Source organism: Rhinolophus ferrumequinum, chromosome 5 (assembly GCF_004115265.2).
Source record: "Rhinolophus ferrumequinum isolate MPI-CBG mRhiFer1 chromosome 5, mRhiFer1_v1.p, whole genome shotgun sequence".
NCBI classification, from domain to species: Eukaryota; Metazoa; Chordata; class Mammalia; order Chiroptera; family Rhinolophidae; genus Rhinolophus; species Rhinolophus ferrumequinum.
Window position 1 is genome coordinate 27,947,437 of NC_046288.1, and position 144,179 is coordinate 28,091,615.

Consider the following 144,179-nt stretch of genomic DNA (forward strand, 5'->3'; position numbering starts at 1 on the left):
CACTGGAGCTAGGAAATTTAGAATGTTGGCAATAGAATGGCTGAATGGATCATGGATTTTAAACAACTTGGAAAGTAGTTAATGGAAAGGAGAACCATTGCTGTTGCCAAAACAGATGTCCCTTAAAGTACAACTACAGTTGTAAAGATAGTCAAATAAGAGAACTAGAAGTTTATAAAGTTAAGGTAAAAGACTAACAGATTCAAATTAGCCTTTTAAAAGTGGAGGAATTCTAGGTAATTAATCAACATTTTTTTAATCAAAGTTGAGGTTAGCCTTAATAACAGGTTGCAGAAATAGGTGGAAATGAGAAGGTGAAAGAATTGAATTAGTGGTTCTTGACTGGATTGGCTAATACTCCTAACTCTCCTCAACAGGGACATATAGAAACATGTAGAATTAGTTCTGATTCTTTACAAGACTGGGGAGGGGTTGCTACTGTCACTTAGGAGCAAGTCAAGCATTTCTAATATCCTGAATAAATGAAACAACCAAAGCAAAAAAGACTATTTCTTCCCAAATGACAATAGGGCCCCATAGAGAAGCAATGCCTAGGATTTTGAATGAGTCATGGAAGACTGCTGAATGGGCTTTTATGACAGTAGAACTAAGAAGCAAGAGGAAGATTTTGAGGAAGAGGTCATAGTCCTCAGTGACTAAGTTTGAGATATGAGGAGTTTGGTAGATGACGGTAGTGAGAGGGTAGACAGTCACATATCAAATGGTGTAAGTTTCAGAGAATCAGACACTTTACACTGAATGGAGAATTAGAAGCTTGTAATTAATATTAGAAAGTGAGAAAAGTATTAAACCACTTCTGGGCCATTTATGAAAAAATTAGTTGTATTCTCTTAGGTGGGATTCAGGGGAGACATGTGTCCTCCGGGTGAAAACCAGATTTCTTTTAAAGTATTTGAGGGCATTCATTTAAGAGACCAATAGTAAATAAAAGTTATATTTAACATGAAATTATAATTACATGGAACAGCAATCTTCAAATTTATAGCTACATCTTGGGGCTCATGAAGATGGTCCAAGGAGTGTGAGACATGGGTATATTTAAGAAATCAATTTACAGGTACTCAGCTTTCAAACACACTCTTCTCTAAACTCTTGTACTGAGAACACACAGTGGAGGTACCATGCTGGTCTACCTTTCTCGTCTACTATATCCCAGTAACAGACTCTCTATTTAAAGGAAACTAAAGGCATACCTTTACTCAATCCAAATCTAACCATGGTATACATCACCAAAATGAAAACAAAAACAAAAAATACTTTGGAGTGTAAATTCAAGCTATAGGTGTCAGCAAAGCCTCATTTAACCAAAGCACCATGAAACTTATCCTTATTAGACCTTTAAAAAAAAAGATGGAAGGGAGGGGTCCAAGGACGAATAAACAATGACGTAAACCTATAAGAACACTGTCAGGAAGTCAATGCACAGAACAAGATGAGCTGGTGAAACATGCTGCAGACAATGAAGAGGACTGTTAAAGCTATGTTTAAAGGAAGAATCAGAACAAAACGGACAGGCTACCCCCTGCTGACAAATGACTCAGTGTTAACAGAGAGAATCTGGAACCACAAAACTCCCAGTTTTCTTATTTCTCCATGGAGGAAAATACTATTCAGATTGGAAATGATGGCCCAGACCAGGACAACTGAAACCCAGGACACGCAAGAAGAAAAAAAGAGATGACACTTCTGAGACATTTCCTTTGCTGGCTAAGGAAAATCCCCAGGCAAGGGTATTCCTAATTCCAAAACAGGAATTATTTTACACTTTTTGTCTCATTAAAGTAAAAAGAACTTTTACCTTAAAACAAAACAAAACAAAACAAAAAAAAGTATTCTTATTAAAAGAAGTATTTTCAATACAATTTCATCTTTTTGATCATTTTTAACATAAGTAAATACATACATGTGATTTGATCAAGTATGTAAAAATAACTCAAGCTGTAAGTATATTTTAATACTTCAAAAAGCATTTATGGTCACTGAAAATTAAAAAAAAACACACTAAATTTCAATGTATTAGGTCAGTGCAAAAGTAATTGTGGTTTAAAAGGTTAAAAACAATTCTAAAAAACTGCAATTAATTTAGCACACCAAACTACTATTAATATAATCCTATTATACTCTAGAAAAGGTGTAAAACAAATGGTTGTTCTATACAAAACAAGTTCCTATCAAGATAAAAATAGACTTGAAAAAAACAAACCAAAGTTCAAGAAAATTTTTCTGAATTGATTAACCTTCCCTTGGAGAATTCCATAGAAACTAGAGAGAAAAGTAATCTTAAAATTTTCAAAAGATAATATCCTTCCTTTAGGTAAATTCTCATATTTATACAATAGATGAATCAAATATTTTAGAGGCTTTCTCAAAATAAGATTCCATAGACTAATTAAAATACAATTTTTGAATTTTAATATTTAGAATTTAGAACTTTAATATTCTTTGTTTGGGGGGAAATTCTTCCTTATAGATAATTTAATCATTCATGATTGATGCTTACATGTAATATTTTTTCTGTCTTGGTTGACCTCCTTCATAACTAATTTTGTCTTCTGTTTGAATCAATTTATTTTAAATATATACTTAGGCCAATACATTACTTATTTTGACTTGTCTCAGAATTTGAGTCCTCTGAGATTTCAAGGGAACGAGTCCTGCTTTGAACTGCAGGATGCCTCCTACATCAGATTTGTGGTTTCCCAGGGCCCATTTTCCTTCTGCCTATAGACATCCTTGCCAACAGATAATTTTCTTAGAGCAATTATTTGTTCTCTCATATTTTACAAGACATATCACATATTAAACAGTGCAGGTCAAATTTGAATAAATGAATCTTCCTTCACAGTAGAAATATACAAAATAGCAAATTATTTGAATATAACACTTTGCATATCATTTAAACCTATATTTTTTACTCCATTTCACAACACAATAGTCTGATATAAAGCAAATTGAGATCAGGAGCCATAAGACCACAGCCCACAGTGAGGTAAGTAACCTTAATTGTAGGGTTAATTGGGAAATAAGAAGAATTATGCAAGTGATAATACTGTTGAAACATATCTCCAAACTCTTTAAAGTTATTTTTGTATATGCATATAATTAAAAGGAAACCAGGCAAGAAGAAATTGTGTAAGGAGAAAATGTTATGCATCTATATTAAAATGCTTTTTGAAAGAGATTAGCTAATGTACATACTATTTGTAGGAATACGAACGATTGCTATAATAGAGATGATTTGGAGAGAAATTCCCTTCCCACCTTATCAAAGATTATAATAGGCAGGTTGAATCTCAAAATGTCAGGCTTAGGAGGAATTATCAAGGCCTTGGAGATCAATCATTTGTATGCCTAGGATCCTTCTTCAACATCTCCTCTAAAAGATGACTAATAAAGGTTTGAACACATTCATTGGAGGATTTTATCTCAACAGACAGTATTTCAAAACACAAGTGGCAAGACTAATTTACAAACATTAATAAATCATGTAATTGAAGCAAAAGAAATAATGTGTATAATTGTATATATTTAAAATATAACACGTCAATATAGTACGTTTCACTCTGTATGTTCAATTCAAAAAAGTTGAGCACACTACTGGGATTAAGAAAAATCAAAGGATAAAAAAACTACTTGAGGATTTTCGAGTAAAACTTAATAAAAATGATCTCAAATTAGAACTACGTTCTAGTTATGGCAAATATACCCTCTTTTATTATGTATCATTTTACACTTTTCTTCACAGGTACTCTTATTTGCCCTTTACCAACTGTGATACGATTATAATATATTTCACAGGAAACAGATTCAGCTCCTTGGGGTCATATTTAGAGCATGTGATTAATGGAATTTTAAAAATTGATCTAGTGTGATAATATATGCCCTTCCCTCTTTTAAAGCACTTAATGTGATATTTTAAATGTCGTATTTGTTAACTTGTAGCTCGTATTTACGCATTAGTTCAAACATTATTTACTGCCAGTTATTTTAGGTACGTGCAGTTCCCCCTTTTCAGGAACTTAAGGTCCCGGAAAAAATAAGTAAACAACAAATATAGTGAGAAATGTTAAGTAAGGTAAGATATAGTGATAAGGATAATCACAAGATTTACCTCCTCAACATACCTCCATAAATATATATCTACGTACCCATCTGTCTACCAAGTTTATGTTCTGATTATACTCTGTCCATCAATATCAATAGCTTTCTTGATATTCTAACTGGAAACGTATTCTCTCCGATATTGTGATAACATCTCTTGGCATGTCAATCTTTTTACTTTTATTACAGCTGATGCTGTCCTTGTTTACCTCCCTTTCTATACTCTTGTCTTTCCAAAGTCAAGGCCTATATTTTAAAATATCTTTGTACAAATCTGTATCGGGTGGTACAATATTTTACACACTTGATATTAACAAATATTTTTGGATAGATGAGTAAATGACACATCAGTGATTGGGTTTAGTGCAGAGTCAAATTCCTATGGGGCCAGGCAATTAACAGCAAAGGAAATGAATGAAATAGGCTACATGCACTGTAAAGGGTCTAGTGGTAAGGGTGTTAAATGAATGTGCATACCTTGTCTAAAGCACATACTCAAAACTCAACCCTGCCAATATAGCCCTGTAGGAATACAGGTCAGTCTTATCAAGTCAAATGATTTATCTAGAGAGGCTAGAATTACTGAAATATGTAAGAAAATTTTTAATGATGTAAACATTTAAATATTTTAAGCCAAATAAAGTATTTAGCCTTTGGGGCACCAGTTGGCCATCTCAGATACTGTAAAGTATGCGGAGTAAGACAGACACTCAAAAGTTTACCTTCCCTGTTTCCCCTACTTCTCTTTCTTCCCTAAGACTACTTCTGACATTTTTTTCTCTCTAAATTCCTATATTCTCTCACATATTGAATTCCCTTCTACTCCCATCTCTCATATTTTTGGGGTGTGGGCCTAAAGGCATAGGAATTCTTATTTAGGAATGTCATCACCATTTAGCTACTTATAAAACCAAATACCTGATCTGCAAATAAGTGGTCATGGAAAAGGAATTTGCTTAAAGATGAAGTCTCAAGGGATCGAGGAAGATTTTTTGATCATTGGTTGAATTGCGACATAAAGCACAGTACAAATTTCATCTGGTTACTAAAATGAAAGGGTAGGTTTTAACTCCATGGACCACAGGATGAGATCAGGACAAAAATACATTTTAAGATGGAAGAATTAAATCCAAAAGCAAAAACTTGGTGAAAATGATTTCTGATGGCGTTTGTCAGGGTTCTCCATAGATGTTCTGTGTCAACCATTTACTGTTAGATATGATCTGTGGTTGCTAATTAGAAATTTCAACCATATTTATCAACAACATTTGTTTTATGAGTGTTAAGTATAAACATCACATTTAGAATTACATTTTTGAAATGGAAGTGTCTTTTTCTTCATTAATTTAAACATTGAAACATCCATATTTATACAATGGAACATAACATTATTAGTTTTCTATTATGATAATTATTTTTTGTGCCTCTATTTCTTTTCCATATATTAAAGAATTAAATACATTTTTTCTGAGCTTAGTTTGGTCTCAAATCCTGGGAAGGATAAGTATTAATAACATTTACCAAATTATATTTTTAACTGTAAAGTTGGTTTATCAATATTCATAGATTAATAGTAGAATTGAATTCTATTAAAATATACAATTTGATTGGATTATTTTCTAGTCTATTTCTTTCTAATATTTTGAAATTTCAAATTTAAAGAGCACATGTGAAGTAATTACAATTTGCCTTTAGATTAAAATATAATCTATATTTTAGAGTAGTTTGTTGTTTTTCATATTTACACATTTAATTTTGGCTGAAGAGAGATACTCACACTGAAGACTTTGTGTCACGGAAATATGCCTAACAAAAGATTTCCTGGTTCTAAGTCTACTTTAAATAATTGCCAGGGAGTTCAGAACATTTCTAGGAAGTGGATTACATTTATTTTCTGAGCACTTTATCTGTGCCATCTGGATTTCACAATGCATCATTTCAACCCTTTTTATTATTTCAAATATATGAATGCTCATATGCCAAAATATAAACCATTTCATCACCACTTATATTTTAATATTTTTATAACACATTTTATAAAGAAATACCCATTAACACATATAGAGATCATAAAGCAATTAATGTACTCTTGAACCATGCACATCCAAAAAGTAACTTTAAATCAGTGAAGGTAGCAGAAGTCAGAGAGACAAAAATAGGTTTTACTTCTAAAATAAGAATAGTCCTACAAAGTATAGCATATCTGTAAGGCATAGTAACCTTTATATTATTTAAGAGTCTCTAAATTACTATTTGGCAACCATGTTTTCTTTCTTTTAACTATTGAAAATCTACTTACTGGCCAAATACTGTGAGTTAAGCCCACATTTAGGTACTTAGTTTCCATTAGTGAACAACACCAGCCAAGATACCTGTTTTGTGGTACTTCATTCTACAAAAGGCTAAGTGGGCTTGCTATGGTCAGATGGCCAGGAAAAAAAAGGTGTGAAAAGCCTCATTGTCAGGAAAAGGTGCATGCCACATAGTAATCATTAGTTACATGACAAACGTAATTCATTCTCTTTTCTACCAATGTATTTATAACTTCAGTTAACAAAGTGATTCTGTAAAATTAGGTTTACCTAACATCATTGGAAAAAATGTGCTCTAAAAGAATAGATTTGGTCACTTCAAAGGTTATCACATTCATTAGCTTATTTCCAAATTCCAGGGTGGGGTACATGCATTTGGAATAATATTTATTTGGTTTTAGATAAATTGTAAAGGACTATTGCTGTTTACATGCTACCCTAACATAGTTTAAAATCTAATCCTGAGTGGCAAATTTTTTGGCCAAGAGCTCAATTCAAATGTTACTTATGATATCATCATTTGGGTTCATCTATGCAGTTCAACTTTTTACAACAAAATAGTTAAATAGTTTCCATATAAATCTGTCAAGAACATTAAACGTTTACTGTGGATTATTTCTCCTCTCTTCCTATTATTAGTTGTATATCTTCTCACCTTATTTTTCTGTTTTTTCTTCACTGGCTCTCACACAAAGTTCAGGTTGAATCATTGAATGATTCTGGTTGATGGGAATGCACTGGAGAGGCAAAATATGAACTGGAGAGACAAAAAATATGAATAGCTATTGTTTGCACACTATTATTACATTTGCTTCAGACTTATAAACTTAATAATTATGGATTGGAAAATACTATCTCTGAGGCACAAAATCATGGTATATCTCGATCAAGAAATGCAATACTTCCATGTTTGTAATATATGTATTTCCATATCTGCTCAAAAATACTGCATGCCTATTAGATGCAACACACCTTGAGGGTTACAAGAATAAAGAGTAATGCTTAACTTGTCAGAGAAAGAAAGAGAGAAGAGAACAAAGTAAGGAAGGAAAGAAAGAAGGAAGAAAGAAAGGAACGAAGTAAGGAAAAAAGGAAGGAAGGAAAGAAGGAAGGAATACAAAAGGAGATGGGCCACACAAAATTTGTCTTTTAGACATTATAATCCTATAAAACCTTAAATACCTTAATAGAAGTCCAATATACTATAAAAGTGTAAAGTGACCATAAATTACTTCCACCTGAAGCAAGCAAGGAGGTTTTTGTGGATGAGGACATAGCATTCTTCAAGGGGAGAGGAAGAGTGAAGAATAATAAATGTATTATTCTAGATATGTTTCTACGTTGTTCATAGATTTTATTTCCCTTCATCTTTATAACATTCCTAGGAGTCATCATAGTGCTCATTTCCACTTTTCAGGTAAAGTAAGTAAAATTCATAAAATCTAACTCCCCAAAGTCACAGAGTGAAGTTACTCTTTCTCAGAAACTATTATTTTCTGAGGCTATCTTAATGAGAAAACACAAAATCACATTCTGTGTGACCATAGGAAATTGACATCTCTCCAGAATATTGCTGATGGCTTTTCTAAAGATTTTTAAATTCTCACTCTAATGGTGGCTGCTGGCATCAGTCCTGGTGACTGCATCAAAACTTCTTCATGTTGAATTCTTTTTACTGTATTATTTTCTTCCAAGCAAGAACATGTTTTCTCTTTTTGCCAATATGTCATTTGCACAGGCTATTGAATTTGTAAGAATTTTCTTGCCACTCACTGATGTCAGAAGAGGACTACAGAATAAAAATAAAAAATACTGAAACCAAATTATTATAAAAGTGCCCCTAACATCCATTAATTAAAATCCAACAAAGAGTCTTTCACAAGACTTCATTCTTTTTGACTTCATCAACCTTCTGTCACCTGCTGTCGTGATTTTTTGAAATCAGTTACTCACATCTTGTCATATTTAGCTAGATTCAAGGTTCTCATATTCTTATCTCTAGGTGCCTCATAGAAGTAAAAAATCAACTAGAATGCAAATATTTTCTTCACCCTTAGCAGATATTCTTTTACTTCATTTTGCAAAACAGTTCAACACTTCTTTAACCTAAACTTTACCAGTCAAGAGTTTGCAAAAGTAAACACGTTTTTAGGAGTGAAAAAGGAAAGAAGAAATGTATGCATTTTATTTTATATTAAAGACAACTTTTCTGTCTTGCCTAACTATGCCAATATATGGAGCATGATGTGAATTGAGGCCTATTTTATTCCAGATCTCATTATTTTTCATTATGATACTTCTTACATATAAGGTAAGTATGTTCAATGGTTTGGGAAAGAGAATCACAAAGTCAGAGAAGGGAGAAAACTAAAGGCAAGTCTAAGAAATAGCAATAGGTGAGTTGAATGAAGTACAATATATAAGTAGTTATTGAAGAAAATTGTGAGAATTGGTTGGAAAGATAATTTTGGTTTAACTCCATATGTTGAATAATTAATACTAAGATGTTTGGAAACAATTCACCAGGTGCCATGTAGCCAACAAAGTAGAAACTTGGGAATATAAAAAAGAAGCAAGATGTAAAATTTCCACTACTTAATGTACACGATAGTACCAATTGTATCCAAACCACCAATGTGGAGCAATTATCTGTTCATCCACAACATCCCATATAACTGTTCACGCATTCCATTGCCTTAGTTCCAACTTGTGAATATTCTATATATTACCTAGACACTAGTGCAATATTTTCTTTTTGAATTCTACTAGGATCTTTTTGTTCTTAGTCCTAGTAGATTGGAGGATTCAGACTATCTTTTGCCTCACAAGATTGTCTCTCACCAGCTGCCCTAATTGCATCGGATAGAAAATAGAATAACAAATGAAACAGTATGATTTAACTTTAGAAAATTTATGTTAATTTAGTGTGTTTAGTTAATTTTCAATCTCTGACCACATGCTCTTTTTCTCCATAGGTTTTCTGAAGGCATCAAAGATGAGAGTAATTTTGGTTTTTCTGTTATTACTTCTCAGCAGGGCTTCTAGTTTTCCTCAGAATGGTTCTGTAAGCCCTACTGATTCATTATATACCTTATCCAATTGCTTTACTTACTTTAACTATAGAATGAGCTGGGCTCAAGCACAGGTATGTATTCATGTTTTCACTTAGTATTTTAAGTCCTCCCCTTGTTGCTCTGGTTCCTTCAGACCACTTACTTATAACACCAAAATTTGGAGATGGAATTGTGTTCTTTTAATTCAGCATAATGTACACAATCATATGAAATGTCAGGATTAACTTTTCTACTTTTTCTTTCCCAGGGTATGTGCCAACAATACGGCCTCCATCTTATCACCATTCAAAACTTTAATGAATCCTCTGACATTGCTGCTTTGGTAAAAAACTACCAACAGAAGGAAAACATCTGGGTTAGATTAGAAAAACCTAGTCAGGTATTGCTAAATTATCTTTCTGAAAAAGGAGACACACACACACACACACACACACACACACACACACACACACCACAGTGGTATGGTATTAGGAGCCTGCTCGTCAACCTAGACATACATCTTCTTGGTTTCTTTGCTTTCACAAGATTTCCCAAATTCAAGAGATTGGAAAATTATTAACTAAATTCCACATTTACTTTAAATTAATAGACTCACAATTTGTCGAGTCTGAATTACTGAACTTGGCATTTTAGCAAGCCAGGTGCATCTGGCAGGTCACACAGTTTTTTCTAAGAAAAGTATGATCAACGTACAATGTTTTGTATTGTGTAAGTTTATGGATACTACCCCTGTAAGGAGAAACAACATCATCTCTGCAATATTTATGAGAAAACTTTGTTTTAAAAGTAAAGAATATTTTATAAAGTCCATTAATAACCTCTAATGTATTCCTTTTGCTTATGCAACATGACTTTATTGCTATATTATATGAATATAATATAGAATAATTCTATTGCTATAATAATTTTATATAAAATTCTTGCTATTATATTATTACAGCCAGGAAATTCTTCTAAACACTCAATTTAAGGGACCCGTTATGAGGACTGGGACATTAATTCTCTATAAGCAGTCAACTTTATCATATATATACATACACACATAAATATATATATATATATATATATATATATATATATATATATATATATATATATTTGATCTTCTGTTCTCAGGAATTATGATTTCAATATTTTAACTAATCTTCTAGCCAGCTGTTTTTCCATTCATTCAAAAATAACGTATTAGTTGAATATATCTATATAGTAATTGACATCTATTGACCAATTACTGATTTATTTTTATTATCAGAATTATAATTTGTCTCAGCTATGATAATATAACTTATAAACCACACCGCATCCTGGAAAGAGTTCTATATCTCTTTCTATATCATGCCTTACAAATTCTAAAAGCTCTTGCTATGTGATCTAAACCACATTATTATTATAACATAGCCAAAGGATACTCTATGTTTTGGTAACTCCCGATTTGTTAACTAAAACTACTTTTTCTACTGGGGATTTATCATTTTGTTTTAGAATAATCATTGGAAAATTATTCCTCAAATTGGAAATGGACAACGTAAAACACTGAAGGACGAGGAAGTCACTATGAAAGAAGAAGTCTGTGTGGAACTTGTAGCAGCAGAAGGTGAGAGCATGTGATAATCATAGTAAATAAAATTTAAAAAAATTCTGAGATGCACCAACAAGGCCTTTTCCTAATTATTTTACTGGTATTTCCCAAAATTGTGGAGATGTGATTGAATTGGTAAAAAAAAAAGGGGGGGGAAGTTTATCAAATATGTTTTGGAAATACTACATTCTATAAACTTTTTTTTAGTAATTTGTACAACAGATTAGTGAATTAAAGGTTCTGAAAACTCTTGCAGTATAAAAAGAGAAAGTAATAAAAAGTTTTTGATAGTCTTTAACCAACAGTTTCACAATGTATTTGATCATAGATTATTTCCCTCTTACCTGGTAACATTTTGCAAAGTGGTATTTAGCAAACTAAATACCACTTTGCAAAATACAGATTCAAATTTATCAATTGAGTATTGCAGACAAAATATAAGTAACTTCTTAAAGATTTTTATAAAACCACTAATTGTCACACAGTTTTTAATCTATTTTATGCAGGATTCTTAAAGTGGAATAACCCTGACTGCCAAGAAAGAAGGCCCTTCGTATGTCAAACCTCGTAAGTCTCTCAAGGGTTGTAGTTTCTCATTCAACCTTGGATTTTGGAGAAAACCCCATCTTACACTAATTATTCTCAGTTATAAGAGAAAAGTAAAATGTGTTCCATGGTGAATGCAATATATAAATACTGTTTTAGTGATTTCTTTTTATACATTTGAGAAGCCACTTTTTTTTTTTTTCCAAATCAAAGCACTTTCTGAGCAATGCTTCTTGTGAGATCAAAAGCCAGAAAGTCAGAAAAACATGTACAATTCAGGGCAGTTCAAGTTTCAAGCTAATTATAGTACAAATATTATCATATAATATGAGAAAAACTCAGAAAATGAAATTCAGTGAACTTACTCATTTTCTGTGTAGAGAGATACACTGACTTCTGGATTCAACGCATACACTTCCAAACATGGTGCAAAGCATTACATTAAGATAAACCGATTCTTGCTCACATTCTAATGGAAAAGCCAGAAAATAAACAAGTAAATATGAGAACCAGATTATAAATAACATGTAGATGTATATTATCTACATTAAAACTCTCTTATGGGCCAGTTACCCCTTTTACCAATAAGTGAAATTCTAGCCATAACCTATGCATCCTGGTTTGCTACAATGCATCACATATAAGAGATTATTCAGATTATGAAGCTACTGATTGTTTGATTTGAAAGCACAGTTAATTGAGAGAATTTCCATTTGTGTTTGAGTAGGGTTTATATTGTGTAACTCCTCAAACTTCCACTTTCAAATAGCTCTCTGAATTCCTTTTGGAGATATTCCTTTCCTCCATTGTGTGTAGTCTTAGTGTGAGAGCATGTGCATATACCTGATTTCCTACTATAGAAGCTCAAAGAACCAGATCCTAATTCTCCATGCTTTGTTTTAGCCAACATGACCCACGCTTGATAATCAGATGCTCCTGGAATTGTGAATCTTAACTGAGTAACCCCAAAGTGAAGACACATTTAAATATTTTGGCCCAGCTGCTGTATAGGGCTCCGACTATTTCAGCTAGATGTCCTTGCTGTTCTATCTTCTACCTTGATCACTTAATATTAAATTCTCCTTTAATTCTGAATCCTCCTTTCCAGTAATCTTCTGCTCAAGGTAGCCAGAGCTGGTTCCAGGGATCGGCAACCAAGAATCAAAACCTCCTGGTGCTTGAAATATCCCTGACTTCGTAGTTCTATAACAAATTTGGGAAAATTTAAATACAAAGAGAGAAATGGTAACTATGGGCTTGGAATTAGACATAATGGTGAAATTTCAAACTAGACACTTATCTAGTCTTTCTCTGACCACATTGGTGGTATTAATTCACCAATATCACCAAGTACTGAACAACTTTATATTACCCAGCACCTCCCATAACACTATACTACCCACAAATCTACACAATCCTGCCACTAGTAACTAGTAACCTTTCAAAATCTCCCCCGTCCACCAAATTCTAGGTGCTCTATGTCACTCACTGGCATAATCCTAATCTTTTTTAGGTAACCTAATCTGAAAAACAAAAACAAAACAAAGTTTACTGAGTACAGAAAATTAATTTAGATCTTGATAATGGTGGTTAGTTTAAACATACTATCTTTACCAAAATTCAGGATTTAAAACAGGTGAATTTTTGGTGAATCCCATTGTTATACCACATTAATGTAACTACTTAGGGTTTGCATATTTATTATATGTCTTTGTTGTTATTAAATTTGGGAGTGTTACATATTTTCAATAATAGTTCAAATATTTCTGTATTTATAGGCCCTTTAATTCAGAATTTTGGATGAAAAAAAGTAAAGTCACAGACTTAAGCAAAGTAATTGAAAGTAAGGAACAAGACAAGGTCTATACTTTAACCAAATATGTTGAGATAAGAGAAAAAAACATAACCAAAGAACATGAAAAATTACAGGAAAGCCTTTTCACAAGTGTAAGTTCATAACTCATTTTATTCCTTCTTTTTATTCTCCTTTGTACATTTCTTTCCCTCTTTGCTCTTATTGCTCTTTCTATCCTTTATTTCAGGAGTTTTTCTTTATTATGTCTGTTAATATTGGTACACCAAATGATGAAACCCAAAAAGCATGCAGTTCCCTAAAACTTAACTTTTAACTGACTAAAATGTGGTATAATTATCAATAAAACTGAAAGTCTAGATTCACTACTTTTTGAAGTTTTGGGTAACTTTTTTGATTGGTGTAAATTACTTTCATATTTAAAACTTTCAGAATTGAACACCTGAAACCTATGCAACTTTACTAACAATTGTCACCCCAATAAACTTTAATTAAAAAAATTTTTTTTCATTAAATTGTCATATTCACCATATTGGTTTCTAGATGTGATTGAAAACTTTTTAAATCATATTTATTTTTAAAACTCCTTTATGCAAGTTTATGATTTGGTGCTGTAATATCAATAATATTCCAAAACAAGGAAATTATTTCCATGATAATTATCATTCTCCAAGGTAAATTTACTTTAGTTAGTGAAAAAAAAGCTTTGGCATTATATTCATATGGTGCCTTCAGTCTTGGGTTTTGCTATTTCTCTTATACCTTTTCTTCCGTTTATTTATTTTTTTTACAGAATCATTCATCGGAGAAAAGCTTCACACCATTTCTGATTATTTCCCTGGTATTCATCTCCTTTCTTATTTCCTCCTTTCCCCAAATCAAGTGCCCAAAACAAGATCTACAAACTAGGTTGCTTAAAAAGATTCCCATTGACTCAACTCTGAAGCACTCTGCTATGTCGCAGCGCCTCAGTTTCAGAAACGTTAAATAGTCTATGGTTTTATCCTACTTGTAAGATAATAAGATAACCTCCCATGGTTTCAGGGATATTGACAGAAGATACAAGACTCCTGAACACAAGACAAAGAACTTCATTACCCAAGCAATCACAGCAGAGTATCAGCATTTATTTTTACAGTACTATGTAAACAGGGCCAGGAGACATCTGAATATACAGGAGGTTGTTTTACAGGGGAGGAACTCCAAATTTAGGGAACTCATTTTTGTATGAGTAGTAAGCGTACCATACCAGATCTTGACCCTGGAGGGAGCCATTATCTTTATTATAACTGGACAGCAAAAAAGCCTGCCTTTTTTCTGTAGGGAGCTACTACCTCTATCTTCCTAGGGTGTTTGCTTTAAAAACATCCTTGAAAAGATAGTTCAAAACCAAGGCAACCAGTGCCTCTATTTGCAAGATGTAGAAAAGCAAAAAATCCATGGGGTAACTCTCTCTCAAAATGTGGTGAAGACTCAGAGTGGGTGTTCAAATGCTTCTGGAAAGATAGACTCTAAACTGAAAATTTCATATTTTTCCTCCTTTAAAAATTAGTCCTGATTTTTAACTTTACATCTTCTCTGCCAAAATGAAATATAGATTTATATACTGGTTGGTAAGAGATATTTAGGGATAGTTGTTTGTTAGGCTTATAGCACAGGTTCTCAAAACTTATTCTATAATATAAGGGTGAAAAAAAGAAAAGACAATATAAAGGAATAGTGCTACTTTTTATTTGTTTTTGTTTTTTTAAGAGAAGAGAAATAGAAGCATGGAAAAATCATTGACCTTGTACTTGTCCTGTTGATCAACATTATATTCTACATTATTCTCTCCTCAAATTGTGAATGTAACATTAAAATAAAGCTTTGTAAACAACTATTGTGCTTAAAAGAAATTACTGTGTAATAATTTTAAATAATATATAGTCATAATTTTAAGATAATTTCATGTATAACATCAGTTGTATGTGAATGGTAATTTAGATAAAGATTATCCAAAATTATTTGATGTTTTTTATCAAATTTAAATACTTTAATATTGCAATTTGTTTCTCATTCCTTTTCTGAGTTAAAAAAAAGACACAATTCTAATTTACAATCATAAAGTAGAAACTGTCCAGATATAAATTATTTCAAAGAACTCTGGTAAACTGTTATTGACATAAGAAATGTCTGAACCTGTAGAGAATTTTTATGAGTGTATTTGAACCAAACTGACGACATATGGCAGGGTGCAAGATCTCAAGTGCTCTGGAGAGTAACAGTTCTGCAGCTTCTTTTATGAATTTGAAATTGAGGAGGGAACATAAGGAAGATTACATGGAGGTGGGAAAAAGCAAAGTGAGAATTGGATTGCAGGATAGTTAACAACATTATGTGCTCTCTTGAGGGTGGTTATTTCAAAGGTGTGTTAACCTAGATGCACAGGAACAATGGACAGGGCCTAATAAAGGCAAAGGTAAACGTTTTATTAAACAGTATATTCCTGAGGCACAACTACCCACCGTGATCTGCCCAGTTAGGAATTTAGGATCAGATCACCCTCTGAGGTTACTTTCTACAGAACCCCTTTTGTTCTCCACAGTCCACACTGTGCAACCTATCAGATTGACACAAGGACATTTTTAGGAACCATACTGGATATTCCACAGAAGAGCCATTGTTTTACAAATGGTGAATGCTTCTCTTATCTTCAGTGACCTATCTTAATACTACTCAAGATGAAATGTCCTTGGCCTCTGCCCTCAATATTGCCTTAAACAGAGATAATGCTGATTATTTTGACTTCCTGTTTTGTCTTAAAAATTACTAATTTGCAATTAAATATGAAGAATGAAACCAGGGGAAAGAAATAGAGAGTATAAGCAGAAATTGTAAAAATAGGATCAGAACTGGGTGTGAGACAAAAAGACACTATCTCTGAAGGTTTGGATGCTTAGGATTTTTCCCTTTGGATTTTGGAAAAAATAATTTTATTGCAGAAACATGAGATTTTTCTGTGTTTTTTTTAAACCTATTACAGTAGTATGCATTTATTATATTAACTCAGTGAACAAAACCCACAAAATTATAATAAATAACTTTTCAAATTTCAGAGACAATAAATACCAAAAAAAGAAACACCATACAATGAAAATATGTGATGTTTGATTATTTAAACATTGAAACCTTCTTAACATCAAAGGCTAATGGTATTTGTGAAAACATGCCCACAAAATTAATGATTGACAAAAGATAAATATATTGATGACTAAATAAAAATCTACAAAAATATAAAATCATTCCCCAAGAAGAAAACAAATGACATGAAATAATTCAAAAGAGTAGACATGGCCGACATGCATTTGGAAAATCGCCAACTTTGCTTATAATAAGTGAAATAAAACTCAATATTATTAAGACACATTTTTTTCCTATCAAATTATGAAATTAACAAAGACATGAAACCCAAAGCTGGATGAAAAGTATTTGATATAAAACTCCTGGCCAAACAGGCACTTTTGATTCGGGCCAAGCAAGTAGCCACCCCCACTGAAAAACTTTTAAGTTTTCTTTCCTACAGGGATTTTAAGTTTCCCTTTCCTTAAGTTTCCTTTCCCCCAGTTTCTTAGCTCCCTAGTTCCCGATCTTAATCACCTTTCAAATCAGCTTTTTCCTAGCCTGAATCATAGGAAGTCTCCTGCCCCCTGCTCGAGGTCATTCCAAGCCCAGCTCCTGGGTAAACACCGCCACCTGCATAACCAAAGTTAGCAGAGGAGACAACCACAGCCTCCATGAAGCTAAAGAGAATTTCTATCACACAGACACCTTGTGTCGATGGCTGTGAGTCCTGCTTCTTGGGCCAACACTTTTAACTCTGTTTAACCAAAATCTATGTTTCCTCATTGAGGGGCCTTGGGGATATAGATGATACCCCAGCAATATTACCAGTCCCAACCAAAGAAGCCAACATGGCGTTCAAAACAGATCTCGGTCTTCCAAGCAGATCTCAAGACCCCTTCCTCTCACATAAGATCATATAGGGTGAGAGTTCCGTGAATGCCCCAATAGGTAGGAACAGCGCTACGCCCCTGCCCAGCAGGAAGCAAATACAGAAGAGAGGACCCCCTGTCCCTCAAATTCCCATAGAGATTTTTACGAGGATCACATCTCTCAAGGAGAATACAAGGCAGGCAGTTAGAGATAGGCATCAGGTCTCTGCATTCTTGTATGTCCAACACAACCCATAGAATGCAACTGCCCAAAAGATATCCCCTCTCTGCCTAAAACTTCCCCTTTTCACTATAATTACCTATCCCTATGAGAAACATATGGGTACAAAATACCGAACTTGATTAAACCGGCCACTCACACCTGTGCACTAAAGGCCACAACGACCTTCATTTCACCTGGGCCTTATTATACCGTCATTATAATATCATGCATATGCCAGGAAGTTCATTCATATCATTATAACAGACTGAATTCTGGGAAGGAAAATGCACAGTTTAAGAAGATGAGGTAATAGCCTCTTATCAATCACAGGTGTCAATCAAGTGGTCCCACTCCCGGAAAGGAAGAGCCCATTCTAGAGAAAAAAGAAATAAAAAACTCCAAGTCCTCCACGTCTTTGAGCCTTTTAGCCTTTTGAGCCCATCCTTTTGCTCGGCCCACTCCAAACCCTTGGAGAGTACTTTTTCCCCTAATAATGCCACCTTGAGCCACTGCTTCCTGCTCAGGCCCACTTCTATTTCTTTGAAGTGTACTTTTTCTTCTAATAAACTGCTTTTTCACTACTTTACCTCAGTATCTCGTTCAATTCTTTGCTCAAGACACCAAGAACCTGGACACCACACCAAGGAGGGCCCACTCTCCGGTAACACTTTCAAACTTCGATTCTGCTTTCAAAATTGAAAACTATTTCTGAAAGGTATTTGGAAATATGAATCAAAGATCAGAAATGTTCATACTATTTGATTCAGGAATTTCTAAGTCCCCTTCTAGGAATGTAAAAGAACATTGCTAGAGAGTATGCAGTAAGATTCATGTACATATGTGCATGTTACAGCTATATGTATAACAGCAGAAAACAAACAAATAAATACTAAACTGTGAAAATAATATAAGCCCCTTTTAGGGTGGCTAAATATTGTAATGTATCAATAAGTCGAAATATTGTGGAGTCATTATATAAAATTATATAAAACTGTTTTTCTTTTTATTAAAATAAATATTTTATTTTATTTTATTTTATTATAAAGCCTTAAACCACCAGGGAATGAAAAAGGACACTATTCCATCAGGAGGGGTACTTTCCAACCAAAGAAGTATACATTTATCTAGTTTACATTTTGAACTTTAAAGAACAGAATCAATTGCTTCAGATGTATTAAATACTACTAATCTTTCTTTAAAAATGACACTGAAAAGTATGACATAAAAAATACAAAAAAGCAGCTTACAAAATCAATGTATTATAGTATTATACATAAACATTTATACATAAACATACAGAGCTAAAAACCCATTTTTACTAATGGTTGGTTATCTTTGAGTGGTGGGTAAATGAATTGTTTTTCTCATTGACTTTAAAATTTTTGTAAAAGTTTAACAAATCACTAAACTCAATCTACAACTCTTCTACCTTATTTCCCCCAAAATAAGACCTAGCCGGACAATCAGCTCTAATGTGTCTTTTGGAGCAAAAATTAATATAAGACCCAGTATTACATTATATTATATTATACTATACTATATTATATTATATTATTATATAATACCTGGTCTTATATTATAGTAAAATAAGACCGGGTCATATTAATTTTTGCTCCAAAAGACGCATTAGAGCTGATTGTCTGGCAAGGTCTTATTTTCGGGGAAACACGGTATAATAAGTGAAATTATATATATGCGTCACATATATTATATATATGACTTCAAATCTTCATTAATCTACCTGATTATGAAAATTTAAATAATAAATCACAGAAAGGTAATAAAGCCATGTGCTGTTCTGTTAGGGAACAGAAAGTCTTTTGGGGTATATTTTAAAAAAAATAAAATATAGTTATTAAGAATGGGGGCTTTGGAATAAAATGGCCTGGTTCAAATTCCAGCTTAGCTTATTTATGTATTAACCTGAGAAAGTTGTAAGGCTTTGCAAGGCTTAGATTTTTATCCCTATCATTGAACTAACAATAATATTTACTTTCTTAGGTTGTCATGAAAAAAATCCTTATAATGAGAAAATCCTTAAAAAGTGCTATTAATAATATAGTTCCTGAGTGCCTGGCTTATTAAAAGTGCTCAACAAATATCAGATCTTACTACTGTGGGAAGAATCTAGTTGCGTTAAAAGATCAGCACTACAATTGACAGTACATTGTGGTGAACGCCCTTCCCTGTCTTCTCAGGTGAGTGCATAGAAACAAGGGAACCTGAAGGTCAGAAACATAGCAAGTGAATTGTTGGATCAGGGAGGATACAGGATCTCCTGTATCCTTCTTGGAGAGCTTCCAGGCACAGGAAGAGGAAGATCCTGGAGGTACCTGGGCTGGAACAATCCATGATCATGTCGATTTGAAACAAAAGAAGGAAGTTAAAAAAGAACTGGGGTGGGGAGAGCTGGGGCAGAGGTGAAGAGCACTGCAGAGTTTCACCTCAAGGCCCAAGGAGAAAGAGCTTGCCTGCCTTTCTGCCTTCCACAGAAGGAGAATTTCCAATTCTGAAGATCAAGTCCAAATTCCTCTTTGTATTGCACGATCTTCTGTGTTTTGCTTGCTGCCTTCTTTTCCAATTACATCACTCATCACTTCCCTTATTAGCACTATAGTGCAGTCACTTCAAACCGCTGCCATTGAGTTACCCTCCCACCTCTACATGTACTTTCCCTCTCCTCTTTCCACACATTTTTTGCTCATACACTTCTACTCATCTTTCAAGACTCCTTTCCTAATCTTTTCATGTTAAGAATAACACATCCTCTTTTATGCTCTCAACATTCTTGTATTCCTCAACAACTACAGCACCTTTCAATATATAAAATTTGTTAATTTATAGATTTCCCAACAGAATTATTTTGGAGTTTTAATTTCATGCCCCCACACACTTGCCATTAGCACTTCCCTCATCTGTAAACCTCTGCTCTCACTTCTCAACTTTCCAAATCTTACCCAAATAATAAAAGTCACTTCAAATTCCTGGCCACCTCATCCCATCACGTGCTGTCTTCTGGACTTCTTTGGTCCTTCAGTTATTCTATCAGTCACTTAGAAATTAAATCCTGAAATAACTTCTACTTGTTAAAGTTTTATATAACTTTTCATGTGCCTCTGTGAAATATTTTCTGCTATATTAGGTTCTTCATTGTTGTAGCTCGCAATAACCAGCCATGTTAAAAAAAACTCCAGCCTGCTATGTCTTCTTCCTTATTTACCTCAGTGCTATCTTTCTTTTGAAACACTCCAGCTCCACGGACTCCTCATAGCTCCTTTCACTGGGTCTATAGAATTTCAGTGATATGACTAGTAACTCCTTTCATCTCCTTTACTTCCATGAAAATCAGAAATTTGAACCTGAATATTCCCAGATAAATCTACCCTGTTATATATCTCTGGTGAGTGGGGGAAGGTGCTACTTCTCTGTTGCCACCTAGAGGTCAGAAAGAGGGGAAGGAATTATCATTCTATATCCATCTCCACTTCCATTCCAATAGTCTCCTTACCTTGAAGTCGCTGTTATTCTTGAATGTAGCACTCTTCCTTGTCTCACTGATGTTATCTACTGTCCTCAGGATTCCTAAAGCAATCCTGGTTCAGATGTTTATTCTCCATTCCGTCTCAAACTGGTCATGATCCTGGACTATATCAATGCCCATACAAATGGTTCGATCAAACTCCTGACCTCGTTTACTTAAAAGACTTTCATCTCAATTTACTAATTAGCCTCTTATTGCTATTGCCAACAAATTCTTTACCTTTAAAATTTTTCCATTCTAAAATTTTCCTTTCTGCTCTAATATTTATTTTTAGGTATGTCCATATTTCCATGAGTGCCAAACAGTCTTACTATCTATTAAAGACTAATCAATAAAGAAACATTGATATTATTGATATTGTAGTTACTTAAAGGAAAAAGGATCAGAAGACTATGGTTGGACAATGTTGGATTTGTAAAATTGTATATCTGAAAGTCTGCGGACTTCTGCAGAAGTGTTGTCAAGTTTGTTCTTAGCAATGCTGTGACATTTTGCACTTCACTAGTTCCTCTTACTCTCACATTATCGCTTGATGGCTTAATTCATTTCATGATAGGAATTCTCCACTTGCTGGGATTTTACTTCCTCCACCATTTATCAAAAGCGACAACAGCTTGCATACATTAAATGCTCTTGTTGAGTGAAACAGTGAGCAGCATAGTATATTAAAAAGAGTACAGTTTCTGATATTGGAAGATCCAAGTCACCATTTACTTGTTAGCTGATGTATGACTTTGTATGGAAATTAATTCACTTAACTTATGGAAGGTTTCTTTTTCCTTGTCTATAAAAAAGAAAATCATGCCTGCTTTCCCTACATTTCATGGTTCTTATGAGGAGTAAGTAGACTAATCATTGTAAGATGACTTTAAATGTTATAAAGATATATAAATAAATTAATAAATAAATATATTCCAATCTGCTTGTGAATAGCTTATTAACCTGTCTGGTGAACTATGGTTCTGATAGTTAATAATGTCTGCTAAATAATTATATCCTCATAATAACATTGTTAAACAAGGACATCCAATGATTAGACCCAGAAAGTATATCAACTATGAAAACTATGTTTTGTCAAGTCAGAAGAGACACTTTTGGTAGGCAAAATTTTCTTTATTCATCAAATTACACAATATTTCAGAAAGAATGCACGATATAGGATTTGGTTAACAGAGTTAAATTTTAGCCCAAATTTCCCAGATGTCTTGAGTAGGCAAAAGCCTCATTAGAGGCATGATTAATTTTTGGTTGGAGGTAACAGTAGAGTAATGGCATTGGTATCATATAGACAGAGAAACTGTTACTAATGGGGCAGCTTTCCTATGAAGACTTGAGAGTTAGTAAGAAAATGCTTTACTTTAGACATTGGTAAGAAAGTAAACAATTTCATGGAACACAAGTCAGCATTTTTAACATCTTTGTGTTTGCTATATATGTTACATGTATTTACAAATTTTGTGCTTTGTAAGTATTTTTCAATGTTTATGTATAAACTTTCATGATTGGATACATTTAAAGGATAAGGCTATATATTACATTCTCAATTCTCCCAGTTCTTTGATACTCAAAGTGTGTCCCATAGATCAGCAATGACATCACCTGAGAACTTGCGAAAAATGCAGGATCTCAGGACACACCTCTGACCTACTGAATCTACATGTGAATTTTAACAAGATGCCCTAGTGATTCATAAGCACATTAAAGTTTGAGAAGCACTGTCTTAGTTCACTGTTCTGTAAAAATAGCAAACAGTACAGGATTTCATTAACAAAAATTCAAAGTTCTCCTTTCTACTCTCCTCTCATATCCCAGTCCATACCTTTTTTAAATTGTGGTCACTATTCGAAAGGTCTTTATTTTTCTACATATTTCCTATGCATAAACAAATATAAAGGTATAATTCATAAATTCTCATAGTTTACAAACCTATGAAGTAGAAAAATAATTGGGATGCAAAGTAATTAGTTAAGGTATTTTTAAAAATTATATTCTAATAATGGATTATCTTAAATGAGCAATTACTTTGTTTCAGGTACTCCTCTCATTTTCCCTCTCAATCACATAGGAAATAAGTATTACTGATCTGATGGGAACATTGAGACACAGTGATTTACCCAAGATAACATTAATGAGAGCTAGGATTTAAAATTTCAATTTGACTCCAAAGCCTTCATTTGAAACCACGACATTGTACCACTTTACTCAGAATATGGGTTTCATTTTATCTTCAGAGACCTACTTATAGATCACACCAAAAATTAAAAAGGGCATTTAAAAAATTACAAACACAAAGTTAAGCATAGGTTCCATATTTCCAGTGTTATCATATATTCATCCTAAACAAAAACTTCCTGAAAATAACTCGATTTTATATCTGGGTGCCAAGGTACAATACCTAAGAACAGTTACTATGCATCCATTGTGAACCCTCTCTTAGGTTCCAAATGATATGTGGGCTTTAAGAGAAAAAGAAAAATATTATTTACATTTCTCAGTAAGTTTCCTTCTGGAAGGATAGCTGTTTGTGACATAATAAAAGGACACTTCCTAGAAGACTCACCATCCGTAAGCCAAAATGTTCCTGGGAGAACTGTGACTAGCTTTGAATTTTCATGTTCTGAATTACTGATAGTCTCATACAAAATAAATCCTTCAAAGGATGCTTGAGTCTGGACCAGAATACAAAGCAATACAGAACCTTGCATAGTAAAATCTACCTCTTAATTCATAGCAATTTTTCAAAATCTATGTCTATTGCTAATGATATTTCCTTTCATTTTCATGCTAATTACTTTTCTAATAAGTATGACTCCAGGAAAGAAATAATTTTTCCAATATCAAAAAGCTGGAAAACAAGAAAGCTTTCTATTTTGTTGTCCCTTATCTAACCTATTTCTACTTTCATTTGTTTAGGGATTTTGTTGAATTTTTTTAAAACCAGTTGTGTAATATCACTAGAGTGGCCATGCCTTGGTGTGCCTAAAGTAGTTCTGTTTTATTTTTGTTGTTCTGTTATAATTGTTAAGAGCAGACTCTTTCGTTATCATGAATGTTCACTGTTGGATGATCAATTATATGTTCAGCCTTCATATGACTCTATTATATCAGAAAATTAGTATCAGGTAATAATCTTATTTTTCCATTATTCATGAGGCAAAGGCCCATCTGACTATAAATGGTTTAAATATGTGTTTCAAATCTGAGCTTTGTTTTAATGGTTGGAACCGGCCAACTTTAACTGATAAAAGCAAATGAAAAATGTTAGGATAAAGCAGGTAACCTTAGGCTTAAATTTGCAGGACATGGCATTGTACAAATCTACAATGAACACTTAAAACCATGATTTCTCAAATTATAGTGAACAGTTCTATTTTACAATGATAAGAATAATTTATTTAAAAAATGCATACCTAATTATCTATCTTCAATACCAAATTCAAAGTGGAGATTGATACTTATCCATAAGGGATTATAGATAGAAAATTTTGGATTTTGAGTTCATGAGAATTCCCACAGTAGATACAAGTCCTTTAAGAAGTAGCTTGTCTTATGATGAAAATTAGACACCTTAAAAAGGCTTATTGCTCCTCTTTGATTACAAGCCGTATTATTATAGACAAGCCTTGTCTAGTATGGCACCCAGTCGCAGCTGTTCAAAGGTACTCCAGAGGCCCTCTTCAAATTTCTATTTTTGGATTATCAAAAATATCAAAAATAAGCATATTAAAATTATTTGCAGGGAGACAACCAAGATGGCTCAGTAGGTAAACGCTGTGTTTACCTTCTCTCACAACCACATAAAAATTACAACTAATCCACAAAACAACCATTATTGAGAATCACCTACTAAAATCAAGCTGAACTGAAGCCTTTCAACTAAGGACGTGAAGAAACCACCTCCACATAGGTAGGAAGGTCAGAGATGTAGAAGGGGCTCATCCCCCACCTCTGTGTGACCATTAAAGATCGAGAGGGTTATTTCAGCTGTGGGGGTCCCTCCTATCCCCTAAAGGAGTGAGAGATACCAGCCCCACCCCAGCACAGGATTCCAGCGCTGGGGAGAGAAGTCCCCATAATTTTTGGTTGTGAAAAACAGCGGAGATTGTGACAGAGTGACTGCATTCACAGGGGCTTCTCTTAAAGGTACTACGCTTACTTACCCACCAGTGGAATCACTCGCTCTGAGCTCAAGCGATGGGGCAACAGCTGGAAAGGTGGAAGGGAAAAATGGTGGGGAATTGAGTGTCTGGCTTGGGATAGGGGCTGGAGAGGCAGCTTTCTCTTGAATGGAGGAGCTGGCGGAAGCCACTGTTTCTTTGTTGAGCACTCCCCCTTCCTGGTGCATGAACACAGGTGGCCAACATTTCTGAGTTTCCGCTGCCGCCGTTCGTTTGCCCTGCCCAACTTTCAGGCACACCCAGTCCACTTCCGGCGGCTTTTTCATGCAGACTGCTTGTCTTGGCTCAAGCTGCTAGGGTCTCTAAAAGTTTGCACAACCCAGACCAGCAACATCGGGCTTAAGCATGTCCTGTACCTCTAGCTGAGCAACCCTAAGCTGGCACTAATAATAGCCAGAATTGGTTTGTGACTTGGCCTTTCAAGCACTTCCAAGCATAGCATAGGTGGCAGACATATGTGGATTTCTTTCTGGCTCCTGCTAGGTGGCCTTGGGTGAGGCTCGCACTGTGGCTGACATAGACCTACAGCAGATCCCTTCCAAGGTGGTCCTGGTGCTGGCTACCCCCAGTGGCCAGCTTTGCAAATGAGCTGGAGCATCACCTACCCATCTTCCCATGGGGAAGATTGAGCAGGCACCAGGGTAGTGCTGAGGGAGGCAGATCCTGCTCCATAGAATCAGCCCCTGCACAACAACTCTTCCACTGTAGTCAAGGCTAGTCCTCACAACCAGTGAGCCCAAGGGTCAGTCCCTCACATGGATGTGGATGTGCAATTATCAACCAAGGCTTAACTACAGGAGGAGGGCATACACAACCCACACATCTGGAGAACGTGGCTCAGATGACCAGAAAGACTGCACCACTGAACCCCAGAGCACACCTACGTAAGGCCACTGTACTAAGACCAGAAGACATAGCAGCCTTACCTAACACATAGAAACAAACACAGGGAGGCTGCCAAAATGGGAGACAAAGAAATATGTCCCACATGAAAGAACAGAACAAAGATCCAGAAAAAGAACTAAGCAAAATTGAGAAAAGCAATCTACCAGATGCAGAATTCCAAACACTGGTTATAAGAATGCTCAATGAGCTCATAAAAATGGAGATGGAAACCATGGAAAAGAACCAGTCAGAAATAAAGGACACAATAATGGAAATGAAGAATATATTACAGGGAATCAACAGTAGATTAGATGAAGCAGAGGATCCAACCAGTGATGTAGAAGATAAGGTAGCAGAAAACACCCAACCAGAACAGCAAAAAGAAAAAAAAATCCAAAAAATTGAGGAGAGTTTAAGGGGTCTCCAGAACCATATCAAATGTACCAACATTTACATTATAGGGGTACCAGAAGGAGAAGAGAGAGAGAGCAAGGAATTGAAAACCTGTTTGAAGAAATAATGACAGAAAACTTTCCTAACCTGGTGAAGAAAATGGACATACAAGCCCAGGAAGCACAGAGAGTCCCAAAAAAGATAAACCCAAAGAGGTCAATACGAAAACATATCATAATTAAAATGCCAAAGGTTAAATACAAGGAGAAAATCTTAAAAGCAGTAAGAGAAAAGCAGTTAGTTGTTTACAAGGGAACCCCCAGAAGACTGTCAGCTGATTTCTCAACAGAAACTTTGCAGGCAAGAAGGGAGTGGCAGGAAATATTCCAAGTGATGAAAAGCAATGACATACAACCAAGATTGCTCTACCCAGCAAGGCTGTCATTTGGAATTGAAGGATAAGGAGCTTCCCAGATAAGAAAAAACTGAAGGAGTTCATCACCACCAAACCAGTTTACAAGGACTCTTACAGGAACTTCTTTAGGACGGGAGGGGCGTTAAGGATGGGTGAAAGGGGAAGGAATTAAGAAGAATAAATTGGGTATTATACAGTAGTCATGGGGATATAGGTTATAGCATAAGGAATATAGTAAACAATATTGTAATAACAAAGTATGATGCCACATATGTACTAGATCTATCAAGGTGATAGATGGGAATGGGGTTGGGGGCAGGGTGAAAAAGGTGAAGGCATTAAGAATTATAATTGATAGTTAATATAGTACGGGGAATATAGTCAACGATGTTGTAAAGATCATGTAAGGTGCCAGATGGCCCCTGGACTTATCAGGGGAATCATGTCATAGACTGTGTAGATGCCTGACCAATGTGCTATACATCTGAAGAGCTGAGTAGAATAATATTGAATGTCAACTATAACTAAATATATAGGTATATATAGTCATAGGATGGGTACTACAACATAGGGAAGATAGTCGATGGTAGTGTAACAGCTACATAAGATAAGATATCAGTGGTAAGATAGTGGTAAGATATTGGTAAGATATCAGAGGAGTAGTAGCTTGGGGGGTACGTTATTATTTTATGAAGTGTTTAAATGTCTAACTATTATGTTTCTTTGTATGCCTGAAACTAATAAAAAAAAGAAGAAGAAAATTATTTGCGTTCTCTGTATTAATTACCTACCATAGGGCTACGACAGGGGTTTTGTCTTGCTCCACTTTTATATTCCCAATACTTTGTCCAGTTTCTTCACCTTTGTGAATAAATAATTGAATAAAAGAATGAATACACAAATGAGGATACAGTAGCTTTCCACAAATTACAGTAAATTTTCATATGTAGTGTGATTCTGAGTTAGGAATAAATTAAGTCAATTGTCCTGGATACACTCTTGGCAAAAAAAAAAAAAAATCAAGGTATTTTAGTGCAGTTTGAGGATACTTGTCCTCAGCACCTTGAATTAATCAGAATAAATAGGAAACACTAGTAAGTTGTTAAAATTGATGTGGTGTAGTCAGCAAAAGAAGATACTGTCTAAAGAGAATTTCAATATGGAAAACCACAATTTCCTCTGATCCCCAATGTGGAGAGCTAGAACTATCCTGGGATTTCTTTTAATCCAGAATATTGTTCATGTCGTACGATTCTGAATAGGCTGTAAAAATCGTGTGTGTGTGTGTGTGTGTGTGTGTGTGTGTGTGTGTTTTAAATATACAGTATGGTTCTTTCTTGTAAGAAAACAGTCACATGAGCTACAATAATTTTTAAAACTCTATGTATGGATATTTTCTTCAGCATATGTTTTCTATGATATACAATGATAGCTAATTCTAGGAGTAGAATTGGGGATTGAAAAGAGGGATTTTCATGTTGTCCTTTTATTTACTTTAAAAGATGGGAATTAGAAAAAGGTATGGTTGATTTTTTTGCAACATTTTAAAATTACTATTGTTGGATAATGATTAAGTAAACAATCTACTAACTAGATTAACAAATGCTATTACAACTAGTGCACCCAAAACAAAGCAAAAATTATTACCTGGTGTAGTTAAAATACCACCAACATTTATAGGACTTTTTTTTTGGCGGGGGGGGGGGGAGATCAGAGCACATACAATGTGAGTTATCCCATAAAATAAATAATTAAAAAAGTAATAAAAGACAAATTAAGTTTTAAAAGGTGAAATAAATGATGAATTCTTCTGATCTAGTATGTTGATAAAAATTGATAATTTTTAAAGATCACATTTTTTCCCAGGACTTGAAATTTTCAGAAGATATAAAGATAATTTTATTGATATATTAGTCTTTCCAATTTTCCATTTAACATAAAATCATACTCCTATAAAACCATCAATCTAGAAAATTTTGTATTTTAATTTTGAATAGTGCCATCCTATTTCCTGTTTAATATGTATTGTAGTATGAATCACTCTTTTGTTGAAAACTTTCCTCAGAAATTCCAGTGAGAGGAATTGGACAGAAAATTAATTTCCTTTTTGGGAGAATTCTTGGAATTTAAATGAACCTATTGGTTGCACTGAAACCACAAAATTAGCATTTTGCTAATCACTAGGTTTAAATAGCTGTGAAGCAGACATTTGCCATCACCTTGATCATCAACTCAGCTTTCTTCTTCTTCCCAGTCTTGAGTTCAAGGTACTGTGTTTACAAAAGGCAAAATTACTTTGATTTCACATTGTCTAATCTTTCATTCACTCTTTATTAAGATGTATTGTAACTTTTCTATGTGTTTTTAAACACTGAAACCTTCTTATAATGTACTGGTAGCTTTAAAATGTATTGGCAAATTTTGGTACCACCTCAGAGCGTTAAGTGGAAAATCAATATAGCAGTTTTATAGAGACCAAATCACATTGAAAAAGTAGATACAAAATTTCTGTAGCAACTTGTGGTAAGGTAATTTGAATTATTTTTGCCCAATTCTATGGAAAGTTGTTATGCAAAATAATTTCCATTCTTTGTAATCACCATGGTGAAGACCATTTCTGGTAGAATATTTTAAGGTCATTTTCATTTCACGTTGTTTGGCTAAGAAAATAAAATTTATAAAGGGTAAGTCAATGATAGATAATTAGATTAAATGACTACTTTTGTGAAGGTGATTAAATTTGGATATCTGTAATGATGCAATTAGTTAACGATAAATTCATTTTGGGTTTTATAAATACCCCTTTTTAATAATTCATTTAGATTCTACAATTTGTAAACTGAAGCAGTATATATAAAATATGCCAGTATTAGTTTATTGACTAAGGTATGATCAAATTGCACGTGTAACCTGATTTGTTTTTCTAATTTATCTGGAAACCATTTTCCCATATCTGTAAATGTCAGTACTTCTAGGTTCTTGCAATTTGGTGGAACTCTAGGAATCAAACATGATAAGACATCTGAATCTTATGATTCTGTCCAGTTCAACCATTTTCATATAGTCATGTCATGGATGTATCAATGTAGCAAAACATGAAGTAGCAGATTTTATTCAAAAGTAATTGAGGCGGGTTAATAGGTTCTACACAATGCTCTGACAGCATTTTTCCTGAAGACTCTGAAAGAGCAGGATGCTTTCAAATAGATTTAAAGGACAAAGATATTTTCAAAAATTTTCAGATAAAATTAAATGCCAGTACTCAGTGGATTTTAGTTTATGATACCCACTTTATAAATCTGATGATCTACGAATAGGAGAAAAAGTTTTGTTTTTTATAAATTTTTTTTGAATATTGATGCTTCTCTATCCCACTGACAAAACGATATTACTATTTCAAAGATCAAATGTTTTATTTTAGAGTATGAGTGAATAAAAATATTGGTAAGAAATTGGTATTTCTAAATACTATAAACATTAAGCAAAATAACTAAGAATGATAAATATTTATGTTGAGTAGCAAAAAAATGATAACAATAAAAATACTATTTCTCAGATGAACTATTTTAATAATAATATGCTCTTTTGTTGGAAAATGAAGGATTTTTCTTTCATTAAACACATTTTATTATAAGACCTAACTCTTTATTTTGTCCTTTTACATAGGCCTTGACAACCATGAAGCTTTTCATCTTTACCTGCCTCGTGGCAGTTGCTCTTGCCAAGCCTGTGAGTACAGTAAAATTTTGTAAGGTTCTAGATTCTTTATAGAAATGACCTGATATCTCATCAAATACAAGATACTGATTATAATAATCTTAAAACATTGGATGATCTCTAATTAGCTATTGAAGCCTTGATATTAAAACTGTGGTAATGTTTCACATTTTGATCATAATTATGTAGTCCATTCAAAGCCTTAACTCCAAGTAAAATATCAGACCACGAATATAAGTATCTCAAAATAAAAAACAAAATAAAATGTAAAAAAGAGAAGATATTGTACAACATAATAAATAGCATCTAAGAATGTGATTAGGCTGTTTACCTGGCTCCATTATAGAATTAGTGTACTTTTAGACATAGACTACGTATCCCATATTTCTTTACCAAATATGACATCAACCCGCATGGCCCAGTGTATTCTGCTTTGGAACGAAAGTCAAACCCATCTCACTTGATATAGCTTCTGTCAACCAATTTTTTTTCCCCAAGGTATAGAAAACTGGGCTAATTCTGCTGATTCAGAGATCAAGTTATTGTGGTTACTGTAGACAATGAAACTAGATAATGCAAATTAAATAATCTTTCTTTTAAAAAATACAACTATTTAGACAGTTATGTAAAGCAAAAAATTATTCTGTTCCCTTGTGATCTGTAGCTAATGAAGGTGAGAATAATATGTAAACAGGGATCTAAGTAGAAAACAATTCAGACAAAATAATGATCTGGGATATATGGGCATTGAAACTATCTCATACAGAAACAAAATTGAAATGCTGAGATAATCTATTGTTTGCATTGATGAGACTCTTATTCTCTAAATCTTAATTTGCATAATACAGAATCACCAATAATTCAACTTCTTACCTAATAGCGTTTTGTTTACGCTACATCCTAAGCACCAGTAGAAAAAATCTCTGACTTGATGTCCAAAAACAATCCAAGTTCCTCAGAAATGTGTCATTGGAGTAGTTCTTATCTTGTCCTTACAAATGAAATGGATAAAAGTTCCCTAGAAAACAGATTCCACACCCCTATTCCAAAGAAAACATAAGTTTCTAAGTCATCATTTAAACAACCCAAGCCTTTTCACAGTCAAAATTCAAATTGAGATAAATTTTTATGTAATTTAATTGATGATAAAACTAAAATCAAGACAACAACATTTAATAAAGAAAGTATACATTTGCTCCAAAAATGTACTGGTTTAAAGTCACTTTGAGAACTCAGATTTTTTTTGTCTTTATATATAGTTTTCTCAATTATCTGTCATACCTAAAAAGAGGAAATAATTAACCTATTTTTCTTCAATATTTGCCAATAAAATAATTATAGTTCTCTTTTTTTTTGCTCCCAAAGTAACTTGGCCTCAGACAAATTTATCTATTAAGATACAAACTGTTTGTAAATAGCAATGTTAAAATTCATAGATTATATGTATATTTTGATATTGTTGTTATTGTTATTATATTTTGATTGCTTTTTTTTTTGTTTTGTTGTTTTACAAATCTTGCATTGTTTTTCACAGAATCTTCCTCTAAGACACTCAGAACTCATTCAAGTGAGTATTCTATTCTGGTTCCAAAAATTTGGTCTCGTTATGGAACTTAAGTGATGTATTGATAACACATAGACTCCAGACCTGTTCTGCCCTTCTCTATAAAACAACCAGTTGCACATTCACTGAGGTATAATATCTTCAGTTGCAACCCTGACAACTATTGATTTATTCTCACAGCCCTTAGAGAGAAGGGCATAAGGATTTATATAAATGTTTATGGTTAATAAAAATCTTATTGTGCAAGAGATATAGTTAATTAAACAAAATATAATGCAGTTTATTCTAATGTATTCTTGCTTCTTTCTATCTCTTTTACTTTCATTCAAACATACAATTTACAATTTGGTCTCATTTTACACATTGATTCTTGAATTAGATACCTCTACCACACCTTTCTGCAATAGCCATTGATCTTCCTCTCTGTATGATATGGTCCACTAATTGAACTAATACCTCCTTCTTTTTGTTTGTTTGTTTATTTTTTTGTTGTATTTATGGTTTTTTTTTTTTGTTGTTGCTGTTGTTCTTTGCAGAATGAACAAGACAGCGTAGAGGTAAGGTTCTTTCTCACCTCCCCACCCACAACCCAAATTCTTTCTTTGTATTAGCTATGATGCATGTTGAATGTCTTCTTCATTCCAATTTTTACTCACATTTAAATGTATCCAAGTACTCAAGTACTTGGATTATTCTCTCAGTTCTCCGATTTGATTAAATACCTATTCAATTCCTCCTTTGACATGGTCTGCTAAATCTCTTGGCCTGGTAAGAAAAGAACCATATTGTGTGTCTCCTTGAGATTTTAAAATTAGATCATAAAACTAAAACTAATTAAACTAAATAAAATTAAAGCTAAAACTAATTATTTTTCTTCTATATAAGAAATATGGTGGTTTACCTAATTAAATGAAGAACTTGTGTTAAATAGAAAACATGCTCATTTTTTGGCTATTTTTTATTTTATTTTTATAATTTATAATTTAATTTTTACAGGAAGTCCTCAAAGAAAGAAAGGTTTTCAAGTTTGCTCTGGTAAGTGTTATCCACTTATTTTTCTTAAAAGACAAACATATTTTTCTGGGAAAACTAATTTAATTTTAGTTTATAAATATGTTTTTACACTTGACTTGATCATCAGTCACCCAAGAACCAAAAAGAATATAGAAACCAAGTTTGCAAATATGAAAGATCTGCTTTAAATTTTAATTTGTACCTATACATTTGCCTCTTTGCAAAAACACTTATGCTTTCCTTTGCATAACCTATTCAGAACTTTATGATTCCATGCTTATTATGATGCTCTTTCTCTAAATAATACCCTATATGTAATGTATTTTCTATAATTTTGTGACTTAATTGTTAAACATAATTCAGATAGAAATTTTACTTCCAGGCTACTGTTTAAAACATTTGATAGGCAACCAAACATTGTCTGAATGATTTTTAACATAATCTGTTTTTTATTTTTTTGTTTGTTTTTTATAGCCTATAACAAGAAAGATAAGAGAGGTAAGAGTCTCCCTAAGATATTCTGTAGAATTAACAAAGGGAAGCAAATATTGTTCTGACCAGTAAGTGTTGTGCTATCCAATTCTTTATTCCCCTTTTATGGAAGTAAACATTAAATTTATTGAACCAGATAGATGAGTTCAACAGAAGTCAGAACTATGACTTAAAACAAGGTGAAAGATGGTAATAATAACAACAAATTAAGTGGAAAAGTTTTAAATATTTAAGTGCACATTTATATACTGATGGCTTAAACAAAGAAAGCTTAATGAAGAGATACTTAATATTTGAAATAATATAGCAAGAAATATTAGTACATTCATGAGAAACATATTTATTTTATTTAATTTGCAGCAGAACAGTGTAAGGTATGCTTTCTCACAGATTTTCATTCATGTATGTCCCTCTCCACTAATGTTTTTTCTCTCTTTTCTATTCCTAAGGAATATATCAATGAACTGAACAAGGTAAGGGCATCAATGATACTTAAATAATTTTAAAATTTGCCCTTTCCAAAACATATTTTACAAGATACACTTGGTTTCCACAGAGAGAGCTGCTGACAGAAAACCAAAGTGATGAACTCAAGGTACCAAAAATTTTCTTAAAATAGTGTGGCAAAAATGTAATCTTGCAGAAGGAAAAGTGTTTTAATTTAGAAAAAATACATACTGTTTGGCATTTATACTTTCCTTGAACTTTAAATCAGACATTCAAAATGACTAATGGATTATGATGAGAATTCTAAGGAATACTGATTTTATTGACTTACGTATTAGCAAATAAAGCATTAGTATGAATAAATGAATGAATGAATAAATAGATCAATAAATGAATCAAGGCATAAATGCATGCAGTTACGGATTGGCCAATTTTTTGTACTTATCACCAAAGCTGAAGAACTGCTTTATTAAGGGTATTATATAAAGCAGTACATCTACTCCAAGAAAGTTTTACATAGTAACAGTTTGTTATTCACTTCCTTTAAACATGATTTTTGGATCTGGGATGTCTACTAGATTTTTAATAGATTTGGTACCAGGAAATCACACAGGTGCTAAAATTTATGGGATAAAAAATATATATCGTTAACTATCCTTCATACCTGAATGATTCTTTTCTTCACAGGATACTAATGGATCAACCTAAGATCCTTTGTTTTAAAACTAGTAAATCCAATATAAGGAAAAGAAAGAAGCAAAAGCATTTTCTTTAAATACCCTACCCAAAATGAACAAATAATTCTCTTAAGTCAAAACTAAGACAAACTAATTCTCTTAAGTCAAAACTTTTTTCCTCTAATTCTGAGGGAAAAAAAACATATCATATGTTATCCAGAATTAACTGGATAACTAAACCAACACTAATACTTTGAGCTTAAACTCTATGGATAATGTCACTACTCTCTATATTGCTGGGGTCATGAAAAAATTGAACAATGCATACTAGATGAAGAAAATCCACCTTGCTTAAGTATTTATACACCATTGAATCAATGCTTTGTTCACTTTTATTTACGACATGATCTTTAATCCAATGTTTCCTGTTTAACATCTAAAAGGCCCGTTTACAATAAAAAGAAGTTAGGCTAGTTAAAGAGAAATGTAAGATTATTTACATTGATTTACCACAACGTATAGAAATGAAATAGTTTTTAGTAAACTCTGAAATGCAAATTAGGAAGGTAAGCCCTTTGGTTAGCTCAGGCCAAAGTAGTTAGGCTTTTTTGTTTCCTTATCACGTGGCTATTGCCTCAATTTTCTATTTCCATTGGCATCTATTTCATTTGGTAATTATTATTTTACATTTGAATATTTGTCATGAAAAATAAAATTAATTATATTTTCCTTCCCTCAAAAATACATCATGAATGACCCTGAAGTAAGACACCTTTATTTTAATAAACTCTACACTTATATATCATATGTAGTATATGTTGTATGCTTTATTTTAAGAAAGCTATCTTCTCAAATTGAGCATTTTAACCAGGGCTATTATACCCAGGAAGGTACACTGTTGTGCTAGATAAAGTTGGAAGTAGAAATTTGTCATTTAAATAATAATCCGTGAAAACATTGATTATTTATTAAAATAAAGAGTAGAAAGCAAAATGTGTATGAATGTTTAAAAATGAAATATGAGATTCCAACAAAACCTTGGCTTTGCCATCCCAGGGTATGATGTCACTCTCTTCTATGATAGGGATAGTTCTTGGGCAAAAAAATAATCTATTGCAGCAATTACCTAGGATCAATGGGCTGTGTTACCTAATTTAAAAATATGAAAAAGGGGGTCAAATATATGGTGAGAGAAGGAGACTTGACTTTGGGTGGAGAACACACAATATAGTATACAGATGATGTATTATAGAATTGTACACGTGAAACCTATATAATTTTACTAACTATTGTCACCCCAATAAATTTAATAAAAATATTAAAAAGATTAATAGTAGTATTCAACAAAGTATTCATCTCTTGGGAGAGTTAACTAGATATGGGCTAACAGATGTTTTTCCCATATTTTTTTATTTTTATTAAATTTATGGGATGACACTGGTTAATAAAATTATATAGGCTTCAAGTGTGCATTTCTACAGTACATCATGTATATATTGCTTTGTGTGTTCACCACCCAGAGTCAGTTCTTCCATCACCATATATTTGACCCCCTTTTCTCTCTTTTACCTCTCCTGCTCTTCACTTACCATCTGGTAATCACTAAACTGTTGTCTGTGTCTATGAGTATGTGTCTGAGTTTTTGTTTATTTGTCTTGTTCATTTGTTGCTTTCAGTTTTATATCGCACATATCAGTGAAGTCATATCAATCTTTTAAAATATGTGCTTAGGAACAAAAATTATATTGTTATGTAATTATTTGTTAATTTAAGTATACTCAGTATACTTAAATCTTATATCAGTTATATTAGTTTCAGATGTATAATACAGTGATTTGTCATTTTTATACTTACAATGTGATCACTCCACTACCATGTTTCCCCGAAAATAAGACCTAGCCAGACAATCAGCTCTAACGCGTCTTTTGGAGCAAAAATTAATACAATACCCGGTCTTGTGTGCATTAGAGCTGATTGTCTGGCTAGGTCTTATTTTTGGGGAAATAGGGTAATTCTATAAACATACATAACTTAGAAGAAAAACTAAATATTTCAAAGGGTAGCTGTTTCAAAGCTAGTATAATTTTAGCTCCATACTGAAATTGGTTGTTGTATTTTAATATTTCCAGTTTATTCACATCAAAGTAACCTCAAGTGTAGATTAGAATAAACACTTACCCAGAGTTCAGGGTGCCCAGTTCAATGGGATTTAATTTTGATCACAAAAATCCACATACATTTTGCATTCTACTCAATCATATATCTGTGTTTGTTTTAATAAAAAATGTCATTTATTAAGTTATCAGGTAACTTATCAGGTATACTTCCTATCAGGTATACTTCCCCCCTAACATACATTATTATTATTTTTTTAAATTAAAGTTTATTGCAGTGACAATTGTTAGTAAAGTTACATAGGTTTCAGGTGTACAATTCTGTAATATATCATGTATATATCACATTGTGTGTTCACCATCCAGAGTCAGTTCTCCTTCCATCACCATATATTTGACCCCATTTACCCTCATCTACCACCCTCTCCCCTGTTACCCTCTAATAACTGCTAAACTATTATCTGTGTCAATGAGTTCTAACATATTTTAAATAAAATAGCTACTCCCAGAAAATACATTATATTGGCCTGAATATTTTCATACTACTTGTTTCAATTTGGAAACTAGGAGTTAACAACCCAATCAGAAAGTGTGGACTAGTTTTTTTTTTTTCAATACTAAAAATTCCAGGGTCAGTAACACTGTTTTTTTTTCTTCTTTTCTTTTTTCTTTCCTTTTTTTTTTTCTTTCTCCCTTTCTCTTTCTCTCTTAGCAAAAAATAGCTAGCAGCAGTTCTTCAAGTGAGGTAAATGATTTTTATGTTAATTCAATGTCTCAATTAATTAGAAAATGTTTATGAAATCTTGTTGTACCATGAAGGTCATATATCTTATAAGATCTCATTATACAAGGAACTATGCATGCAGCTCTATCCTAATTTTAACACACATGAATATCAACCCAACAGACATAAGAAAGCAACTATTATTCATCAGAGACAAAATTACAGAACTGTTTCTGGGAAAACCATGGTATCTGGCCATCTGTGGTGCCCAACCATTTTGTTTATCGTAGTTATTTTGCCCTTCCCAGATTTTAGTAAAACTCGATCTTGTCATTAAAAATTATAATAATGGCTATGTAAACATATGATATACCATATAGAAATCAACCAATTCTAGGCTAATCAGATGTTCGAATCCTCTGATACTTATTAATGTAAAGGAGAAAACAAAAAGATAGGCTTAGAAGGTGATGCGGTCCTTCCTTTGAGAAAAGACCCTCATCTAAGTTACAAAATAAAACCAACCTCATTATGTAGAGTTTCTGCGAATCCAGTTAAGATGAATATTTCAGACCCTCTTTCAGTATTATGAATATTTTCCCTAATGAAAGTAGTAAGAAGAGAAAAGTCAATCTTGAATTTAACATATACCTCAAATTATTCACCTTGTCTCTGTTATCCAGGAGTTTGTTGCTAAAATTAGTTTGCCATAGTTATTTAGCAATAACTATGTTATTATGTTTAGTTATTTAGTGTCTGGTTAGTAGTATTCTTACCTTAAATATAAATTCATTAGTCATAAAATTAAAACTATACATGTTTTTATTTTTTTAAAGGAAGTTGGTCCCGCTAGCAATGAGGTGAGATATATTTGCTAAATTTAAAATATATTAATATTATTTATGATATGTTTCAATTTACTTAAACAATATATATGTGTTTTTTTTAGCAGAAACACATTCCAAGCGAAGATGTACTCAACCAACGCTATGTGGTAAAATTTCATTAAAACTTTATCAAAGGCAAATGTACCAAGAAACAAACAAGAATGTTGTATTGAAAAATTGTTTCTTTTTTTTCAATATCTACTAAATTGTAATCCATACTAAGCAGTCTGACATACTCTAGCTGTTTACTGATTCTCCTCTGAAAATAAAACTAAATACTTTTTAAAAATCCCAGGTATTTAATTCATGCTTTCAGTTGAATATTTGTATTTTATAGTCTGCTTTTAGATCTGAATACCATAGTATTTAAATGTCAGTCTACAGATTTGGCCAGATTAGAATTTGACTCTGAGCTCTATCTTTTACCAAAATGTGATGTTAAACTATAAGTCTATAACCTAAATTTTAAAATGACAATGATAATAATAAATATTAAATTTTGTAAAGCAATTAATACAATAAATAGCACAAAGGTTCAATAAACACGGATAGTAGCAGAACTTCCTCATTGTTTGTGGAGTTCATCTAGTATTCTGATTTAATTTGACCAAAGTTAAATCTTCATAGTCAAGAAGCAAAATTGAAATTTTCAATTTTCCTAGTTGTTCTGACATAAGATACACTGTAAGTAAAATTACCTTAATACTCATTTATATCTGCATTGTATTGTATTTTACATTAAGAAAGTTGTTTTAATTTTTTAAAAAGGAATAATTGAAGTGTTCCAAATTATTTGTGGTAGAAATAACACTAAAGTACGATGAATAGTTCCTCATTCTTTACTCCTGGGAAAGAACATTGTAGGATTCTAGCTTCAACACCTGAAAATGATGGGATTGGACTGAATGGTGTCCATGCAATTGAGAATATTTTTCCTTTTAAATAGGAACAGCTGAACAAATACAACCAACTCCAGCTGGTAATATTTTTTTATTATAATACAAGATCATATTCTGCATAATTAAAATTCATTAAGCTTTAAATTGGGTCCACTTCTAAATATGTGTTAATTTTTCTGAAAAAAATTATATATTCTAGCCTTTATCATTAATAATAATTGACAGATTACTCATATGATTACCTATATATTTACTGTCAAAACTATTCCTATTTATGCCTAGACTAATGTGAAATGAAAATATAATTATACTCACTTCCTGGAATTATTTTGAATACTGAATGAGCAATCTCCTTCTCAGCTAGCTCTAAGTCTGGTGCATTGTAAGTCCAAAAAAGTGTTCATTCCTCCTCTTTTGGCCCTTGCTTCCCAGTCTCATTAAAATTTGCTGTGCTCATGAGACTTCTGACAACATTATGAAGGTCTTGCATCAGTATGAGCCTCTAAACTATTTAAATTCTCTATATACTGACATATGGATAGATAAAAAATGTACCAATTAGCACAACCCTCTTACCACTATTTATTTTTGATCCTTTTGAGTATCTTATAGTCTTTCACTTCAGAGGGCAAAAAACAAAACAAAGCCATACAAAACAAAAACCTTTATTTTAGCTACAACAAATAAACTTGACTTACTTAGGACATTAGGGGAAAAGCCTTCTCCTAATTTAGCAAAATTACATTTTCACATTTTCTTCTGTTTCCTAAGAAGAGGAAAGTCAATAATGAATTTAATTTGGACCCCAATTGTTATTCTTGTTTTCGTTTCCAAGTTGCTCATGTTTAAAGTTGAAAGAAATTTAAATATATCAGTATCCCATTGGAATTTATCATTACTCATCTAGAAATTAACTGAATAATATATTTCATTACCTTAGTTATAGATAGGCTGTAACCTCCACAAATGTTAGAATTATATTGCTCATAATAGTCATCATATTTCATAGATGTGTCTCAGTATTTAGCATAGTCCCTGAATGAATGAATGTAACTAATAAATGTTTGTTATTCATAAATGAATAAAATCAGTATACTAAAATGAAATGTTTTCTCTTCCTTAGGAAGCTGTCCATGACCAGGTAAGATTATTTATTAAATCTGAAATAGTATTATATTTTTTTCATTTGTTATGTTTTTGTAATGTGTGCTCCTCTTTTTTTAACAGAAATATATCCCAACAGAGAAACTGTGGTACTACCCACATCTGGTAATAGTTCATTTAAAAATTACCAAAGATAAAATTTAAGGGTGGCCGGTTAGCTCAGTTGGTTAGAGCGCAGTTCTCTTAACAACAAGGTTGGAGGTTCGATCCCCACATGACCCACTGTGAGCTGCGCCCTCCCCAACTAGACCGAAACAACTATGTGACTTGGAGCTGATGGGTCCTGGAAAAACACACTTAAGTAAATTTTTTTTAAAGTTAAAAAAAATGTTAAATAAGTGATTAATCAATAGACATGAACAGAAAATATGTAATCCTATAGGATTGGTAGGTATTATTTTCCCCCAGAATATGAAGCTTACAAATTCTTTATCTTTCCAAACTATAGTAAGCCCAGCTTTTTAGTTGAATATTTTTTCTAAAGTTAGAAAATAAAAATTGTTTTGATATTTTTCATAAATTGGGCATAAAATTGTTTATTGTAAATTTCATGGTATACTTTAGGTACATTATCAAATAAATGTGTTATACCAGAAGATGTCTAAATAACTTAGAATGTATTTCCTTTTATACAGGAACAAGTTCCCAGGGCAAATGAATACAACCGCATCCAATTGGTAATATTTTGCTCAATTAAATTACACAATAATATAATGTGAAGTTTAAATGTTTTTAAATAGCCTCACACTTTTGAAGACATTTCTTTCTTCTCAAGAAGTTATTTCTCACTTCCAACTTTCTGAAATGATTTCTATTAATTAGTGTGAGGTCAGAACCACTTGTCACTATTCTTTGGAATAGAAGCTGTTCTATTCTGTCTGCCTCGGCTGATGTGCGCATCACACTTATACTCATAAGGATTATGATGTGTTAATCTCACTGGTTACATTAATTTGTCTTTTAATATTTTCCTTAGTTTTACATATTTATGTCCAAGATTTGATTCTTAAGTTCAATTCATATTTAGAAATCTCAAACTCAGTCACAATTATGCTCCCTTATGCAAAGCATATTGGACACACTTTTCTTTTGAAGAAATAAATCATCTGGAAAGATTCTGAATATCTATGTCAAAACACTCTCTGATCCTCTATTTTCTCATGTGTGAAATAAGTTTATCAGTAATACATAAGAGATACTGTCCTACATTCCATTGATTCCACAGTGTTTCTGGGGCTTCTGATTTCATTTTTAAACAAGTAAATAACCAGTTACTATGGAACGTGTGCTGCCAAAACAAATCCGATACCTGTGAATAGCGAGGCAAATTCCAAACCGAGCCCTCTAATCACTACTTGCCATTTAGTGAATCTTATAAAGATTGTTGAGATTATTCCACGTCTTAGAAGAAATTGTCTGTAAGTAATTCAATTGGCAAAATTGGTGTCAGTTCCCAAATCTCTAATATGAAAAGTATTTTAAATAGGTTGCTTTTTCCATCTTTTAAAAGGTAACTCTGATTCTCTTCTCTTTCCAGAGAGAGCCTATAGTGAGTCAGGTAAGTCAGCGTGTGTGTGTGTGTGTGTGTGTGTGTGTGTGTGTGTGTGTGTGTGTGTTTTAATACTGTCCCAAAATACTGCCTATTAGCCATCACTGTTTTGTTTTGTTTTGTTTGCGGGGGGGGGGGGGTCGGAAGGGGGCGTTGAGAAACAATTGTACTAGTTACATCGTGAACTACTGCTATGCTAGTGTTTCTTAGCTGTTGCTAAGTGTGGGACGCTCCAGTGCTAGTTATAGCACTGCTATGGAAGATCAGATCTAAATTGCCAAAAGGAAATGAAAGAATAATTCTATGTCTATCCCTGAATGAAGATAGTTTCAGGTCAGCTTTTAAGTCAGAACAATCCCAATCGGCCACTCATGTTGTCAAAATTTTACCTTTTATTATTCTATAGTACTGTGTAGTGGAAATAAGTTATAAATTTAAGGTCTGACATCTAATCATATAACCTTGACAAATTGTGTATTCTCTTTACACTTTACTTTCTCATTTGTGACAAATTAATATGGATCTATCAATTTACTCCCTCCCCTAACTCCCATATTTGATTTTTGCAGTGCTTTCTTGTGTCTTCTCTTGCTTTTAAGGGTAGTAATTGTGCATTCAAATCAGTGGCATTGGTCCATTGCTGGTTCAACTTATACATGATACATTGATTTTTGAAAGAAGCTTGTAAAGAAAGCTATCAAGTTTTCTGTACCTGAATGTGCTTAGAGAAAAACCTTTTCCTTAAGATTCAAAACATTGAGGTTATCAGTCGATTTTATGATAATGGCTTCTCACTGTTCAGTAGATTTTACCCTCAATTTCTCCTGAACTTCTCTAATAACTCATTGGCCAAAGTAAGAGAAAAATAAGGCTATTATTCACTTAATTTGAGTTCCAAAGGATACACTGGCCTCAATTTTCATGTATTATTAAAAAAAAAAAAGAGTGTGATAACTATATACCTATTTTTTTCCTTAATGACAGTATTTGGTAGTAATAATTTAGTCTATCATAGTGTTTGGTTGGATTTAAGTCACAAAACTAAATTTTTTCCCCTTCTCTATTAAGGAACAGGCCTACTTCTACCTTGAGGTGAGTTGATTGTACTATAATTATATCTTTAATCTAAATTATTTAACAAAGAGAAAATCTCAGATATCATATTTCTTTTAATCTTTACATAGGGAATTACAACAAAATTTTAAATGTTTTTATTTTATTTTTTTCTAATTCCAGCAGAGAACACATATTTTCCACCTAAATATATAAAGAATAATGTTAATACAGAGAAACAAATGAAATGTCACATCAGATCAACAACAAAGACACCTATTCCAAAATTACAGAGAAGGAAACAAATATTTTAGCCCCAAAACTCTAGTGTTTGGAAGAAGCACTGTGCTAGAATGAGAAAATTATTTTCTCTAATTCTAGCATTTCTGAAGGCTACCTGTTTTGACCTTAGGTGAGGGGTCCTTCCTTTAAACTAAGTATGTTTATGGAATATTAAATGCCAAGGCTAAATGGCAAAAATTATTCTTCACAGCAGTCCAAATGTCCACGAATTTATAAATTATGTAATAATTTAATAAAATTCACACTACAGCTTTCTTCTAGGCTCTGGTAATTGGACCTGTTCTGAATAATGCAGGTTCTCAGAGTTCAATCTTGAAGAGTGATCTTAAAAAATTGCTGTATTCATTGCTCGTTGGGCACCCTAAAAGAGCCCTTTCCCAAAGGTTTTTCACTATGATCCACCCATAGAAAAGAGTTTGAATTCTCTTTTTACCGCACAGATTAATCATCTTTTCTGATGCTAACAGCTATGTGAGAAATGAATGAAATGATTCATTTTTAGAGATTCAAAGCTGCTATTGCTCATACACTGTTGCTTTTCATTTGTCTTTGCTTCTAGCCTTTCCAACAGCGTGGTGCCTATCCTTATGCTGCTTGGTATTATCCTTCACAAATCATGCAGTATATTCCTTACTCACCATTCTACGACATCAATAAACCCATCGCCTCTGAGAACGATGAAAAAACTGACATTATGCCAGAGTGGTGGTAAATTTATTTAAATTACTTTATATTGATGTTCTACCAAAGGAAATAAAAGAAAATCACTTATAGAACAAACCATAAAAACAGATTTAGAATAGACATAGAAAATCAGTGCTTAGTGCTTCATACTAGAATTTTCTGAAATGAAAATTGGTAATACTTTCTGGCATCTATGGCTAATATTAATCCATTACTCAGGAACATATGGAGCAGTAATATCTATTTTATAAGTGAAATTCATTCCTATAAGTGTAGGGAAAAAACTTCTCCCCAAATTAAAAATATAAAGAGCTCTAATATTAATTCAATTTTATGGTTTTTGCACTTCTACTATTCTTTAAATGCCTTCCTTTTGATTATACCCATGATATACATAAGAATGTAGAATAGGGAATAGGGCATAGATTTTCATATATAGTAGTCCTAAATTCAAATTCAAATTCTGGCCTTTTGCTTACTTGAAACAATAAGCTTATTTTTTATAACTCTGAAGGTGATTAAACATAATAATAATTATTAAGTATAGTGCTGGGAAAATAGAAAAAAATAAGTAGCAGTCTTTTTTTTTTTGATTTAGTAAAATTTTTTGCTGATTACATCATCACATAATTTTAACAATTTTTGTCCCTTCAGAAAAATTAAGTGAATTCTCAGGAACTTCACAATTATGGCCCTTGGTAAGTTTAGAAATTACCTGTCTAACCATTGATCCTATTTCCATGAGAAAGTACAATGATATGATTGTAGACTCTATAGTTTTTGTTTTGTTTTGTCTTGGTCCCTGAAGTCTACCTACTTATGAATACATTAACACTTAGATAATAATTAAATTGGCTTGCACATTTGAAAATTTTAGTTTCATAATCATATTATATTTAAATAACAACTTAAAATTACCTAATTTTAACTAACATAATTTATAATATCGAAACTCCTATACAAGTACAGGAGTGTGTATGTTACTAATTTTCCATGAAGATGTGACTTTGAGACTCTGGTGAACACAACAGAGGGGTCCTGTTCTTTATGATCACCTTAACTAGTCATATAGTGAAACCAAGCATTTGTCTGTCAACAGGCCGACAGACTGAAATGTCTACAGATTTGTTTTAATTACCTTCATCCACTATTGGAGCTTCTAAGTGTGTGTGTGTGTTTGTGTGTGTGTGTGTGTGTGTGTTCCCTCGCCAATGGTGGAAACTTCCTTTTGAACATATCAAACTAAGATCAAAATGATAACACTCTGAACTATATGGAAGCTCTTTCTTCTAATTGCCTTACTGGAACAGAAAATACGCATCTAGCAATAAATTGTCTCTAAAACTGAAAAATCGGGAGCATTGGATATGTAACAGGAAAGCACAAACAACATGAACTTCATCTTAAGAAGAAGAGAAAATGACTATTAAATATTTCATAACATAATGGTGTCTATTCCCTCAAAAACACGTAATACAATTAACCACATATTTCTTTTTCTATTTACAGATGTGACTGAAAATTTCATTCTCTAAATTTCTCCTGTCTACTATGTAAAACCTTCCTACCCAAAGGCACTGACTGCTATTTTAGAATAACAGAACACTCCTAAATTGAAGGCAATTTTTCTACTTGAGTTCTTCACTGTCCATTACATAGCATGTCATTATTTTCCTTAAGCTAAATTTTCCTAACAATTCATTGTCTGCATTCCAGTTGTATCATGCCAGTATGAAGGCCACTGACTCAGAGGGTATTAAAGTCTTTACTAAATTTCTATTAAGGAAATTTTGTTCAAAATATCTTTAAATTGCTTCTTCTGTAAGTGCCATCATTTCAAATAATTATGTGCAGTGACTGAGATTTTTTCTTCTCAATAAATTACATTTTAAGGCATAATCCATGTTTTCTGTCATTATTCCATTCAGCAGTGCTTACACAATTCTCTAAGAGTCTTTATGTATGTAACATTTTCTTTTCATTATTTTTTTTATGACAGTTTCAATCACATTTTAATGAAAAAATACGAAAATGTCACTTCTGCTTGATGGTGAACTGATTGTAAACTGGGTCCAAGATCTTTCATTTGAAGTCAGCTGTTTATAGAATATTTTCCATGAGGACATGAAATATTTCCCAGAGAGGAAGAGCAATGTGGCAGTTGTGGGCAGACTGGACATTTGAACAACCTTGTTATGTAATTTATTTATGTCATCAGGACTTGTTTGGACCCCATACAGTTGATTATACCTGAGTTTATAGCTAGATGAGTTAGAAACCATTTAAAGGGTCATCTCCACACACACGGTTGTCTAGTATCCATCGTGGGCTGGGCTGTTCAGTGTCCTCTAGACCCAAACAAGGAACTATTTCTCAAAATGACAATACTTGTTTGCTCTGATATTATCAAAGCCCCAGATGAGATTTACGTTTAAAAAAAATTAGATCTATTGGGATGACAATGGTAGTAAAATTATATAGGTTACAAGTGTACAATTCTGTAATACATCCTCTATATCTCACATTGTGAGCTCACCACCCAGAGTCAGTTCTCCTTCCATACCCATATATTTGACCCCTTTTACCCTCTTCTGCCATCCTCCCTCACCCTTACCCTCGAGATTTACTTTTCAATCCAATCTTTCATGACCCTTTAAGAACCATTGTATCCATCAGACCATAACATACAAGAGAGAAGTCCTCTTGCACCATAGCCTAAACCATCTAGGTGATCATTAGTTGTTCTACATCTTACTGATTACATCAGTAAGATGGGTGATATATATCACCCAAACATTTCATATATATATATGAATATAATCATATATATATATATATATATATATATATATATATATATATATATATATAATCAGTAAGTTTCTTTCAATTTTCAATACAAAAAAATAAATTTTGGGTGACATATATCACCCAAAATTAATTTTTTTGCCTTGAAAATCAAAAGAAAGCTCTTTAGCACTGGGTCTTCTGCTGTCTCTCAGTGTTAGGAAATACAAGGTGAAACAATTTGTTTTTCAGTCTAGAAAAGGTTTATCAAAATACTCAGACTATTGGACCTTCAGGAAATTAATGAAGGGTACAGGTCCCTGTGTCTTCATAAAATGTATCTCTCAGCTTCTGTCATGTCACTTCCTAAGGTATCAAGGGTACTTGATATGTCTTGTGTCATGGACCCCATGGAAACAAAGTCATCAATTTAATGAACGCATGATAAACCATAGGATGATAAGACAGTTACGTTTCCTGCAGACTAAATGGTGGCGCAAAACTAGAGTAGATCTGTCTTTAAAACTGTCCCATGATGTGGAAATCTCTATTAGGTAAGATGAAAGTAAACTCTTTCTGGTTTACTTTCTTATTTTTCTTTAGTTTTAAAGTCAGAATGGAGAAAAATGCATTTATCAAGTTACTAGCTATAAAGCAAATATTAGGAATTTTTCTGACACCATATTTAAAATACCACCTGTAGTAGGTAGTATCAACCACCTCATTAAATTTGCAATAATCCATTGTTGTTCTCCAAGAAGTTATTGCAACCATATTATATGCTGATCACTCAGGCAGGAATTCTTGGGGAACAGAGAGTGCACCTGCAGCCTGAATCCTCCCCTCTCCCAAGACTTGCAGTGAGCTCCTGGCTGCATCTGCAGCCTCTCTCTGCTCTTTCCCCTTCACTCCTTCCCTGTTCACCCCAATTCACCTACCTTTAAATAGTCCATGTGAACATCTCTCAGACATGTTTGTGTGTAGCGCAGGGAATCTTTGTTGAATTATAGCTGTTCAACTTGTAACTTCAAGGGGAAAGATCAAGAGGGATCCCCTCACACCACTGTGTTTCTGTCACCTCAAAAGCAAATGGGGAAATAGAATAATAATATAATTCATTAATTTTGCATCTTTTGGTCTTTGACAGTTGCTGAAATTCCCATAGATATGCAAAATTATTACTAAGTTATAGAAGGAAACACAAGAATGATTTCTATTCAGTATTTTTTGGCCACCTTCATACATCAGGGAGGTAGTATGGGGATTAGACCAATTTCTAAGTATATCCATTTAAAGTATACAATCTAAATTGAGGACTTATCATGAACGGTTTGACTATCACTAGACTTAAAAGGAGGAAAACTCTATGGCAACACCAATTATTAATTGACTCAAAGAAATCCCAAAATGAACAACAGATTATCATGATATCCTCCACTCCAAGTAATGAGTAGTAAGACACAGAAGGGATCACATAGTTGGTAAGATCAGACAGTTCCTTTTCTCCAGGTAAATGCCCCAAAACTCATATGTTGAAGACAAGGTAATATGATGTCATAGTAGAATTCTTTCAACAGAATTTTGATTTTTCTTTTATTCAAAGCATATAGATTCATAAAAAAATTCTTATTTGGAAACTGAGGGTTTCTGATGGTAGCTTGAACCAGATTTCTGTTCACCAGACATTTTCTGTTCACCAGATATTTTTATATTTATATATCAAAATCATCATGATGATTTTGATGACTAAATTTTTCCTAGGAATATAATGATTATCCTCACACAGAGATCAGTTCTGGTTTGATAGTTTCTCATGCAATAATTACCCTTCCACTACATCTCTGGACATTTTAATTATCACCTTGCTTCAGGAGTTTACGTGCTATCACTTGGTTTGGTGACATTAGGCTCTTTCCACCTTCACTGGGGTCAGAAATGAAATTTCAAATACCGTGTGCCTCTGACTAGAGTTCTCAGTGGGTAGGCAGAACATGGGTAGGCAGAACAGACTTTTATAAAAGTCTATTCTTCATGGAAAAGATTAAAGAATAGTCATCTATGTTTTGTCTGTAGACATGGGGGAAGTGATGTCTTATTAGAATTAAGCATATTTATCTACAGAAATTTTTTAGTGTTTCCCTGTTCATTATGGTTACCAAACTGCCTTCTAGAGCCCAACAAGTAACACAAGTGAGTTAAAAAAATGAATGCAAAAAAATGCTATTGATAGTGACCTGAAGAATATATATGGTCTGACAATTAAGTTTGCGATCTTGTTGCAACGATGTTGCTAACCTTTTTTTTTGTTATCAGAGGGATTATCTATTACGAATTTGTAACAATTAGACAAACAGTTAACCAAGTTTACTATTTGGAAGCGCTGAAAAGGCTACATGAAAAAGTTAGATAAACTTTTAGCCAACAATTTATGGCTCTTGCATCATGACAATACACCAGCTCACTGTCTGTGAGGGAGTTTTTAGCCAGTAAATAAATAACTTATTGGAACACCCTCACTACTCACCTGATCTGGCCCCCAGTAATTTCTGTCTTTACCCGAAGATAAAGCAAATATTGAAAGGAAGACATTTTGATGACATTCAGGACATCAAGAGTAATACGACGACAACTCTGATGGCCATTCTAGAAAACAAGTTCCAAAATTGCCTTGAAGAGTGGACTAGGCACTGGTATTGGTACATAGCTTCCCAAGGGAAGTACTTCAAAGGTGACCATAGTGATATTCAGCAATGAGGTAGTAGCACTTTTTCTAGAATGAGTTCACGAATTTAATTGCCAGACCTCGTATATGTCTTTCCCTCCCACTATTCCTTCCAATCTATCTTTGCCATGCAGAGATACACACAGCAAGTGTTACCAGATATTGAGACTCATAAGAAGAACTAGAAATATGGGTAGGTGTGTAAAATCTGATTTTTCAATTTGATCTAATTTCTTAAAATCTAAAACACACATTCCCCTTCTCTTTGTTGGCCAGATTTAGCCTCTAAGACACTAGTCTATACATTCTGCTGTACATTAAGGAAAGAACTTTCTAGACTTTGTATCCTTACTTCTAGCCCATATCAAGGTTGAATCCTGGTGAAGCAAAAGTGAGCAGTGAGAAATTAAGATAACCAATAGCTACAGCAAGCAAAGACACCATGATTTTACCACAAAAAAAGAGGCACATTAAGAGTTTCAGGAATATCTGGGAGTTGGGGGTTCTTTAAATCTTTCATGTCTTCCAATATATTTTATTCCCCCCCCCCAATAATAGGAACTCTACCAAGTTTGTGAATTCCTGTCATTTTCATGATTATAGATTGAATGTTTTTGTCTTCCCTAAATTCATATGTTGAAAGTTTAATCCCAAATATGATGATATTCAGAGGTGGGGATTTTTGGAGGCAATTAGGTCATAAGGGTGGAACCCTCATGTGTATGATAAGTGTCCTTATAATGAAAGATTTGAGAAAAATAATTCCCCTCCCCCCCCTCTCTCTGCCATGTGAGTATCTATCAAGAACATGACCATCTGCAAACCAGCAAGAAAGCCTTCGACAAGACATAGAATCTTTTGGCACCTTGACCTTGGACTCCCAGCTCCAGAACTGTGATAAATAAATATTTGTTGTTTAAGATATTCAGTCTATGACATTTTGTTATGGAAGACTGAAATATTAATTGTGTACTTCAAAAACCAATCTTGGATTTTTTTTCTTCGAAAACTTAAGCTCTATGGCCATAAGCAGTGAAAAATCCACTAGCATAGGACCATAACATATAATAATTTGATTCTATTCTGTCAGTAATCTCATGGTGCCGAGTGATGTAAATAAATATTATTTCAAATTAGGCCTCCAAACAAGAAAAGAATTTATTAGTTCATGCAACTGAAAATTCAAGAGTAAAGTACAGTTGGATTTGGGAACTTGAAATTGGCCATTAACCTTTTGATTATCCTCCATGATCACTCCTCTTTGGACTAATGTAATTTGCAGGTGATAGGAAAGATAGCTTGCTCACATCTCAGAGCTTTATTGTCCATTCAGGTCCTAATCCCAGAGGAAGTGAGAACACTGCAGCTTCCTTGGTCCATGCATCAATAGAAGCATGCTCATTGGCTCTGCTTGGATCAAGGACGTCTCCCTTTGGATAAGGGATTGTGGTATCATGATATTCCTGGACTGAATATATGCTCATTTGCATCCAAGAGTCATCAAACTCTTTTCCCTACTTTTTGAGTCACATCAAATAATTGTAGAAGTTCAAAATTAAATCTTTTACATCATTTGAGCTTTCATCATTTTTCAAAAATTTCTTCTTTGGGGACTAATTTTCAATGTTTTCCCATTTGCAAGCTTTGCTTTTAATAATTTCAGTAAAGCAGACTTTTTTTTTTCTTTTTGATACTCTACTTGTTAAATAATTTGATCAAAGATTTCCAACTGATTTTTGAACAAAATGTAAACAAAATCAGTATTGCTCAATATATTAACTTGCTAGGGCTGCTACAACAAAGTACCACAACTTGGGTGCTTAAAACAACAGGAACTTCTTGTCTCATAGTCTGGAGGCTAGAGGTCTCAAATCAATGGGTTGATAAGGCCATGCTTCCTCTAAAGCCTCTAGAGATCCTTCCTTGATTCTTTCTAGCTTTTGGTAGCTGCTGGCAAACCTTGGCATTCCTTAATTTGTGGCTGTATCTTGTAATGCATCACTCCAATTTCTGCTTCTGTCTTTGCATGACCATCTTTTCTCTGTGTAGATATGTGTCCAAATTTCCCTCTTCTTATAAAGACAACAATCATTGGACTTAGGGCACAGTATAATCCAGTGTGACCTTATTTTAACTTGATTACATCAACAAGGAGATGGAATCGAGTGTACAAATGTAGGAGTTGGTCGAGGGATAATTTATCACAATGAAACAATTACTCTATAGTCAGAGACAATGAATATCAGACTGTCATGTAAGTCAGGTTCTTGGACGTTACTGGCTAAAACCACGTATCCCAGCTCATTCTGATTGTCGTATTAGCTCTTGCTGCTCTGATATAAGTGGAATCAATAATGTTGGAGCAACAGGGAACACTTATCATGTACTGTGCAGTGCACATAATCACATTAAAACTTCAATAAAATCCTTTGAATTGACTATTTTATAGATGTGGAAATTGAAGCTCTAAAAAAGTAACTTTCAAAGCACCACTTAGCTACTATGTTGCAAAGCTGTGAATCAGATTTCACATTTGAAGCTTTTTTCCCTAGGGTGACCATGAAATTTTACATTTGATGCTTGGTATTTTTGTGAGCAAAAGGCACAGGTGTAATTGTATAACTGGCCGACAAGTGTAAACCATGACTTTCTAGAGCGAACACAGCTTGTGATCACCCTTTTTCCTTCACTTTTTTGATATCTTTTAATATTTCATTCAAAGCATTCATTTAATTTCAATTCTTCCATGACTATTTTTAACAACAGTGATAATCTTAAATTAAAATTAAAGAGGTCAATTAGGTTTGAAAAATTATAATAAAGACAGGAAAACTTAAATATGCATAAAGGATTAATTTATTGAAATGACTGGTTAGGAAACAATAATGATAATAAGCACAATTCCAGAAATGATTTTCATACGTATTTTTGATATGGTTATGGTACTTCCAACTCAAAATTGAACTCCTGTGGCATTTGTTGAATTAAAATTTGGAAAATAGAAGTTATGATCAAATTCAAATTAAGATGAATATTACATAATACATAAAATAAATAAAGAAATACATTTTCAATTTTTCCACTTGGAGTCATTTAAAAATTATTAATTTTGGTAACATGATACAAAGATTGAAAAGATGTCTTATTTCCAGTCACAGTCAATTCTGAGGAATAGAAAACAAATATAGAATTAATTATGTTATCTGATATAACTATTAATCTCTCCTCATTTGTAATTTCTATGTGATTAATTCATAACAGAAATTTATTACAAATGTACCATATTGTGCCCTACCTTGCATATAAATATCTCCTAAAACCAAATAGCAGCTCACTTGCAATTGTTTTAGTGAAATGTCTAGTCTACCATAATCACAAAAATATTTGTATCTTTAGAATTCCAAAGCTATATTTTCTCCCATTTTTAATCCTCACACTTGGCCTAATTAATTTTATTTTGATCCATAAACTGAAGGACAATATGTAAATGAAACAATGAGATAAAAACAATTGAAGTTTATGGAACCTAAGGTATAAATGTGAATGCAAGTTGATTTTTTAAAAAAGCTCAAACATATTTACATGATAGTATAAGAAACTATTTTCAGATTTTCCTAAAAATGATGATAATCAAGCAAAAAGATATAGGCATTTGAAAACAAACCAATTAAATATGTCAATAGCATATAATTAAAATTAAAATTATTTGAAACACTAAAGATATATAACTTCAGGTTAGTAAATAATAGTCGGCTATTTAGATGTCCATGACACATTGATAATAAACAACTTGGTATATTGATGGAGTTTGTTGCTATCTTGGGCTTATCCAGGAGAATGAAATGTAAAATAGTATTAACTATAAATATAATCAGTCTAATCTCCAAATTCCCAAAGCTTACCAAAAGTGAGGAGGGAATATTAACTTTGACATCCTCTTAGACCTTTAAAAAAGAAAAAGAAAAAGAATAAATAAATATATAATTCACTTTCTGGGAAGAACTCTTTTCCTAAAAATTCTACGAGTAATGAAATAAGCCTCTCAATTGTTTGCCTTCGCATGTACATATATCAAAAAGAAGATATGAAATCAGCGATGTGGGGGGGGGCATAGATGTGCACCAGGAAAACTTCAAAGCTGTAGATAATAATAAACCTTCTTTATCCCAAACACAGATTATCAAATTTAATCCTCTCTTTAGTATGCCTTAATCCTCTATTTATATTTGCAACAGACTGATTAAATCAGAATCTCTGAAATAACTTCTTCCCAATACTCTACATAGAAAAATCAGAATAGTTATATCCAAATCTCTGTGAGGGGGCATAGACATTGGAATTGGGGGCGGGCGGGGAGGCCTCTAGGTAGTCCATTGTGTAACTAGTGTTGAGAATCAGTGAGCTAAACTATGTGCACTTGATCCATTCATTATTCATCTATAGTTTTATTCTGGATTTCTCACTTCTTCTAGTATCATATATGCATCATGAATGAAGCAGCAGAGTTAGTAAATTTGGACTTACTTGTTGTAAGTTGTAAACTGGGGCAAGTGGCTGAGTCACAGGATAGAACTGGCGGACAGGGTCAAGCAGAGGCTCTTGGTACAGAAGGGCTTGGATGGATATATCTCTCTGAGGGTAGGCCATCATTTGCTGGGGAAGAGGCAGGACTTTGGGCTGAGGAAGGGAGAGCAGGGCCTGAGGAGGAATCATGGAAGTCTGAAGAAGAGACTGGGGGACCTGGTGCATCACGGGCTGGAGCAGAGGAAAAGGGAGGTGTGGATTTTTGAGATCAGTGAGATTTGGGATTTGACGTTCAAAAAATGGCATCACTTTGCGCTTAGGAAAGATGGCCTCCTTAGCTTTGGGGACTTCCATCATTTCAGGCTGAAGGAAAGGCAGCATCACAGCAGGCTGAGCAAGAGGCAGGACATTTTGTGGAAGGATAGCGTAAGGGATGGGCTCAGCATAAGGATAGACTAGAGGCTGTGGCTGAACAAAGGGCTGAGCTTTATCCTGGCGTTCATCCTGGAACAAAGGAAAAAGAATCTTTGAGTCCATGATTCAGCCATAATTGTCATTCATGATAATTATCCTCTTCTGTTTTGAACAATCATAATTGAGTGAGAAGAGAGAAAGAAAATCTTTTACTTATGTTGGTTAAGAAATTATTTTGGATCATGAGAAGACTAATGAGTTAAATAATCATTGAGGGATTTCTCATTAACTCCCTGCAAAGGTGAACACAGATCAAATGGGGATTTCAAAACTTGTTTCTCTTTTTCCTGAGTTTTTTCGATAGCTGTAGCCGCATACTCTGGTATTCAACATAATATGTTGAAAATAGACAAAATTGTTTCCGTATAATGAAGGAAGACCTATTTTAAAAGGCTTAGAAAAATAACTCCAAGATTTAATTTTGTTTTAATGAAAAGTAAATATTAATTTGTGGTTTAATTCAAGGAGTTACTCAACACCAGCCAACTTCTAGCACTACTTTCCTTGGTAGAAGGTAGTCATTGTGAGTCTTGAAAGAGGCATCAATTTGTAAATTCAGTTTGATTTAGTAAAGTATTTGGTGTAAGTTCCAAACAAACCAACCCCATGGATAAAACCAGGAAGCAGAAATATTACAATTAGATAAATATGTTACCACACATGTAGTTCAATTAAATAACTATTTTATGTTGTCTAAGAAAATCTTTATTTTTAAGCAAGCTCTACTACTTAATAACTGTGTGATTTGTCACACAATTGTGTAGTCGATTGCTCTGTTCCTCACTTCTCTCTTCTGTGTAATGGAGATTCTTTTATGAACAGCATGTATTCATAAACATTAATATAAAACCTACAAAATGTTAATGTAAAATTATTGAATATTTATAGTGTGCTAGCTTAGCAACCGTAGGGGTTTATGAATATTCTCAATTTACAGATGAAGAAACTGAAGTACAGAGAAACTTGGGGCCAAGGTATGCAGCTAATAAATGATAAAATTAGGATTGGTGCTGTATTGCCTTACTATTCTTTCATTAGCATATCCATCCTGAGAATAGGGGGAACCTAGTTCCTAACCTGGAGATGTTTCTAGTAGTGTGCATTTATGGAAAACAGATACACCATTAGTAAAGTGAGCAAATCAGTAATCATTCTTAAGTGTATTCTATACTCTGCAAGTTGATTATGAGTTTAAAAACTGCATTTATGTCTTGAAAATATATTTACTTAAAGAAACTGGCATTTATTTTATTCATATTCTTTAAACTGAGCATACACATATTTTGTATGTATTCTATTTTATAATAATTTTAGAAATATACTCATCATGAATAAATTACCTCTCTTTGCTGCTGTTTCTCTTGTTCAGACTTCTCAGGTTTCTGCTAAAAAGCAAATCACATAAAAGGAAATGTTATCATCTGTAAAAATTAAACGTAGGAAATTTTGAAAATATGAACACTTATATATGAGGATTTTTACCTTGTTGATGTGTGTAATAGATTCCTTCAGAAAAATAAAAATAAAATTAGATTAAGTTTTAATGAATGATTTTTATTTGTTAATATGAATCAGAAAATGAAAGCATTTAACAGGTTAATGTGGACACATTGTTTGATAATGTCATTAAAAACAGTATAATTACTGAAACTTATATGTTTCACTGTTCTTTTTAAGCCTATTGGATAAAAGAAATATAGCTGAACGCAGTCAAGAAAGAAAATTAGTGAATACAGTACAAAATGAATCATTTAACAGATGCTAATTTTTCTCTATCACTGTTTCCTTCCTATGATAACAAATAATCTCAAATACCCCCCCATCTGATTCTAAAAGAATAATATTTATTAATAATACATTATTGTAACCATTGATAAATTCTGTTAATCATTCTTAATCCATGTGTTATGTTTAGACTTTAAATGAATTATAAGAACTAAATACCTTCCTAAGGACCTGATGATACCCTTGTGAAGAGACAAAATATACCAACACACCATTTTATTAACAGGAGATGACAGGCTCCCCGCCAAAAAAGCGGTGCAAGGGTAAATATCTATCTGAGTCTCCCAGGCAGATATAGGACTACAAATAAATCTTACTGCCTCTTATTTGCTGAAGTGACTATTATAATTATGAAATGTGCCTATTTGCATGTCTGCCACCCACTATATTGCCAGCTCTTTTCTGTGGGCATCTGCTTTTCAGTTTGTACCACAGCTCCTAGTTAATATCTGATCCACAGAAGGTACTCAATAAATGTCAAAACAATGAATGGCATCAGTATAGAGAGAGCTCAAGACAAAAAATGGACTGCACAATTCATTTAAAGACAGTGTGTGTGTGTGGGGGGGGGGGTGCATGCAGTGACACAATTTCAAATAGCAAGCCAACTTAGAAAGTTCTTGAATACTGAATTCTGACAACATTTATTCCATCCTTAAATATATAATGGAAATTTACCCCAGACTTTGTATGTCAGAACTAGCTGCATTGGCTTAAATGCCCTAAAGTAACTCAATAGAAAGACTGTACAGCATTTTACTGTTCAGAATTTGGAAAATTGCCTCAGAATGAACATTGTCTTACCTCACTGCTTGAAAGGCTTTCTACAGCCTGTAAAGAACAACAAAAACAACAAAATCAACAACTGGCTTCTCCTAGATCATCAAAGAGTGTTATTATTTTATGGTTGAAAAATTTTCTCTGAATAAAAATATCTTACCTCACTGGATACACTGAATTCTACATTCTGTAAAGAAAAAGAAAAACAAAAACAGAAAAACACCATTTTGGTTTCCATAGCTTGCTCATTAGTAAACATTTTTCCTCCTTGTTACCTTTTTAATGCAGAGCTATCTCGTTCACAAATTTAAGAAATATATTTTTTATTTATGTTATTTATGTTAATGTCTTTTGTTAGAGCCTTTAAAGGTAATCGTTTTTATGTCTTTTATATTTGGTGACTCTAATGGTATATTTTAATTTTACCTGAATGAAGAACAATTTTTTTAAGGGTAACAGAAAAGAAGTTATTTTAATTTGTATTAAATAGTTATATTATGATTAAAAACATGTTTATGATTATGATTATGGTCTGATATTCCATCCTCTGGATGTCTTTGGATAGACACAGGTAGGATTTGGCCTCGTGCCCTAGGGTAAGAGGTACGTAAGTTTCATCACGAGAATAAGATATATTTATCTAGGCTACACATTTATGCAATTGTACTTGTGCAATATTTTATTTTGTTGTTTTCATTTTCATATTTGTTTCTTCTTGTTCTGTCTGTTGCTTATTGATTCGTTCATTTTTCCATTAGTGGCACAGGTGTAGAAAGCATTTAACCCAGATTTGTGTCTTTATAGGACACTGTTGAAATAGTGGGTAAATATAAATGATTTTCTTAGAAGTAAAAAAAAAAAAAAAAAAAAAAAGCTGTTAAAATTCTGCTTTATTTGTACACTTAAAATGTTAGTGATGTCGTTCTCTACACATGGACAGATAGTCCATATGTTAAATATATAGAGATTTTCTTACCTCCCTACCAAGAGCAAGGGCCACCAGGCAGGCAAGGATGAGGACCTTCATGGCTATCAAGTCCTGTGAATGGGAAAATGAGGGAATGGTAATATAATATAGTGGTCAATCTAATATTTTTTATTTAGGCAGGGCTACTTTTCTTTTAAAGAATCCAAAAATAATATAAAATTAAAATGTCTGCATTTTAGAAGAAAACACTAATAGGAGTTTACCATATAACCAAGGTCAAAATCTACTATGGCTCTTTACTCTTACATATCAATTTCATACTTCACTGGCCGCCATTCAGATTTTTTCAGTTATCAACCCTATCCCATCTCACATTTTTTCATCTCATTCACTGTACTATGAGGTTTTGTTTTTTTAAAAGGCCAGAAAGAACTTATAAATATTTGCAGAAAGCTTTATCAATTGATTCATTTATTCAAAAGTGAGTATTTACTTAGCACCCTTTATTGCCAGATGCTGTCTAGGTGCTAGGATTATAGCGGAGAACAAAATATTAAGGTCTCAGCCCTGGTGAGTCCTCAGTTCTATTGGGAAGAGACTGATCAAAGAAAATGTATACATAGAAGAAGATCCTATTTTACTTTTACCTTTCTGTTACAGTTTCCATGATTATTTGGTTTAAACATATCTCTTTATTTCCAATAAGACAGATTATTATTTGAGCATTTCTCTTATTTGCTCCATTTATCCAGATGCTTTTGTGAACTGATTTGTTTGTTCTTTTTTTCTCTATTTATACCCACTACACAGTCTTCATCGGCACACACCTAATGATGTCTCTTCTCCTTTGTGCCATATAACTTTAGAGACCATACATGATGGCTCTTCTTTTCTCTCTGATCTCTTAATGATTTACCCAAGGATCAGGTTCTCTTGCCCAGTCCCCACTCCAGGCTACCACTTCTTGTAGCATAACATAAAATATATGTTAACAGCTTTGACCAAAAGGTACCAAATGGTTCATTTTTTAAAATTCCTATAATGTTTATGTCCCCAATATCCCTTGACATACAATCTTTAATCCCAAATTTTTAAACTAAATTTCTGAACTAAAAATGTTTCATGAAAAAAGTCCCTAATTCACCTGCAAAATGTTCTTTCCAATATTTGAAAGCTGAAAATAATTTTCTTTATCAGGGAAGAAATATATTTTTCTAGATTTTTCTCATGGGTGCAATATAATTCTTTATTAATTTTACTTTGCTTAACACCTCCATAAATTTCAAAATAATTTTTCATTGTCAGGTTTAAAAGAAGACTATGTTACACTATTAGACATTATAATGGGTAGGAAAGATTCTATTGTATTTTCTATGTTTTATAATTAGCGTTTTATATACCAATTTTAAAGCCAGAACTATGTTATTGAATAATATATTCTAAGGTACTCTTCCCTTCAAATCTTTTTCCTTTGTTTTTGTTTCCAAGTCATCCCTGTCTCTTCTAGAATATTTTTATACAGCAAAATACTTTGTTCCTTTTTAACAATTCTGTATTGCGTGTTCATTTTAATATTATTTTGAAATATTACATATCAAACAATAAAGTGAGATGTTGCAATTTGTAAACAAATTTGATCAAATTTTTGTTTACAAATTTGATGCATTTTGTAAACAAATTCTAAGAAAAATTACTCATAAACAGTTCAAGTAGTGCCTGTACCCAAACAACTCCCACAATTTCTTAACTCAATATGCTACCTCTATAAGCTACCTTGGATAAAGCTTTCCCAATAATTATTCATATCCCATATAATAATTTAAATATATTTAGTTTTATGATTGTGGTATATTTAATTAAATTGGAAGACATTTAATTCAGGAAATTGATCTTTTAATATAGTCTGTTAACTAGCCTTGTACTAAAAAAAAACTGTAACCGCTATTACTACATTTTCTTAGACTCATAAAGCTTATGTGGTCATTATAATTTTTACAAATATTTATAGACACTTCTACTTCTTTAAATCTAAGTGTTGAAAATAATGTGAGTGCTACTTTAAGTACCCTTATTTCAAAACTATACTGAAGCAAATATTTTCTTCAGATATCTCAACCAAGTTTGAAATAAACCTATAGAAGGGATACATCAAATTTATATCTGAAATTCTTACCTTTTATCCAAAGTGGAGGACAAGAAGTGATGGAGGAGCTAAGTGGATGATGGTCTATCCACTTCTGTGGCTGTTTATATACTGTATTTGATGACATGCTAATTTTGTGGTTTGAAATAAAATCAATAGTGAGTTTCAATTCTAAGAAGTTCACAGGATTAGAAAATGATTTCTGCCTAATATCTGTATCCAGAAATTCTGGGAAAAAGTTTAACAAGGGGGAAATTCACATCTGATAAAGGAAATCTGTCCAGGAAACACAACCCTCTAATAACTAAAGACAATTACTGGAGGACACTGACAATCTGGTCCTGTCCCCAAGTTACTGAGGACACATTTAGGTCTCTTAGGCTCTGTTTGAGAATTCTTTGTGAGATATGCAGGAGCTTCACCAAGCAATTTCACGTTAACTAAGCAGTTGCTAGTGTTTTATGCTGCAATGGAGAAACTGACAACATAAATCCATGACACCTTAGTCATGTAAGCCAAATGGCTTAGATCTCAGGGCCATTTCATTTGGAAACAATAAATCATTTACTTAGAACCAATATTTTGTACACGAGAGGAATAACCTTCTTCTGAAATGGAACATCTCAGAAAAGGTATCTGGATGTCTGGTATAGGGAAAATCCTTGGTAAATCTATTATAAAACTTTTGCTAGGTGTCATGGAGACTTAGTTACCTGATAAATATTGGTTACCTATTTTTCTTTCAAGCATGATATTATAATAGCTTTTTTTTAAGTTTGCCAGGCATTATACACTTTTAGATATTATCTTGTTTATTGCCACAAAAACATCATGTGGTTGTTCTCCTCTCCATATTTTTGTTTAAGAAACTGAGACACCAAAAGTTTAAGTAACTTGCCAAAATCATATTGTTTGTTAATGGCAAAATACCATTTAAAACCAGATCTCTCTGATTACATGTGTTTCTATTTGATTTTATGCAATGCCCATGTCTTAACCTCCTGAGATTTTGTTACAAAATTTAGCTATGAATTTAACATTTGGGCTTAAACGTGTAAGATTTGTTATGTCTGGGTTGGAGGAAAGTGGCACGGGTGTGGGAAGAGGAAGCTGGTCTTTCAGAAGTCATTATTTTAGTTGGAACTTAAAAGAATGTGTAGAATTTTGAAAAATGAGTCAATGAGAATAAAGTATCTGGCTGAAGTAAATATAGTGCTTGAAGAGCCAAATACCAACTTTGATGGGTTTTGTGTTTTAAGATACACAGAGATTATATACTATAAGTTACTGTTGTAAGGGTTTGACAGAGTCAGATCATGGATGCTTTTGAAATTTCAGATATGCAATGTGACATAATTCACTGGAAATAGAAAAGATATTGGAGATTTGAAAGAAAGAAGGATTGTAAAATTTCTTGGGTTGTATGTCTTTATGGCAATATCTCACGTAACCTAGTAGAGGAGGTTGTTATATCATGTTATTATACTAGTCTAAGACAAACGTTTTGGTGACCTCAACTGGAGACATGGTGCGGGGCATCTCAGGCAACAGGAAGACAAACTTATTAAAATATGAGAAATGTGAGAAATCGGGGAAATAGATAAACAGAATATGCCTGGGTAATTGAAAAGCAAGACATGGAATAAACCACGATAAGAAACCAAGCTGAAATGAGAAAGAGGATATCTTACACATAGTAAATTTGAAGGTGTCCAGGAGGTATTGTGAATTAAATATGATGCTCAAAGGAGAAGTGCAACTGTATGGATGACTTTTTTTTTAAGACAAAGCAATAAATGAATTTCCCCAGAGGAAAAGTGAGAAGAGAAATTGTCGAAGAATAGAACTCAAGTATACCCTGTGATTCAGGGGCAGCAAAAGCAAATCAGAAAAATATGGAGTATCGAGGAGAAGGCAGTAGAGGGTGATGGGAACGATGGGAGGAAATAGTTAGGAAAAAACAAGTGGAGTCAAGACTGAAAGCGCTACACAGATGTGGAATAAAGTGGAAACAAAGAAGATATTTTGGATTTCTGGAATCATTATCATTGTAACCATTGAGCTATACTCCAATTGGTTCAGAACTAAGGAATGTGGGAGGAATTAAAAGTAGCATTACTCTTCTGAGATTTAAGAAAAGGGGGTAAAGAAACTTATGGAATGGTATCTGTGACTATAGGGACAACCAGGATCACAGAAAGGTAATTTTAGGATAGAGATTTGTAGCTTAAAAGATACAGGTCAAGGGTGAGAAACTGCTGAAACATACCAAAGAGAGGGGAATAAACTCATGGAGCAGGTTCCAGTAGGATCAGGGTCACAGCCAAAAGACTTAGACCTGTACAGACTGTACCAGGTTTTCTGACACAGGAGAAAAGGAGGAGAAGATGAGTAAATATAATACATACTTTGAAATGCAGGGTAGAAAGTTACTTTTCCAGTGAGGTGGAGGATTGGGTTTTCAACTTAGTGAGGGAAGTGTTTATGGGTTTGGGATACTCAAAATAGCGAACATTTTTGTTTAATGTGAAAATAAAGATGAGTAACAAGATCCACAGTAGTAACTAATAACTAGGTGAGAGTAGACCTCAGATTATTTTCCTTATCCAAGTAGATTTATGGCAAGATAGTGGCAGTATATCAATAGGTCAAGAGAATTGTTGGGGTGGAGAGAGGGGCTTGAATGTGTTTGTGTTAAAACAACTAGTCATGAAATACTGGTTGAGCTGGGAAGGAAGGTTGAGGTATAAACCAGAAAACTAAAAAATGCTTGAGGGACTAGAGATCGGAAAAAAGACAAAAACCAGGCCTAATGAGATTGGTCAATCTCAAGAAATAGAGATTTGAGCTTTTTATCAGATGGGAATTTCAGCATCAGAGAAGAAGAGAATTTCTGGATGATAACTTGATCCAAAGAATAGTCATGCATGCAGAACGCTGAAGATAGGTGAACATGAAGGTTGTTGACAGTAAACAGTGAAATATATTCCACACTAAATGCTATGTTTGCCAGGCATTTTTCCCGTTGCCAAGAAAGCAACAACAAATAAAAAGGCATAGTTCCTGTCCTTGAGAAGATGAAAACCAAATATGAAAACCTACTTGTTGTGAAATGCAATACATATTTTAATAAAGCTGTGATAAGGGGCAATAGGCACAAAGGAAATACCTAGTTCATTTTAGTTGATGGATAGGGGAGGCAAGAGGATCTTCAGGAAGCCCTGAGTCCTGAGAATGACCTTGAGGCCAGAAGAAGAAGTGTTTGACCTGAGGAGGGGAGAGAATTATAACTTAAAAGGAAAGGAAGAAGAGTGTTTTGGATATGAGAAACAAGTAACCACAACTAAATCAAGGAGTGAATCAGGGTCATGAAGTTCAAGGAAGGGAGTAGATGGAATGAGACTAGAGAAAGAGCAAGGCATGCTGTGCTCCTTAGGAACATGAATTTTATTCTGTGGATAGTGGGGATTTGTTGAAGGGTTTTAGGAAGGAGAGTGACATTTAGAGAGTGACTACTTCTGTAGAACAAATGATAGCAGTGCCCGTTAATAAAACGGGACTGTTCAAGTTTGGGCTCCTAATTTTGTAGTGAGTTCAATGTTTATCAGCTAATGTTCATAGAAGAACAGAAGACGGAAGGAAGAAAAGAAAGTGAAGCCCAGAGAAGAACAGGATCTTGCCCAAAGTACCCCAATAGTCGGAGTCAGGCCTCAAAAGTACTTAATATGTGCCTATTTACAAAAGCAGTCTTCAAGTTCTTTGTCTCTTTAGTGATCGATGTTCGTACATGTAATTGGCTGATTGTGTTTCACATTACTCATTTTCACAATGTTCTTTTCTTCTGTTCACTACCTGTAATAGATATATTCAGGACTTAAGCACAGGTAGATGCCCTTCCAAAGTAAGTAGGTTAAGTAAAATATTGGCATAATTGATGATTTTCCTTCATAATATCACTTGCATTCATATCATGCTAAATGTATGAGGGCAGAGTACACTCCTAATTGTCATATATTTTATATTGCTTAGAAAGCCCAAGTCAGTGTCTATTGTGAATTTGAACTATTCAACTAATATTTATTCTAAGACTATGTTCGTATTGAGCAAGGTGGAAGCCATGAAAAGAAATGATGAAATAACCCTCGTGGCATAGGTCCAACTGAAAAGGCCATGTCTGCCCTGTGCACCCTATGTATTAGCTTTGGTTCCCAAGAGCACAGACAAAAATGTGTGATTTCTAAGAAAAGAAATACAAAAGCAAGCATGCCCTACCCATTCAATATTTCCTTTTCATTTTATCAGCAAAACGCCTTACATACTGTGCAATAAATACAGCATTTTCTTGTGACTCTTTTCCACGAATTTTGAATTACAGTAATCAGTATACTTATGGACTTATTTGGGTCGGAAATGTATGCAAAACCTAGATCAAGGAAATCATGAACAATACACTAGAGAAAAAGGTTTATCCAATAAAAAATTGAAAAGCCAGAGATTTAAGTAACACCAGGTGCCATTGGCCACATAAGCATCAGAACACAATCATAAGTAAGGGTCAAGGTTCCATGTGGGCAACCCAAGCTCTCCCGATGTGTAACTTGTGTTGCCATTTTATAAGGAAAATAAGAATTTCATCTATTGAAATTTTATAAGACACCTAGGTGAGGAACAAAATATAATCAAAGCAACATGTTCTAGGACTCTTTGTCATAAATATAATTTATTCCCCAAGCTCTTTCCCATATTGGGTGACATATCTGAAATATTCAGGCATGAGATTTGGTAGAAGTGCAAAGGTAATAGCTGAAGCCTGTTAATAATACCCTCAAGAAAGAAAGCAGATAGAAAAGCAAGATCAAGAGTACACTAAAGGGAACAAAAATGTTCAGAAAATAAGAACTGTAAGAAACTCCAAATATCATCCATATGGTGTTTTAAAGATGTTTGTAGATGAGGAAACTGAAGAAGTGAGAATTTGCATTATTTGCTCAGGATCCTACGCTATTTGGAGATAGAGCTGGTACAAAAAACCTCTGCTTCCTAAGTAATATTTGAGGCACTGCTTAAGAACTTCCAAACATACAGGGGAAAAGAAAGTAAAAGAAAATAATGAGTGTGTATTTGTGTAATGATTCAGTTTTATGAACAATATAACATATAATTGATTACTCTTAAAAATTATTAGAAAAGGATAGATATCTTAGAATTATTTATATAGATAAGTGTTTTAATTCTTTCCATGAGATTTATCAAATCTAATAGCATATATAATAGTACTGATATCTGAAATACAGTTATTAAAATTAATTTATAAAGTTATTCAAGAATCATAGAATAAGATGCTCTGAGCAGGACAGACATCACGGAAACACAAAGCTCAAGGTGCTAATTATAGGACCCACTCTTAATCCTAGTTATTCTTATTTTACATATACAGTCATGTGCCACTTAACTACAGGGCTGTGGTCTGAGAAATGCATCGTTAGACAATTTCATCCATGTGGAATGTCATAGAGTGCACTTACATGAACCTAGATGGTACAGCCTATTGTTCCAAGACTACAATCCTGTACAAAACAACAGGAGATTAAATCAAGCACAAGTGAAATCATGCATCAAGAGAATCCATAAACACAAGATGTATCATATGAGGCTGCTGTCAGCATAACATGGCATACTGTTTTACGGAAAACTTTTTTAAGAAGTGGAAAGAGTACACTGCAACATAATGACTTAAAGTAGAGTATAATAAATCAAACCAGTAACATTGTTGTTTCTTATCACTTTCAAATATTATGTACTGTACAAAATTGTGCCACATTTTTATACGACTGTCATCTCAGCAGGTTTGCTTATACGAACATCACCACAGACATGTAAATAATGCTTTGCACTACCACATTATGGTGGCTACGATCTAACTAGGTGATAGGAATTTTTCAGCTCCATTATAATCTATGGGTACTTTGTTATATATGCCCGTTATCATCAACCAAAATGTCCTTATATGGCACATGTCTGTAATCATATAATTTCACTCAAGTTTATCATGCATTTTTGAGCACATACTGTATGTTAGACCGAGGTTTCTGAACCTCTGTACTATGGACATTTGGGGTGGATAATTCTTTATTGTGGGGCTGTCTTGTGCATTGTGAGATGTTTAGCAGAGCACTGGCCTTATCCATAAGATGCCGACAGTATCGACCACTACTCTATGAGCACCAAAAATGTTTCTAGAAATTTGCAAATCCCTTCTGGGGAGGCAAAATTATCCCACATTAGGAACCACCAGGTTAGATGATGCAAAAGGTCATATAATGATATAAAGATGAAGATGGCATGGTCCCTTCCTGCTAACAAGAAGATCATGACTGTGGAAGACAGATCATGACTTGGACATGTAAGTAGTTTTCATCACTCCATACTCTTAATTTCACTCTTCCCACTTTCTTCCACCATTTGCATCTACTGAGTAAATCCCTTTTAATATCTGAAATAAAAATTATTTGAATCCCACAAAAACTTAGACCTTCCAATGAGCTTGTCAAGTTTTTCAATGCCCCTTAAACTCCTTATGTCTGTATGTCACTCTTTTTCTACTTTGAATTTCATGGTAAGCATTATCATCACTCCTTTACCTATATATTCAAATCCCTAACTCGTCTTTGATTTAACTACACTGACTTTAAATCATTTCCTAGGTTAATCCAAATTCTACCTTCTGCTCCTGTGAATATAGCTGAGAAATATATCCTCAACCATGATAAATATTCTTGCTTTAAAATGAAGTCCAACAGTCACATTATATATTGACTCAAATTTTCCTAGAATATTATTTAATACCCAGAGCAACAACAATTCTTCCCTACCTGTATGTCCAATAGCAGGTAGCTTTGCTTCTTATTTTATGAGAAAATAGAAGCAATCACAAATGAGATCTTCAATATTATGCCAAAAAATAACTCCTCCATCTATTTATTTCTCCAAATACTTTGTTATTCTTGAGGAGTTATTGCTGCTCTTAGCAAAGCCAAATGCCAATTTTGTGCACAAGAAACCATAGTTTCCTGTTAACTCAAGGATCTGCATTTCATCACTATTTTCCACTCTGTACTTCCTTCCTATCAACATTTTATAATGTCTCCAACCTGAGAAAACATACCCTTCTTTTGATCACATTCCCTGGGTAATGCTATCCCATTTCTCTGCTACTCTTTTGCAGGGGGAGGGGAAATAACTTTTTCCAAAGTTGTGCATGCTTGATATCTACAGTTTCTCTTCTCTCATTTTTTTTTTCTTGTTATCATATTTTTACATCTGCAGTCCACAAAAACTTTTAATAAGGTCAAAATTTGCATTCATTTCTCTAAATCTAGTGGATATTTCTAGGTCTTCTTATTCTGCTCTCACCAACATTTGACATTTGTGGCGCTGTCTTTGTTTGGCTCCCATGTCACTATACTCTCCTAATTCTTGTACTTTTTTGGTCACTCTGTCACTGAATCTCTGATAGTTCCTCTTCATTTAGAGGACATGTGATGAAAAGTGTTCTGGGGTTCATTCTTGGAATTCCCTTTTCTGTCTGCACTCATATCTCTGTTGAATTTATCCAGGCTCACGTTTTTAATTATCATTAGTTTATGTCTCTTAAATTTAGCTGCAAACCCAACCTCTCCCCTATATTCCAGACTTGTATATCCAACAGGTTAATCTCCTTTGAGGACTTAATAGGAAATATCAAACTTAACATATGTAAAACTGATCTCCTGACTTCCCCCAAACCTTGCTACTCTTACAAACTTTCCATTACAGTTGACTTTCTTTAGACCACTTGTCATCCTTTAGACCAAAAACTACTTAGTCATCCTTGATTCCTCTCCCTTTTTCTCACACCCCTCATGTGATCCATTAGCAGATCTCTTTGGCTCTGTTTTCAAATGGTATCCAGAACCTGTCACTTTCACCACTTTCATTGTTACCGCTATGGTTCAAGCCACCATTATTATATTTTCCTTGGATTACAAGAATGGCCTAATGAGTTTCACTACTTCTTCCCTTCATTAAATGAGAAGTTAGAGTGACACTCTTAAATGCAATTCATAGTATTTCACTCCATTGCATACAATCTTCCACTGGGTTTCCTGTCACTTCTTAGCATTAGAATTCCAAATCATTAAAATGACATAAAATACCTTACTTCATCTGGCCTTGTTATTCCCTGACCTCATGTCCTGTACTCCTCATTTAGTTCCTGCTCTTGTCATACTGGCCTCTGCTATTTCATGAGCATCTAGATGAGCTGTCACCTGAGAGCTACCCATCTCCTCTTTCCTCAGTGTAGAATGTTTTCTCCTCTTCTGTTCTTAAGTTTTTCCTTACCTTTTCCTTGAGGCTTTTCCTGGCTATGTTACTCAATACTCCTGACATTTCCTACTCCACTTCCTTTACTTATTTTACTACTTAGTATGCAATACAGTCTAAATACCATACCTTTTACCCTTTTTAATTATGATTGTTTTCTCCCTGTCTACAACTGTTTGTGCTTCTGTTGCTCTGTACATTTATAAGTCTGTATCCCTTAAAAAGAACATAAAATTTATGAGGACTATATACCAAGAGCCCATAACAGTGCATCTAGTTTAGTTTAAATAAGTTTAAATGTTTTATGTAGTAAGTTTAAATGTTCATTTAAATAGCTTAAATAACTGTTCAATGAGTGAGTGAACTGAATGAATCTATGTTATTGACTAAAGTACAGCATCAGTGTAAATACTCTCTCACTGAACACACCCAAATAAGCAATTACTATATTTATCTGAGTCTTGGAGGATACTTTCACAGAGATGTTCAAGTTTCAACTTTGTCTTGGAAAGTATATGAGTATAGGGGTTCGTTAGGAAGCATGAAGAGAGCGCATTCTCTGTCAGCAGTACGTGGGAAAGTCGTGAAGACATGAAATTATTGAATGTTTTCAGGACAAGTTGTGGATAAGGCAGAAGGAGACACACAAAGTGAAGCCAGAAATAACTCCCAAAGAAGATATGGAATGGCATTGAGTGCTCTGTTAATATCTTGGGTGTTATTCTGCATATAACATGAAGCCATAAAAATATTTTTTGCAGGAATATGACTCATCACATCTGTTTTTTGCAAAATAATCCTGAGAATAATATGGATAATGACCTGAACAATATAAGGTTAGAAGTTGAAAGACCAATTAGGAAACAAATTGCAATTATTTAAGGAAGAGAGTGACATGAATGACGCACTGCCAACAGTGGTAGCTATTGCTATCATCCTTCCATAAGAGCAAATCCCTCTAAAACTTTTCTCGTAGAACCAGCTTCTGCTCAAAACACTCCTAAAATGGGACCGTCCCACTCAAAACCTGTCTGATTTTGGAATTTTTTTCTGTTTAATTATAACTTAAAAAAGATAATTCAAATTCTAGTTTTAGGAAGTTCTAATGATCTCCCAATATTTGGCAAAGATGATTCACAATAGCACATATTCATTGCATTAATTTTGCCATAACCCTTTATCCACCTAATAATTATTCCCAGGCAATTCTAAACATCAATTAGCTCTTTAAAGATTCATTGGCTTTTCTTCTGCACAAACTGGATCTCTTAAGGAATGGCTATGGCTCTATGACTTCAGGAAATTTCTACACTATTAGGCTTAAATGTCTATAGTAGGATAAAAGTATGAACTCGGAGATGGTGTGGGCATTTATTAAGCTGTCACACATGACAGGACTTACCCACAGTACTTTATGGATATTAATTTATATAGTTCTATTAGTAAGCGACACTAGAAAAAATAAGTATCCCGCCATTATAACAGTTTTCTGTACACGGGATCATGAGAGTTTCCGTTTAGTCTACCTGACTGCAAGACTGCATATGGAAAATTACATGGAAATTGATATAGTGGTAATTACACAATCCTCTTCTGTCCTTCTTACTTGTAAATATGTTTCCATTCTGTAAACTATTTTTGTTTGAAATCTGAATTAACTATATAAATTCTTTAATTCTGCAGTTCACTTTATGAACGTAGACACACTTTTAGTGACTTTTACATATTGAACAAATGTTTGTTAGGTTCACTTGGTATCAGGTTGACCTGATCTGATTCATAGACATGGTTCAGTTTGGGATAGTTATTGCTGACTATTTTCTTCTAGATCAAAATCAAGCAACGTTAGCAGCAGTGGACAGTTCTCCCAAATCCCCAGGTTTATGGCCAACATCAGCTGGCTTGTAACCCATGGAATCTTAACCCTCAAAATTAAAATGATAGCTGTCTAAGAAAAAAGTTTTAACAAATAAATTTAAAGAAATTTTGCAGTGACTAACAGAAACTACATCACAAATATTTGTTTGTTACACAATAACAATAAATACAGTAATGAGAAAAATTGAAGTGATTCTACATTGGATTTAAAGTTTTCTTTTGTGTGTTCACGTATTATTTCACTGAAATCTTAAAGTAATTCCTTGTTAGACTGGATAGAGATTATTATTTTCATTTTACAAAACAATCTGTTATTTATAATTATTCACTGTCTTCCCCAAGCTCTAATTATTATTTTAACATTGTTTTGTAAAATCCAACATCAACATTGTCTTAAAGAAGTCTTATTTTTCTAACGTGACAAGTAAATAGCAAAGTAAAAACCTGACTTCAGAAAGCTGACAGTTTATTTTAAACAATTTAAGATTTGGATTCAGAAGTCCTATTTCTACCATGAACCTCTTATACTTGGCTTTTCTGGGCTTCATATGTCTTTGATATAAATGACATTCTGAGATAATAGTATAGAACCAATAGAGAAAACTAACCAATTCAGACTGCTCGTTTAAATGATAATGCATTAAAAATATATTCAATATGAACAGAACTATTCAGTTTGTATTCAAATGTATGTTAAGATTCTTCTTAAGAGAAATCTTTAAAATTTGAGTTTATGTTACCACTTGATCATCTGGTTAATTCTTTAAGTCCTAACGTTAAGAAATAATAGAATAAGAGAACTTAGTTCCAGAAGAGAAATATGAGCAGTATTCTATGCTAATGCACACACAAAAAGCTTAGTGGTCAGAGATTCTGCAGAAGTAAGACTTGTAGGATAATTAGAAATAGCAGGATGGCATTTTGAGGTGGAAATCTATAAAGTTTACAGGGTCATTATGAAGCAACCTGGAGGTGACAGAAAATCCTCAATCCTATTTTTGAGAGATTTGGTTTTAAAATGATTTTTTTTCAAAAGTTGCTCTTTAGTAAACACACAATGTGATATATAGATGATGTATTACAAAATTGTACACCTGAAATCTATGTAACTTTACTAACAATCGTCACCCCAATAAACTTTAATTTAAAAAAGTAGCTCTTTAGTTTTCTAAAGCTCTTTGGCTAAAAAAATTATTTGAGTAAATCTAGATTTCAGTTAGATCCACGTTTTCTAATTGTAGGAAGTAGTAGCATCTTCTGATGCCTACTAAACTATCAGTAAAATAAGAATACCTAAGAATGTTCCATCAACATTTGCAGAAATAAGTATTTCTCATTGGAGGAGCAAATACAAATGTTATTTTGGGGTAATACATGGCAGAAGCTGAATGACAATTTTTATTCATTTAGACACTCATTTAACAAATATTTAATTGCCTACTCAGATACTAATACTGTGATATTATACTTTAATAGTATATATATATATATACACACACACACACACACAACACATACACAGACATGCATATATATGCTATTTATTTGGTTACAGATAACTAAAGTATGTCTATATATAGATACATATAAATCAATAGGTAGGTATCTCATATATACAAATATGCTATTTACTTGGTTAAAGATAACTAAAATTAGCTACTCTGCACCAGGCCAAAATGCACATGCATTTACAGTATTATAAATTTTGGATCTAATCTGTTACTTTGTTTTTCTGAATAACTTTGAGTGGAAAAATCCAATTTCTACACGTGTTCTTTCATCACACATATCACAGCCCACTACCACCATGTTTGGAAGGATAATCGAAAAGACAGTGCAGAATAAAAGAAAGATGCCGTCTAGTCTATGTTTTGTGATACTTGCCTTCCTAATTGACATTTGTTGAGATGGTTGCAATTCCTAACTGTTAAGCTTTTTTCACTGTGTTTCTGAGTAATAAAACTATGTAACTATTTTTTTTCTTTCTACAACAAATAAATTTGAAGCGCAATCTTATGTGTGTAGTCTATTTAAATTTTTCATACTGACAGATTAATTTAACATAATCATTCCTTTCAACACTTCCTTTTCCCAGTTTGGGTAACACTGAGTCAACTTTACACAAGAGGTTCTTTGACGTCAACTAATTCTAATTTAGTTCATCACATTTCATATCCTAAAAATATATGGTTCACAAACATACGGTCAGCTGGGCTCTTTTGAACTATTTAACAGTTCTCTGATTTGTTCCCGATTGAATTTCCCATAGTACCCAAACTTTCTCCAGGGTACTCATATTTCCTGAGTCCATAGAAGCCAGATGATAACCCCTTAATATTACTACAAAACAATAGGCAAGCAATGAGAACATAAATGATGTAAGGCTATCCGTTAGTGTTGTCTCCAATGACTTCCATTCAACAAATATTTAACTGAATAACTTGTCTTTGGAGCACCTGACTGTCAAGCACTATTCTGGATCCTGAAGACGCAGCAGGAAACAAAAGAGACAAAATTCATGCCTTCATGGAGCTTGCATTATAATTGGGAATGGCAAAGAAGAAGTACACAAATAATACATATACCTCAGGTGGTGATAAGTGCTCTAAAGAAATAGAAGGCTGGCAGGGTAAGGGCACAGAAGAAGTTTTAAGTAAGAAAGTTCAGAACATCTTCTCTGGTAAAGTGACATTTAAGGAAAAATATAAATTAAGCATGGGAGTGAGCATAGAGGAAGAAAATCCCAAGTAGAAAGAATAGCAACAGCAAATTAATTGCAAAAAATATGTATGTTTGGGGAATTTTGAAAAGACCAGCTAGGTAGAGAAGAAGGCAAGAAGTGGATAGAAAGAAACTATTTGGATAGAAAAGTCACAGAGGAAGGGGTGTGCAAATTATTAAAGCTCCATGGGTCAAGTTTAAACTTTGGTTTCAGGAGGAAGCCATTGGAAAAGGATATGATCTTTATTTATATTTGAGAAGGAAGCAAGGGATGAAGAAATGATACTTTCTTAACTTTGACCTTACAGAAACCTCTGGGCCATTGATGTTTCCATATCCTTTATTTTCTTTGTTCATTTTAAATTTTATTTTATTCTAATTCAGGATTTCATGTTTATCACTTAGTACATACTTAAAATAACTAAAATAACTCCCGTGAATCTCTGGCTTTAAGTAACCCTACTTTCTAAAAATCTCAATCCTGGAAAGTCCTTAAATTTACTTACACTGTTGTCATACCAAACACACTCAATTCTACAGGAAAAAAAAAAGTTTCTTTATGTTTCCTACACATTGAATAAAATACTGCTTACAAAATCATTTTCTCATTCTTGCATATATTCTGACTCTTTTCCTTCAGTAAACAATAAAAAGTAACATTGATTTCTGAAACTTCTTAACCCTTAGTCAATGCTAGAATACAGTCACCTATTTTGTAAGAAAATTGAGTACATTTGGAATAATTGATTTCAACTTTCCACCCTTACTTTTCTGTAAACTGATGTGTATCTGATCAGATTTCTACCTTATTCTCTCCTGTTTTATAATTTCAGGTGAGTCTCATATTTTCCAAAGATGTTTTATTACTGTGCTTTTTGTTTTTAGATGGTATATGTAGTTTTTTATTTAGATTCTTTTTATCTCAGAAATTTTTGTAGTTTTCAGTGTTCAGCTTTTGCACTACTTTGTTAAAACTATTAAGTATTCTATTATTTATTGTGCTATTATGAATAGAATTGTTCCTTTAATTTCATAGTTAGATTGTTTGTTGACTATATGTGAAAATACAAATTTTTGTACATTGATCTTGTATTTTGAAACCTTACTATACTCAGTTATTACAGATTCTAAATTGTTTTGTTGATTACTTAGAAATTTTTTTCTACACATAAGGTTATGGCATCTGTAAATACAGTTTTGCTTTTTCCTTTCTATTTCATATATCTTTCATTTAATTCTCAGGCTTTACTGTACTAGCTACAGCCTCCAGAAAAATGTTGAATAGTTGTGGTAAGAGCAGATATTCTGGTTTTATTCGTAATGTTAGTTGGAAAAGCATCAGTCTTTCACCATTAAATATGTTTGCAATAGGTTTTTGTTGAACCCCTTTTAGAGATGCCTTTCATGTCTAAAAAATGGCTGTTATGCTCTCACATTTTATTCAAATTTATTTGAGTATACAGTTGCAGTTTAGAAATAATTTCCTTATTTTAACAGTAATGCTACATTGTCTTTTTTTTTAAATTTATTTTTAATTTATTGGGGTGACAATTGTTAGTAGAATTACATAGATTTCAGTTGTGCAATTCTGTATCACATCATCCATAAATCACACTGTGTGTTCACCACCCAGAGTCAGCTCCCCTTCCATCACCATACATTTGATCCCCCTCACCCTCATCCCCCACCCCCCAACCCCCTTACGCTCTGGTAACCACCAAATTACGTTCCCCAGATTAATTTTCAAACCCCGTGGCCATCCTGTGGTCACCGACTGCCCTCCAATCCCCTCACCCTCCCCCCCCACCCCCCACCCCTCCCGCCCATCTAGCAACCCTCAGTTTTTCCTCATTGTCTCCCAAACTGTTTCTGATTAGTTCATTCACTTATTCTTTTCTTTAGAATCCGCAAATAAGTGAGATCATATGGTACTTATCTTTCTCTGTCTGACTTATTTCACTTAACATAATGTTCTCTAGATCCATCCATGTTGTTGCAAATGGTAAGATTTCTTTCTTCTTTATGGCTGCATAATACTCCATTGTATAAATGTACCACAGTTTCTTAATCCAGTCATCTACCGATGGGCATTTTGGTTGTTTCCATGTCTTAGCTATTGTGTATAGTGCTGCAATAAACATAGGAGTGCATAGAGATTTTTGAATTGAAGTTCTGGATTTCTCCGGATAGATACCTAGGAGTGGAATTACTGGATCATAAGGTTACATTGTCTTTTAATTCCAGTGTTGCTGTTATAATTTGAGAATGTTATCATTCCTGATCCTCTGTATGTGATTTCCCTCCTCTCTCATCATTTAGGTTGTCCTTTGTTTCTAGTGTTCTGAAATTTCATATGATATGCCTTGGAGTTTGTTTATTTTCATCCTTGGAACCTAGCATGTGATGGGTCCTCTAAGATTAGAAAATAATATCCTTCACTTCTGAGATATTTTCTTGACTTACTTCATTGATGATTTATATCATTCTAGTTTTGATGATTTATATCATTCCTGTTTTCTTATCTTTGTTCCTCCTGTTTTCTATATTATTATGGTCTACTTTCTTGTTGCAGTTCTCCTCAACTTTGTCATCCAAACCTTTTTATAGTTTTTCATTTCTGTCATAACATTGTTTTTTAACTCCGTAAAATTTATTCTGTTTATTCCTCTTTTGTAGAATTCTATTCCGGTTTTATGGGTACATCATCTCATATTTCTAAGGACATTTAATATTTCCGTCCTTCCTGAATTTTCATCTTTCTGCATAGTCTGTTGCTTCCAAGTTGCTTCTTTTGTTTGAGTGCATCTCCATCCTTCATGTCAGAAGCTGTCCACAGATGTCTGGCAACCGGTGGCTCTGTTGATATTTATGGTAGTACTCTAAAAGGCATCTTTAGGACCACTGTCTGCTTCAGGATGGGTTGTCGTCGTCTCTTTCTGGCCCTCACTGTCCAGCACAGACTGGAGCTCCTCTACTGTCCATCTGGCCTAGTGATCTTGGTCACAGGGATGCTCTTCAAATAAGATTTGGGCTGAGCCCCTCCGGGGAAACCTGGGAATCAAGATCCTTGTAATTTCTGGTTATAGAATGAGGGAGGGCCACATATCATCAAAGCTGTGAAAAAGTCCCTGGGAGACTCAGTCTGATATCGGTTTGGGGGAGTCAGTTCTTGCATCACTCTCTAAGACCCTCCTCAAAGATCATGGGCTGGGTGAGTATCTGGATATTTAAACACCGAGTTCTAAAGCGTGTGTCTCTCCTGTCATCTCTCAGCAGGTGTCTCTGACTCAGGACCTGTAAATTCAAGGACGGGAAGGCAAATTCAGGCCCTCATCTCGCTGGAGATGTTATTGAAATCCAGTGCAAGGTCATTGAAACCAAGGTTATGGAAACACGTTCCTCCATCTGGGCTGAAGCCAAGGCCAAAGCCAAAGCCAAATTCCTTTGGGAGCTTGGGATCCCCCAAACCTCGAGCTCCCATGGCCCCACGTGGCTCCTTCGTGTGCTTCATCTTCAATCAAACCTCCAAACAAGGGATCTCTGTGACTCTGAGGTCCAGAAGAGGTGAAAAGGCCCCAAAAGAGATCAAAGAGGCTCATTCCCACACCTGCATCCGGAGTGGAACCTCTGGAGGCCCATTCACACCTGTGGGTTGCCTGTGCTACACTGTCAGAAATTGAGCAAACACTGTGCTTTGGTTTTCATTTCATGCTTCATCCACAGAGAATTTTTTAATTAGGATATTTTTCCTAGTGAAGATTGTGTTGATAAATTGGTGGGTAGTCTTCAACATACTAGTGTTGGTGAGACTGCAAACATTAGGCCCATGACATAAGATAAGTTTCTGCAGGGCAGAAATAAGAGATAGTCACTTTGTATTCCCAATGTTCAAGAGGTTTTATGTTATTAATAGGCAGACATATGTTCTATATTTGTCAGTTGAAGTATTTTTCATTTTAGTAATATACACAGGAATATAACACAAACCAAATTTTTAATTAAATACATAAGCATCATGGATTTTCTTCATAGATTGTAAATCATACTTTCATTGTATGATAGGTAAAGGAGAAAGAAGAGGAGGAGGGTTGAAGGGAAAACAAGAGGGGAGGAAGAGTAGGAGAAGGGCAATCCAGCATGAATATCACCATAAATACATTTAGAAATTGCGACCTTAGGCCACCAATTTAATGCCATACTTGTGATATAGCAGTTACTCTTTATTGATTTTTCCTTTGTATGAATGACCTTGGAACCTTGGCATTTTCAAACTGTGGGGATTGGTAATAAAGGCTATACCTGTTCTACTTAATTATAAAATAACAAGACAATTTCTGGTCCATCAATATTGTAAAATGACCATCTGCTCCTGGAGGATGAAATCATAAGTAACATAAGAAGGCTACTCCTATGTTTAGAGTTCACCATTCTTGTTTCCTTCTGTCATACATAATCCCCACACTTCCTATTGTGTTGAAGCAGAAAATAATGCTTACATTTTGATGACCCAACTTAAAATATGGGTGAGTTAAGTTTAATTGTAGGTTTTAAATGTGATTATTAACATCTATTACTTTTTATTACCTGGCAGTTTTTTTTCTGTTGTTTGGTAGTGCCAAACATTAGCAAAATGGAAGGAATCATTTGACATTTCTAAAATGAATAAAGCAGTATTTATTTTTTTAAAATCAGACATTTCAATATATACTAAACCTTATATATCTTTTTTTCCATTGACAATATGCTAGAGATTGTGTTTGTTTTGCATTGAGAAGAGACAATATATCTACAAGGCTTAGAAACCAATGACAAAAGAATAAGAATGATTTAAATTAAATTGGGCTTTCTTTATTTGCCTTAATGAAACATTTAAAATATTTTGTATACCACCAAGAGAATACCAATATATTCTAATAGGGTTGTTCAAGAACACCATAGAAGATTCACCTGATAAATATTTCCTAAAATACCTGATTCAAAATTAAACCTTATAGGGTCAATTTCTAGGGTCAATCTATAGACAAAAATAACCCAAAACATTTATGAGTCTATTATCTGGTTTCTCAAATTTTATGGTACAAAAAGAATCACATGTAGACATTGATAAAATGAGATTTCTGTTGCACCTCCTAGAATCTGATTCAACATATCTGGAAAGAGCGCCTATGAATTTTCATTTCCAACATATTGTCACGTGATGCTGATTCTGATGGTCTCATGAACCACATTTTCAGTAAAATGGACGAGGACATAAAATATACCTAAACCTTAAAAATGTTTTTTGTGTATTCAGTTCTAAGTATATTACAATATCCAACCAGTAGCAAAGTGTTTAATTTTTAGACAAATTTGCCTAGCAACTTAGTGAAGACTAATTTTTCCTTCTATCTAATGTAATTGTGCTAATACATGGCTTCCAGTGATGTACATGCCCTCCTATTACAAAAACTTAAAGGAAGTAAATTAAAGACCAAAACATATGCATCCAGTTACTATGTGAGATACATAGTAGTGAGCTTGTGTGGTCATTTGACTTTAAAAATAAAAATTGTTTTATTATGTAATACTCAATGGATTACTGAAGTTTGGCAAACATTTCGATATACTTTAAGCTTTAAAGTATTCTAAAGGCAGTAGAATAAAGGGACATTGTAATAATTTTAGGAGATATATTTGAAATAAATGATGACTCCAATTTTATTATGCCAGTTGTCATCATATATTAGAGAAGCAGTAAACGTTTGATAACATGGTATCATTTTTGGCATAGAGTTGTTCCGTCTTGGACATGGCTTTGTTAAAATAGGGCAAATGCTGTTTTTAGCATTTCAGTTCATTTCTACACTTGGTTTACTTTAACACTTTTACCCTTTGTCTTATTCACACGTACCTTGACTAATACAGGGATTAACATGTAACGGGTACAATTGTTCCCTGGTCACTCTGTTTCACAATCTTCTACTGTAAAGTTTAAGTTTATTTTTAGTGTCTGGGGAGACAGACTTTGGGCATTATTTTCAGTTGTATAATTTGATCTCATAATTGAAATGATTTAAAAAAACAAATGGAGGATTTCAGTATATATATACATCAGTTCTCTAGAAAATCTCATCATCTTTTAGAACTTCAGAACTTCAGCTTCTCAAACTCTTGCATCTCATCTTGCATAAAAGGTAACATACTCATGTACAACCTAATGTGATATCTTATTCTAATTTTTGATTGCTAATAAGTTGAAAATTATTTTAAATGTATATTGTTTATTGATAATTTCTCTTAAAGAAACAATTTAAAGAAATTATGACCTTATGTCAGGATCTGAAGGTGAGGTCAGGATCTCAATGCTTCTAGATTGACAGCAATTATTGTACCCAGCGAATGATGTGGAACAAGGAGGACATGTGCTCCACCATCTCTATTGATGGGCTATCCTAGAAATCTTTTTACTTCCTTTACCTCCACAGAGATATATGATATCTGCTGTGTTAATAATTACTTTTACCTGTAACTGAAACTTGAAGTTCAAGTTTCATAAGAAAATGATCTCTTGAGTTGCATACACTCTCTTTTTGCAAATATGTGTATTGTGTCAAAGATTTAAGTAACCTTTAAGTAACCTTTTTCAAGGTTACTTTATTACCATCACTGATTCACTTTCCATTACTTTTCTACTGATCTTTTCATCATCAAAATAGTTTCTATTTTTCTGCAGAATTAACACTGTATAACAGATTATTTTGTTTTAATAATCCATTTCATTTACCACATTTTCATGTCATTTGTTATCTGGCTGAAAAAAAAAAAGCTTTTCTTCTAGGTCAAATTTTATCACTGTGTTCTTTGGGTAATATTCTTTCAAAGCTCCTAAACTATCCACCTGTCTATCTATCTGTAGAAGTCCAATTTCTGTGAATTTCCCTCAGTCCTCTACTTTCAATTAAATTTGAGGCATAAATGACACTAAAAGTTGCATCTTTGTTTGTGTCAAACATGACTGAATGTTTGGTGAATGGTAGATGACAGAAAAATTTCATTAGGTAATATATAGTTTTCTCACTTTTTCTAATGCCACAGTATTGAGTTTAAGCCAATGAGGCGACATCAGCAGATAAGGAACAAGGGAAATACATCAGTCCCAAATTCTGCTTTATGTGTTAGAGATGTAGAGTTACTAGGCAGGAGAATATTTCTTCTATCATCAGACAAATGATGTCCCTGTAATGTTCTTTCAAAACTGACAGCCAAAAATTATCAGGGTAGAAAATAACCTTTTACTGATTATTTACCTTATAGTTTGCAAACTCTTTATATTTAGAAGTCTATAATTGAGAAATAAATAATCTGCTTTACTTGTTTTTCAACAGCAACAGAACTATGTCACTTTATATACTTAATTATAAAAACATATCAAAGACTCTTCGATTTGGTTAATTTTGGTGAATAAGATTATTTGGAGATTAAATCATCTTTACCAATTCAATTTCTTAAAGTATCTACAAACATTTTCTCTGTAACTTCTTTTTAACTTGACTTTATTCATTATTATTAATTTTCTAATCTTAGGGTTTTACCACTTACACAGTGATCAGGCCAGAAACCTCAATGATTTTCTTTGTTATAAAATCAATCCCTATTGCTTGACATTCTACCTTCCAAACATTTGTTGAAACTTGGCCTTAATCATTATCCCTACTGTCATTATGTAAGGCCCCTATAATCTCACAACATCTAAATGGTCAACCTGTTTCCAATTTTGTGTTTCTTACTTGCTGAACTATTTCTTTTCCAACATGCTATTCTCTCTCTCATTTTTGTTTCTTTGCAGGCTCTCAAAACCTGTATTTACTTATCCTTCATAATCCAGCACAAGGTTTACCTTTTTCTTTATTTTAATACCCACCCCCATTGGCTTGGCCTGTTTAAGATGTCCATTTTGTGTGTTTCTATGGAACTTTAGTATTTCCATACCACTGCACTTACTTTTAGCTGCAAATGTCCCCTACTAGTCTCAAGTTCCGTGATGTCAGTCAAAGCGTTTTCATTGTCTTTGGATTTCTACTATGTTTCACAAGACTTTGGAGCATAGTTTGATAAATAAATGATTTGTAAGTGCAGGAACCAATGTGATATTGACCTGTCACGTGTGCTTTCACAGAATTCAGCTAAATATGAAGATCTTTGTCCTTGCCTTCATCATGGCTCTCATGGTTGCCATGACTGTAAGTAAATCACAAATTTTGAAGAATGTGTTCTTGTAATTATGCAAAGTAATTATGCAAAGATTCATATTTTTTTGTATTCTGTACCATATTTGCATTGCCTGAACATGGTTTTATTGATTTTAATGTTTTTATATGGACATTTTCTTCTAACTAATCAATGCAAGTTCACTAAGTACTTAGAATTTATTTCTTGAGTACACACACAGACACACAGAGAGACATTAACATATGGACACTCAGGTGTAATTAGCTTAATGTAAAACAAAATTTTAAAAAGAGCTCCATAAAGATGTGTGACTAGGATGCTAATAAAAGAGACTTAACTATTAAAAGATCTAGACCTACCAAATGTCAAGAGTTCCCACCTGGTATTGTCATTTCTTACTGTGTGTCACTAGGTAAAATTTGACCCCTCTGTAACTTTTCCTTCCTCTTCTCCTCCACGTCCTCCTCTTCCACCTTTTCCCCCTTCACCTTCTTCTCCTCCTCCACTATCTCTTTCATGTCCTTCTTTTTCCTACCTCCCGACTTTGTTTTCTCTTCTGTTAAAATTAATGGTGTCTCAATTGGATTGTTTGGCATTTTGTTGTTGAGTTATGAGTTCCTTATATATTTTGGCTATTAGCCCTTATTGGAGCCATTGTTTACAAATATCTTCTCCCATTCACTTGGGTGCCTCTTTGTTATGTTGATGGCTTCTTTTGTTGTGCAGAAGCTTTGTAGTTTGATATAGTCCCATTAATTTACTTAGCTTTTACTTCCATTGCCTTTTTTTATTATTTATTTATTTATTTTTAATTTATTGGGGTGACAATTGTTAGTAAAATTACATAGATTTCAGGTGTACAATTCTGTATCACATCATCTATAAATTACACTGTGTGTTCACCACCCAGAGTCAGTTGTCCTTCCATCACCATATATTTGATCCACCTTACCCTCATTTCCCACCCCCCAACCCCCTTACCCACTGGTAACCACTAGATTACTTTCCCCAGATTAATTTTCAAACCCCGTGGCCATCTTGTGGTTACTGACTGTTTTCTAATCCCCTCACCTTCCCCCTTACCCCCACCCCCCTGCCCATCTAACAACCCTCAGTTTTTCCTCTTTGTCTCCAAAACTGTTTCTGATTAGTTCATTCACTTATTCTTTTCTTTAGATTTCGCATATAAGTGAGATCATATGGTACTTATCTTTCTCTGTCTGACTTATTTCACTTAACATAATGTTCTCTAGGTCCATCCATGTTGTTGCAAATGGTAAGATTTCTTTCTTCTTTATGGCTGCGTAGTACTCCATTGTATAAATGTACCACAGTTTCTTAATCCAGTCATCTACCGATGGGCATTTTGGTTGTTTCCATGTCTTAGCTATTGTGTATAGTGCTGCAATAAACATAGGAGTGCATAAAGATTTTTGAATTGGAGTTTTGGATTTCTCCGGATAGATACCTAGGAGTGGAATTACTGGATCATAGGGTAGTTCCATTTTCAGATTTTTGAGATACCTCCATACTGTTTTCCATAGTGGCTGCACCAATCTGCAATCCCACCAACAGTGCACAAGCATTCCCTTTTCTCCACATCCGCGCCAGCACTTGTTGTTTGTTGATTTATTGATGATAGCCATTACTAAATTCATCTACTGGGGTGAGGTGGTATCTCATTGTGGTTTTTATTTGCATTTCTCTGATGGTTAGTGAGGTTGAGCATTTCTTCATATGTCTGTTTGCCATCTGTATGTCCTTTGTAGAAAAATGTCTCTTCAAGACCTCTGCCCATTTTTTTAATTGGGTCGTTTGCTTTTTGGATTTGAGTTGAGTGAGTTTTTCATAGATTTGTGATATTAATCCCTTATCAGATATATCATTGGCAAATATCTTTTCCCATTCAGTAGGATCCCTTTTTGTTTTATTGATGGTTTCCTTTGCTGTGAAAAAACTTTTTAGTTTGATATAATCCCACATGTTTATTTTTTCTCCTACTTCCCTCGTGCGAGGGGATATATCAGTAAAAATCTTACTCCGGGTAATATCTGTGAAGTTTCTTCCTATATTTTCTTCTAGGTATTTTATGGTTTCAGATCTTACATTGAAGTCTTTAAGCCATTTTGAATTTATTTTTGTATATGGTGTAAGGAGGTGGTCCAGCTTCATTTTTTTGCATGTGTCTGTCCAGGTTTCCCAGCACCATTTATTGAATAGACTGCCTTTACCCCATCGTACATTCTTGCTTCCATTGTCGTAGATTAAATGGCCAAATAGGCATGGATTTATTTCTGGACTCTCTATTCTGTTCCATTGATCTATGTGTCTGTTTTTATGCCAGTACCATGCTGTTTTGATTACTGTAGCCTTATAGTATAATTTGAAGTCAGGTATTGTTATACTTCCCACTTTGTTCTTATTTCTCAAGATTGCTGAGGCTATACGGGGTTTTTTATGGTCCCACATAAATTTTAGGATTATATGTTCTATTTCTGTGAAAAACGTCGTTGGTAGTTTGATTGGAATTGTGTTGAATATGTATATTGCCTTAGGCAGTATGGACATTTTAACTATATTAATTCTTCCTATCCATGAACATGATATGTGTTTCCATCTATTCATATCTTCTGTCATTTCTTTCTTCAGTGTCTTATAATTTTCTGAGTACAGATCTTTTACTTCTTTGGTTAAATTTATTCCCAGGTATTTTATAGTCTTTGGAGCGATTGTAAATGGGGTTGTTTTTTTAATTTCTCCTTCTGATGTTTTATTATTGGTATATACAAATGCAACTGATTTCTGAATATTAATTTTGTATCCTGCTACTTTACTAAATTCATCTATCACCTCTAATAGCTTCTTGGTGGAGTCTTTAGGGTTCTCTATATATAGTATCATATCATCTGCATACAATGATAATTTTACTTCCTCCTTACCAATTTGGATGCCTTTTATTTCTTTTTCTTGTCTGATTGCTGTGGCTAGAACTTCCAGCACTATGTTGAATAGAAGCAAAGATAGTGGGCAACCTTGCCTTGTTCCTGATCTTAGGGGGAATGGTTTTAGCTTTTCCCCATTGAGTATGATGTTAGCTGTGGGTTTGTCATATATGGCCTTTATTATGTTGAGATATGATCCCTCTATTCCCACTTTTTTAAGGGTTTTTATCATAAATGGCTGTTGGATTTTATCAAATGTTTTTCTGCATCTATTGATACGATCATGTGATTTTTATTTTTCATTTTGTTAATGTGGTGTATCACATTAATTGATTTGCGGATGTTGAACCACCCTTGCATACCAGGGATGAATCCCACTTGATCATGGTGTATGATCTTTTTAATGTATTGCTGAATTCTGTTCGCTAATATTTTGTTGAGGATTTTTGCATCTATGTTCATTAGAGATATCGGCCTGTAGTTTTTTTTTTTGTGGTGTCTTTGTCAGATTTTGGGATCTTCCATTGCCTTTTAGGTCAAATTCATAAAATCCTCTTTGAACCCAAGGTCCATAAGTTTAGTACCTATACTTTCTTCTAAGCAGTTTATTGCTACAAATCATATGTTTAGGTCTTTGGTAGAGGGGATGATAGAAGAGGGTAAAAAGGTTGAAATATATGATGGTGGAAGGAGAACTGAATCTGAGTTGTGAACACATAATGTAATATATAGATGATGTGTTATAGATATGTACACTTGAAACCTATGTAGTTTTGTTGACCATTGTCACCCCAATATATTTTAATTAAAAAATTAAGGTATCTTTCACTTTGGTATTCTTTGTATCTAGTTACTGAGAAATTCATCAAGAAGTAATACTTTAAACAACCTAAAAAGTTCTAGTGGATGTTACAAACACAAATTGGTCATTTCAACACAGTTCATCACAGTACTTTTTGTAAAAGGATAGAAGTGGAAAAAATTAAAATCCAAGAACAGAGAAAAACATAATCATAACACCAGACTTTATCAGCACAATCAACATTTGCATGTATGAAGATTTTCAGCAACTTAAAACATATTTATATAAAAACACTGGTGTTGAGCAAATATAAAATTTAACTTTTCAATTTCACTCTCCTAATCACAGTGATAGATTTTCCTCCTTTACATACACAAAAGAAATTTGGGCCAGGGTGAATTGATATTGGAATGTATCAAATTAATTACAGCAAAATTCTACTCTTCACTCACTTTAAAAGTGCCACTAAAAAAAAAAAAAAGAAAACAAAACAAATCACCTAGCTTAAAGTGTCAGTTACCTAAGACACATTAAATAAACAACTAGCTTAATGTTTCAGTTACCTAAGACCCTTTGCCTCTATTTTGTTTAATCATAATGAAGCAGCTAAGTGCATTTTTCATTCAATCTGGATTGTAAAAATCATTATTTTCTTCTTTTCTTTTTCAAGAGTGCTGATTCATCTGAAGAGGTAAGTCACTTTCATTTACTGAAAAACTCAATAATTAAACATGTATCACAATATTAATCTCTTCTTTTTTTAACAGAAATATCGTCATAGAGGAAGACATGTAAGTATTCCCCTGATAATGTGGTATAATAAAACTTATTCTCTTAGTATTATTCTATAAGGAAAGTCAATACTTGTCTCTGAAACATATCTATATAATGAATGGCTAAAGTATACATTGAGTTTATTTATTTATTATATACTGGTAAAGGACCCATAGTTCTTGTGAGCTGGTAGTATTTACATGGAAACTCATAATGCCACCCTGAAGAAGTCGACTATTCTTTCAAAATGTAAGTAACATTTTGTGGTAAATAATTGCCTTGGCCTAAAAAACAGCTGTAATTCTAATTCTATTAAGCAAAATATATGCCTAGTGGAACATAGAGAATGCTAAAAACACGGGATATAATTTTCACAATCTGATTCTTTTGAAGGGTGATGACGTAATTCGGTTAAGTTAAACTGATCTTGTTAAATAAGATAGAAAATACTATTTATTTAATATTTTTTAATGAAAAATTACCTTAATATCTCATATTATTTTGACAAGGCCTCGATGTGATAAGGACTCAAAAATTCTTTTTTCAAATAGTTTCAGGTGTACTAATATATTACATAGATGAATTTTAGTATGGCACCAAATTAAAAGATGCAGAAGGAGGGATTGAGAATATTGGGATTAACAGAAGCGAAAATAAAGAAAGTAGGACTTTTAAGAGACGGTGAAGTCATAGTAAGTCAGAGTCCAAAGCAGCCATTCCACCTAACCTGGAATTAGCAAATTCTTCTTCCTTGGAAAATTTAAGGATCGGCAAAGTAGGAGCTTAAAAGTAAAATTCTAAAGAATATTTAAACATTTTGTAAGTAGTTGCCTATAATTAATAGCACCAAATTTATTATAATGCAACAAAATTGTCAACAAACAATAAAACTGTAAATACCTTACTATTTTCCCTTCTTTTAAACATTGTTTTCTTATAAAAAAGTTAAAACCTAACTAAAAATTTGAAAAAACAATCATGTAGATGGTCTACAAGGTCCTACCAACTTTAACAACCTAAATTTCTAATGGAAATATTTGTGAAATATTTACAGTGTCATTGTCTCAATTCTCTGCAATTTCTTCTTTCCTTTTGTTGTATACAGAGGTTTCCACCCCCATACTATTACCCATATCCACAACCGTATCCATCTCCATACACATATCCATATCCATATCCATATCCAGTGGCTTATGGTGGTCAGTAAGCACAGGACATGATCACAGGTAAGTCACATTTCTAGTGACATTTTTTTGTTCTCCAGAGATATCCGTTGTGATAGTTAAAACAACGAAAAGTAAAAGAAAGCCATCAAACCAAAAGCAGCCTTGGTTTAAGCAATGTAGCCATGTGTAGCTCTCCTAAAGTGAATTTATTAATCTAAATGCTTCCAAAAGAAAACTTCTGTCCTGGTATGGTTAGAGGTGGAGCTTTGCAGATAGGAACACCTGTGTTTGTATCCAGGTCCAGACAACTACTAGTTTCATGCCTTGAATTATTCCTAATCTTTTCTAAACTCCAATTTTATCATGGACAACTAGGTATTATTATAATATGTAACCACTTCATAGAACTGGTAAGACTATTGAAAGACATATTCCATGAAATGCCTTTGATTAACATTATTTATAATTGTTACTGCATGATGTCCTGCCACTAATCTATGCCTGGATATTGTTTAAAACATGTCCTTCTAAAATGTAATCTTTGGAGCAGCCACAGCAGAAACACCATGTGGGAACTGGTTAGAAATTTAGAGTCTAAAGCCACACCCAGACACATTCAATCAGAATCTGCATTTTAATAAGATTGCTATTTGATTCATGACACAATAAAGTTTGAGAAACTTTGTCTTGGGGATTCTCTGAACTATTAATATAGGGACCACTGCTCTAATAGTAATACCAACAAAAAGATAAGAAAATATTACCAACTTACTTTTAAGAAGTGAATTTTATCTAAAACAATATTAAGTATTCCAAATTCCATGAAAGGTTAAATATTTCACTAAAAAATGTAGCTGTTCTGCAAATCAAAGTTGAAACAGTTCCAAGAGATTTCAATTATCTTTAAATGGATGTGGAAAATTTATTCAAATTGAATTCCCATTATTAACAAGGTAAAGAGTCTGAACTTGACTCCTTAGGCATCGGTAATAGCTGACATATTTGATCGAGGAAGGGTATATTAAAACTCTTTGGGAGAGACAAATACGGTGAAATGTGTACGCCATATTTAAGAGGAGGGGCAGACGAACTGAGATAATCTGGTGATAAAAAGACTTTAAAGAACTAGGAGAAAGGAGCCTGAGAAAGGCAATCAATAGATTTGATGATGGATAAAACCAAAGACCAAATCAGGGAAGGAGAAATGGATGCAAGTTGTCAGAAATGGATAAGCAAATCAAAGTGCTCAGCAAATGGGACTTTCAAACAAGAGACAAAGCTCTGCTGTTGTCCATCTCTTTCTTTAGGGAGATTTTCTGTTTTGTTTTGTTTCGGGGAATTTTGCTTTGTGCACACTTTTTGCTTGGTTTAAGTAAGGGACATTAAAGATAACTTGGCAATGTTGATTTTGAAAGTGAATAGCATTCAAACTGAAAAGCCAGGTGGGCTAACATGAAGAACTGAACCTCATGTGAGAAGTGACAAATGGAGAAAAAAAGATGATAGACATTCAAATTCAATAAAATTTTCACTATTCATTCAATGTTTCTTAAGTCCCTGAAGTACATACAAGGAAAAGTTATACTAGTATGGTGTGTAATTAGTTTTGCCACAAGATTCAAAGCCATGGAAATATGGGTTCTTTAAAAGGTCATAAAGAAACAATTGGAAATAAATACTGTTTCTTGTGATATTATTTTAGGAATAGGGGTCCAGCCGAAATTGGTATTTAATCAGTCATCCGATATTTCTGGACCAGATAGTGAGCATGCAGTGAGAGGGCCACTGGGGATGTAAATACCTTTAATTCAGTCTCTGTGGTTGACAGCTTAATATGTACGTACAAAGATGGAAATAAAACAAGCACTCATCAGTCAGAATATCATTTGATAAAGAAGTGATATGATTTGGATGTGTTATTGAGGCCTATTGTACAAGCCGGACTATGGCGGGTATGGCGACAGGGAGGATTGACAGACCATTGGGAAACTGAGACAGTAATTAAAGATGAGAAATAAGGGCTTGAACTACAAAAGAAATAGTAGAGATAGTAGCAATTTATTCTAATGTAGTCTGATTATATAAGTACTTCGAAGTTATTTTAGTAAAGCTTTTTTGATGTACATGATTTTAACCAAGGCATGGTTTTTGGTCAAGGATCCTTTGTCATGTCAAATAAAAACAAATCCAAACTTTTTTCAGAACAGAGTCCATTGGCATGGGGAAAGGACTCAACTTTCAGAAATCTGCAAGCATCTCAAATCAAACTGGAAAAGGGTTTTTTTTTTTAATAGGGTAGGAACAGCTAAGCAAAGATTAGTATAAACTTTCAAGGGGGAGGTAGGCAAGCATGAGAAAAGGACCAGTAGGAAAAAGTGGCCACTGTGGTCAGCCCTCGCTCAGAATAAGCTGACAAAGCAGGCAAGTTCTACTCTTTGGTGCCCATTCAAGCTTTGAGACAAGCGGAGTTCAGGGGCCCAGAGCATCATGACTATCATTTGGTGGAGACAAAGCTGGGGGTAACAAATGCGCAATGTGAACACTTGGTCAGACACAAAGGAATCGATCTAGATACAACTCAAAAACAAGAAAGCATAATGGTATTAGCAACGACTTAATCTGTAACTTAATAAAAAGAATATTTCTTTTTCTCCACAGGCTTGGTGAGAAGTATTTTTTGGTCTCTACATGTGATGATTCTTCCTACTCAAAAATGATTTCACCCATCTAGCAACATATTATCAGTTCTCATCTAATAAATATATCCATAGTGCTTCCAAAAGTATTTTATAAAACAATTTTTAAAGCTAGGTATTATTTGTTTTCTCTTAAGTATTGGACTGGAATTTAAAAACGGTATGACCAACAAATAATGTTTCTTTGTACAAATTCCAGCTTTCAATAAACAAATAGAAAAAAAAAAAGGAAAAGTCAATCAAGTAATGTTACCTGAATAACAGACACCTGAGATCAATGATCAATATTTCTAAAACAGTAGTGATGATAATCTCTGGACAATTTGATTGTTTTCTGTACTGTTCTCTGTATTGAAGTTACCATAAAATTAAAAAAAACAAAATCCTTTCCATGCACAATAAATTGATCTATCAAGCATATGCCGGATACTCTATTGTATTTGTTTCCTAGCACTGCCCAAACAAAGTACCAAAACCGGTGGCTAAAAAACAACCCCAGAGTCTTGCTCTTTCTGACAGCTCTAGGGTACAATCTGTTTTGGTCTCTTCCTAGATGTCATGCAGGGTGTCATACGGGGTCTCTGGTCCCGCTCCCCACATAAGCACGCAGGACGTGATGATGCCAAAAAGAAACACCCATGCAGCCATAGATAGGGAAGTCATACCACTATATTCCCACTGGCGGCTGGGTTGGAGACACAGGAAACAGGAGCCACACGATCCGCAACCCACCTTCCGCTTCTCGGCCAACCAACCTCACTTGATAAGTGCAATCTGGCTCTCTGCGATACGCAAGCCACACTCCACACTTGCTAGCTTAGCCACGGCAGTTATATAGTGGCTAATGGCGAACCGATAACAGCTGATGGCCAACTAGTCACAGCTGATGACCATCTACTACCCGAGCTAGCACCTTTCCACGTGAGGCCGAGAGCCTGGAAACTGCTCTCTGGGACTCTGTCCCCACACTAGATTCTGGCATTTATGGGTGATGCTTGACCTTCCTTGGTTTGTAAATGCATCACTTCAATTTCTGTCTCTATTGTTACAAGGTCGTCTTCCCTCTATCTCTCCTTAGAAAGACAACAGTCATATTGGATTAAGGACGTACTATACTCCAGGATAAACTTGTCTTAACTAACTACATCTGCAATGACCTATATTTCCAAAATAGCTCACATTCTGAGGTTTTTCGGGTTAGGATTTCAACCTATCTTTGGGGGAGGGACACAATTGAACTCATGACACCTATCTTTATCTTGATTCTCAATAACATTTCTCTGCAATTATTACATGCCAACAATCACAATATTCTTCATCATGTCGATATTTCTAAAGAAAAGACATACAATGTTATTTTACAATTCTCTGGGACAATGATTATGGAAGAAAGCAGGTCATGACATCGCTGGGTGGCTACTCAAAGGGCAAGAAAATTATCTAAGCAGTATCATTTTTTAAAAAATTTTATTTATTTTAAGTGTGTTTTTCCAGGACCCATCAGCTCCAAGTCAAGTAGTTGTTTCAATCTAGTTGTGGAGGGCGCAGCTCACAGTGAGTATGTGGTACTCGAACCCACAACCCTGTTGTTAAGAGCACCGCACTCTAACCAACTGAACTAACCGGCCACCCCCTAAGCAATATCATTTTAATTATGAAATAATCTTTTCCAATCCATACAGTTTGCATAAAACCACTAGACTACTAATAAAAATATTGCCTTTAATTTTAATCATATTAATAAGAAAAGCTAATTCACTTTTACCACGTAGCTGCAAAAAATGTCAGCTATACAATGGTGGTAATAACTATCGACAGCTAAATATCTACAAATTACAGTGCATTACAATTTTGTATGAGATAGAAAGTTTAATTCACCAAGTCATGGACACAGGGCTTATCATCCCAAGAAAAGCAGTGCAAACTAAAGGCCAATCTCCAATCCACAGAGGGTTGCACGGAGCAGAGTGCAACTTTCCCAAACAAAGACATTGGAGAGTATTAAGTCTCAGGTGCTGAGAAAAGAATCTGAGAGTGAAGAAAAGTTGGTAGAATGCTAGGTTACGTGTGCTGTGTGCTCTCTCCTGAACTGCCTTTGACCCTCCACTTTACACACTTTGGTGTGTAAAAGACATCTGAAATTTAACAAATCCAAACTAAAACTCTTCATTGTGTCCTTCCTCCAGTCTCAGTTAATTTTTGCCCTGTACTTGCTCAGATTCAAAACCTAAGAATAATCAATTGTTTTTCTTCTCTTCTGTCCTTCAGTTTTACATATAAACAATGTATATCTGGTAGGCTTTGCCTCTAATAGTAATATATATATATATATATATATATATACACACACACATATATATACTAATTACATATACATATATGTGTGTATGTGTGTGTGTGTGTATATATATATATATATATCTGTGCATGTGTGTATACAGAGGGTGCCAAAAAATGTATACACATTTTAAGAAGGAATAAGTATACTCCCATGAAACTATCACCACCATCAAATCCACACCATCACCTCCCAAAGTTTCCTCCTGCCCACCTTAATTATTATTATTATTATTGTTGTTGTTGTTATTGTTGTTGTATGTGTATGTGTATGTGTGTGGTAAGAATCTTAACATTACATCCACCCTCTTAGCAAAGCTTAAGTACAATACAGTAGTGTTCGTTACAGGAACTATGCTGTATAGTAGGTCTCTGGAATTTCTTTAACTTGCAAAACTGAAACTTTGTACCCTCTGACCCATCCTATTCCCCCTCATCCCAGCTCTTGGCAACCTCCATTCTACTCTGTGCTGCTATGAGTGACAATTTTAGATTCTACACATAAGCGAGACTTTACAATATTTTTCTCTCTCTGTCTGGCTTATTTCACTGAACATAATATCATCAGGCCCATCCATGTTGTCCCAAGTGGCAGATTTCCTCCTTTTTTAAAGCGGGATGATATCCTATTGTATGTATATTCCACATTTTCTCTATCCATTCATGCAGCAATGCACATGTAAGTTGTTTCTGCATCCCAGCTGTTGTGAATAATGCTGCAATGAACTTGGGAGTACAGGTGTCACTTTGAGATCTTGATTTTAATTCCTCTGGCTAAATACCCAGAAGTGGAATTGCTAGATCAGTTGGTAGTTCTATTTTTATTTTTTGAGGAACCTCCATAATGCATGGTTGTACCAATTTAGTTTCTCACAGCGCACCAGAGTTCCCTTTTCTCTTTAGCCTTGCTGACACTTCGTATCTTTTGGTTTTCTTTCTTTCTTTTTCCTTTTTTTGTTCTTCCTTTTTTTACTAATGGTCATCCTGATAGGGAATCTTAAACACAGTAGACTTCAATTTCCCCATCCCTCCCTTGGTGTTGTTTCTGTCATATATTTTTAATTCTTCATATATTAAAACCCACACGCACATTGTTTATTTTTCTTTTAAAAATATTTACCTTATTGAGTTTTAAAACATAAATAATAAGGTGTTTCATATTTATCCCCAAATTACTATTTTCAATGTATTTCCTTTGAATACATATACAATTTTACAAGGGATATAACTTTACTTTTGCCTGAAGGACTTCCTTTTATATTTCTCATAAGGCAAGTTTTCTGGTCATCAGTTTATTCAGTTTTGTGAGTCTGAAAATTTTATTTTGTCATCATTCTAGAAGTATATTTTCACTGTGTCATGCAGGGTGTCAGGCGGGGTCTCTTCTGGGGTCTCTAGTCCCACTCCCCACATAAGACCACAGGACATAGTGAGGCCAAAAAGGAACACCCACAGAGCCATAGGTAGGGGAGTCATACCACTATAGTCTTGCTGGCAGCTGGGTTGCAGACACAGGAAGCAGCAGCCACACTATCCGCAACCTGCCATCCACTTCTCTCTGCCAACCAACCTCACTTGCTAGATGCAATCCGCCTGTCTGCAAGCCGCAATCCACACTCCGCTGCTTGCTAGCTCAGCCACCATTTTCTTCCTAGCCCCCTTTTTCCTGCTAGCGTAGCCATAGCAGTTATATTAGTGGCCAGTGGCTCCCTGGTTACAGCTGACGGCCAACTAGCCATAGCTGATGGCCATTTGATCACAGTTGATGGTCATTTATTACCTGAGTGAGCACCTTTCCACTTGAGGATGAGAGCCTGAAACTGCACTCCTGGCTCTGTCCACACACACTGGTTACAGAATTTGTTTGAAAGATATTTTTATTTTAGTAGTAGAAAATTTTGTTACTCTCTTCTGGCTTGCATTATTTGCAAAATTAAGTCAGCTGTCATTCATATTTTTGCTACTCTCTTAATGATATTTCTTTTTTCCTCTGACTACTTTTTAATGTTCCTTATGACAGCAAGTGATGTGATTATAACGTGTTTTATTTGGGTTTTTCATGTTGAACTTATTATTTGTTGAGCTTCTAGATCTGTGATTTACAGTTTCCTAATAGTTGAATAATCTTCAGCTATTTATTTATTCAAATATTTTTCCTGCCTTCTTCTACTCACCTTCACTACAATTACATACGTGTTAAAACTGAAGTTGTTCCGTGGCTCACTGAAGCCCTGTTTTTCGTGTTTGTTGTTGTTTTTGTCCATGTTAAAATTGGATAGTTTGATTGCTGTATTTCCCAGTTCCCTAATCTTTTCTTCTTCAGTAATCCTCCAAGACTTTCATTTTTTTCTAAACATGCTATTGATTACACTCAGTGTACTTTTCATCTCAGACATTGTCGTTTTCAAAAGGTTCATGCTTTCCTCTACTTAAACACATAAAATACAGTTACAATAAGTATTTTAGTATCTTGATTTACTAATTCTATCATTTGTGCCACTTCTCAGTCTGTTTATATTGACTGATTTTTCTCTTCATTGTGAGTCCTATTTTCCTTCTTGTTTCTATGTCTGGTAAGTTTTTATTAGATGTCATAGATTGTGATTTTACTTTTGTGAAATGCTAGGTCCTTTTTAAGATTTTCCTTTATATTATTGACTTATGTTCTGGGTCACAATGAAGTTTCTTGTAAACATTTTTGCACTTTTAGAGGCTTGCTTTCAATCTCTGTTTGACAATCCAGGACAGAGCTCCCTTTCATTTACAGTGAAATTTAACCAACGACTAATGCATTCAACCAACAACAATAACATGTGGATGATAAGCTTTTTCCACTTTGGCTGAGCTAACATGGTCTATTTTCAGCCCCATTTGAGCCCCAGGCATTGTAAAACCTGTTTTGTTGTTGTTGTTGTTGTTGTTGTTGTTGTTTGATGTTCTGTCCACAGCCTCATGAGGATTACTCCTCACATTTGGGTTAACCAACACTCGATGGAAGATTAAGGGCAACTCTCTGTAGATAACCAGAATCTTTTCTCTGTGAACTAAAATGCATCAAAATTTATTTTTATTTTAAGAGAACCTTTGAAAATTCTTGAAGTACCTGTTGCTGCTTAAGCTTGGGTAAATGTCTGTAGTTCTGGACATTGATTGACAATTTAAATGGATCCTTCAGGTGAAAACAAATCATCAAAGAAAAATCACATTGATTTAAATCATAGGTTCGCTTATAAAACATTTAAAATATTGCTACAAACTTTTTTGATTCACTAACAAGTTATCTTTGCAATTTGCATGCATATGCTTTTTGTAAATGTTTAAAATATATAAAATGTCCCTTGTGGAGGACACATTCAGCCAGAATTAATGGCTCTGAGCAGAAATCTTCACAAGCACAAATGCCCACAGTGATCATTGTAATGTTTTCTTCCACCTTTTGGTTGTGTAGGAAGCTCAGAATCAATATTTCTGCTTGGGGAAAGATACATATTTTTAGGACTTTTATTTATTATTTGAGCTATTTTATGACGTTTTCTTGCAGCAATTCCTCTGGAAAAACACATTGATATTTTTTTTTCTAGAAATACATAAAGCTTACTTTCTGACTTGTAGTTATTTTCCCTCCCTCTTTGAGATTTCAACTGAATTTACATTTGCCTCTACAATAGATTTGAGTTGGAGACCCAAGTCAACTCTGAGCCACAGTGAATATGCTGTTTATATAATCCCCTCCCTTTTCCCCTAATATTTCATTGTAATATTAAAGTTTTCTCCTTTATGCAGTTTCATCTCTCTCAGTTTATCTCCTTTTCTTCTATATATATCTCCAAATATTTTTGCCAGTTTTATTGAGGTATAATTGACATACATCACTGTTTTCGTTTAAAGTGTACATCATAATGGTTTGTCTTACATATGTTTTGAAGTGATTACCATAATAAATTTAGTTAGCACCCATTATCTCATAAAAAGAGAAAACTAACAAAATAAAAACAGAAAAAAGAAAAGAAAGAAAGAAAGGAAAAGTGTTTTTCTTTGTGATGAGAACTATTGGGAGGATCTACTCTCTTAAGCTATACGTCCTAATTTAAATTGTTGGTCAAAATCTGTATGCTTTGTATAAGTTTATCAAAAAGTAAGCTCCTAAAATCCAGGACTATAATCTTAATTTTCTTTGTATCACTAGTATCACAATGCTTTAGCATAAAATGATCAGTACATGTTCGACAAAGTATTGAATGAGATTATGTTTTATCATATTAACTTTATCAGGACTCAAAATTGAGTTGTATTGATTAGTTTTATTCTCGTTCTTCTGGTTGACGTTTGTAAGTACATGAGAGAATTTAGAGGATAAATTCTTATCAGTTACATTAACAGTATCTTTGTGTGCTCTAAACTATGTTTACCTATATGTTGTTTATTAAAGTATAATTTTTCACATAAACGTTTTTCAACATTGAGCTTACAAAATTTCTTTAAGGTACCTAAATATACTTTCACACAAACACACTGAGATGTATTTAACTCAAATTTGAAAGTGATTACTCACTAAAGAAGTAAGGTGACAGAGGGTCTTACATGTAAAAATCACCGGACTAAAAGTCAGTGTTTCCTGATCTGAGTCCAATTGTGTCCTTAGGCCAATCACATGACTTCCTTGGACCTCTTTCCGCTTCTGGTAAAATTAGAGGACTTAGCACCTAGGGCATTCCTGGTATCTAGTTACTGGGAAAGTTATACAGAATTAGTGGCAATATTCCAAATACCAACATACGCTCTACTCTGAGTTTAAAATTACAAACGAGTTATAAAACCATAGTTTGCGACATCATATGGCATATGTCATGGGAAAGAGGGGGAGCATAATAGGAAAGAAGAATAAAAAAGAGTAATAAACTTATCAGCAAAGCAAATATTTGAATTTACTATGTCCATTACTAGTTTTATATTAAGTCTTTAAATAGAAATGGGTAGGTTAGTATACAAATTACCCAATGATGTACCACAATTCTCTGTTTAATCATAATAGTAGCACAGTGTCAGTTGTAATTTTACTCTCAACCACGTTATAAAATTAAAATATCTTTTATTTATGCTTTTCTTTTAAAGCCAGTGATTCATCTGGAAAGGTGAGACATATTTATTCACAGAACTCATCACAATCGAGTTTTCAAATACTTCTTTATTTCAACAGACATATTGTTATGGGGAAGCTATTACCTTGTAAGCATTTTCTGAGAAAAAACTAGAGCATATAATCTTGTATTGCCTAAAGATATTTTTCTCTCAGTATTTATTTTATCTTCAGAATCAGCGTGTCAAAATGCCAACCTTGGGAAGTCATTTATCCATTTTAAATTCCATTATTTTCATCTGGAAAATAAATTGGTTAATATGAAGAAACTCTGAGTTTCTCCTATTAAGTATGGTATATATACCTAAATTAGGATTCTAATGATATTTGTGATACTATGTTTCTAGCCTGTATTTGTTAGATGGTGTTAATTATTTAAATTGGCTATAATAAATAAGGGAGCATAATGCAAGAAGTTATTTCTCAGTTTCACTTTTTTCCCATGACATATGACTCAGATATCAATAACAGTTGGTGTGGCATAACAATATATTAGGACTTCAAAGATCTTTTCTTAGAAATTGACATAATAAATAGATGAATAATGACTACACTAAACAAAAGATGCAAAACTTTTTCCAGAAATAGTACAATAAACCATCAGAAGCAATTGGCTTTTAAGAAATAAATTCCAAAGAATGTATATGTTAGTGCTCAACCTTTTTAGACATCAGCAAAATACAAATTAAAATCACTACAAGATACCATTATACACATCCTAAAATGGCCAAAGCTAAAATGACTAAAAAACTAAGTGTTGGTTAGGATGTAGAGCAACAGGAACTGTCATATATTACTTGAGGTAGTGCCAAATGATCCCAAATGGTACCTTAGAAAACAGTTTAGAAGTTTATGAAAATATAAAATGGGTATCTACCATATGACCCACAGATTTCATTCCTGTCTTATCCAAGAAAAATAAAAGCAGAAGTATTTAAAAAATTCTTGGACAAATAATATTATAAGCATGTTAATTCATGATAATATCAAACTAGAAACAGCTAAGACATTCTTCAACAGGAGATGGATAAACTATATAGAGTCTTACAATAGATTACTCAGGCATAATTGCAACAATGTGGATAAATCTCAAAAACATTTTGACATGTGAAAAAAGCTAGATACCACAGAGTATATGCCCTATGATTACATAAATATAATGTTCTAAACCAGGAAAAACTAATTATTGATTAACTCAGATAAGTGATAATTTCTGAGAGGGCTGATCAACTGTAAAATGGCAGTGAGAAACTTTCTAGAGTGATGAAAATGTTACATATCTCAACCGTGGTAACTGATTGACCTCTACCCGTAAAATATGTGCATGTCACCATGCATGAATCATACCTTAATTTTTCAAAAGCTCTTAGTTAATGAAAATAAAAAGTTAACAATAGAACTGAAGTTTCGTTCTCCCTACTCAATTTCATTTCCATCCATAGCTTCTCAGAAGTCACTACAATTCTGAACGTGGAGTGTATGCTTCCCAGGTGATACATTATACTTCTATTACACACACCTATAGCTATTGCAATGGATAGTAGAAGTTTAGTTTAAAAGTATTTTTTTCTATGTATTAAAGTAACATTTTGATTTTATTTACTTGCTTATTTATGTATTTATTTATTTTCTCTTTTATTAAATGTATTGGGGTGACATTGGTTAGTAAAATTATATCGGTGTCAAGTGTACAGTTCTATAAGTCATCTCTATATTGCATTGTGTGGTCACTACCCAGAGTGAGTTCTCCTTCCATGACCATATATTTGACCCCCTTTACCTTCTTCTACCATTCCCCGCCCCTCTTACCCTCTGGTAATCACTAAACTGTTGTCTGTGTCTGTGAGTTTTTGCTTGTTTGTTTGTCTTGTTCATTTGTTGCTTCAGTTGTATACATTTTGACTTTAAATTTAGAGGTAACTGTGCATGTTCTCATTTTGGGTAAGATTGCATTCATTGTTTTTTAAAGCGTAGCAAGATAATATTGAGTTAAACCTTCTTTATAGAAAGAAAAATGGTTAGATGTATTTCTCATCAATCATCCTTCACAGCTCACACTAATGTTTTGAGGTTTTTTGTTGTTGTTGTTGTTTTTAACTACCAGAGACCATTTCCCCTCAGTCTCAGAAATTAATGAAAGTTTCCAAGTTATTTCCAATAAGTCAACAATCAGTAATTTATTGTTAACGTTCTAAATGATAATTGACTTTTGTTGAATTATTTTCAGCTCTTATGAACCTGTGTTCAACTTTTGTTTCCATTTTTAGAGGGCTGTTGGCCTTTTGTTTGGTTGCTCATGACCTAACTCTCAGTTCCCTCAACTTTGCACAAACTCCGCCAACTGTTATTTTCTTCCTGTATTATCTGCTTCTTATGCCTAAGGACATTTCCGTATGTAAGTGTCTTGATGAGTATTAAATTTATTACAACAGGTATATGCATCAAACTGTTGAAATAATACAGGACTTCCTATATTATAGGACTTTCTTTCTCTCTGTTTATTTACTACTAAACTTCTCTACTCCAGGCCTTTGATTTCTAATTGGTGGTAAGAGATTCCTTTTCTTTCCATTCTCATATTAGCTGTACATCAATAGCATCAGAAAAGGCTGAAATTATGCTGATGGAGGACACTGATAAGGGCTTTGTCTTTAGTCTGTCCTTTAAATTCTTCATCAATCCCATTAGGTACATAATTATCATTGTACCTTGTTTACTCTGTATTCCAACTTAAGTTTTTAATTGGCATCTGAAACTCAACTTTTAAAAAACGAATCTCCTATTTTTTCCTGCCAAACCAGCTCCTCTCTCAATCTCTGCCATTTCAGTAAACGGTAACTATGTTATTCCAGGTGATCATACCAAAAATCTGGAATAATTATTGACCTATTTGTTTCTCTCACACTTCACATCTAATCTATTGAAATCTATGCCCTCTAACTTTTAAAGTATACCTCGAATATGATAATTTATTACTATCCCTACTGTTGCCATATTCATATGTCTAGATCATTACAAAAACTCCAAAGTAGATGTATTTTTTCCCTCAACCCCTTCAGTCTGCTTCCTAACAGGTAATCCAGAGTTATCTTTTACAATAACATCAGTGTTCAATCAATGTGATTGTTTTCTTGAAATCCTTTCAATACCCAAGAGTCCTGCTCTATTGGCCCCATTTGCCTCTCTGAATTTATTTCTACAAAATTCACTATTTTTTACCACACTGGTCTATTCAATATTTCTCAGACTTGCCGAGTATACGCACATACCAGGACCTGAGTTCCTCTTGAACTATCTGCGCGGATTGCTTCCTTATTTCCATTACATTTTTACTCTTTTGCTCAGGGAGGCATTACCTAGCCATCCTGTCTCACAGTGAAAGCCCCATCCCTACCAATACTTCCTATCCTCTTTTTCCAATTCACTTTCCTCTACAGCATGCATCACTACAAACCAACAAATTAGTACTTAACACGTGTTAAACTCCATGAAAGTACACATTTTTGTTTTGTTCATGTCTTTCTTCCAGATGCTTAGAATAATTCCTGGCAATTTCTAGGTACTCAAAAATTGTTCACTGAATAAGGAATCTTAACTACATTTTCAATTCAGCATCTGTCCAAATATATTGTTCATAGCATATATAAAATGTTAAAGTACATTAAAAATTGGGGAAATCTTTCAATAGATTGTTCAAATTTCAACTGGATGTTCATGAATATATGGGCAGTTGCAAAACAGAAAATGTGCTGGAAGGGCTAAGCCAGTCAGAAGGAAGGTGGGACATTTCACAGTGTGCTCTGGAAATATTGTGAATGAGGCATAAGACATGTCAAGAAATGGAGCCAGAAATCTCTCCTGGTAAGATTTTTTGAACAACCTTACATTCTATGTTGAATATCTTGAATGTTACCTTAGACAGCATAAGACATCATGGAACTGTTTGATTCAGTAAAATCACTTGTTACATGAGTGACTACTTGAGATCTGTTGGTAAATTATCTTAGCAATGGAATATAAACTGGTGAAGAAGCAATGGATTAAAGAGGTTAGGAGGAAGCCACAAGTATGAAGTCCTCTAAGAAGTTTGGTGGTGAGTGAAAGAAGAAAATGGGTGATGTGGCTAGTGGGTGGCACAGAATGATGAGATGGTATCTGTATAATGAAGGAGAGTTGAGAATAGAGTAGGCTTGGCAAAGGAGCATGTACAACTGAAGCAAGTAAAATTGCAATAGAAAAAAGGATAAACATCTAGGGAAGTTCTTAGAGGCTCGGAAAGGAGCAGATAGACTCATACCTCAGTGATTCATAGAACAGTTACTGGAGAGTCACAGAAATGAACAAGCAGGGTTGTCTGCTTTCCATGTCCTTATACATTAAAATCAATACGTGAAAGCTGAAACTGTTGCTTTTGAAGGCAAGTAGTCCTATTTTTAAGGGAAATTGAAGTGTTTACTAAATATTGACCAAGTGTCAGGTCAACGTAAGGGGCAGATAGATATTAGACAATGAAAAGTGAGTTTCTTCTCATTCTGAGGAAAAAGTTATTTAAATAGTTCCATTAAAAGGCAGGAATATCATCTGTTGAAAAGGAAAGCAAGTAATGAGGTGTTGGATGCCAGAGTGGGATTTACTAGCTAATCACTTCTCCAGTTTTGTGGCTTGGCAAGATTTACCTGATCTATAATGTTTACTGAAGGACTCTGAAGCCTCAAGGTGTCACTGTTTCTGGAAGCACATACCAATTATCCCCAACTTCTGACTGAGAACAGCTAAGAGACTCACATGAGGATTACCTGAAGGCCAATTACAGCTACTGAAACACACACAGGGATCACAGTGGGTGGCAGAGGAAACTCTGGGCTTTCGGCAGCTCAGAAGTCTCACACCCTCTGCACACCCCATGGAAGAAGTGACCTAAGACCCAGGAGACCTGCACACAAGGAAGAAGCCCACCTCCCAGTGGCTGTCTGTGGCTTAGGGCTCTCAGCACGCATTTGTGCAGATGAGAGCAAAAATGCACTGAATTTGTGAAAGCTACCAACCACACTCCATAGCCCCACTCATCTAGAACTGCATTGGCCAGGGTGGCTGGCTCTGCCTCCACAAGACACAGAGTTTTTGTACATTAGAGGACAACGTGGAGATAGCTTGGTGGGCTTCATCCAAGACTGGCACTGTTTTTTTGTCTGTTTGTTTAATATATATATATATATATATATATATATACACATATATATATATATGAAAAAGAAAAGGAGAGAGAAAAAGGAATATATGTATTTACATTTTCTCTTTCTTTCCATTTTTCTGTATTAATTTTTTTTGGGGGGCTGGGAGGGCTGGTGCTATTTTCTGTTGTGTTTCTTTTTTTTTTTGTATTTCTGATATTTTTGTTTGTATTGAGTTCGTTGTCAGTTGTTTATACATGTGAATGTATTTGGGTTTTTTCTTGTTGTTGTTGTTGTGCTTGGTGATTTGTTTTGTTCTGAAATCACTGTGCAAAGGGCCCAGCCCAAGAAGCACAAGAATCAGCACACCCAGAGGCCAACTCTAGACCAAACCAGAGCATTACCGAGTTTGACCTACAAGTGACACACACAAAGGGAATTCTCTACAGGCACAAGAGCCCATAGGGGCCAAGCCTCATTTGAGGGGTCAACCCTCACACAGCAGCTCATACACTGTGGGCATAGCCAATTCTCGTAGCTAGTCAGCATGGGAGTGAATCCCATCTACTGACAATCCAAAAGTTACTATAGCACAACTTCAACAGGAGAATACACACAACACAAGGGACACCTCTGGAAAACACACACAGGAAAATAGAGAGACTGTGCAATTCAGATACAAAGGACATATACTACATAAGATCACTGTGCAAAGACTGAGAGACCTAGGGGATTAGAGCAAACACAGAGAGTCAGTCAAAATAAGGAAACAAAGAAATATGTCTGAAATAAAAGAACAAAAGGAAGCCTCCAGAATTGGAACTAAATGAAACAGAGGTAACCAACCTATCAGATACAGAGTTTAGAACACTGATGATAAGAATGTTTAAGAAGCTTAGTGTGGACATAAAGAAGGATAGAGAAATAAAACAAACAAACAAACAAACAAACAAACAAAAAACAGTTAGAACTAAAGGATACGATAGCTGAAATAAAGAACACATTTGAAGGAATTACCAGCAGGTTAGATGAAGCAGAGGATCAAATCAGCAGTTTAGAAGACAAGATAGCAGAGATCACCCAAGTGGAACAACAACAACAAAAAATAAAAACCAGTGAAAATAGTTTAAGAGACCTGAAGGATAACATGAAGCGTGACTACATGCACATCATAGGAATACGAGAAGGAAAGAGAGGGATCAAGGAATCAAGAACATATTTGAAGTAATAATGACTGAAAACTTCTCTAACATGGTGAAGGAAATTGGCATACAAGAGAAGGAGGTGCACAGAGTTCCAACCAAGATGATTCTAAACAGGCCCACACCAAGACACATTATAGTTAAAATGGCAAAGGTTAAAGACAAAGAGAGAATCCTAAAAACAACAAGACACAGACAGCAAGTTACTTACAAGGGTGCTCCCATAAGAGTGTCAGCTGACTTTTCTATAGGAACATTGCAGGTCAGAAGGAAGTGGCAGGAGGTTTCAAAGTGATGAAAAACAAAGGCCTACAACCTAGATTGCTTTATCCAGCAAGGCTATCATTTAAAATTGAAGGAGAAATAAAGAGCTTCCCAGAAAAGAATAAGCTAAAGGAATTTATTACCACCAGCCAGCATTGCAGAAAATGTTAAAAGGGTTTTTTAAGCAGAAGAAAGATGAAAACAATCTAACTAATGAAGACCAAAAATACAAATAACAAAATGCCAATAATTATGTACCTATCAATAATCACTTTAAATGTAAATGGATTAAAGGCTCCAATCAAAAGGCTTAGGGTGGCTGAGTGGATAAGAGAACAAGACTCTTGCATTTGCTGTATATAAGAGACTCACCTCAGATCAAAAGACACACACAGGCTGAAAGTGAAGGGATGGAGTAAGATATTTCATGCAAATGGAAATGACAAAAAAGCTGGAGTTGCAATACTTATATCTGACAAAATAGACTTTAAAATGAAGAATATAATAAAAGAAAAAGAAGGGCACTACATACTAATAAAGGTACCTATCCAACAAGAGGACATAACCCTAGTAAACATCTATGCACCCAACAGAGGAGCACCTAAATATATAAAACAGATATTGACTGACATAAATGCAGAGATCAACAGTAACACTATCATAGTAGGGGTCTTCAACACACCTCTGACAACAAGAGACAGGTCTTCAAGACAGAAAATCAATATGGAAACACGGCTTTATGATACATTAGACCAGTTGGATTTAATTGATATTTTTAGAGCATTTCACCCCAAAGCTGCAGAATATACATTCTTCTCGAGCACACATGGACCATTTTCCAAGATAGACCACATGTTAGGTCACAAAACAAGTCTCAATAAATTTTAAAAAATTGAAATCTTTATGAAATGTCTTCTCTGACCACAGTGCTATGAAATCAGAAATAAATTACAAGAAAAACACTGGAAAATACACAAATACATGGAGGCTGAATAACATGTTACTAAATAATAAATGGGTCAACAATGAGATCAAGGAAGAAATCAAAAGATACCTCAACACAAATAAAAATGAAAACACAATGAAACAAAATCTATGGGATGCAGTGAAAACAGTCCTAAGAGGAAAATGCATAGCATGGCAGGCCTACCTAAAGAAAGAAGAAAAATCTCAAATCAACAGTTTATCCACACAACTAAGAAAACTGGAAAAATAACAGCAAAATAAGCCCAAAGGGAGTACAAGGATGGAGATAATAAAGATCGGAGCAGAAATAAATGAAATAGAAATTTAAAAAAAAAATTAAAAAATACAAAAGGTCAATGAAACAAAGAGCTGGTTTCTTGAGAAGATAAATAAAATCGACACATATTTAGCCAGATTCATCGAGAGAGAGAGAGAGAGAGAGAGAGAGAGAGGACCCAAATTAATAAAATCAGATATGAAAGAGGATAAGTGACAACAAACACTATAGAAATACAAAAATTTTTAAAAAATACTATGAGAAACTATACATCAACAAATTAGACAATCTAGAAGAAATGGATAATTTCTAGAAGCATACAACCTTCCAAGGCTAACTCAAGAAGAAACAGAAAATCTGAATTGAATCAGTGATCAAGAAGCTCCCAACAAACAAAAGCCCTGACCAGATAGCTTCACAGGTGAATTTCACAAAATATTCAAAACAGAATTATCACCTATTCTCCTCAAACTATTCCAAAAAATCCACAAGGAAGGGAGGCTCCCAAACTCTTTTTATGAGGCCACTATCACCCTGATCCCAAAATCAGACAAAGACGTTACAAAAACAGGAAACTACAGGCTGATATCCCTAATGAACATAGATGCAAAAAATCCTCAACAAACTATTAGCAAACAGAATTCAGCAATACATTAAGAAGATCATACACTACATCAAGTGGGATTCATTCCTGGTATGCAAGTTTGGTTCAATATCCACAAATCAATTAATGTGATATACTGCATTAACAAAATGAAATATAAAAATACATGGTCATATCAATAGATACAGAAAAAGCCTTTGACAAAATCCAGCTGCCGTTTATGATAAAAACTCTTAAGAAAGTGGGAATAGAGGGATCGTATCTCAACATAATAAAGGCCATATATGATAAACCCACAGGTAACATGATAGCCAACGGGGAAAAGCTAAAACCATTCCCCTTAAGATCAAAACAAGACAAGGTTGCCTACTTTCTCCACTTTTATTCAACATAGTTCTGGAAGTTCTAGCCACAGTAATCAGACGAGAAAAAGAAATAAAAGGCATACAAATTGGCAAGGAGGAAGTAACATTGTCATTATATGCAGATGACATGATATTATATAGAGAGAACCCCAAAGAGTCCACCAAAAAACTACTACAACTGATAAATGAATTTAATAAAGTAGCAGCATACAAAATTAATATTCAGTAATCAGTTGCATTTGTTTACACCTATAATAAACTATCAGAAAGAGAAATTAGGAAAATAGTCCCATTTACAATTGCTTCAAAAGCTATAAAATACTTAGGAATAAATTTAACCAAAGAAGTAAAAGACCTATACTCAGAAAATTATAAGACACTGAAAAGAGAAATTAAAGATGATACAAATCAATGGAAACACATAGCCTGCTCATGGATAGGAAGAATTAATATATTTAAAATATCCATACTGCCTAAGGCTATATACAGATTGAACACAATTCCTATGAAACTACCAAGGACATTTTTCACAGAAATAGAACATATAACCTAAAATTTATATGAAACCATAAAACACCTCGAATAGCCAAGGCAATCCTGAGAAATAAGAACAAAGTGGGAGGTATCACGATACCTGACATCAAAACGTATTACAAGTCTATAGTAATCAAAACAGCATGGCACTGGCATAAAAACAGACACATAGATCAATACAACAGAACAGAGAGCCCAGAAGTAAATCCATGCATATATGGTCATTTAATTTATGATAATGGAAGCAAGAATTTCCACTGGGGTAAAGACAGTCTATTCAATAAATGGTGTTGGGAAACCTGGACAGACTCATGAAAAAAAATGAAGCTGGACCACCTCCTTACACCATATACAAGAATAAATTCAAAATGGATTCAAGACTTAAATGTAAGATCTGAAACCATAAAACTCCTAGAAGAAAACATAGGAAGTAAATTTGCAGACATTACTCTTTGTAATATTTTTACTCATATATCCCCTTTGGCAAGACAAGTACAGAAAAAATAAACATATGAGATTACATCAAACTAAAAGTTTTTTCACTGCAAAGGAAACCATCAATAAAACAAAAAGGCGTCCTACGGAATGGGAGAAGATATTTGTCAGTGATACATCTGATAAGGGGTTACTATCCAGAATTTATAAAAAAAGTCATGTAAGTCAACACCAAAAAATAAAAAAAAACAACCCAGTTAAAAAATGGGCAGAGGACATGAAGATATATTTTTTCTAAAGAGGACATACAGATGGCAAAAAGACATATGAAAAAAATGTGCAACCTCACTAATTATTAGAGAAATGCAAATAAAAACCATAATGAGATACCACCTCACTCCGGTCAGAATGGTTACCATCAACAAATCAACAAACAACAAGTGCTGGTGAGGCTGTGGAGAAAAGGGATCCCTTGTGCACTCCTGGTGGGATTGTAGATTGGTACAGCCACTACGGAAATCAGTATGGAGGTATCACAAAAATCTAGAAATGGAACTAGCAATTCCACTCTTAGGTATCTATCCAAAGAAATCCAAAACATTATGCACCCATATGCTGGAAAAAAATTGTGCACCCCTATGTTTATTGCAGTGTTATTCACAATAGCTGAGATATGGAACCAACTGAAATGCCCATCGGTAGATGACTGGATTAAGAAACTGTGGTACATTTATACAGTGGAGTATTACTCAGCCATAAAGAAGAATGAAATGTTACCATTTGCAACCATATGGATGGAACTAGAGAACATTACGCTAAGTAAAATAAGTCAGATGGAGAAAGACATGATCTCACTTATATGTGAAATCTAAAGAAAAGAATAAATGAACAAACTAACCAGAAACAGTCTCAGAGATATAGAGGAAAAACTGAGGGTTGCTAGATGGGAGGGGGGTGGGGATGAGGGAGAAGGTGAGGGGATTAGCAAGCACAATCTGTAACCACAAGACTACCCAGGGATACGAAAGACAGTTTGGGGAATATAATTAATAATGTTATAAAGATTCTGTAGGGTGTCAGATGAAAACTTATCTTCTTAGGGAGACTACTTCATGGACGGTGTAGATGCCTGATCACTGCACTGTACACCTAAAGCTGAAGCTAAATAATAATGAATGCCAACTATAATTTTATATATACACACACACATATATACATATGTGTATATATATTATATATATATATATATATATATATATATATATATATATATATGTATGTGTGTATATATATATATATTTACAGGATGTTGAGTACAGCATAAGGAATAGAGTCAGTGGAACTATAACAGCTATATATTATGTCAGAGGGGTAGTAGATTGGGGGTCGGGGGTTATCATTTGTGAGCGGTATAAATGTCTAACTATTATATTGTTTTATACACCTGAAACTAATAAAAATAAATAAATAGTTCCATAAAAAAACCAATAAGATGGTTTCTAGGGAGCAGCAAAGGAAACACAAAAGTTAAAAAAAGATTGTTTTTTAATCTTTTTTTAAAATATATATTTTTTAGCAGTTTTATGACACATAACCCCATGGGAGAAAGAGCTTTAAACTGTCAAATACCACATGTAATATAATTGGTCTTCTTTAGTGTTAAGAACATAGTCACATACGTGGTAAATTTTGCAAATATTTTACACAAAATTATTAGAAATTTTAATATCTTGATGGTTAAACATTAATGTTTCAGCTAATCAGAAGGATTAGTTTTTCAAAATGACACATTTTCCAATAATGGCACCTAGACATTACCACTTTCTCCAGGAGTCACAAATTGGCAGCACTTGCACAAAATCCAGCAGTGTTTGGGTTCTGTCAACAGACACAATCTTTTTAAACAGTTTTCATTTGTTGACAATCAATACACAAAAATGTTATGAATAAATAATGAAACAGCTTATCCTAAAAAAATGGAAGATGTGACAACAAAGGGCATATATATTACAGATCAAAATTGACTGGTGTGAGTATTAATCTTTCCCTTCAGACCAGGCTTGCACTTTCAGGAAGGCCACAGTCCCCCTGATACTTTATTTTCCTTAAAACTGGACCTACTTTAGCCACTCATATTAACCTACTTTAAGCACCATACCATTTCATTTTGTGACTGCTGAAGAAGCAGGTGCCATATAGATACCAAGTCACTTTACATAAATTAGTCATTACAATTTTATAAATTGGATGAAATATGACTTATTTTTCACAGATTCAGAAACTACTGAGAGAAGTTACAAAAGTAAATGCTTATGAAAGTTACTGGTAGTTAGTAGGAGATCTGGGTTTTCCATTCTATCACATACACTTACATATGATAACCATATTTTTAGTGTTGGCAGATTGTAAGCACTGAATATAGGGAATATATTTTTTCATACATTAATGACATTTTAATTAACATATCCAAAATGTCATTTTACATATTTATTCAAGATATTTTAGACTAGAAGTGACATTAAGATACCTCTACGAAAAAACTAAAACTTATCCTGAATCACACAACTAGTACTTGGCAGAGGTGAGCTACACAGATATGGACTACAGAAAATCACTACATATTATAACATCTTCATTTCCTGGTACCATGCTGTAAATCAACCTGAGGGGATACACTCCTTGGAGTATGAGGTACAAGCATTGGATGGAAAAACAATTTCTAATCATCATAACTTCTTAGAATTAAAATCATTTTTTACGTGTATTAAACCACAGAATTACCATATCGTGGAGAAACAAGGTTTAAATAGTGCAGTGATAACCTGTCTCTGATCTCCTACTGCCTGGACATCTTGCCTTCCATTTAGGAAAGGAGGTAATATTTGTATTTATCCTTTGTTATTCTATGTGCTTTGTAATATTGTAAAAGCTAGTAACATTTCTCTAAAAATATTCTTAAAGAAGCTAATGTCAGTGCACCTTAAGACACCTTGAGAAGTTGTTTTATAACTAACATAAGCTACTGATTTACTTCCTTTTCAAGTGCTTCTGGATGCAATTAACATATAGACATTGGCAACTGTCTATTATACTGCTGTATCTGATAATGAAGTGCCAAAATCTTATTTTAAGGGCAAGGTCATCATAATGAGGTTTGTGGAAATCCAGGACACCGCATATTTGATTTTTGGCCTTCTGGATCACTTTCTTCATCTGTTAATTTGGCACATTAACCTAATATAGTTGTTCTAGAGACTAGAGATAATATTTATAACATACCCAGCACAATGTCTGGCACAGAGCAGGTGCTTAGTAATGGCAACTATTTCTATGTTTCTCATTTATCAACATGCTAAAAGCATTTCTTTAACTCTCAGTTAACATTTGGCCTGGGTGCATAACAGACCCCTAAAGATATCTTCAATGTCATCTAAAGATTTTCTTGTTTTCCTGTGATGTAGTTCATCTCTTTAAAAAAACTCAAAAGAAAAAAAAAGAGGGCAATTGGAAATTGTACCAGAGGAAACAGAAAATCTATTTTTCTCGGCAGATAATATTCAGAAAAGCTTTTGATTCAGTTATTTATAACCCAAAGCACAGTGTGGAAGGAGTTTATTATCTGGAATATAAAAGTTAATTATATAGAGAAAGTGATACTTCAGTCTACTTTGCTCTGTAATTCAGGCAAAGAGTAAATATACTATCTACACAATATTGGTTGTAATGGTTGTAGATTGATACTTTATTGCTAGGATGAATTTAATTTAGGTAACTGAGTTACATTGTTTTTCTTTTTCTAAGGAATCTGACAACATCTCACAGGAAGTAAGTCCTAACTTCTTAAAATACATATATTTTAACTTTTGTGTTATTTAATCAAGGTTAGAAAATAATTTTTTTTCTTTTGTAGAAATTTAAGCAGGAAACGAAAGTGGTCATTCGTCCCAGTAAGGTAAAGTTTAATTATTTTATCCTGTTAATCTTAGATATATTTTTTTATGAAACATGGGTCATTTTCTCATTCACCCCAAATAAACATTTTTAAGTATGATTGTGAAAATGGTGATGTTTTCATTGCTTTACCAAAATGCTATAGACAAACATGAAAGGGATCCTAGAAAAAGATTTGTGAACTATTTTGAAGCCACATTGTTAAAGCAGGATATCTTTGAAAGAATGTGAAAGAATTTCTTGTTAATGGTCCTTCACCTTTACTTTTCTTCCCTAATTGTGAACAAGAGGTCACAAAGTTGTATTTTCTTTGCTATCACTTCATGCCCAAGGATACTCTACTACATTTCAGTAAATGCTATATTCCTGTTAGTTTTGTGTGTTTTATTTTAACAGGGCATTTGTTCCACATCCTGTGCGGTATATATTGGTTTCACATCTATAGTACAATGTGAAGTAAAAATATTATAGTAGTTTGAACCAAATTGAAATTAAACTGGATTTGGTAAACATATTCCAAGTCAATGAAATTTGAAAACAAAGATTATATTTTTTTATAATGAGACAAAAATTACACCCTCTGATCTTAATTCTATGACTATTTCAATTGAAGAAGATAGATTTCTGCATGAATCAATACACTTGATTCTCAGATTCTAGGAGAAATGGAGAACTTATCTCAGTGGTTTTGATTCGTAAAAGCCCCAAATGCAACATTCTCTTCTTTTAAAAAACTGTTTTCCTATTGCAATATTTTTCTTTAAATAGACTCATTTAAACTTTTTAAAAATAATTTTAAAATAGTTGATTTGTTTATAATACAAACAATGTATATTTCCTCTGAAAAAACATGTTAATTGGCCTAGTGATACATTTTTCCAATACACAATACAATAATGACTATTAAAATGAACAAAAAGCTTATTACATGTTGCCTAAATTACTTTTGTGTATTCACTCACTCATTCATTTGACAAAAATTTATTAAATAAAAGCCATGCCCAGAACACCACCTCAATATCTAGGGATACAATAATAAACATAATAAAAACAACAATAAAAACCAATGGTTATACGTTTATCACCAAATGGAAGTTATAATTCATATAAAACTCACACAATAAAGATGAATTCCATTCTAATGCTCCTGTTTATGGAAGAGGGATTTATTTCCCTTTGTATTTAGGAGAAAATGTTTTATAAATAATACTGTGGAGGTAATAAATCTAATTCGTTTTCTTTATTCTTTAAGGATATCACAAGGAACATACATGAAATAGTGAGAGATTTTTATTTATTTCAACGATTTTGGATTCATATTACCAACATGTAATATTATAATATTAATGGCATATGGGAATATCTGTAAATTTCCGTTTATAATAACCTGAAAAAAAGATTTATAAGCTTTAAAATGATAATTTCCCCCTGTCCACTTTAGCAGTATCCACCTAAATCGGCCCACATTCTCTTAAGACACTTTTATTTAATTATAAAAGACCATTTTGATCTCTTCACTTGTTTTGCAAAGGTAATCACAAATAGCCAAGAATCCTGGTTGTATTGCTTGTATTTCAATCATATTAATTTCTCATACTAATGATCACGTAGGTAATCTGAGACATATCCCAAGTAATGACTAGCATTAAAAAAAAAAATGCTGAGGATCTTTTCTGGTTGCTAGATTTTCATTATATTTATTATTATTTTTCAAGGAACGTACTAGCAGCTCATCTAGCGAGGTAAGAGAACTTTTCTTTTAACATTAAGTAGAAAGTTCATGAAGAACTAACAGACATCCAGCAAAGTGTGACTTAATTTGTTGTTAATGTCACAAAAGGATAAGCAATGAGGAAATCATTTACTTAAATTTAATGTTGTTTTGAGGAAATTGAAAGTGACTATCTACACCACGGAGTATATTGTTGCTCTTTCACAGAGATATTAGATATCTGACTCCAGAGGTAAGTACATTTTAAATCAAGCCAGTGTCAAACCAAGAGCCTACCATTGTATAAATGTACCACAGTTTCTTAATCCAGTCGTCTCCCGATGGGCATTTCGGTTGTTTCCATGTATTGGCTATTGTGAATACCTCTACAATGTTTTGTACACCTGAAACTAATTAAAAAAAAAAAAAAAGGAAAAGGAAAAAAAAAGAGAGACTTCGACATAGTTTTGTCCTGAAAAAACTCCCAATATTGCTGAGCTCAGTGGTGCTATCCCCCACCCAGCAGCTTCAGCATCACCTGGGCACTTTGATGCACTTTTAAATTTGAGAACCTCTTGTTTAAGCGGAGTGAGTGAGGGAATGGATTAAGATGTGCAGGTATTGATACTAGAAACCCCTGCTGTAGTAGAACTATCCAAGCATTATGGGAATATAGGCATTATGGGAAAAGTTATCCAGGAGAGGAGGAAGCACAGCTGTGGCCCTGAACCTGGTGGCCTGAGAAACAACCTGAAGTCTTCCAAGCTAATATCTAGAAGCATTCTTTGTTCTTTCTCTAGGCTGCAAGTCTGTCTCAAAAGGAGAAGCACGTATGCATAACAATTGTGTCCCCTACAAGGAATATGCAAGATTTAGTTTCCATGCACCTCACCAGGCCTACTTTGTACTTTTTTTGTCAGCTGCTTACACTCTGTAGGCATTTGATATTGCATGAATAATGTAGAATTGATGAAAACTTTCAAAACATATTTTCAATCACATGTTATTACTCAGACACAGAGTGAGGGCTCTGATGATAAATATTTCAATTTGCTGAATTCCTCATAAATGATATAACTTCCCAGTAGTAGTGGCTTGGGCCCTAAATATTCCATTAATAGTACAACTCTAAGACTAATTCATGAAAGTTAATTCTCCTTTTCTTCCTCTAAGGAATCTGCTGAAGTTCCCACAAAGGTAAGTAATTTTCATTCAAATAAAATAAAATTAATATCACTTAACCACTGTTTTCCTTTTGTGTGTTTTTATAGCAAGTGCCTTTGTGTTCTTAACGCAGAGTTAAGCTCACTGAGGAAAAGCAAACAAACAAAAAAAAACATTACTTAAAATAACTGGTAAATTCCTAATACAAATTATAATTTCAAGTAAACCATAGATAGATAGATAGATAGCTATATCTATATACCTTGATATATACAAAACAGGCACCATGCAAGATGCTATATATTTTAACAAATATGATCCTACCTGGTACTAATGCTCAGAGAGAAATCTGATCAGGGTCTTGATTCTAGTGCCTAGGATCAAGGAAATTAAAGTTCAGTTCTATCTGACTCCAAAGACCAGACTTCTTACTCACATGGAAAAGAAATGACAGACACCTACCTTCTAATTCAAGAAATTGTCCTTTTCCTTTCTTATGTATATTTTTGTTTTTTTCACATAGATATTGTTCTGGAGGCCTTAACTGTCAGTAATTTCTTTAATTCTGCAATTTATTATAAATGTAGGAAGAAATAGTTACAGTAAAATTTTTATGCCTCAACTATTCTTTTAGTAAATTTGCCACTATTTATAAATTATCTAATTAAATAAACTTCCAAATAATTTGGTTCTGCTAAAATCTGCTCTCACCAGTGGAAGAGATTCAATATTAGATTAAATTTGATAATTTTCTGTCTCTCTAGAACAAAATCAACCAATTTTATCAGAAGTTGAAGTTCCTCCGATATCTCCAGGCTCTTCATCAACCTCAGATTGTTATAAACGCATTGGATCAGATTAAGACAAGTGCCTACTCCTTTTTCCCCACTGTGGTAAGTACTGCTGTTTTGTTTGTTGTTGTTCTGTTTTTTATTTATGTTTTTTGGGAAAGGGGGGGTTTGGTGAGGGAAGGACTCAGGATAAAGGTAGGTAAAATAACTAGAGACGAAATGCCCCAACAAGTTCTAACTTAGAAAATACAGTAGAACAATTGTGAATGTAACTTGTGATTCAGAAATTAAATTGCAAACATATAGTCCAAAAAGAGTAACAAATAACAATAGCAACAATAGAAACAAATAAGTAATTTCATTTAAATGTAACATACAAGTACATGTAGTAAATGTTTGCTCATATATCATTTTGCTTGGTTCCTCAAATAATTTACTAATATAGGAGGGGGTCGAAATTATTAGTGATCTCCATGTAATTAGTAATTACATAGTAATGTAAGAAACTATAAGAAAGTGAAGTAACTTGCCTAAGTTCTAAGTACTACTCTCTTCCATTTTATTTCAGAAAACAGTGGTGTCTTAAGAAACTTTTTCTGATATGAGCAATATGAGGAACAATTAACAAAAGTTCCCTTGGATTATTGTTTTTCTTTTTGGTGCAGAACAGAGAACAGCTCTCCACCAGTGAGATGAGGCAATTTAATACAATTTAAATGGTAACTAGCAAGATACACATTCATTATACACTGTACTAGACAGTTTTTGATCTAGCTTTTAAGAAATAAATATAGATTTATGTAATATGGGGACACTGAAACTTCAGACCTCTATTTTGAGCAGGGCAACACAAAAATGTATGCATCCAAGGACACAAAAATTAGATTTGTGCTAGTAAACTTGGAAAATTTTTACCAAAAATTTTAATACTTAAAAAAAAACAATGTCACCCACTAATATTGCTATCACACCAGGAGACATGATGTACAGCTTAAATTTTGTAAACAGAGTGGGAGGAATGTAGTGTATCATTCTGGAATAAATACTCTAGTTCATTCAAATCCATACAAAATGCTATTGTCCATATGTCTTGTTACATATCACGAATGACTAAAGACATTTTGACATCACCCAAGATATAGTTTTATTCCTACTTATTTTAATCTTTGAGAGTGAATAAAAGTCCAAAAAAGAAAAGAATAATAATTTTATAAATAAGTTTAAAATATATCATTTAAAAATTTCTTTAAGGAACCTGCCAGCTTCTCTCAGGAAGTAAGTGCAAACCACTTATATTCATTATGTTTAAGAAGTAAATTTTTATTTTATTATGGCTATATAATAAATATTATTCATTTTGTAGAAATATAAGCAGGGAAAAAGATGTGCTTATGCATAATAGCCAGATAAAATTTATTTATTTATTGAAGAGATATGTCATTCATCATTCATTTAAGAAATATATATTTAGCAAGTACTACATGATCCTAGAGCTCAGGTATGCAAAAGTGATTAAAAGAAGCAATAAAAATGAATGCAATTTAATTTATATATATATATGTATATAAATTGCATATATATATATAAATTGCATATATATATATATAAATATATAAATATATACACATATCAAGAGGAAATTATGAATATCTGATACATTGAGAATGAAGTCCTTAATTCCTCTTTTATTTCTTTAAGGAAAACCCAAAGACTGCTGACAGGGGAAGTTATTGTTTTCATATGAAGCTATATTTAATTCATAATTTTAAAAAATAATATTAAAATATTAGACTGTCTGGAATGCTCTTATTTTAATAAAATGGGATGTTTTTATTACTTAAAAACACAATTTCTACCTCTTAACATTGGTTCCTCAGATGTCCTCAGTTCTTTCAATAAAGACCTTCCATGTAAGTAAGACTCTTCTGCACAACCTATTTTTTATATGGTTGCCATTCTTTCTTTTGGAAAAAAAAATCAGATTTTTACTATTTCATGAACTGGAAATTTTACTGCAATTTTGCTTTTTTCATTTGTTATACTATTATGTTTATTACAATATAAGAAAAATCTTTAATTCCACAAATATTAAAAATATATTGCTAAGGATTTAATTACCGTGGTCCCCAAATTTTTATTATTATTATTATTATTATTATTATTATTATGTATTTCTCAAGAAATCCGGCAGTTCATCTAATGAGAAATTATTTTTTGAAAATAAAATGGGCAAACAATTTATTGAGAAATACTGTGCTTTCCTGCTGTTGTTTAACTATCTTTGGTAAATAAGATATTGCTAATTTTTTAAGAGAGCCATATCAATATTTCTAAAGAAAAGACGTACAATGTGTATTGCCACAAAAACATCATGCGGTTGTTCTCCTCTCCACATTTTTGTTTAAGAAATTGAGACACCAAAAGATTAAGCAACTTGCCAAAATCGTATTGTTTGTTAATGGCAAAGATACCAGACTTTCTGGTTACATGTGCTTCTATTTGATTTTATGCAATGCCCATGTCTTAACCTCCTGAGATTTTGTTACAAAATTTAGCTATGAATTTAACATTTGGACTTGAATATGTGTGATTTGTTATGTCTGGGTTGGAGGAAAGTGGCACGGGTGTGGGAAGAGGAAGCTGGTCTTTCAGAAGTCATTATTTTAGTTGGAACTTAAAAGAATGTGTAGAATTTTGAAAAATGAGTCAATGAGAATAAAGTATCTGGCTGAAGTAAATATAGTGCTTGAAGAGCCAACTACCAACTTTGATGGGTTTTGTATTTTAAGATACACAGAGATTATATAGTATAAGTTACTGTTGTAAGGGTTTGACAGAGTCAGATCATGGATGCTTTTGAATTTCAGTTATGCAATGTGACATAATTCACTGGAAATAGAAAAGATATTGGAGATTTGAAAGAAAGAAGGATTGTAAACTTTCTTGGGTTGTATGTCTTTATGGCAACATCTCACGTAACCTAGTAGAGGAGGTTGTAATATCATGTTATTATACTAGTCTAAGACAAACGTTTTGGTGACCTCAACTGGAGACATGGTGCGGGGCATCTCAGGCAACAGGAAGACAAACTTATTAAAATATGAGAAATGTGAGAAATCGGGGAAATAGATAAACAGAATATGCCTGGGTAATTGAAAAGCAAGACATGGAATAAACCACGATAAGAAACCAAGCTGAAATGAGAAAGAGGATATCTTACACATAGTAAATTTGAAGGTGTCCAGGAGGTGTTGTGAATTAAATATGATGCTCAAAGGAGAAGTGCAACTGTATGGATGACTTTTTTTTTAAGACAAAGCAATAAATGAACTTCCCCAGAGAAAAAGTGAGAAGAGAAATTGTCGAAGAATAGAACTCAAGTATACCCTGTGATTCAGGGGCAGCAAAAGCAAATCAGAAAAATACAGAGTATCGAGGAGAAGGCAGTAGAGAATGATGGGAACCATGGGAGGAAATAGCTAGGAAAAAACAAGTGGAGTCAAGACTGAAAACGCTACACAGATGTGGAACAAAGTGGAAACAAAGAAGATATTTTGGATTTCTGGAATCATTATCATTGTAACCATTGAGATATACTCCAATTGGTTCAGAACTAAGGAATGTAGGGGGAATTAAAAGTAGCATTACTCTTCTGAGATTTAAGAAAAGGGGGTAAAGATACTTATGGAATGGTATCTGTGTCTATAGGGACAACCAGGATCACAGAAAGGTAATTTTAGGATAGAGATTTGTAGCTTAAAAGATACAGGTCAAGGGTGAGAAACTGCTGAAACACACGAAACAGAGGGGAATAAACTCATGGAGCAGGTTCCAGTAGGATCAGGGTCACAGCCAAAAGACTTAGACTTGTACAGACTGTACCAGTTTTTCTGACACAGGAGAAAAGGAGGAGAAGATGAGTAAATATAATACATACTTTGAAATGCAGGGTAGAAAGTTACTTTTCCAGTGAGGTGAAGGATTGGGTTTTCAACTTAGTGAGGGAAGTGTTTATGGGTTTGGGATACTCAAAATAGCGAACATTTTTGTTTAATGTGAAAATAAAGATGAGTAACAAGATCCACAGTAGTAACTAATAACTAGGTGAGAGTAGACCTCAGATTATTTTCCTCACCCAAGTAGATTTACGGCAACATAGTGGCAGTATAATATCAATAGGTCAAGAGAATTGTTGGGGTGGAGAGAGGGGCTTGAATGTGTTTGTGTTAAAATCACTAGTCATGAAATACTGGTTGAGCTGGGAAGGAAGGTTGAGGTATAAACCAGAAAACTAAAAAATGCTTGAGGGACTAGAGATAGGAAAAAAGACAAAAACCAGGCCTAATGAGATTGGTCAATCTCAAGAAATAGAGATTTGAGCTTTTTATCAGATGGGAATTTCAGCATCAGAGAAGAAGAGACTTTCTGGATGATAACTTGATCCAAAGAATAGTCATGCATGCAGAACGCTGAAGATAGGTGAACATGAAGGTTGTTGACGGTAAACAGTGAAATATATTCCACACTAAATGCCAATGTTTGACAGGCATTTTTCCGTTGCCAAGAATGCAACAACAAATAAAAAGGCATAGTTCCTGTCCTTGAGAAGATGAAAACCAAATATGAAAACCTACTTGTTGTGAAATGCAATACATATTTTAATAAAGCTGTGATAAGGGGCAATAGGCACAAAGGAAATACCTAGTTCATTTTAGTTGATGGATAGGGGAGGCAAGAGGATCTTCAGGAAGCCCTGAGTCCTGAGAATGACCTTGAGGCCAGAAGAAGAAGTGTTTGACCTGAGGAGGGGAGAGAATTATAACTTAAAAGGAAAGGAAGAAGAGTGTTTTGGATATGAGAAACAAGTAACCACAACTAAATCAAGGAGTGAATCAGGGTCATGAAGTTCAAGGAAGGGAGTAGATGGAATGAGACTAGAGAAAGAGCAAGGCATGCTGTGCTCCTTAGGAACATGAATTTTATTCTGTGGATAGTGGGGATTTGTTGAAGGGTTTTAGGAAGGAGAGTGACATTTAGAGAGTGACTACTTCTGTAAAACAAATGATAGCAGTGCCCGTTAATAAAACGGGACTGTTCAAGTTTGGGCTCCTAATTTTGTAGTGAGTTCAATGTTTATCAGCTAATGTTCATAGAAGAACAGAAGACGGAAGGAAGAAAAGAAAGTGAAGCCCAGAGAAGAACAGGATCTTGCCCAAAGTACCCCAATAGTCTGAGGCAGGACTCAAAAGTACTTAATATGTGCCTATTTACAAAAGCAGTCTTCAAGTTCTTTGTCTCTTTAGTGATCGATGTTCATACATATAATTGGCTGATTGTGTTTCACATTACTCATTTTCACAATGTTCTTTTCTTCTGTTCACTACCTGTAATAGATATATTCAGGACTGAAGCACAGGTAGATGCCCTTGTAAAGTAAGTAGGTTAAGTAAAATATTGGCATAATTGATGGTTTTCCTTCATAATATCACTTGCCTTCATATCATGCTAAATGTATGAGGGAGGAGTACACTCCTAATTGTCATATATTTTATATTGCTTAGAAAGCCCAAGTCAGTGTCTATTGTGAATTTGAACTATTCAACTAATATTTATTCAAAGACTATGTTCGTATTGAGCAAGGGGGAAGCCAGGAAAGAAAATGATGAAATAACCCTCGTGGCATAGGTCCAACTGAAAAGGCCATGTCTGCCCTGTGCACCCTATGTATTAGCTTTTGGTTGCCAAGGGCACAGGCAAAAATGTGTGATTTCTAAGAAAAGAAATACAAAAGAAAAAATGCCCTACCCATTCAATATTTTCTTTTCATTTTATCAGCAAAATGCCTTACATACTGTGCAATAAATACAGCATTTCCTTGTGACCCTTTTTCACGAGTTTTGACTTACAGTAATCAGTATACTTATGGACTTATTTGGGTCGGAAATGTATGCAAAACCTAGATCAAGGAAATCACAAACAATACACTAAAGAAAAAGGTTTATCCAATAAAAAATTGAAAAGCCAGAGATTTAAATAACACCAGGTGCCATTGGCCACATAAGCATCAGAACACAATCATAAGTAAGGATCAAGGTTCCATGTGGGCAACCCAAGCTCTCCCGATGTGTAACTTGTGTTGCCATTTTATAAGGAAAATAAGAATTTCATCTATTGAAATTTTATAAGACACCTGGGTGAGGAACAAAATATAATCAAAGCAACATGTTCTAGGACTCTTTGTCATAAATATAATTTATTCACCCCAAGCTCTTTCCCATATTGGGTGACATATCTGAAATATTCAGGCATGAGATTTGGGAGAAGTGCAAAGGTAATAGCTGAAGCCTGTTAATAATACCCTCAAAAAAGAAAGCAGATAGAAAAGCAAGATCAAGAGTACACTAAAGGGAACAAAAATGTTCAGAAAATAAGAACTGTAAGAAACTCCAAATATCATCCATATGGTGTTTTAAAGATGTTTGTAGATGAGGAAACTGAAGAAGTGAGAATTTGCATTATTTGCTCAGGATCCTACAGCTATTTGGAGATAGAGCTGGTACAAAAAACCTCTGCTTCCTAAGTAATATTTCAGGCACTGCTTAAGAACTTCCAAACATACAGGGGAAAAGAAAGTAAAAGAAAATAATGAGTGTGTATTTGTGTAATGATTCAGTTTTATAAACAATATAACATATAATTGATTACTCTTAAAAATTATTAGAAAAGGATAGATATCTTAGAATTATTTATATAGATGAGTGTTTTAATTCTTTCCATGAGATTTTTCAAATATAATAAAATATAATAGTACTTGTATCTGATATACAGTTATTAAAATTAATTTATAAAGTTATTCAAGAATCATAGAATAAGATGCTCTGAGCAGGACAGACATCACGGAAACACAAAGCTCAAGGTGCTAATTATAGGACCCACTCTTAATCCTAGTTATTCTTATTTTACATATACAGTCATGTGCCACTTAACTACAGGGCTGTGGTCTGAGAAATGCATCGTTGGACAATTTCATCCATGTGGAATGTCATAGAGTGCACTTACATGAACCTAGATGGTACAGCCTATTGTTCCAAGACTACAATCCTGTACAAAACAACAGGAGATTAAATCAAGCACAAGTGAAATCATGCATCAAGAGAATCCATAAACACAAGATGTATCATATGAGGCTGCTGTCAGCATAACATGGCATACTGTTTTACGGAAAACTTTTTTAAGAAGTGGAAAGAGTACACTGCAACATAATGACTTAAAGTAGAGTATAATAAATCAAACCAGTAACATTGTTGTTTCTTATCACTTTCAAATATTATGTACTGTACAAAATTGTGCCACATTTTTATACGACTGTCATCTCAGCAGGTTTGCTTATACGAGCATCACCACAGACATGTAAATAATGCTTTGCACTACCACATTATGGTGGCTACGATCTAACTAGGTGATAGGAATTTTTCAGCTCCATTATAATCTATGGGTACTTTGTTATATATGCCCGTTATCATTGACCAAAATGTCTTTATATGGCACATGTCTGTAATCATAAAATTTCACTCAAGTTTATCATGCATTTTTGAGCACATACTATATGTTAGACCGAGGTTTCTAAACCTCTGTACTATTGACATTTGGGGCAGGATAATTCTTTGTTGTGGGGCTGTCTTGTGCATTGTGAGATGTTTAGCAGAGCACTGGCCTTATCCATAAGATGCCGACAGTATCGACCACTACTCTGTGAGCACCAAAAATGTTTCTAGAAATTTGCAAATCCCTTCTGGGGAGGCAAAATTATCCCACATTAGGAACCACCAGGCTAGATGATGCAAAAGGTCATATAATGATATAAAGATGAAGATGGCATGGTCCCTTCCTGCTAACAAGAAGATCATGACTGTGGAAGACAGATCATGACTTGGACATGTAAGTAGTTTTCATCACTCCATAGTCTTAATTTCACTCTTCCCACTTTCTTCCACCATTTGCATCTCCTGAATAAATCCCTTTTAATATCTGAAATAAAAAATTATTTGAATCCCACAAAAACTTAGACCTTCCAATGAGCTTGTCAAGTTTTTCAATGCCCCTTAAACTCCTTATGTCTGTATGTCACTCTTTTTCCACTTTGAATTTCATGCTAAGCATTATTATCTCACCTTTACCTATATACGCAAATTCCTTACTCCTCTTTGATTTAACTACACTGACTTTAAATCATTTCCTAGGTTAATCCAAATTCTACCTTCTGCCCCTGTGAATGTAGCTGAGAAATATATCCTCAACCATGATAAATATTCTTGCTTTAAAATGAAGTCCAACAGTCACATTATATATTGACTCAAATTTTCCTAGAATATTATTTAATACCCAGAGCAACAACAATTCTTCCCTACCTGTATGTCCAATAGCAGGTAGCTTTGCTTCTTATTTTATGAGAAAATAGAAGCAATCACAAATGACATCTTCAAAATTATGCCAAAAAATAACTCCTCCATCTATTTGTTTCTCCAAATACTTTGTTATTCTTGAGGAGTTATTGCTGCTCTTAGCAAAGCCAAATGCCAATGTTGTGCACAAGAAACCATAGTTTCCTGTTAACTCAAGGATCTGCATTTCATCACTGTTTTCCACTCTGTACTTCCTTCCTATCAATATTTTATAATGTCTCCAATCTAAGAAAACATACCCTTCTCTTGATCACATTCCCTTGGTAACGCTACCCCATTTCTCTCCAACTCTTTGCCAGGGGAGGGGAAATAACTTTTTCCAAAGTTGTGCATGCTTGATATCTACAGTTTCTCTTCTCTCGTTTTTTTTCTTGTTATCAGATTTTGACATCTGCAGTCCACAAAAACTTTTAATAAGGTCAAAATTTGCATTCATTTCTCTAAATCTAGTGGTTATTTCTAGGTCTTCTTACTTCTGCTCTCACCAACATTTGACATTTGTGACGCTGTCTTTGTTTGGCTCCCATGTCACTATACTCTCCCAATTCTTGTACCTTTTTGGTCACTCTGTCACTGAATCTCTGATAGTTCCTCTTCATTTAGAGGACATGTGATGAAAAGTGTCCTGGGGTTCATTCTTGGAATTCCCTTTTCTGTCTGCACTCATATCTCTGTTGAATTTATCCAGGCTCACGTTTTTAATTATCATTAGTTTATGTCTCTTAAATTTAGCTGCAAACCCAACCTCTCCCCTATATTCCAGACTTGTATATCCAACAGGTTAATCTCCTTTGAGGACTTAATAGGAAATATCAAACTTAACGTATGTAAAACTGATCTCCTGACTTCCCCCAAACCTTGCTACTCTTACAAACTTTCCATTACAGTTGACTTTCTTTAGACCACTTGTCATCCTTTAGACCAAAAACTACTTAGTCATCCTTGATTCCTCTCCCTTTTTCTCACACCCCTCATGTGATCCATTAGCAGATCTCTTTGGCTCTGTTTTCAAATGGTATCCAGAACCTGTCACTTTCACCACTTCCATTGTTACCGCTATGGTTCAAGCCACCGTTGTTATATTTTCCTTGGATTACAAGAATGGGCTAATGAATTTCACTACTCTTTCCCTTCATGAAATGAGAAGTCCGAGTGGTGCTCTTAAATGCAATTCATAGTATTTCACTCCATTGCATACAATCTTCCATTGGGTTACCTGTCACTTCTTTGCATTAAAATTCAAAATCATTAAAATGACATAAAATACCTTACTTCATCTGGCCTCGTTATTCCTCTCTGACCTTATGTCCTATACTCCTCATTTAGTTCCTGCTCTTGTCATACTGGCCTCTGCTATTCCATGAGCATCTAGATGAGCTGCCACCTGAGAGATTTTCATCTGCTCTTCCTCAGTGTAGAATTTTTTCTCCTCTTCTGTTCTTAAGTCTTTCTTTACCTTTTCCTTGAGGCTTTTTCTGGCTATGTTACTCAATACTCCTGACATTTCCTACTCCACTTCCTTTACTTATTTTACTTCTTAGTATGCAATACAGTCTAAATACCATACATTTTACTGTTTTTAATTATGATTGTTTTCTTCCTGTCTACAACTGTTTGTGCTTCTGTTGCTCTGTACATTTATAAGTCTGTATCCCTTAAAAAGAACATAAATTTTATGAGGACTATATACCAAGAGCCCATAACAGTGCATCTAGTTTAGTTTAAATGTTTTATGTAGTAAGTTTAAATGTTCATTTAAATAGCTTAAATAACTATTCAATGAGTGAGTGAACTGAATGAATCTATGTTATTGACTAAAGTACAGCATCAGTGTAAATACTCTGTCACTGAACACACCCAAATAAGCAATTACTATATTTATCTGAGTGTTGGAGGATACTTTCACAGAGATGTTCAAGTTTCAACTTTGTCTTGGAAAGTATATGAGTATAGGGGTTCGTTAGGAAGCATGAAGAGAGCGCATTCTCTGTCAGCAGTACGTGGGAAAGTCGTGAAGACATGAAATTATTGAATGTTTTCAGGACAAGTTGTGGATAAGGCAGAAGGAGACACACAAAGTGAAGCCAGAAATAACTCCCAAAGAAGATATGGAATGGCATTGAGTGCTCTGTTAATATCTTGGGTGTTATTCTGCATATAACATGAAGCCATAAAAATATTTTTTGCAGGAATATGACTCATCACATCTCTTTTTTGCAAAATAATCCTGAGAATAATATGGATAATGACCTGAACAATATAAGGTTAGAAGTTCAAAGACCAATTAGGAAACAAATTGCAATTATTTAAGGAAGAGAGTGACATGAATGAGGCACTGCCAACAGTGGTAGCTATTGCTATCATCCTTCCACAAGAGCAAATCCCTCTAAAACTTTTCTCGTAGAACCAGCTTCTGCTCAAAACACTCCTAAAATGGGACCGTCCCACTCAAAACCTGTCTGATTTTGGAATTTTTTTCTGTTTAATTATAACTTAAAAAAGATAATTCAAATTCTAGTTTTAGGAAGTTCTAATGATCTCCCAATATTTGGCAAAGATGATTCACAATAGCACATATTCATTGCATTAATTTTGCCATAACCCTTTATCCACCTAATAATTATTCCCAGGCAATTCTAAACATCAATTAGCTCTTTAAAGATTTCATTGGCTTTTCTTCTGCACAAACTGGATCTCTTAAGGAATGGCTATGGCTCTATGACTTCAGGAAGTTTCTACACTATTAGGCTTAAATGTCTATAGTAGGATAAAAGTATGAACTCGGAGATGGTGTGGGCATTTATTAAGCTGTCACACATGACAGGACTTACCCACAGTACTTTATGGATATTAATTTATATAGTTCTATCAGTAAGCGACACTAGAAAAAATAAGTATCCCGCCAGTATAACAGTTTTCTGTACACGGGATCATGAGAGTTTCCGTTTAGTCTACCTGACTGCAAGACTGCATATGGAAAATTACATGGAAATTGATATAGTGGTAATTACACAATCCTCTTCTGTCCTTCTTACTTGTAAATATGTTTCCATTCTGTAAACTATTTTTGTTTGAAATCTGAATTAACTATATAAATTCTTTAATTCTGCAGTTCACTTTATGAACGTAGACACACTTTTAGTGACTTTTACATATTGAACAAATGTTTGTTAGGTTCACTTGGTATCAGGTTGACCTGATCTGATTCATAGACATGGTTCAGTTTGGGATAGTTATTGCTGATTGATTTTCTTTTAGATCAAAATCAAGCAACGTTAGCAGCAGTGGACAGTTCTCCCAAATCCCCAGGTTTATGGCCAACATCAGCTGGCTTGTAACCCATGGAATCACATTGAAACAACTCCCTATTACTTTATTCCTACTTTGGGTGTCTACTTCTCTTAACCCTCAAAATTAAAATGATAGCTGTCTAAGAAAAAAGTTTTAACAAATAAATTTAAAGAAATTTTGCAGTGACTAACAGAAACTACATCACAAATATTTGTTTGTTACACAATAACAATAAATACAGTAATGAGAAAAATTGAAGTGATTCTACATTGGATTTAAAGTTTTCTTTTGTGTGTTCACGTATTATTTCACTGAAATCTTAAAGTAATTCCTTGTTAGACTGGATAGAGATTATTATTTTCATTTTACAAAACAATCTGTTATTTAGAATTATTCACTGTCTTCCCCAAGCTCTAATTATTATTTTAACATTGTTTTGTAAAATCCAACATCAACATTGTCTTAAAGAAGTCTTATTTTTCTAACGTGACAAGTAAATAGCAAAGTAAAGACCTGACCCCAGAAAGCTGACAGTTTATTTTAAACAATTTAAGATTTGGATTCAGAAGTCCTATTTCTGCCATGAGCCTCTTATACTTGGCTTTTCTGGGCTTCATATGTCTTTGATATAAATCAGATTCTGAGATAATAGTATAGAACCGATAGAGAACTAACTAACTAATTCAGGCTGCTCGTTTAAATGATAATGCATTAAAAATATATTAAATATGAACAGAACTATTCAGTTTGTATTTAAATGTATGTTAAGATTCTTCTTAAGAGAAATCTTTAAAATTTGAGTTTATGTTACCACTTGATCATCTGGTTAATTCTTTAAGTCCTAACGTTAAGAAATAATAGAATAAGAGAACTCAGCTCCAGAAGAGAAATATGAGCAGTATTCTATGCTAATGCACACAAAAAAAGCTCAGTGGTCAGACATTTGGCAGAAGTGAGACTTGTAGGATAATTAGAAATAGCAGCATGAAAGGGTTGAGGTGGAAATCTATAAAGTTTACAGGGCCATTATGAAGCAACCTGGAGGTGACAGAAAAGCCTTAATCCTATTTTTGAGAGATTTGGTTTTAAAATGAATTTTTTCCAAAGTTGCTCTTTAGTAAACACTCAATGTGATATATAGATAATGTATTATAGAACTGTACACCTGAAATCTATGTAACTTTACTAACAATCGTCACACCAATAAACTTCAATTAAAAAAAAAAGTAGTTCTTTAGTTTTCTAAAGCTCTTTGGCTAAAAAAATTATTTGAGTAAATCTAGATTTCAATTAGATCCACGTACTCTAATTGTAGGAAGTAGTAGCATCTTCTGATGACTACTAAACTATCAGTAAAAATAAGAATGCCTAACAATTTTCCATGAACATTTGCAGTAATGAGTATTTCTCATTGGATGAGCAAATACAAATGTTATTTTGGGGTAGGTAATACATGGCAGAAGCTGAATGACAATTTTTATTCATTTAGACACTCATTTAAAAAATATTTAATTGCCTACTCAGATACTAATAGTGTGATATTATACTTTAATTTTTATACACACACACAGACATACATATATATGCTATTTATTTGGTTACAGATTACTAAAGTATATTTATATATAGATATATATATAAAACCATATGTAGATGTAATATATATATGTATATATATGTACACATATATATATACATATATATATATATATATATATATATATATATATATATATACACACACACATATATATGCTGTTTACTTGGTTAAAGATAACTAAAATTACCTACAAATAGCTACTCTGCACCAGGCCAAAATGCACATGCATTTACAGTATTATAAATTTTGGAGCTAATCTGTTACTTTGTTTTTCTGAATAACTTTGACTGGAAAAATCCAATTTCTACATGTGTTCTTTCATCACTCATATCACAGCCCACTACCACCATGTTTTGGCAAGATAATAAAAAATACAATACATAATAAAAGAAAGATGCTGTGTAGTCTATGTTTTGTGACACTTGCCTTCCTAATTGACATTTGTTGAGATGGTTGCAATTCCTAACTGTTAAGCTTTTTTCACTGTGTTTCTGAGTAATAAAACTATGTAACTATTTTTTTTCTTTCTACAATAAATAAATTTGAAGCGCAATCTTATGTGTGTAGTCTATTTAAATTTTTCATACTGACAGATTAATTTGACATAACCATTTCTTTCACCACTTCCTTTTCCCAGTTTGGGTAACACTGAGTCAACTTTACACAAGAGGTTCTTTGACATCAACTAATTCTAATTTAGTTCATCACATTTCATATCCTAAAAATATATGGTGCACAAATATACGGTCCGCTGGGTTATTTTGAAATATTTAACAGTTCTCTGATTTGTTCCCGATTGAATTTCCCATAGTACCTAAACTTTCTTCAGGGTACTCATATTTCCTGAGTCCATAGAAGCCAGAAGATAACCCCTTAATATTACTACAAAACAATAGGCAAGCAATGAGAACATAAATGATGTAAGGCTATCCGTTAGTGTTGTCTCCAATGACTTTCATTCAACAAATATTTAACTGAATGACTTGTCTTTGGAGCACCTGACTGTCAAGCACTATTCTGGATCCTGAAGACGCAGCAGGAAACAAAAGAGACAAAATTCATGCCTTCATGGAGCTTGCGTTATAATTGGGAATGGCAAAGAAGAAGTACACAAATAATACATATACCTCAGGTGGTGATAAGTGCTCTAAAGAAATAGAAGGATGAAAGGGTAAGGGCACAGAAGATGTTTTAAGTAAGAAAGTTCAGAACATCTTCTCTGGTAAAGTGACATTTAAGGAAAAATATAAATTAAGCATGGGAGTGAGCATAGAGGAAGAAAATCCCAAGTAGAAAGAATAGCAACAGCAAATTAATTGCAAAAAATATGTATGTTTGGGGAATTTTAAAAAGACCAGCTGGGTAGAGAAGAAGGCAAGAAGTGGATAGAAAGAAACTATGTGGATAGAAAAGTCACAGAGGAAGGGGTGTGCAAATTATCAAAGCTCCATGGGTCAAGTTTAGACTTTGGTTTCAGGTAGAAGCTTGGAAAAGGATATGATCTTTTTTTTATAGTTGAGAAGGAAGCAAGGAATGAAAAACTGATACCTTCTTTATTTTGACCTTACAGAAACCTCTGGGCCATTGACCATTCCATATCCTTTTATTTTCTTTGTTCATTTTAAATTTTATCTTATTCTAATTCAAGATTTCTTGTTTATCACTCAGTACATACTTGAAATAACTAAAATAACTCCTGTGAAGCTCTGGCTTTAAGTAACCCTACTTGCTAAAAATCTCAGTCCTTAAATTTACTTACACCTTTGTCATACCAAACACCCTCAATTCTACAGGAAAAAAAATGTTTCTTTATGCTTTCTAGACATAGAATACAATACTGCTTACAAAATCATTTTCTCACACTTGCATGTACTCTAACGCTTTCCCTTCAGTAAACAATAAAAAATAACATTAATTTTTGACACATCTCAAGTATTAGTCAATTCGAGAAAACAATCACCTATTTTGTAAGAAAATTGAGTACATTTGGCATAATTGCTTTCAACTTCCCACCCTCACTTTTCTGTAAATTGATGTATATCTGATCAGATTTCTACCTTATTCTCTCCAGTTTTAAAATTTCAGGTGACTCTCATATTTTCCAAAGATGTTTTATTATTGTGCTTTTTTTTTGGATGGTATATATATTTTTTAATGTAGATTCTTTTTATCTCAGAAATTTTTGTAGTTTTCAGTGTTCAGCTTTTGCACTACTTTTGTTAAAATTATTAAGTATTCTATTCTTTATTATGCTATTATGAATAGAATTGTTCCTTTAACGTCATATTCAGATTGTTTGTTGTCAATATGTAGAAATACAGATTTTTGTACATTGATCTTGCATTTTGAAACCTTACTGTACTCAGTTATTAGAGATCCTAAATTGTTTTGTTGATTCCTTAGAAATGTTTTTCTACACATAAGGTAAAGGCATCTATAAATACAGTTTTACTTTTTCCTTTCTATTTCACTTATCTTTCATTTAATTCTCAGGCTTTACTGTACTAGCTACAGCCTCCAGCACAATGATGAATAGACATGGTAAGAGCATATATTCTGGTTTTATTCCTAATATTACTTGGAAAAGCATCCGTCTTTCACCATTAAATATGTTTGCAATAGGTTTTTGTTGAACCCCTTTTTTAGACCTCTTTTATGTCCAAAAAATGACTGTCACGCTCTCACATTTTATTCAAATTTACTTGAGTATACAGTTACAGTTTAGAAATAATTTTCCTTATTTTAATAGTAATGCTACATTGCCTTTTAATTCCAGTGCTGCTGTTATAATTTGAGAATGTTATCATTCCTGATCTGTATGTGATTTGTCTCCTCTCTCATCATTTAGGTTGTCCTTTGTCTCTAGTGTTCTGAAATTTCATATGATATGCCTTGGAGTGTGTTTATTTTCATCCTTGGAATCTAGCATGTGGTGGGTCCTTTAAGATCAGAAAATAATATCCTTCACTTCTGAGATATTTTCTTGACTTACTTCATTGATGATTTATACCATTCTAGTTTTGATGATTTATATCATTCTAGTTTTCTTATCTTTGTTCCTCCTGTTTTCTATCTCTATTATTATGGTCTACTTTTTTGTTGCAGATCTCCTCAACTTTGTCATCCAAACCTTTTCATAGTTTTTCATTTCTGTCATAACATTTTTTTTTTAACTCCGTAAAGTTTATTCTGTTTATTCCTCTTTTGTAGAATTCTGTTCCGGTTTTATGGGTACATCATCTCATATTTCTAAGGACATTTAATATTTGCATCCTTGCTAAATTTCCATCGTTCTGCATAGTCTGTTGCTTCCAAGTTGCTTCTTTTGTTTGAGTGCATCTCCATCCTTCATGTCGGAGGCTGTCCACAGATGTCTGGCAACCGGTGGCTCTGTTGATATTTATGGTAGTACTCTAAAAGGCATCTTTAGGACCACTGTCTGCTTCAGGATGGGCTGTCGTCGTCTCTTTCTGGCCATCACTGTCCAGCACAGACTGGAGCTCCTCTACTGTCCATCTGGCCTAGTGATCTTGGTCACAGGGATGCTCTTCAAATAAGATTTGGGCTGAGCCCCTCCGGGGAAACCTGGGGATCAAGATCCTTGTAATTTCTGGTTATAGAATGAGGGAGGGCCACATATCATCAAAGCTGTGAAAAGGTCCCTGGGAGACTCAGTCTGATACCGGTTTGGGGGAGTCAGTTCATGCATCACTCTCTAAGACCCTCCTCAAAGATCATGGGCTGGTGAGTATATGGATATTTAAACACTGAGTTCTGAAACGTGTCTCTCTTGTCATCTCTCAGCAGGTGTCTCTGACTCAGGACCTGTAAATTCAGGAGGACGGGAAGGCAAATTCAGGCCCTCATCTCGCTGGAGATGTTATTGAAATCCAGTACAAGGTCATTGAAACCAAGGTTATGGAAACACGTTCCTCCATCTGGGCTGAAGCCAAGGCCAAAGCCAAAGCCAAATTCCTTTGGGAGCTTGGGATCCCCCAAACCTCGAGCTCCCATGGCCCCACGTGGCTCCTTCGTGTGCCTCATCATCCTCATCTTCATCTTGAATCAAACCTCCAAACAAGGGATCTCTGTGACTCTGAGGTCCAGAAGAGGTGAAAAGGCCCCAAAAGAGATCAAAGAGGCTCATTCCCACACCTGCATGTAACATGTAACGGGTACAATTGTTCCCTGGTCACTCTGCTTCACAGTCTTCTACTGTAAAGTTTCAGTTTATTTTTAGTGTCTGAGGAGACAGATTTTGGGCATTATTTTCAGTTGTATAATTTGATCTCATAATTGACATGATTTAAAAGAACAAATAGAGAATATCAGTATATATATACATCAGTCCTCTGGAGGCCCATTCACACCTGTGGGTTGCCTGTGCTACACTGTCAGAAATTGAGCAAACACTGTGCTTTGGTTTTCATTTCATTCTTCATCCACAGAGAATTTTTTAATTAGGATATTTTTCCTAGTGAAGATTGTGTTGATAAATTGGTGGGTAGTCTTCAACATACTAGTGTTGGTGAGACTGCAAACATTAGGCCCATGACATAAGATAAGTTTCTGCAGGGCAGAAAATAAGAAATAGTCACTTTGTATTCCCAATGCTCAAGACGTTTTATGTTATTAATAGGCAGTCATATGTTGTTCTATATTTGTCAGTTGAAGTATTTTTCATTTTAGTAATATACACAGGAATATAACACAAACTGAATTTTTAGTTAAATACATAAACCTCATGGATTTTCTTCATAGATTGTAAATCATACTTTCATTATATGATAGGTAAAGGAGAAAGAAGAGGAGGAGGGGGGAAGGGAAAACAAGAGGGGAGGAAGAGAAGGAGAAGGGCAATCCAGCATGAATATCACCATAAATACATTTAGAAATTGCGACCTTAGGCCACCAATTTAATGCCATACTTCCGATATAGCAGTTACTCTTTATTGATTTTTCCTTTGTACGAATGACCTTGGCATTTTCAAACTCTGTGGTGGTTGGTAATAAAGGCTCTATCTGTTTTACTTAATTATAAAATAACAGAGAATTTCTGATCCATCAATATTCTAAAATGACCAACTGTTCCTGGATGATGAAATCATAAGTAACATAAGAAGGCTACTCCTATGTTCAGAGTTCACCATTCTTGTTTCCTTCTGGCATACATAATCCCCACAGTTCCTACTGTGTTAAAGCAGAAAATAATGCCTACATTTTGATGTCCCAACCTAAAATATGGTGAGTTAAGTTTAATTGTAGGTTTTAAATGTGTATATTAACAGCTATTAATTTTTATTACCTGGCGGTTGTTTTTTCTGTTGTTGTTTGGTAGTGCCAAACAATAGTAAAACAGAAGGAAATCATTTGACATTTCTAAAATGAATAAAGCAGGACTTTTTTTTTAAATCAGAGTTTTCAATATATACTAAACCTTATATGTCTTTTTTCCATTGACAATATGCTAGAGATTAGATTTGTTTTGCATTGAGAAGAGACAATACATCTACAAGGCTTAGAAATCAATGACAAAAGAATAAGAATGATTTAAATTAAATTGGGCTTTCTTTATTTGCCTTAATAAAACATTTATAATAAATAAAACATTTTGTATACCACCATGAGAATACCAATATATTTTAATGGGGTTGTTCCAGAACATCATAGAAGATTCACCTGATAAATGTTGCCTAAAACACCTGATACAAAATTAAACCTTCCATTCTATTTATAGGGTAAGTCTATAGACAAAAAAAAAAAATACGTTTATGAGTCTATTATCTGGTTTCTCAAACATTATGGTACACAAAGAATCACCTGGAGATATTGATAAAATGAGATTTCTATTGCACCTCCTAGAATCTGATTCACCATATCTGGAAAGAGGACCTATGAATTTACATTTCCAACATATTCTCAGGTGATGCTGATTCTGATGGTCTCATGAACCACATTTTGAGTAACAATGGACGAGGACATAAAATATACCTACCTTAATTTTTTTTATATTCAGTTCTAAGCACATTACATTATCCAACCAGTAGCAAAGCGTTGAATTTTTATACAAATTTGCCTAGCGATTTAGTGAAGACTAATTTTTCCTTCCATCTAGTGTAATCATGGCTTCCAGTGATGTACATGTGCTCCTAAAAACTCAAAGGAAGTAAATTAAATACCAAAACATGCTTCCAGTTACTATGTGAGATACATAGTAGTGAGCTTGTGTGGTCATTTGACTTTAAAAATAAAAATTGTTCTGTTATGTAATATTCAATGGATTACTGAAGTTTGGCAAACATTTCGATATACTTTAAGACTTAAAATATTCTAAAGGCAGTAGAATAAAGGGACGTTGTAATAATTTTAGGAGATACATTTGAAATAAATGATGTCTCCAATTTTATTATGCCAGTTGTCATCATATATTAGACAAGCAGTAAACGTTTGATAACATGGTATCATTTTTGGCATAGAGTTGTTCCGTCTTGGACATGTCTTTGTTAAAATAGGGCAGATGCTGTTTTCAGCATTTCAGTTCATTTCTTCACTTGGTTTACTTTAACATACTTTATCCTTTGTCTTATTCACATGTACCTTGACTAATACTGGGATTAACATGTAACGGGTACAATTGTTCCCTGGTCACTCTGCTTCACAGTCTTCTACTGTAAAGTTTCAGTTTATTTTTAGTGTCTGAGGAGACAGATTTTGGGCATTATTTTCAGTTGTATAATTTGATCTCATAATTGACATGATTTAAAAGAACAAATAGAGAATATCAGTATATATATACATCAGTCCTCTAGAAAATCACATCATTTTTTAGGGCTTCGGAACTTCAGCTTCTCAGACTCTTGCATCGCATCTTGGATAAAAGGTAATATATTCATGTACAACCTAATGTGATATCTAATTCTAATTTTTGATTGCTAGAATAAGTTGAAAACCATTTTAAATGTGTATTGTTTATTGATAATTTCTCTTAAAGAAACAATTTAAACAAATTACGACCTTATGTCAGGATCTGAAGGTGAGGTCAGGATCGCAATGCTTCTGGATTGACAGCAATCATTGTACCCAGCGAATGATGTGGAACAATTGATGGGCTATCCTAGAAATCTTTTTACTTCCTTGACTAAATATATGATATCTGCTGTGTTAATAATTACTTTTACCAATAACTGAAACTTGAAGTTCAAGTTTTATAAGAAAATGATCTCTTGAGTAGCATAAACTCTCTTGCAAATGTGTGTATTGTGTCAAAGATTTAAGTAACCTTTTTGAAGGTTACTTTATTACCATCACTAATTCATTTTTCCATTACTTTTCTATTGGTCTTTTCATCATCAAAATAGTTTCTATTTTTCTGCATAGTTAACACAGTATAACAGACTATTTTGTTTTAATAGTTCATTTCATTTAACACATTTTCATGTCATTTGTTATTTGGCTGAAAAAGAAGCTTTTCTTCTAGGTCAAATTTTATCATTGTGTTCTTTGGCTAATATCTTTCAAACCCCTTAAACTATCCACCTGTCTCTCTATCTGTAGATTACTTTCTGTGAATTTCCCTCAGTCCTCTACTTTCAATTAAATTTGAGGCATAAATGACACTAAAAGTTGCATCTTTTTTGTGTCAAACATGACTGAATATTTGGTAAGTGGTAGGTGATAGAAAAACTTCATTAGGTAATATATAGTTTTCTCACTTTTTCTAATGCCACAGTACTGAGTTTAAGTCAAAGAGGAAACATCAGCAGATAAGGAACAAGAGAAATACATCAGTCCCAAATTCTGCTTTATGTGTTAGAGATGTAGAGTTACTGGGCAGGAGAATATTTCCTCTATCATCAGACAAAAGATGTCACTGTAATGTTCTTTCAAAACTGATAGCCAAAAATATTGGGGGGGTGCGGGGATAAACTTTTACTGATTATTTACCTTATAGTTTGCAAACTGTTTTGATTTAGAAGTCTATAATTGAGAAATAAATAATCTGCTCTACTTGTTTTTCAACAGCAACAGAACTAGATTCTTGTATATATTTAATTACAAAAACCTATCAAAGACTCTTCGATTTGGTTAACTTTGGTTAATAAGATTATTTGGAGATTAAATCATTTTTATCAATTCAATTTCTTAAAGTATCTACAAACATTTTCCCTGAAACTTCTTTTTTACTTGATTTTATCCATTATTATTAATTTTCTATTATTAAGGTTATACCACCTACACAGTTTTCAAGCCAGAAACCTGAATCATTTTCTTTATTATAAAACCAGTCTCTATTGCTTGACATTCTACCTTCCAAACATTTGTTTAAACTGGGCCTTAATTATTATCCCTACTGTCATTATGTAAGGCCCCTATAATCTCACAACAATCTAAGTGGTCAACCTGTTTCCAATTTTGTCCTTCTTACCTGTTGAACTATTTCATTTCCAAACATGCTATTCTCTCTCTCATTTTTGTTTCTTTGCAGGCTGTCAAAACGTGTATTTATTTATTCTACATAATCCAGCACAAGCTTTACCTTTTTCTTTATTTTAATACCCACCCCCATTGGCTTGGCCTTTTTATGATGTCCATTTTGTGTGTTTCTATGGAACTTTAGTATTTCCATACCACTGCACTTACCTTTAGCTGCAAATGTCCCCTACTATTCTCAAGTTCCGTGATGTCAGTCAGAGCGTTTTCATTGTCTTTGGATTTCTAATATGTTTCACAAGGCTTTGGAGCATAGTTTGATAAATAAATGATTTGTAAGTGCAGAACTGAAAGTGATATTTTCTTGTCACGTGTGCTTTCGCAGAATTCAGCCAAATATGAAGATCTTTGTCCTTGCCTTCATCATGGCTCTCATGGTTGCCATGACTGTAAGTAAATCAGAAAATTTGAAGACTATGTCCTCAGTAATTATGCAAATATTCTTATTTCTTGTTTTCTGGACCATATGTGCATTTCCTGAACGTGGTTTTATTGATTTTAATGTTTTTATATGGACATTTTCTTTTAATTTACCTTTGTAAGTTCACTAAGTACTTAGAATCTATTTCTTGAGTACACACACAGACACACAGAGAGACATTAACATATGGACACTCAAGTGTAATTAGCTTAATGAAAAACAAAATTTTAAAAAGAGCTCCATAAAGATGGGTGACTAGGATGCTAATAAAAGAGACTTCACTATTAAAAGATCTAGACCTACCAAATGTCAAGAGTTTCCAGCTGGTATTGTCATTTCTTACTGTGTGTCACCAGGTAAAATTTGACCCCTCTGTAACTTTTCCTTCCTCTTCTCCTCCACGTCCTCCTCTTCCACCTTTTCCCCCTTCACCTTCTTCTCCTCCTCCACTATCTCTTTCATGTCCTTCTTTTTCCTACCTCCCGACTTTGTTTTCTCTTCTGTTAAAATTAATGGTGTCTCAATTGGATTGTTTGGCATTTTGTTGTTGAGTTATGAGTTCCTTATATATTTTGGCTATTAGCCCTTATTGGAGCCATTGTTTACAAATATCTTCTCCCATTCACTTGGGTGCCTCTTTGTTTTGTTGATGGCTTCTTTTGTTGTGCAGAAGATTTTTAGTTTGATATAATCCCATCAATTTACTTTGCTTTTTATTCCATTGACTCTGAGGTCAAATTCATAAAATCCTCTTTGAACCCAAGTTCCTTAAGATTAGTACCTATGCTTTCTTCTATGCAGTTTATTGCTTCAAATCTTATGTTTAGGTCTCTGGTAGAGGGGATGATAGAAGACGGTAAAAAGGTTGAAATATATGGGGATGGAAGGAGAATTGAATCTGAGTGGTGAACACATAATGTAATATATAGATGATGTGTTATAGGTCTATACACTTGACACCTATGTAGTTTTGTTGACCATTGTCACCCCAATAAATTTTAATAAAAAAATTAGTGGTATCTTTCACTTTGGTATTCTTTGTATCTAGTTACTGAGAAATTCATTAAAAAGTAATATTTTAAACAACCCATAAAGTTCTAGTGGATATTACAAATACAAATTCGTTCAAATTGGTTATGACAACAGAGTTTATCACATTATTTTTTGTAAAAGAAGAGAAGTGGAAAAAATTATAATCCAAGAACAGAGAAGAACATAACCTTAACACCAGCCTCTATCACCACAATCAATATTTGCATGTATGTAGATTTTCGGCAACTTAAAACATATTTATATAAAAAAATACTGGTCTTGAGCAAATATAAAGTTTAACTTTCCAATTTCACTCTCCTAGTCACAGTGATAGATTTTCCTCCTTTACATACACAGAAGAAATTTGGGCCAGAGTAAATTGATATTGGAATGTATCAAATTAATTATAGCAAAATTCTACTCTTCACTCACTTTAAAAGTGCCACTAAAAAAATAAAAATAAAAACAAACACCTAGCTTAATGTGTCAGTTACCTGAGACACTTTGCCTCCATTGTGTTTAATCATAATGTAGCAGCTAAGTGCATTTTTCATTCAATCTGGAGTTGTAAAATTCACCATTTTCTTCTTTTCTTTTTCAAGAGTGCTGATCCATTTGAAGAGGTAAGTCACTTTCATTTACTGAAAAACTCAATAATTAAACATGTATCACAATATTAATCTCTTCTTTTTTTAACAGGATTATCGTTTTGAAAGAATACCTGTAAGTATTCCCCTTATAATGTGGTATAATAAAACATATATTATTCTCTGAGTATTATTATATAAAGAAAATCAATACTTATCTCTGAAATATATCTATATAATGAATGGCTAAAGTATACATTGAGTTTATTTATTTATTATACACTGGTAAAGGACCCATAGTTCTTGTGAGCTGGTAGTATTTACATGGAAACTCATAATGCTACCCTGAAGAAGTCGATTGTTCTCTCAGAATGTAAGTAACTTTTTGTGGTAAATAATTGCCTTGGCCTAAAGAACAGCTGAAATTCTAATTCTATTAAGCAAAATATATGCCTAATGGAACAGAGAGACTGCTAAAAACACGGGATATAATTTTCACAATCTGATTCTTTTGAAGGGTGATGACGTAATTCGGTTAAGTTAAACTGATCTTGTTAAATAAGATAGAAAATACTATTTATTTAATATTTTTTAATGAAAAATTACCTTAATATCTCATATTATTTTGACAAGGCCTCGATGTGATAAGGACTCAAAAATTCTTTTTTCAAATAGTTTCAGGTGTACTAATATATTACATAGATGAATTTTAGTATGGCACCAAATTAAAAGATGCAGAAGGAGGGATTGAGAATATTGGGATTAACAGAAGCGAATATAAAGAAACTAGGAGTTTTAAGATACAGCGAGGTCACAGTAAGTCAGAGTCCAAAGCAGCCATTCCACCTAATCTGGAATTAGCAAATACCTCCTCCTTGGAAAATTTAAGGATCGGCAAAGTAGGAGCTTAAAGGCAATACTCTAAAGAATATTTAAACATTTTGTAAGTGGTTGGCTATAATTAATAGCTCCAAATTTATTATAATCCAACAAAATTGTCAACAAACAATAAAACTGTAAATACCTTACTATTTTCCCTTCTTTTAAACATTGTTTTCTTATAAAAAAGTGAAAAGCTAACTAAAAATTTGAAAACAATGATGTAGATGGCCTACAAGTTCCCACCAACTTTAACAACCAAAGTTTCTAATGGAAATATTTGTGAAATATTTACAGTGTCATTGTCTCAATTCTCTGCAATTTCTTCTTTCCTTTTGTTGTATACAGGGTTACGACCCCCCATATCCATATCCGTACCCAGAGCCATACCCATATCCGTACCCAAAACGATACGCACGTAAATCAGAGAATGATCCTCAGTAAGCACAGGACACGATTACAGGTAAACAAATCTAGTGACATTTTTTTGTTCTCCAGAGATATCCGTGGTGACAGTTAAAACAAGGAAAAGTAAAAGAAAGCCATCAAACCAAAAGCAGCCTTGGTTTAAGCAATATAGCCATGTGTAGCTCTTCTAAAGTGAATGTATTCATCTAAATGCTTCCAAAAGAAAACTTCTGTCCTGGTATGGTTAGAGGTGGAGCTTTGCAGATAGGAACACCTGTGTTTGCATCCTGGTCCAGACAACTACCAGTTTCATGACCTTGAATTATTCCTAATCTTTTCTAAACTCCAATTTTATCATGGACAAACAGGTATTATGAAAATATGTAACCACTTCATAGAACTGGTAAGACTATTAAAAGACATATTCCATAAAATGCCCTTGATTAACATTATTTATAATTGCTACTGTACGATGTCCTGCCACTAATCTGTGCCTGGATATTGTTTAAAACATGTCCTTCTAAATGTAATCTTTGGAGCAGCCACAGCAGAAACACCATGTGGGAACTTGTTAGAAATTTAGAGTCTAAAGCCACACCCAGACACATTCAATCAGAATCTGCATTTTAATAAGATTGCTATTTGATTCATGACACAATAAAGTTTGAGAAACTTTGTCTTGGGGATTCTCTGAACTATTAATATAGGGACCACTGCTCTAATAGTAATACCAACAAAAAGATAAGAAAATATTACCAACTTACTTTTAAGAAGTGAATTTTATCTAAAACAATATTAAGTATTCCAAATTCCATGAAAGGTTAAATATTTCACTAAATAATAAAGCTGTTCTGCAAATCAAAGTTGAAACAGTTCCAAAGATTTCAATTATCTTTAAATGGATGTGGAAAATTTATTCAAATTGAATTCCCATTATTAACAAGGTAAAGAGTCTGAACTTGACTCCTTAGGCATCGGTAATAGCTGACATATTTGATCGAGGAAGGGTATATTAAAACTCCTTGGGAGAGACAAATACGGTGAAATGTATATGCCATATTTAAGAGGAGGGGCAGACGAACTGAGATAATCTGGTGATAAAAAGACTTTAAAGAAATAGGAGACAGGAGCCTGAGAAAAGGCAATCAATAGATTTGATGATGGATAAAACCAAAGACCAAATCAGGGAAGGAGAAATGGATGCAAGTTGTCAGAAATGGATAAGCAAATCAAAGTGCTAAGCAAATGGGACTTTCAAACAAGAGACAAAGCTCTGCTGTTTTCCATCTCTTTCTTTAGGGAGATTTTTTGTTTTGTTTTGTTTCGGGGAATTTTGCTTTGTGCACACTTTTTGCTTGGTTTAAGTAAGGGACATTAAAGATAACTTGGCAATGTTGATTTTGAAAGTGAATAGCATTCAAACTGAAAAGCCAAGTGGGCCAACATGAAGAACTGAACCTCATGTGAGAAGTGACAAATGGAGAAAAAAAGATGATAGACATTCAAATTCAATAAAATTTTCACTATTCATTCAATGTTTCTTAAGTCCCTGAAGTACATACAAGGAAAAGTTATACTAGTATGGTGTGTAATTAGTTTTTCCTCAAGATTCAAAGCCATGGAAATATGGGTTCTTTAAAAGGTCATAAAGAAACAATTGGAAATAAATACTGTTTCTTGTGATATTATTTTAGGAATAGGGGTCCAGCCGAAATTGGTATTTAATCAGTCATCCGATATTTCTGGACCAGATAGTGAGCATGCAGTGAGAGGGCCACTGGGGATGTAAATACCTTTAATTCAGTCTCTGTGGTTGACAGCTTAATATGTACGTACAAAGATGGAAATAAAACAAGCACTCATCAGTCAGAATATCATTTGATAAAGAAGTGATATGATTTGGATGTGTTATTGAGGCCTATTGTACAAGCCGGACTATGGCGGGTATGGCGACAGGGAGGATTGACAGACCATTGGGAAACAGAGACAGTAATTAAAGATGAGAAATAAGGGCTTGAACTACAAAAGAAATAGTAGAGATAGTAGCAATTTATTCTAATGTAGTCTGATTATATAAGTACTTCGAAGTTATTTTAGTAAAGCTTTTTTGATGTACATGATTTTAACCAAGGCATAGTTTTTGGTCAAGGATCCTTTGTCATGTCAAATAAAAACAAATCCAAACTTTTTTCAGAACAGAGTCCATTGGCATGGGGAAAGGACTCAACTTTCAGAAATCTGCAAGCATCTCAAATCAAACTGGAAAAGGGTTTTATTTTTAATAGGGTGGGAACAGCTAAGCAAAGATTAGTGTAAACTTTCAAGGGGAAGGTAGGCAAGCATGAGAAAAGGACCAGTAGGAAAAAGTGGCCACTGTGGTCAGCCCTCGCTCAGCATAAGCTGACAAAGCGGGCAAGTTCTACTTTTTGGTGCCCATTGAAGCTTTGGAACAAGCGGAGTTCAGGGGCCCAGAGCTGCATGACTATCATTTGGTGGAGACAAAGCTGGGGGTAACAAATGTGCAATGTGAACACTTGGTCAGACACGAAGGAATCGCTCTGGATACAACTCAAAAACAAGAAAGCATAATGGTATTAGCAACGACTTAATCTGTAACTTAATAAAAAGAATATTTCTTTTTCTCCACAGGCTTGGTGAGAAGTCCTTTTTGGTCTCTACTTGTGATGATTCTTCCTACTCAAAAATGATTTCACCCATCTAGCAACATATTATCAGTTCTCATCTAATTAATATATCCATAGTGCTTCCAAAAGTATTTTATAAAACAATTTTTAAAGCTAGGTATTATTTGTTTTCTCTTAAGTATTGGACTGGAATTTAAAAACAGTATGACCAACAAATAATGTTTCTTTGTACAAATTCCAGCTTTCAATAAACAATCAGAAAAAAAAAGAAAAACTCAATCAAGTAATGTTACATGAATAACAGACACCTGAGATCAATGATCAATATTTCTAAAACAGTAGTGATGATAATCTCTAGACAATTTGATTGTTTTCTGTACTGTTCTCTGTATTGAAGTTATCATAAAATTAAAAAAAAAAAAACCTTTCCATGCACAATAAATTGATCTATCAAGCATATGCCGGATACTCTATTGTATTTGTTTCCTAGCACTGCCCAAACAAAGTACCAAAACCGGTGGCTAAAAAACAACCCCAGAGTCTTGCTCTTTCTGACAGCTCTAGGGTACAATCTGTTTTGGTCTCTTCCTAGATGTCATGCAGGGTGTCATACGGGGTCTCTGGTCCCGCTCCCCACATAAGCACGCAGGACGTGATGATGCCAAAAAGAAACACCCATGCAGCCATAGATAGGGAAGTCATACCACTATATTCCCACTGGCGGCTGGGTTGGAGACAAAGGAAGCAGGAGCCACAGGATCCGCAACCCACCTTCCGCTTCTCTGCCAACCAACCTCACTTGCTGAGGGCAATCTGGCTCTCTGCGATACGCAAGCCACACTCCACACTTGCTAGCTTAGCCACGGCAGTTATATAGTGGCTAATGGCGAACCGATAACAGCTGATGGCCAACTAGTCACAGCTGATGACCATCTACTACCCGAGCTAGCACCTTTCCACGTGAGGCCGAGAGCCTGGAAACTGCTCTCTGGGACTCTGTCCCCACACTAGATTCTGGCATTTATGGGCGATGCTTGACCTTCCTTGGTTTGTAAATGCATCACTTCAATTTCTGTCTCTATTGTTACAAGGTCGTCTTCCCTCTATCTCTCCTTAGAAAGACAACAGTCATATTGGATTAAGGACGTACTATACTCCAGGATAAACTTGTCTTAACTAACTACATCTGCAATGACCTATATTTCCAAAATAGCTCACATTCTGAGGTTTTTCGGGTTAGGATTTCAACCTATCTTTGGGGGAGGGACACAAATGAACTCATGACACCTATCTTTATCTTGATTCTCAATAACATTTCTCTGCAATTATTACATGCCAACAATCACAATGTTCTTCATCATGTCAATATTTCTAAAGAAAAGACATACAATGTTATTTTACAATTCTCTGGGACAATGATT

At 33.8% G+C, this 144,179-nt stretch overlaps 2 protein-coding genes, 1 long non-coding RNA gene and 2 pseudogenes across 3 annotated transcripts; 2 read left to right on the top strand and 3 right to left on the bottom strand.

The window, feature by feature from the left end:
* The first annotated feature begins 19,721 nt into the window (after nucleotides 1-19,721).
* Nucleotides 19,722-46,186, top strand: CSN1S1 (casein alpha s1). Its single transcript, XM_033105745.1, has 20 exons — nucleotides 19,722-19,838; nucleotides 30,719-30,781; nucleotides 32,304-32,336; nucleotides 32,870-32,890; nucleotides 33,330-33,368; nucleotides 33,822-33,845; nucleotides 34,289-34,312; nucleotides 34,396-34,434; nucleotides 37,790-37,822; nucleotides 38,638-38,661; nucleotides 38,751-38,795; nucleotides 39,635-39,667; nucleotides 40,711-40,728; nucleotides 40,815-40,856; nucleotides 41,387-41,428; nucleotides 42,289-42,309; nucleotides 43,369-43,392; nucleotides 44,216-44,364; nucleotides 44,995-45,038; nucleotides 45,850-46,186. Coding segments are annotated over exons 2-19 (663 nt in total). The 5' UTR covers nucleotides 19,722-19,838; nucleotides 30,719-30,730; the 3' UTR covers nucleotides 44,996-45,038; nucleotides 45,850-46,186.
* Nucleotides 46,187-54,334: 8,148 nt separating this feature from the next.
* Nucleotides 54,335-60,566, bottom strand: CSN2 (casein beta). The gene is made up of 7 exons (XM_033105747.1): nucleotides 60,514-60,566; nucleotides 58,389-58,451; nucleotides 57,573-57,599; nucleotides 57,437-57,463; nucleotides 56,330-56,353; nucleotides 56,188-56,232; nucleotides 54,335-54,877 (listed from the first exon to the last, which is right to left on the bottom strand). Exons 2-7 carry the CDS (start codon nucleotides 58,437-58,439, stop codon nucleotides 54,335-54,337), a joined length of 717 nt encoding a protein of 238 aa, XP_032961638.1. The 5' UTR covers nucleotides 58,440-58,451; nucleotides 60,514-60,566.
* Nucleotides 60,567-76,325: 15,759 nt separating this feature from the next.
* On the bottom strand, nucleotides 76,326-79,042 carry LOC117022074 (HCLS1-associated protein X-1-like; annotated as a pseudogene).
* A 501-nt stretch (nucleotides 79,043-79,543) lies between these two features.
* Nucleotides 79,544-90,412, top strand: LOC117021982 (uncharacterized). The gene is made up of 6 exons (XR_004422971.1): nucleotides 79,544-79,619; nucleotides 81,602-81,665; nucleotides 86,069-86,089; nucleotides 86,166-86,189; nucleotides 87,278-87,398; nucleotides 89,997-90,412. It is a non-coding gene; the product is annotated as an uncharacterized LOC117021982 (long non-coding RNA).
* A 41,297-nt stretch (nucleotides 90,413-131,709) lies between these two features.
* On the bottom strand, nucleotides 131,710-132,464 carry LOC117022075 (HCLS1-associated protein X-1-like; annotated as a pseudogene).
* Nucleotides 132,465-144,179: the final 11,715 nt, after the last annotated feature.

What these genes read in the sequence shown, in the direction of transcription:
- CSN1S1 (XM_033105745.1), top strand. Translation starts at nt 30,731, where the DNA reads ATGAAGCTTTTCATCTTTACCTGCCTCGTGGCAGTTGCTCTTGCCAAG. An exon ending in AATACAACCGCATCCAATTG is followed by an intron (nt 41,429 to 42,288) that starts GTAATATTTTGC and finishes TTCTCTTTCCAG; the next exon opens with AGAGAGCCTATAGTGAGTCA. An exon ending in AGGCCTACTTCTACCTTGAG is followed by an intron (nt 43,393 to 44,215) that starts GTGAGTTGATTG and finishes CTTTGCTTCTAG; the next exon opens with CCTTTCCAACAGCGTGGTGC.
- CSN2 (XM_033105747.1), bottom strand. Translation starts at nt 58,439, where the DNA reads ATGAAGGTCCTCATCCTTGCCTGCCTGGTGGCCCTTGCTCTTGGTAGG. An exon ending in AATTCAGTGTATCCAGTGAG is followed by an intron (nt 57,464 to 57,572) that starts GTAAGATATTTT and finishes TGTTCTTTACAG; the next exon opens with GCTGTAGAAAGCCTTTCAAG. An exon ending in AGAAACAGCAGCAAAGAGAG is followed by an intron (nt 54,878 to 56,187) that starts GTAATTTATTCA and finishes CCTTTGTTCCAG; the next exon opens with GATGAACGCCAGGATAAAGC.